General features: G+C 53.0%; 1 protein-coding gene across 1 annotated transcript; it reads right to left on the reverse strand.

The window, feature by feature from the left end:
* Positions 1-34,876: 34,876 nt before the first annotated feature.
* Positions 34,877-98,223, reverse strand: FHOD1 (formin homology 2 domain containing 1). Its single transcript, XM_073307286.1, has 23 exons — positions 98,013-98,223; positions 74,836-74,942; positions 73,989-74,053; positions 63,671-63,738; positions 61,983-62,088; positions 60,616-60,710; positions 58,283-58,394; positions 54,860-54,954; positions 54,453-54,596; positions 53,307-53,536; positions 52,698-52,805; positions 46,730-46,863; positions 45,964-46,080; positions 44,511-45,355; positions 43,126-43,278; positions 41,208-41,390; positions 40,576-40,695; positions 39,336-39,497; positions 38,930-39,120; positions 38,340-38,532; positions 38,089-38,251; positions 36,417-36,593; positions 34,877-35,904 (listed from the first exon to the last, which is right to left on the reverse strand). The coding sequence occupies exons 1-23, from the start codon at positions 98,187-98,189 to the stop codon at positions 35,822-35,824; spliced, it is 3,828 nt and encodes a 1,275-aa protein (XP_073163387.1). The 5' UTR covers positions 98,190-98,223; the 3' UTR covers positions 34,877-35,821.
* Positions 98,224-118,044: the final 19,821 nt, after the last annotated feature.

Below are 118,044 nucleotides of genomic sequence, written 5' to 3' on the forward strand. Positions count from 1 at the left end.
CGTGCCAACCGGACTTTTAACGGCCCGGTCAGCGGTGCTGACTGGAGCCATCAGGGCTCCTTTTTGACCGGGCATTCTGGTCAAAAACCGGACACCTGGCAACCCTACCTCTGGCTCCTCGTCCCGCCCCATTTCTCAGCCCCTTTGCTCTGCGCTCCTCTTGCCTCCCCTTTCTTTCCCTATCTTATCACTCCTCCATCCCCCAGAGTGGACCAGCTTCACCCTCCAGTTCCGGGGGAGGGATATGGCTGAAGACAGTTCCGGTGCTGCTCTCTCCCCTCGCACAGCAGGGCCCAGGACCAGCTCAGCTGGTCCCCCCCACCCAGGACCAGCTCAGGGCCCCCCCCAGCATCATTGTCCGGCCTACCTAGTCCACGGCCCCTCAGCTTTCCGTTTCCCCATCTGTCTCCCAGGCCCTGTGCCCAGACAGGAAGGTCAGTGGTCTAGATGGACGGAGGATAGGCGCCCTAGGAGCGGAGATGTGCCCTTAGTCCTTTGAGGGGTCCCTCAACTGCGCTCAGCCAGGAGCGGACATGGCTACACCCTTAGCTGTGAAGGGACTGGTCTGTGGGCGACTGAGGATGGGGGAAGGTGCTGCAGACGTCAGCAGTTCCACTTCTGTGGTGGGGTCCTGCCTTCCCTGTGCCCTGGGAGCAGGCTAATGACCACGGGATGGCCGGCCCAGCTACATTCTCAGCCGTTTGCGTCCGTGCTCGTCACCGTGGATCGGGGCTGGGAAGAGGCAGCCACGCTGCAGCAGAAACACCACACAAGAGTGCGGAGGATAGGACGTGCTTCACTGATTCCAAGGCCAGAAGGGACCCTTGGGATCATCTGGTCTGACCTCCTGCATGACACAGGCCCTCGCACTGACCCAAAATAATTCCTACAGCGGATCTTTTAGCAAAACAGCCACTCATGAATTAAAGGATGGAGAAGCCACCACAGCCCTTTGTAAAGTGTCCCATTGCCTAATTACTCTCAGTGAAGAATAAATCGATCAGTTGCAACTGCAGGAGCAATTCTAGGGAGGCAGAATATAATTACCACGTTGGAATTTGGTCAGGACCATGTAGTTAACACCCTGGCTCTTGCAGGCAGGGCTTTGACATCTCCAGCCCAGAAACAGGTCTGGGGGTTATGTCACGTCTCGGCAGAACAGTACATCCTGTACGCCCACAGGAGAGCTTAGGACAATTGGTGCTGGCAGGGCTCCTAGCCCCCTCCTTCCAATGATTTATTTCCTTTCTGCCGCTGACTAGAAGCAACATGCAGCACTCTGCTCTGCTTAGCCTGGGGAAGATAATGGAAAAGCCGATGGGAGATTCAATCAATACAGAATTAAAGGAGGGGAATATATTGTATGCCAGTCAACATGGGCTTATGGAAAATAGGTCACGTCAAACAAACCCGAGTCTATTTTTTTTTTATGAGCTCTCCAGTTTGGTTGGTAAAGATAACTGCACAGGTGTCGTAGATTTGGACTTTGGTAAGGTGGTTAACGCAGTACCAACTGAGATGCAGATTAAAAAACTAGCACTGTGCAATCCCAGGAAAGCACACGTTAAATGGGTTAAGCACTGGCTACCCGAAAGATCTCTGAAGTCAGTGGAGCATCAGCATCAGAGATTTCTAGTGGGGATGCCCAGGGATCGGTACTAGGCCTGATGCGATTCAATATTTTTATCGGTGACCTGGAAGTAAATATAAAATTACTGCTGATAAGATTTGCAGATGACCCAAAGACTGGCGGAGAGTAAGTAATGATGAAGACAGGGCAGCCATACAGAGACGTTTGGATCACTTGTGGAGCTGGGCCTATTCAAACAAAATGCATTTAAACCCAGACCGGTGGAAGGCCCCCTATGCAGGAACAAGGCATGCAGGCAGATTTGAAAGTAGCTATATTTGAACAAAAAAACCTTCAGAAACAGACTTCAAAGAGAAACAGCAGAACTAAAATTAATTTGCAAATTTAATACCATTAATCTGGGCTTGAATAGGAACTGGGAGTGGCTGGCTCATTACAGAAGCAGCTTTGCTTCTCCTGGAATTGACACCTTCCCATCTACTGTTGGGAGTGGACTACAACCACCCTGATCGAATTGGCCCTGTCAACACTGGTTCTCCACTTGTGAGGTAACTCCCTTCTTTTCATGTGTCAGTATATTTATGTCTGCATCTGTAACTTTCACTCCATGCATCTGAAGAAGTGAGGTTTTTACCCATGAAAGCTTATGCTCCAATAAATCTGTTAGTCTTTAAGGTGCCACCGGACTTCTTGTTGTTTTTATGATACTAACAGGATCTGGAATCTGTCAGAAAAAGGTGGAACAAGAACCAGTGGCTAGAATTAAAGCCAGACCAGTTCAATTAGCAATAAGTCACTGTTTTTAAAATCAGTGAAGGTGGTTAACCATCAGAGAAGCAGATCACATGATAGAATGGGCCACCCAAATACCCTGAGAGAACCTGTTTCAATGCAGAAATAAAACCCTCTCTGACTGCACGCCTCTAGTTGTCACCTACCACCCCACACTGGAACCTGTCCATACTCGATGGGGACCATACCTTGAAAGAAATCTTTCCTGAACCCCCACTTCTGGCCTTCAAACAAACCTCCAACCTCTCCAAGGGCATCATCAGAAGCAAGCTCCCCACAGACCAGAACACACCAACTCAAAGCTGCACCAGACCCTCCCAGAACAGCAGCTGCAAAACCTGCAGACATATCTCCACTGCTACAATGATCAACAGCCTCACCCCACACCTTTCAAGATCCATGGGCTCTGCACATGCCTATCACAACATGTGGGGTACCTCATCCAGTGCACTCAATGCCCCACAAACAACTGTGTGTGTGAAACCAGACACTCACTATGCTCTCCATGAACTCACACAGGGAAATGATAAAAGACAAAACACCCCGTCACCTATGGGTGATCACCTTTCATCAGTCTGTGTCTGACCTCCGAGTACTCATCCTCAAAGGAAACCTGCAAATCACTTTCAAATGAGGAGCCTAGGAGCTTAAATTCATAACTCTGCTCGACACTAACAATCATGGACTGAACAGAGACACTGGATTTATGGCTCATTACAACAATCTGTAACCCACTAAACCCCCAACTCCAACGTTCCCTCTAATTTTTTACATCCATGTGCGGAATGAATTTTGTTATGTGCACCAATATGGAGGTGATGTGTGGCGGGGGTGAGGCTGAGGGGTTAGGAGTGTGGTAGGGGGCTCAGGGTTGGGGTGCGGGGGAGTGGGTGAGGGCTCTGGCTGGGGGGTGCAGGCTCTGGGGTGGAGCCGGGATGAGGGGTTTGGGGTGTGGGAGGGGGCTCACGGCTGGGGCAGAAGTTTGGGGCTCTGGGGGGTGAGGGTTCTGGCTGGGGGGTGCAGCCTCTGGGGTGGAGCTGGGGATGAGGGGTTTGGGGTGTGGGAGGGGGCTCACGGCTGGGGCAGAGGTTTGGGACTCTGGGGGGTGAGGGCTCCAGCTAGGGATGAGAGCTCTTGGGTGGGGCTGGGGTGGGGCCAGAGATGAGGGGTTTGGGGTGCAGGTTGCCCCGGGGCTGCGGTGGGGAGAGAGAACTCCCCCCAGCCCTCTCTCGCCGCAGCAGCCCAGGGGAAAGATGCCTCTCCCCACCTGCATGGCCCTTGATCGCCTGCCCAACTCCCCAGTTCCCCCATCCCGTGATGGGAGCGGTGTTACCAGGCTGCTTCCCCTTGAATGGGCCCCTGAAATATGTTAACTACTGACGCTAAGCTCTCTGTTCCCCTCCCACTTGTATTTAGCTGTGACACTGATACATTTCCCAGACCTGAAGAAGAGCTCTGGGTAAGCTCCAAAGCTTGGGGCCAATAAAAGCTATTACCTCCCCCACCTTGTCTCGCTAATATCCTGGGACCAACTCGGCTACAACACCACTGCATTAAAGCGAAGAGAAGATTAGGAAGAGACTTGATTATAGTCTATCAGCAGCTACACGGGAGAAGATTTGTGACAGAAGAGGGCTCTTTAATTTAGCAATCGCAGAATTAGAGCCAATGGCTGGAATATGAAGTTAAATTTAGACTGGAACTAAGGCACAAATGTTTACAGTGAGGTAACGGGGGGAGGGATAGCTCAGTGGTTTGAGCGCATTGGCCTGCTAAACCCAGGGTTGTGAGTTCAATCCTTGAGGGGGACATTTAGGAGTCTGGGGCAAAAATTGGGGATTGGTCCTGCTTCAAGCAGGGGGTTGGACTAGATGACCTCCTGAGGTCCCTTCCAACCCTAACCTTCTATGATCTATGAACTAACCATTGGAGCAAATTACCAACAGATGTGGTGGATTCTCCATCACCTAGGAGTCTTTAAATCAGAATTGGAGGTTTCTTTCTAAAAGATCTACTCAAGCTCATCCAGAAGATATTGGTTGGATGGAGGAGTCACGGGATGGGTTCTTTGGCCTGTGATATGGAGGTCAGCCTGGATTATCATGATGGTTCCTTCTGGCCTAGGAATCTATGAATCCATAAAATAGCTTCGCAAATTCTGTAGCAGAAAGCAACTGCGTGCCCTTACCTGGAGTACTGCGTTCACTTCTGCACCCCATCCGAACAGGGATGTAAAGGCTGCAAGGCCTAGAAAGAAGAGAGGCAACAACCATTCAGGCTGTTTAGTTGGGGAGGAGATAAAAAAGAAGCCACATGATAGAACTAAAGAGATGAAGGTAAAGAGGTGGTAAATTAGGTCCTCCTGCTTCCCATTCCTTGTAATACGAGATCAAGGGGGCCGTCCATGAAAACGAAGGTGGTAAAATTACAGCTGAGAAACAAAAATACTTTTTTACACAACTCACAAAACGCATGTGGAACCCATTGCCACAAGATAATACTGAGGCCAAAAGCTTCGGATGATTGAAGCAAATTAGACATTTTGGCGGATGATGAGAACATCCAGAGCTAGATTAGCAAAGAAACATTTTAGGGGGTATAAACCCTGGTGCTCTGGGGCATGAACCAACCACTAACAGAGTGGCTAAAGAAGAAACTTCCTCTATGGGCAGCTTATCCCACAAATGACAATCGTCACTATTCTTGTATCTTCCTCTGAGTATCTGGTGCTGGCCACTGTCAATGGGAATGACCAGTAGATTCGTTACGCAGTCCTGGGCTCCCCTGAACCAGAGCTTTGCCAGTGCCCCTAGTTTTGAGCAATGGCCACACCTGCTGTCTAGTCCTTGGCCTCCTTTGAGCAAAGGCTGTTAGTTGCGCCAATTGGGTACTGGCTGCGTGATGGACACCTGACTTCAAGGGAGGGACTAGGTGATGCTCACCAGATTCCTTTAATCCATGACCCATTTCTCCTGTTGGACCCACGACTCTGGGAGGTGGCTGCCCAGCATGGCCAACATTTGCAAAAGTGCAAACAGCCACCGGAGCCCTGTCCCATGTGCGCAGGAGCCCTGCCAGCCAGACGCCGCTGGGCAGGAATGCGGACATTCACAGTACATTAGAGGGCAGAGGCCTCTTCAGTCACACCTAGCCCAGTCTCCTGGCCCAAGCAGGACTGTCCTCAACATAATGGTGTGTTTTTAAGTTCTTAGGCCAGCCCATTCTTAAATAAACCAAGAAGCGGCCTCTATCCCTGGGGAGATTATTTCACTCCTGCAAGTTCTCAATGTCAGGAAACGCTTCTTGAGACCCAGCCTCTGCCTTTGCTTTGTTCAGTTTATCATTCTGGTGCTAAGTTCCTTGCACTACCCTGCCCCGCCTGGCGGTCCACTCGCTACAGATATGGGGAGGTGTCTCTCAGGCCCCCCAAGGTCCTGTCGATAAGGTACAGCGCACGGCAACTAAGAACTTTCCACACGTATCCCCACCCCTGCCAGCCCCAAATCACATGGCTGCCTCTCTGCATTTCTTCCCTTGACTGGGAGTAGCTGGGTCACTACAAAAAGTAATTTTCTTTCTGCTGAAACTCACACCTTCTTGTCAACTATTGGAAATGGGCTATGTCCACCTTGATTGCGTTGGCCTCGTTAGCACTACAAAAGTAATTTTCCCTCCCTTGATATTCACCCCTTCTTGTCAACTGTTGAAAATAGGCCACTTACATTTTAATTGAATTGGCCTCTTTGGCACTGATCTCCTTTGTAAGGCAACTCAATATCTTCATTAATGATCTGGAGGATGGCGTGGACTGCACCCTCAGCAGGTTTGCCGATGATACTAAACTGGGAGGAGAGGTAGATACCCTGGAGGGTAGGGATAGGATACAAAGGGCCCTAGACAAATGGGAGGATTGGGCCAAAAGAAATCTGATGAGGTTCAACAAGGACACGTGCAGAGTCCTGCACTTAGGACGGAAGAATCCCATGCACCGCTACAGACTAGGGACCTAATGGCTAGGCAGCAGTTCGGCAGAAAAGGACCTAGGGGCTACAGTGGATGAGAAGCTGGATCTGAGTCAACAGTGTGCCCTTGTTGCCAAGAAGGCCAATGGCATTTTGGGATGTATATGTAGGGGCATTGCCAGCAGATCGAGGGACGTGATTGTTCCCCTCTAGTTGACATTGGTGAGGCCTCATCTGGAGTACTGTGTCCAGTTTTGGGCCCCACACTACAAGAAGGATGTGGAAAAATTGGAAACGTCCAGCGGAGGGCAACAAAAATGATTAGGGGACTGGAACACATGAGTTATGAGGAGAGGCTGAGGGAACTGGGATTGTTTAGTCTGCGGAAGAGAAGAATGAGGGGGGATTCGATAGATTCTTTCAACTACCTGAAAGGGGGGTCCAAAGAGGATAGCTCTAGACTGTTCTCAGTGATAGCAGATGACAGAACAAGGTGTAATGGTCTCAAGTTGCAGTGGGGGAGATTTAGGTTGGATATTAGGAAAAACTTTTTCACTAGGAGGGTGGTGAAACACGGAATGCGTTACCTAGGGAGGTGGTGGAATCTCCTTCCTTAGAGGTTTTTAAGGTCAGGCTTGACAAAACCCTGGCTGGGATTATTTAGTTGGGGATTGGTCCTGCTTTGAGCAGGGGGTTGGACTAGATGACCTCCTGAGGTCCCTTCCAACCCTGAGATTCTATGATTCTATGAACTCCCATCTTTTCATGTGCTGTATTATATATTCTGCCTACTGTATTTTTCACTCCATGCATCTGATGAAGTGGGTTTTAGCCCACGGAAGCTTATGCTCAAATAAATGTGTTAGTCTCTAAGGTGCCACAAGGACTCCTCATTGTTTTTGCTGAGACAGACTAACATGGCTGCCCCTCTGAAGCCAAGTGTGACAGTAGCACAGAAGGAAGAGCTGGGGCTGCAGGGTCCTTCCCTGGGAGACTGGTAGTAGGACAGCTGTATCCAGGGTGGCCAATGCTTCTTCTGCTTAGTAGAAATGGGTGTGCTGCCTCCTAGTTGTAAGGATATTCAATAGCAAGGGTAACTGTGAAGTTTTCAGGGTGGAATTCGGGTGCTTTGGAGCTCCAGGAAGGCAGGCGCCTGTTCTCAAGACAGCGCTGTAGGTTTCACTCAGGCCTCAGAGTTGTTACAGGGGCCCCAGTTCAGCAATCTGCCCAAGTGCGGGTGTGTCTGGATTGGTGCAGGTACAAATCATAAGAACGGCCACACTGGGTCAGCCCAATGGCCCATCTAGCCCCGTGTCCTGTCTTCCAACAGTGGCCAATGCCAGGTGCCCCAGAGAGAGTGAAGAGACCAGGCCCGGGAGCCTGCCCCTTCCTCCAGGAGTGGGCTTGTGAACCCACCCAGCCCCATCGCTCATTCTAGCTGTGCTCTCCGCACCAAGAAGACCTTTGCATGACTGATGCTTTATTCGCAAGGCTTTACTTTCATCAGAGCGAATTCAAGCCCTTCAGGCACCATTCAAGGCCAGCGTCTGCTTGGAGCCAGGTGAGGAGCCTGGGAGATGAGGTCGGGGAGGAGGCAAAGCAGCTCCAAGGCTACAAAGCCAAGATCTGCAAGAACAACAAGCACTTGTTCACTCAGGCCCTCGCTCAGGCTGCTACTGCATGCCAGGCTGCCCTTTACAACCTGCAGCAGAGTGATGGAGCAGCCTGGAGAAAGTCAGGGAGGGGGAAAGGTGCCAGCCTGGCAGTGCGGCATCCTCTCTGCATGGGCAGAGGCAGAGTGCAAACTCCCCAATGTGCCACAGCCCTTGTGCTGGAGGGCCCCACGCGTGGGGTGAAAGGAGAGCACCTTTGGGCCCATTCAGCCCTTGGCTGCTGGGCTGGTTCTGCCAGCAGGGCAGGTCATGTTAGGTGATAAAACTCCCTCCCATCCTCCTGGCTCTTGGTGCTTCTGGCTGGATTTGTGTCCCCTCCAGCCATGACAGTGCCAGGATTCGACAGAGTGCCCCTATGAGCCAAAGGGGAACAATGGCTTTATTTTGGGTTCGAGCCAGCCCAGAGCTTCTGGAGCCAGCCTGCCTCCCCATGAACCAGAACACTGAGCTGTGACCTGCCCAGCAGCTAACGTGGTACCCTCCTGCTCTCCTACTCCCTCCAGTGTCATAGAATCATAGAAGATCAGGGTTGGAAGAGACCTCAGGAGGTCATCTAGTCCCACCCCCTGCTCAAAGCAGGACCAACCCCAACTAAATCATCCCAGCCAGGGCTTTGTCAAGCCAGGCCTTAAAAACCTCTAAGGAAGGAGATTCCACCACCTCCCTAGGTAACGTATTCCAGTGTTTCACCACCCTCCTAGTGAAAAAGTGTTTCTTAATATCCAATTTAGACCTCCCCCACTGCAACTTGAGACCATTGCTCCTTGTTCTGTCATCTGCCACCACTGAGAACAGCCGAGCTCCATCCCCTTTGTGACCCCCCCTTCAGGTAGTTGAAGGCTGCTATCAAATCCCCCCTCACTCTTCTCTTCTGCAGACTAAACAAGCCCAGTTCCCTCAGCCTCTCCTCGTAAGCCATGTGGCCCAGCCCCCTGATCATTTTCGTTGCCCTCTGATGGACTCTCACCAATTTGTCCACATCCGTTCTGTAGTGGGGGTCCCAAAACTGGACGCAGTACTCCAGGTGTGGCCTCACCGGTGCCAAATAGAGGGGAATAATCATGTCCCTCGATCTGCTGGCAATGGTCTTACTAATACAGCCCAATATGCCATTGGCCTTCTTGGCAACAAGGGCACCCTGTTGACCCATATCCAGCTTCCTGTCCACTGTAATCCCAAAGTCCTTTTCTGCAGAATTGCTGCTTAGCCAGTCGGTCCCCAGCCTGTAGCGGTGCATGGGATTCTTCAGTGTCCCTGCAGGCAGAGCTGATATGTGAAGCTCATGGGCTTTGGGGACACGAGACTCCCGAGGGAAGAGACCAGGCGAGTTCTGGCAGCATGCGGAGTGTGCTGCTAACCTCCACCTGACCTGGCCACGCTCTTCACGGGTGAAGTGCTGAGACTCCATGTGCTGAGAAACCTCGGTGTTCATGCCAGGGATGCCTCTAGAGTGGGACAACAGCCTGGCGCTGCAGCCCATTCTTTGGCATCGTTGCAGTGATCCTAGGAGGCTGCTGACTCAGTGGGTCAGAGATGTGACTGGGGGGCTAAAGGGGGGGGCGGTGTGGTGAGACTTAAAAATGGATGTTAACAGTGTAACTCCCTCTCTGGAGTTTGCTACAGGAACATAGGAAATGTAATCCTGGATGAGGCCAGTGGCCTTCAGTCCAGTACCCTCTCTCTATCCATGGCCAGAACCAGCTGTTCAGAAGAAAGTGTAACCCCCCGGAATGGACAATCGTGCAATAACTCCCACGGGGAACATTTCTTCCTAACCCCAGGCTGTTAATGCTTGGCTTAGACACTCAGATGTCACGGTGATGAGCCTGGTAAAAATACAGAGAGAGATTGAGAGCATTATCCTTAACCACAGAGGTGTTTGGCTCAGGAGACCCAGGTTCTCCTCCTGGCTCAGCCGCTGGCCTCCAAGGGTCACACTGCCCAAGTCACTTTCCTTTGTTGCAAGAACTGAGCCTTCAAACTAACCTTCCCTGTGAGCTCAACTGTAAACAGCGAAAATTCAAAACGTGTCACAATAACCAACAGCGGAATATGTTGATGGGAAAAGGGGGACGGAGACTGAATTAGTCCAAACAAAGAGGCCAACGGACAGAATTCAAGGACGGGGTTAGGATCATGCCTGGGAAACTGACAGCCCTCAGGCAGGGCACGCCAAGCATGGTTCTGCTGTCACCACTCGCACCACCACCTTCCTTCACCCCTGCTGCCAACACCAGAGCGACTGGCAATCCAACACCAGCCAAAATCAATCATTTGGGCAAAACAGCTCCATCGTGCTGCGCAGAAAGGCAGAGTAGACATGTCTCTTCAAACACGGTTGGTTCCTGAAGTCTTTTCCCCCAGCTTATCATTCGATGTCAGGGGAGAGCCAATTCAGACCCTGCTGAAATCAGCAACTACAGTTGGTTAGATTTCAGCCATAAAAAATAAATGGAACCCTGGCAAATTCATACATAGACCCCCCCCCCCCCTTCACCCTCACCTGCGCCATTTTCACAGCACCTTTACGCCTCTGCAAAGGTGACCTGCAAGATCACAGCTCCGCCGCCTGTCAGGGCTTTGTAGCTGGAGCTGCTAATTGCTTCAGTGTTGCAAAGACTCTACCCAGGAGAAGAGAAAACGGAGGGGTGGGGGGCGGGGAGTGTTTATCACTTTGAAGTCAGCAGGACTCAAACCTGCCCAGGCACTGCCATGGCCTTGTCATTCCACCCCCATACATTGCCAAAGAAAGGCTAGAGGAAGAAGCAGCAGGCTCCTCCTCCCTCTTTCCAATGGCAGAAAGGCCTAGGTACCAGTGATTTCAGCTCTGCAGCGTGTAACAAGACTCTCCCTTGAGTCTAAATTAGCTCTTTTATTATACCATGGAGAGACGGTGGGGACAGGTACTTGCACCTGGTGGGGTGGACCCTGTTTAAGGGTCCTAGACACCATTTGACCCTTCCTCGCTCCATGGTATAATAAAAGAGCTAATTTAGATTCAAGGGAGAGTCTTGTTACACGCTGCAGAGCTGAAATCACTGGTACCTAGGTCTAAGTATTAGACCTACTTTGGGACAGTGTCTCTATTGCAAGAGACTGCCAGTGTGCACCAGCAATGAGGCTCCCCCCACTAACAACTGAAATCACTGAGAGCTGGGTTAAGTGTGGGGTGGCGGGGTGGGGGGCTGAAGACATTTTGGCAAGTGGGCGGCTTGCGGAGAGGCGTGGCAGGTGGCCAGCAGGGCGGCTCACGGAGAGGCATGGCAGGTGGCCAGCAGGGCCGCTGGCGGAGAGGCGTGGCAGGTGGCCAGCAGGGCCGCTGGCGGAGAGGCGTGGCAGGTGGCCAGCAGGGAAGCTGGCAGCAAGGTGCGACCAGCAGGGTGGCTCACGGAGAGGCATGGCAGGTGGCCAGCAGGGCGGCTCACGGAGAGGCGTGGCAGGTGGCCAGCAGAGAAGCTGGCAGCAAGGTGCGACCAGCAGGGCGGCTGGCGGAGAGGCGTGGCAGGTGGCCAGCAGGGTGGCTCACGGAGAGGCGTGGCAGGTGGCCAGCAGAGAAGCTGGCAGCAAGGTGCGACCAGCAGGGCGGCTGGCGGAGAAGCGTGGCAGGTGGCCAGCAGGGCGGCTGGCGGAGAGGCGTGGCAGGTGGCCAGCAGAGAAGCTGGCAGCAAGGTGCGACCAGCAGGGCAGCTGGCGGAGAGGCGTGGCAGGTGGCCAGCAGGGCGGCTGGCGGAGAGGCGTGGCAGGTGGCCAGCAGGGCGGCTGGCGGAGAGGCGTGGTAGGTGGCCAGCAGAGAAGCTGGCAGCAAGGTGCGACCAGCAGGGCGGCTGGCGGAGAGGCGTGGCAGGTGGCCAGCAGAGAAGCTGGCAGCAAGGTGCGACCAGCAGGGCGGCTGGCGGAGAGGCGTGGCAGGTGGCCAGCAGGGCGGCTGGCGGAGAGGCGTGGCAGGTAGCCAGCAGGGCGGCTGGCGGAGAGGCGTGGCAGGTAGCCAGCAGGGCGGCTGGCAGCAAGGTGCGACCAGCAGGGAAGCTGGCGGAGGGGGCCAGGGCAGAGCCCCGCAGAGGCATGACAATCGGCCGTTGGGGTGACGAGTGAGTGCCCGAGCAGTGCAGCCTGTAAGGTGCCTCCTTACTCATCTCCCCTGTCTTCCAGCCAAGGTGGGTGATGAACTCTGTGGATGAACCTCTGAACCATGGGGCTACACTGGCCAAGGACAGCAACTGTGAGTGGGGTACAGAGAAGGGACAGGCACGTTAAAGGGACTTTTTGGTTGCTGGATTTAAGACCCTGAGGGGAAAAGGACACTGCCCAACTTACCTGGGTGTGGGTCTTTTGCTCATGGGTTGTGTTTATGAACTCCAGTTGCGGTGTTTTCCCAAATTAATGCTGGAGTTAATTCCCTCCTTTTATTAAAAGTTTTTGCTATGCTCAGACTCTGTGCTTGCGAGAGGGGAAGTATTGCCTCTTAGAGGAGCCCAGGGGGTGGTGTGTCATTGTCCCAGGTCACTGGGTGGAGGCTCGAGCCGGTGTTGTGTTGTATTGTTGAAAAGGAACCTCTAGAGACTGAACCTGGCCCTTATTGCTGCTGGCTCCACCTGGCAGAAGAGTTACATTTGCTTTTCTCAGGGCTGCAGTCCCTTGAGCAACGGGTCTTAGGGAGATGCCTGGGTCTTTTTCCTGGGTGGTTACTATTAATTCACAACCCAGCAATGTGTCTGAATGGTCCAAATTGTTCCTCCCAGCGTACATTATCTTGCAATAAAGAAGGTGCATATGGAGCCACTCCACTCCTTAGATCCCACCGATTTCCTTGATTTTGTTCAGTCTGGTTTCAGGCCTGGGAATGGAATGGAAATTACGAGCCAGATTCAGCGTTTCACTCTGGCTGCTTTGTCCAGCTCCCGTGGTGCAGAGCAGTTGAGTCAGGTTTGCAGCAGCTTCACGGTGCTGAAGTGGCGCCCAGCGGACAGAGTGCACTGTGGATCTGACCCTCTACTGAGCTCAATGGGGGGTTCTCTCTTCCAGTTATGGAGGGTGGGACGGTCTCCATGCTGATCTGATGAGATCTGCTGGCAGATTTTGAGAACAATGACCCTCCTCGGCCTCCTCTTTAAAGGTGTTTTCCTGCCTTTGGCCACGCTGGGTCATTCCTTGGCGGGTCCCAGTGGCTCCATCATCTCAGGAAGCAGCACTAGCCTGCAGTGTGTCCATTATGTACAGCTGGCTAGGAGGCTGCAAACCTTCCTCTTTGACATGGTCCTTGCAAATACCTTGGTCACCTCCAGGGCACGGGAATGCACCGCACGCTGCTTGGAGCTGCCCTTGTGCCACACATTTAAGAGGAGGAAAACAACTGAGTCAGATGAACTTGTTCTTCATTCCTTGAAAGTCTCATCAGCCGGGGCAGCTCCAGGGTGGGACTGGAGGTGAAGTGGCTGCGGTGACTCCTGACTGACTGACTGCCTCAGCCCTGTGTGATGGAGCCCATTGAGAGAGAGAATGAACGACACACCCATTTCATGGAGCTCACTATTAGGAGTGAACACTGCAATTACAGCAAGCCCTGGGTCCCTCCTGCACATACAGCTTTTGCAACACGGGGCAGCTGGGAAAGGACTCCCTGGAGGATTAACAAGCAGTTGCTCCCCTCCTGGGCTGCCCACCCAGGGAACCCAGCATGCACAGAGATGATCTTTCAGGAAAGGTGGTTGATTTGGGCAGAGCAGGCCTGGAGATGGTGCCCGAAAATACTCCGAGACACTGAGGAGGAAGTGGCTTATGGGAGATGTCCTTTCTCATTGCGCAATCCCTTGCCTCATTCACCACACACTTGCCCAACTTCTGCAACAAATGAGGCTGGGGTCTTACGACGCAGCCCTGATTCATCCCCAGAGCAAGTCCGTCCTGTGCACTGAATGAGGAAGGGGTCCTATGGGAAAAATCATATATGATGGGGGAAGGATAGCTCAGTGGTTTGAGCATTGGCCTGCTAAACCCAGGGTTGTGAGTTCAATCCTTGAGGAGGCCAGTTAGGGATCTGGGGCAAAAATTGGGTATTGGTCCTGCCTTGAGCAGGGGGTTGGACTAGATGACCTCCTGAGGCCCCTTCCAACCCTGATATTCTATTCTGTGATTTGTCTAATCTTCCACTTCTTGTAAGCTTCTTTAAATTTTGGGGGGGAGGGATAGCTCAGTGGTTTGAGCATTGGCCTGTTAAACCCAGGGTTGTGAATTCAATCCTTGAGGGGGCCATTTAGGGATCTGGGGCAAAAATTGGGGATTGGTCCTGCTTTGAGCAGGGGGTTGGACTAGATGACCTCCTGAGGAGCAAAAATTGGGGATTGGTCCTGCTTTGAGCAGGGGGTTGGACTAGATGACCTCCTGAGGTCCCTTCCAACCCTGAGATTCTATGATTCTATGATTGTGTAATTAATGCTTGTATCATAATGCATATGCAGAAGAGGTTGAATTAAGAGGTTGCAGAGAAAACCTTAATGCTGGCAAGGAGTGCTTGACTTTGCAACCTGAATATTCCTTAAATAATGTAATTTCCTATTTAAAAAAAACTTAAAAATTGAAAAAAAAATGTCACATTCTGGAACCATATTGACCCCCACGTGGGATCTCTGGATCCACAGCACAGACCTCTTCTATGGGAGCTAACAGAATAGCTGGTAGCAGTAGAAGGCTGTTATCTTCTACATGTACCGACCTGCCACTTGATGGGATAAGACACACACCTTGCCAGTAGGTTCTGCAGCTATTACAGACCCTTTTGCTCCTCTCCCTTCCAGCCTCTTCCTGCCACCTACAGTTCCTGCCCCCCCTTTCCGCATTTTGTTCCTATCCCTCCCCCATCTTCTGCCCCCCACTACTCCTGCTCCTGTCCACCCATAGAATCATAGAATATCCGGGTTGGAAGGGACCTCAGGAGGTCATCTAGTCCCACCCCCTGCTCAAAGCAGGACCAGTCCCCAACTAAATCATCCCAGCCAGGGCTTTCTCAAGCCTGACCTTAAAAACTTCTAAGGAAGGAGATTCCACCACCTCCCTAGGTAACGCATTCCAGTGTTTCACTACCCTCTGAGTGAAAAAGTTTTTCCTAATATCCAACCTAAACCTCCCCCACTGCAACTTGAGACCATTACTCCTTGTTCTGTCATCAGCTACCACTGAAAACAGTCTAGAACCATCCTCTCTGGACCCCCCTTTCAGGTAGTTGAAAGCAGCTATCAAATCCCCCCTCATTCTTCTCTTCCGCAAACTAAACATCCCCAGTCCCCTCAGCCTCTCCTCATAAGTCATGTGTTCCAGTCCCCTAATCATTTTTATTGCCCTTCGCTGGACTCTTTCCAATTTTTCCACATCCTTCTTGTAGTGTGGGGCCCAAAACTGGACACAGTACTCCAGATGAGGCCTCACCAATGCTGAATAGAGGGGAATAATCACGCCCCTCAATCTGCTTGCAATGCCCCTACATATACATCCCAAAATGCCATTGGCCTTCTTGGCAACAACGGCACACTCTTGACTCATATCCAACTTCTCGTCCACTGTAGCCCCTAGGTCCTTCTCTGCCGAACTGCTGCCGAGCCATTCGGTCCATAGTCTGTAGCGGTGCATGGGATTCTTCCGTCCTAAGTGCAGGACTCTGCACTTGTCCTTGTTGAACCTCATCAGATTTCTTTTGGCCCAATCCTCCCATTTGTCTCCTATCCCTACCCTCCAGCGTATCTACCTCTCCTCCCAGTTTAGTGTCATCTGCAAACTTGCTGAGAGTGCAATCCACACCATCCTCCAGATCATTTATGAAGATATTGAATAAAACCGGCCCGAGGACCGACCCTTGGGGTACTCCACTTGATACCGGCTGCCAACTAGACATGGAGCCATTGATCACTACCTGTTGAGCCCAACAATCTAGCCAGCTTTCTATCCACCTTATAGTGCATTCATCCAGCCCATACTTCTTTAACTTGCTGGCAAGAATACTGTGGGAGACCCATCTCACCTGAGCTCTGCTTTCTCTATTCCTCACTCTCTGCATTTGAGTCCCGGTCCTTTCTCCTCCCCCTCCAGGCTGCCTGTATCCAGCAGCAGGAGCACGGAGCCCACAGGAGAGACAGTTCAGGTGCCCAGCAGCCCTCACCCCTAGCATTTGGAGGGAACCACTGCAGGGAAAGTCCTCCTCAGCCACTGCAGCCCTGGGCAGGAGCATGCCGAGTCTGGTCGCGCACAGGGGCTCTGGAGGGGGGGCCAAAGCATGCTCAGTCCAGGCAAACTCTTCAGAGAATTTTGCTGCCAAACTCAAACAAGCCTCCACCCAACTGGGGTTGTTTGTAACCTGGCCAGATGTGTACAGATTTTTGTGGGAACAGCGAAAGGCACGTCCTGACACCAGGGTGCCCCTTCCCCCCGCCAAACACCAAGTCCCTGCTTCAAAGCACGGAGGCGTCGGAGCGTCTCAACACCCAGTTCTATGGATACTTTGAATCTGGCAAAACAACGCGGTTTCCCTGCCCTTGTTCTGGGAAACGGCCGAGCTGGTTTAGCGGAAACGTTCCAAACATTGAGCCCAAGGCAGATGCCCAGCATGGAGAATTTCAGCCTGAACAACTGAAGTTAGGCAAAGATAGAAGCATCTGAAAACAGGGTCCGATAATGGGAACTGCTGGACAACCTTAACTCTCGCCGGTGCTGCCTGCATTGCTGATAATATGCTGGGGTGGGTCTGTCAGTCCCCCCCAGACACGCTGGCTGCACGAGCAGCTGGCACCATCTCCCTGGCAGGCAGGCGGGGAGGGAGGTGTGCTAGCTGCATGGGGTGCCTTGCAGTGGGACACTGGCTAACCCGTCCCCCATTGCGTCCAGGAGCAAACCAGCCAAAGCTCAGGTTCCAGAGTCCAGAAGAGAGAGCAAGAAAACAGGAGAACCAGAAAAGCGAAGGCAAACGGGCGGTTAAAAATTAAGAACATCAGAACGGCCAGACAGGGTCAGACCAAGGGTCCATCTAGTGCAGTATCCTGTCTTCCGCCAGTGGCCAGCGCCAGGTGCCCCAGAGGGAGAAAAGGACATTCAAAGACAGCACATTTACAGCGCTTGCGGTATGTTTGTGATTATTACACGGCGTTTGTCACTGGCCCTGTGTTGTGTCGCACTGCACAGTAACAAGTAATTGTCACTTGCAGTACAGCGAGGCATGCTGCAGCGTGTGTTGGGAACTAATAAAGAGGGTTTATTTTCCAAATAATACAATTTTATGGAGTAACAAAACCACTGCAAAAAAAAAAATCCATGCAATTTAAAAGCAAACACATTAACAGCTTAATAAATGAATGGAACGGAACTTAACACGGGAAAGAACATTTCTGTCCATTGTAGTTACACATCCAGAAACGGTGGCGCTCGCAGGCCAGCATGAGCGGAGCGGTGTGGCCCCTCGGTGTGGAGCGCTCGGCGCAGGGATGCCACGGGGAAAGTCGAGTGCGATGTGAGCGTTCCCCAGGGACTGCAGAGGGCGGGGGGCTGGGATGGTTCCACCAGAGTCTGCAGCAGCTGTGTGTGCTGCCGGAGAAGCCCCATTATGTCCTGGTGCATCTTCCTCTCCCTTTCCTGCTGGGCCTCTCTCCTGTCACCTCTTTCCTTCTCCAGGCTGTCTTCAGTGTTCACCCTCCGGGCCCCGGGCTCACGGTCTGAGGCAGCGCCGGCTTGCAGGGTCTCGCTGAACATGTCGTCCTGAGTCCTCGTCTTCCTCCTCCACGTTCAGCTCAGGGGTCCTGTGGATGTGGTGGGGGGGCCTCTCCAGGCTGCAACAGCCGCAGCTGCAGATAAAACACCCAGAGAGGTGCCGTAGGCAGGGTAGTCACCAAGGAAATGAGTCCGGGCTGATACAGCCTCAGCTGGAGTATTGGGTCCAGTTCTGGGTGCCACATTTCAGGAAGGATGTGGACAAATGGGAGAAAGTCCAGAGAAGAGCAACAAAAATGATGAAAGGTCTAGAAAACAGGACCTATGAGGGAAGATTGAAAACACGGGGTTTGTTTAGTCTGGAGAAAAGAAGACTGCGAGGGGACATGATCACAGTTTATAGTACATAAAAGATTGTTACAAGGAGGAGGGAGAAGAATTGTTCTTCTTAACCTCTGAGGATAGGACAGGAAGCAATGGGCTTAAATTGCTGCAAGGATGGTTTAGGTTGGACTTTAAGAAAAACTTCCTGTCAGGGTGGTTAAGCCCTGGAATAAATTGCCGAGGGAGGTTGTGAAATCTCCATCATTGAAGATTTTTAAGAGCAGGTTAGACAAACACCTGTCAGAGATGGTCTAGATCAGGGGCTCCCAAACTTGGTTCACGGCTTGTTCAGGGTAAGCCCCTGGCAGGCCGTACCTGTGGCTTGGATTCTGACAGGCAGGGATTACTGAGCTTAAGCAAAAGACCCCTCGTGCTTGGTCTGGTCTAGCCCTGCTTTGTTGGTGAGATCTCAGCATAGAACTACAGCCAGGGTGGGGTTTATACCCGGGTTCGTAACAGTCTGTCCTGAAGTTGGTACTCGCACTCCTGAGTTGGGGAGGGGGAAGGTGATGGAGGGGAACATTCAGGGCTGAGGGAAGGCGATGGAGGGCAGTGCTGGGGGAAGGGCTTGGAGGAGACCTTTGTGTGTCCAGTTGCCTTATTGTATGTCTGAATGATGTTCTGTATCGGCTTTGCAAGTTGTCTCTGGGGGGCTGGCTGGGTGTCGTTCAGTCACGGTGTCGGGGGGGGGGTGAGGCCCCCGGGTCTCCCTCTGAGCACAGAGATGCTGGAGGCTGGGCTGGGCACCCAGGAGAGTAGTTGGCTTTTGTGTTGCGTTATTTATGAGTGCAGTTCTTTGGGCTGTGTGATTAATGAAGGTGCGGGGGGAGCTTCATTTTATGGACACCCAGCCAGCCAGTTAGCTATAAAATCCCTCTTGGTAGCTGTTCTTTACTTGCTCTACCCTGTAAAGGGTTAAAAAGTCTGACTGCATGCATAGGTAAAAGGAAGTGAGTGGCATCTGGCCAAAAGAGCCAGTGGGATGGCTAGAACTTTTTAAAATTGAAACAAGACTCTTCTTTTGTCTCTCTGTGGTGGTTCTCCCGGAGAGCAGGGACAGGGCTGGACTATACTGTAACCAGGTATGAAAAATCATCAGAGCATACCTAGAAACTACTCATTTGAAACCCCAGCTATGTAAGTAGATCAGGGAATGTCTAGGAAGACACATTAGAATCATAGAATATCAGGGTTGGAAGGGACCCCAGAAGGTCATCTAGTCCAACCCCCTGCTCGAAGCAGGACCAATTCCCAGTTAAATCATCCCAGCCAGGGCTTTGTCAAGCCTGACCTTAAAAACCTCTAAGGAAGGAGATTCTACCACCTCCCTAGGTAACGCATTCCAGTGTTTCACCACCCTCTTAGTGAAAAAGTTTTTCCTAATATCCAATCTAAACCTCCCTCGCTGCAACTTGAGACCATTACTCCTCGTTCTGTCATCTGCTACCATTGAGAACAGTCTAGAGCCATCTTCTTTGGAACCCCCTTTCAGATAGTTGAAAGCAGCTATCAAATCCCCCCTCATTCTTCTCTTCTGCAGGCTAAACAATCCCAGCTCCCTCAGCCTCTCCTCATAAGTCATGTGTTCCAGACCCCTAATCATTTTTGTTGCCCTTCACTGGACACTCTCCAATTTATCCACATCCTTCTTGTAGTGTGGGGCCCAAAACTGGACACAGTACTCCAGATGAGGCCTCACCAATGTCGAATAGAGGGGAACGATCACGTCCCTTGATCTCCTTGCTATGCCCCTACTTATACATCCCAAAATGCCATTGGTCTTCTTGGCAACAAGGGCACGCTGCTGACTCAATTCCAGCTTCTCGTCCACTGTCACCCCTAGGTCCTTTTCCGCAGAACTGCTGCCTAGCCATTCAGTCCCTAGTCTGTAGCTGTGCATTGGGTTCTTCCGTCCTAAGTGCAGGACCCTGCACTTATCCTTATTGAACCTCATCAGATTTCTTTTGGCCCAATCCTCCAATTTGTCTAGGTCCTTCTGTATCCTATCCCTCCCCTCCAGCGTATCTACCACTCCTCCCAGTTTAGTATCATCCGCAAATTTGCTGAGAGTGCAAACCACACCATCCTCCAGATCATTTATGAAGATATTGAACAAAACTGGCCCCAGGGCCGACCCTTGGGGCACTCCACTTGATACCGGCTGCCAACTAGACATGGAGCCATTGATCACTACCCGTTGAGCCCGACAATCTAGCCAGCTTTCTACCCACCTTATAGTGCATTCATCCAGCCCATACTTCCTTAACTTGCTGACAAGAATACTGTGGGAGACCATGTCAAAAGCTTTGCTAAAGTCAAGAAACAATACATCCACTGCTTTCCCTTCATCCACAGAACCAGTAATCTCATCATAGAAGGCGATTAGATTAGTCAGGCATGACCTTCCCTTGGTGAATCCATGCTGGCTGTTCCGGATCACTTTCCTCTCATGCAAGTGCTTCAGGATTGATTCTTTGAGGACCTGCTCCATGATTTTTCCAGGGACTGAGGTGAGGCTGACTGGCCTGTAGTTCCCAGGATCCTCCTTCTTCCCTTTTTTAAAGATTGGCACTACATTAGCCTTTTTCCAGTCATACAGGACTTCCCCGGTTCGCCACGAGTTTTCAAAGATAATGGCCAATGGCTCTGCAATCACAGCCGCCAATTCCTTCAGCACTCTCGGATGCAACTCGTCCGGCCCCATGGACTTGTGCACGTCCAGCTTTTCTAAATAGTCCCTAACCACCTCTATCTCCACAGAGGGCTGGCCATCTCTTCTGCATTTTGTGATGCCCAGCGCAGCAGTCTGGGAGCTGACCTTGTTAGTGAAAACAGAGGCAAAAAAAGCATTGAGTACATTAGCTTTTTCCACATCGTCTGTCACTAGGTTGCCTCCCTCATTCAGTAAGGGGCCCACACATTCCTTGGCTTTCTTCTTGTTGCCAACATACCTGAAGAAACCCTTCTTGTTACTCTTAACATCTCTGGCTAGCTGCAGCTCCAGGTGCGATTTGGCCCTCCTGATATCATTCCTACATGCCCGAGCAATATTTTTATACTCTTCCCTGGTCATATGTCCAACCATATGTCCAACCAGAGATTAGGTTTCTCTCTTTTATTTCTTATTGGCTTGTGGATTCCTCTGTGCTAACCTCAGGTGCGTTTGTTTTGCTTGTAAGCCTAAATTCCAGATATATTTTCTTTCTTTTTGTTTTTAATAAAATTTACCTTTTTTAAGAACAGGATTGGCTTTTTATGTCCTAAGAGGTTTGTGCAGATGTTGTTTGATTAGCTGGTGGTCACAGCTGATTTCCTTGGTTTTCTTTCTCAGCTCTTCCTGGGGGTGGGGGTGGGTGAAAGGGCTTGAGGGTACCCCGCAGGAAGGAATTCCCACGTGCACCTTCTTGGGGTCTCACCGAGTTTTTTATGCACTTGGGTAGTGGCAGCATCTACCCCTCCAATGTCAAAAAACAGCTGTAATCTTGGGAGTTTAATACCAGCCTGGAGTGGCCAGTAAGAATTTGTACAATCCTTGCGGGCCCCCAGCTTCTGCACTCGAAGTGCCAGAGTGGGGAATCAGCCCTGAAAGTGTGCAAGTGATTTTCTGGGGCGTGATGGAAGGCAGGAGGCCCATATTTCATCTCTGTCTCTGCTCGGGAAGCTGGGTGTCTGAGTATTGGTTGGTGCAGTCTGATTGCTGACGTATGTAAGATTCCCATCACCCCAGTACGTGGGAAACAGCTTTACAGGCTCTGGCTAGCTCCTTTCCCAGGAACTTTTAGTAAACATTCTCCGTGTAGCTGATTGGCACTAAAGTGCAGCTCTTCTTGCTGCTTTGCTTCGAGCTAATTCGTTAGCAAAGGTATGAGCCCAGGCCTTTTCACTGGGTATTTATTGTATTTAGAGTTAGTAACAGGGCTAGTTCTCAGAGCGTTGATCTTTAACCAAGCCCAGCCAGAGGCTGCACAAGAGAGTCCATTTGCGCTGCCAGGTTCTCTCTCCTGGAGGGCCGTCCCTCTCGAGTTGCTATGGCAGCTCCTTCTCAGTGCTCACGGAAAACATAGTTCCCGTCATTTAACACAGGATTGATTGCTCTGCTCCCCACTAAAGCGTGATCCCAGTAAGAATCTAGCGACAAACCCTTGGCTTCTCCCCGGCAGAGCAGTGCAGAGAGACAACCCTGCAGCCTCGTTCCAGTGGCGTGGCTCCTGATGGAAATAAGGCCTGGTCTACACTACGAAGCGAGGTCGACATAAGCCGCCTTGGGTCAACCTACTTGCACTGTGTCTACACTTAAATTTGTCTCCCACCAAAGTCAGCGCCCTGTTATGTTGACGCAGTAACACCAACTCTCTGAGCGGCGTTGAGCCATGACGTACTGAGGTCAACGCAATGCAAGTGTAGACACTGTCATACCTCTATTGACCCTAAAAGTCCTCCAGGAGCTGCCCAACAATGCCTGACACTGACCCACTTTTACAAAGAGCTGCATGCCAAGCTTGGCAGAGACCCCAGAAGCACCATGGAATCGGAGACGCGGACATCTGGCCTGAACAATGAGGATGAGGAGGTGGAGGAGGAGGAAGAGGAGGAAGAGGAGGATGGGGAACGTGACCAGGGGTCCAGCTACGCTGCGAGCAGGGCCTGTTTGAGACTCCGCTGCGATCCCATCAGTCCCAGCCCTCAAGCACGGGCCAGCCCGACGCAGGGGAAGGAACCTTGGGTGAGCATGTAAAAGTATTGCTCATTGCAGTGATGTCCTGCTGGTGCCCCCAACGTAGCAGAACACAGCGATCGACTTCCCAATAATTTACTCGTCCCAGAAGGAGTGGCGCAGCAAAGAGAGGGAGAGTTATCATCTGCTTTGCGTTCCCCTGTAAAGTTAGGCAGTTGGTGGCACATGGAGCAGTTTGCTCATGTACACCGGGATGTCCCTGGAATCACCTTGAGAGATGCTGATGAAACTTTCATGGAGGTTCTCTGCAGTCCTCCGCCGAAGGTTTGCTGGGATGGCAGCCTTATTTCTTCCTCTGCGGTAGGACGCTTTCCCCGCCAGCTGGCGAGAACGTCAGCAGGCATCATTGCAGTACAGGCTTATGAGCATGGGCAGCTTCAGGACTGTTCAGCTGCCCTGCAGCGGCTCGAGAGCGCGGGTACCAGCCTCAGGGCGGACTGTTACGAAGCAGGGCACAAACCCCACCCTGGCGGTGAGCTCTATATTTAGGTTGCATCACCCAAGTATCACGTGTGAACTCCTCAGGCGCTGTAACAGCATTAACGTGGAGTCCCAGACAGTCCCCAGGGGTGCTCCGTCTGCCTTGCCACCCAGGGGAGCCTGCCTGTGTGATAGATGGTCTCTTACACCAAAGATCGCAGCAATATTCAGGTTACTTCCAGTCCCAAAGGACCAGTCGCTTACCCTAGGTCAATTGCACCGTATATCTCACACCAAAGACAATGCTTGAAGCCAATCCTATAACAAACCATCTACAGATGTATTAAATAGGAAAAGGAATCAAGAGTTATTTACAAGGTAAAAGTAGGTAAGAGATACACAAATGAGTTCCAAAAGGTAATAGACGCTTCTGTGATAAGCAAGCTGTATATGTCCTTTAGGGCTAACCCAGGCTAAGCAGATGGGGATCTTTTGCTTAGAAAACCTTGCCCCAGAGTCCAAGCAGTATCGAGATACAGCTCCTTCTTGTCAGGGGTTTTTATCCCCCTCCTCACTTGTGCTCTGAGCTGCAAACTCAGCTGACGGGAAGAATTCACTTGCATGACTCATCTTCACAGGAGACTGGGGAGAGCAAAACAACAAATGTCCTCTTTAATGTTCCACAATAGTCTATCTGGCATTGTTGAACCTTCCCTGTGAGGCAGAAAGTAACTCCCTCTGCTGGAGATCAGCCCTTCACAATAGTTAATGTCTCTCTCCTGTCTGGTGATTTACACAGGTACAGAGGCTCACAATGGAACCGCTCATCTATTACCGTGCAGTGTGGGATACAGCTGTTACAAGTCAGATTACTGCAGGAAGCAATTCACAAGCATTCCGTAACAGCTAAACACAACCCAAATACCTATTTTAACAATACTAATGCACAGGTGACCCAGGCTAATCCCAGCCATGTATTTGTCAGGCCTGGTCTACACTGCAAAGGTAGGTAGACGTACGCCGCCTTGCGTTGACCTAGGTGGGCGTGCGTCTATGCTTAAATTTGTCTCTCACCAATATAAGCGCCCTGTTATGCCAATGGTGTAACATCACCTCCCCGAGTGGCACAGAGCCATGGTTGATGTACTGAGGTAGACACAGCATGAGTGTAAAGACTGAATTACTGATGTTGTCCCTAATAGTCCTCCAGCAGCTGTCCCACAATGCCCCCCCCCCCGCTACACACTACCATGGGTACTTCCAAGGAACCCAAGACTCAGACCCCTGGTGTGAACAGCGAGGATGAGGAGGATCATTTAACCTAGGACTTTTGTTCAATAAACGTGCTATACTTTTGACTACAAACCAATCCAGTGCTTCGAATAAAACAGAGCATTACATGGCAGTTCTACTGTTCCTTTAAAGGGAACAGCAAACTTCATAAGGTCTGTGAGTGGGCCAGGAGAGGGCTGGACATTGCAGGGCAGACAGTTTGAGAGACAGTCGGGACTGGGGGTGTGCTGGGGTCAACCTGCAAGCAGTAACCCAGGCTGGTGGAGACTAGGGTGGGGCTGTTGTGTCGTAGGCAGGCTGCTGGGCTCAGAGCACTGAGCCAGGGCTGCACAGACAAAGACACTCAGGGTGTGACCCTGCATGCTTGTCTGCTGGCATCCTGGCTGGGAGCCACAGCAGCACAGAGCATTTACAGCACCCAGGGTTACAGGGCAGATGGTGACACAACCTCTCACTGCTCGGTGTTGCACCCCAGAACATCACACCGGGTCAGCCAGGAGACCTGTGGCTGAGGACACCCAGTGAAAGCGAGGGCATGCTGGGTGCACGTGGTAGTGGGCCAGGAGGCCCCCTGAGGGCTGCGAGGCTTGGCTTTGCTGAGTGATGATGCTCAGGGGGTTAATGAAGCTCCCCTAGGCCTGGGAGCTCCAAGCTAGGCTAACCAAGCAGGAGCTCCTCCCGGCAAGGGCTGGCACCTGCCTCTGCCTTGCTGGCTCCAAGACACATGGCTCATGGGCGGATTGCAGGCCAAGCAGCTGGTTTCTCCTCTGGCATGAGCCTACTCAACCCATAGGCACCACAGGAACTGACGGGGAGCCAAGAGCAATAAAGGTGCCTGAGCGGTGCCAGTCCCTCTCTGACAGTGAGGAAACAAAACAGGTAGGAAAACAAATGTACCTTCACAGTTCCCAGGGTGAGAAATCCTGGCCAGGAACCTGGCACAATCCACGGCTTGGCTCCCACCGCGAGGTGCTGCCAGTGCCATGCCAGGTGGGCACCACCGCTGGTGCACCGAGATCCATCTTCGCCATGCAGCGATGAGCAGGGGGAGCGGGCAGGACGGACTCTTGGCTGCCATCCATCCGCAGCCCTACCTGGGTGTGCTGGAGCCAGACGTGAACTCTGGCTGCCCTCCCGAAGCGACTTTACCCTCTCCAAGTCTCCACGGCAGCGCGGTCTCCAGCCCAGAGAGCTGGGAGAGGGGCTTGCACTGGGCTGGGCACCGGTGCACTCTGGGGACAGGGCCACAGCCACAGGCAGGACTCAGGGGAAACCCTCCTGGGCTAGCGTCCCCATAAGGGAGCTGCGACTACACACAGCTCCTGCCCCCTCCCCCATATAGATACGCACATGCAACCGCACTCAATCATGGCAATTCTCCCACCAGCTCCTTCCTACCTAGCAAACCAGCCACCACTGCAGGGTCACAGGCTGACCGAGCAGCCGCAGACAGAGGAAACAACGTCAGAGGCACTTTTTAAAGCAAATCCATTTGACCCTGCCCCCGTCAACGACCTGCCCCTCTATCGCCTACCACCATGCGTTCACCCTACGCTGGAGGGACCATCTCTAAGGTTAAGAGGAGACTGTAGAGTTCCTGGTTCACAAGCTGAGAAAGCCAAGAAGGGGCCAGAAGGGGTTACTCAACTAGCAGGCTAACTGACCCAGATTCAACCTTCAGAGACACATTAGTAGATAATGTTTGTGGTTTTGTGTGTTTACATTTATATTGTTAGAGGTTAACAATGTAACCAAACAGTTCCTGACTATCACTGTATTCCGTTAATTCAGAGATCAAAAAAAGATGTTAACATTTAAATGAACTGCAAATGCAGTGATATCACTGTCTTAACTCCTCCTCAAAGCTTGTGGTAAATCACCTGCAAATGGCAAGAGACAGGCAATTGCCTTATGTTAATCCATGTAGCTAATTACCGGTGGTGCTTAGGAAACAGGAGGTCTACTTCAAAGCTAGGATAATTGCCTATTGTTCACCCAAGGACTACATGCTGTCAAGAGGTTATCATAGCCTGCCAATAATCTCTATAAAAACTCTGGGCCCTGATCCTTTCATCTCAAATCTGCTTAAGCTTCATCAGGGGAAGCTTGAGCCTCAAGACTGAGGTCTCCAGTTCTATCTAGATCACCCTGATATTGGACATTGGATGGCAACCTAAGGACTAATTCTGAATGGACTCTTGCAACTCCAAAGCTCACCATCTTGACTATGAAACTGACCTAAGGACTCTATTCATAGCTGTATATATAATGATCTGTTAACCAATACTCTATTTTCTTTTCAAAATAAATTTTAGTTTAGTTAATAAGAATGGGCTGTAAGCGTGTATTTGGGTAAGAGCTTGAGATATTCTTTAACCTGGTGGGTCATGTGTCCGATCCTTTGGGATTGGTAGAACTTTTCATATGATTAACAAGATTTTCGGTAATCCTCATCATATTTGACTAGGGTGTCTGGGTGGAAGCCCAAGGCTGGGTTGCTTTAAGGTACTGTGTTTCTGGCTTCTGGGTAAGGAGTAAGGGATTGAAGAAGCTATTCTGTAGCTGGCTTGGTGAATCTAAGTATTAGAAATAACCACCAGCTTTGGGGATTTTCTGCCCCATTCTTTGCGGTTTGCCCTGATCAAGCAATCTCAGTGTGGCCCCTTGGGGACCCCGGACACACTGTGTTGGTCAGTGGATCACTAACTGAGGCCTTCATGGGTGCATTGAGCCACAGGTGACCTGCTCAAGTAAAGCTGGAGCTCAGGTAAGAGTCCCCTGTCCTGTTCCATTCACCAACAGCTCCCCAGATGGAGTCCAGGCCTGGCCAGGAACGACTGGAAGCTGTTCCTGTCTGAAGGCTGTTTGGCCCCCTGATTCATAGATATTAAGGTCAGAAGGGACCATTATGATCATCTAGTCCGTCCTCCTGCACAATGCAGGCCACAGAATCTCACCCACCCACTCCTGATCAATGAGGCGGTCAACTTTGTCTGGTTCCTAGCTGGAGCCATCACCTTGGCATTACGGAGCCCCTTGTTGGCCACTCAGCAGAGAACAGTCCATGGAAACAGACTCAGCCTCTCTCCTTTAGAGGTGGGGATGTCTTCAGGCCCCAGGGGCCCTACAGCTGCTTTGCAGAAGCTGTTCTGTGGCCAGAGGGTGTCAGCGTCCAAGCCTTTCACATCGGCACATTCTACCCACACGGGATTCACTCAGAGAATGCTGGGAGCCTTGAGCATCTTGAAATCTGCTTGAGTACTTCCACTCTCGTGCTTTGGGAGTTCCCAGCACGGGGTACATTCAGGACAGGCAGGTCAAGATGTCCAGGGCTCTCTCCAGCTCTACATGGGCATACCACTCTTTCTGTTTCATACTCACTTAAGCGGTATCTAATTTGATCCCTCTCACCGTAGCCACCATACCTTACTGACTCAGGCTGACCTGTGCAGTAGGATGAGGCAGGCACCAGTTCTGCAGGACTTCTAGAGCATGGTGCAAAAGTTTGCACAGTGTTCTTCCTTTGAACATACTGATAGCAAGATGCCATCAGCAGTGTCTGTAGCTCCATTGAGTCCCTCATGTGGCTCAGGAGTCTTGCTCTGGAATTCATCTTGCACTGACATGAGGCAAAAACAGGCAAAGAAAATCTCTGTTCTCATAGCCTAAACCGGGGTAGTCAATTATTTTTTTGTCAAGGTCCAAATTTCTTGGTCAAGGTATAGTCAAGGTCCAGACTCCAGAGAAAATAATACAATAATAAAAATACTACTACTAATAATAAAAAGATTTCACAGTCTGTTCAAAAGCATCTGGTGGTCCCGATCTGGCCCATAGGCCGCCTATTGACTACCCTGCCTTACATGCTCTGGTGATAGGTAGAGATGGTTGGAAAATGGAACTCCCGTTCCACAGAAAGCCCGATATTTCTAAAATAAATAAATAAATAAATTATGAATTGCGAACTGGAACAAAAAGCCAACATTTCAAAATCTTCTGGGGAACGGAAATGTCAAAAACTATCGAATCAGGACCACTGAAACATTTCACTTCAATAGTGTCAAACCTTACCATATGAAATATTCAGTACAATATTGTGACGCTGGCAGGCCAGGTGCCAGCTCACACCAAGATCCCCAGGTCTCAACTGGACACGAACAGATACATAGCTGGAATCTGGCTCACTTGTAGATTAATACTAATATGGTAGATATTAGAATTATAAGAAAGTTTGGAGTGTCTGGGCTCTACTAAATGCTTGTAAGTTGCTGCCTGCACTGATCTTACTTGCAATATCTGTATTCCACATTGTAATGTAGTACCTGGGCAGTTGTACTGTGACCACACATGGATCGCCATACAGGAGAAGGACGTTAGAATCACAGGACTGGAAGGGACCTTGAGAGGTCATCTAGTCCAGTCCCCTGCACTCCTGGCAGGACGTACGTTAGTGGGAAGAGCTGTTCTACAGAAATTGTTAGGCCCCCTCTGAAAGAGGAGACCCTTTGATACCAGACAGGCTGTGGTTGGATCATACAACTGGACACTCCCCACTTCTGGATTGATGAATCGTCAGCTAAAGGACTAAAGACTCATTGTTCTGCTCTTCTCCACGTGAAAATGAGTTATGCAAGTTAACTCCTCCTATCAGCTGAGCTTGCAGCTCAGAGCACATGGCCGGAGAACCCCAGACCAAAGGAACTAGGTATCTCTGTGCTGCTTGTACTCTGGGGGCTGGGGGAGGGGGAGGGGAGGTGTTCCTAGGCATAAGCAAGAGATCGCCAGCTGCTTAGCCTGGGTTAGCCCTAAGGGACAAATAGAGCTTGCTGATGATAGAAATGTATATTACCTTTTGAAACCTAAGACTAACTCATTTGTATGCTTATGCTGGCTTGCTTTAACCTTGTAAATAACTCTCTAAATGTCCTTTTCCTATTCAATAAATCTTCATATAGTTTACTAAATGATGGCTAGACAACAGAGCAAAAAGTGGTCAGAGGCAAAAAGGCATCCTTTAAAAATTGGAAGTCAACTCCTACTGAGGAAAATAGAAAGAAGGAAACTCTAGCAAGTCAAGTATAACTAGACAGGCCAAAAAAGAATTTGAAGAGCAACTAGCAAAAGACACAAAAACGAACAGCAATAAATAAATAAATAAATAAATAAATAAAAATGGTTAAGTACATCAGAAGCAGGAAATCTGCCAACCAAGCAGTGGATGAAGGAGGCATTAAAGGAGCACTCAGAGAAGACAAGGCTGTTGCAGAGAAGCTACATGAACTCTTTGCATTGGTCTTCAGTGCAGAGGATGAGAGGGAAAATCCCACACAATTTATTCTTTTTAGGTGACAAATCTGAGGAACTGTCCCAGATTGAGGTGTCAATAGAGATTTTGGAACAAATTGATAAATTAAACAGTATTATGTCACCTGGACCAGATGGTCTTCACCCAAGAGTTCTGAAGGAACTCAAATGTGAAATGGCAGAATTACTAACTGTGGTATGTGACCTGTCACTTAAATCAGTTTCTGTGACAGATGCCTGGAGAACAGCTAATGTGATGCCAATGTTTTTAAAAGACATCAGAGGTGATCCTGGCAATTACAAGCCAACTTCAGGACCGGTGGAAACTATAGTAAAGAACAGAATTATCAGACACACAGATTAATATGATTTGTTGAGAAAGTGTAAACACAGCATTTGTAAAGGGAAATCATGTCTCACCAATATATTAGAATTCTTTGAGAACATCAACAAGCATGTGGACAAGAATGATTCAGAGGATATAGTGAACTTGGACTTTCAGAAAGCCTTTGGCAAGGTCCATCACCAATAGCCATTAAGCAAATTAAACAGTCATGGTACAAGATGGGTCAGTAACTGGTTAAAAGGTAGGAAACAAAGGGTAGGAATAAATGGTCAGTTTTCAGAATGGAGAGAGGTAATAGTGGTGTTCCTCAGGGATCTGTACTGGGACCAGTCCTATTCAACATCTTCATACATGATCTGGGGAAAAGGGTAAACTGTGAGTTGGCAAAGTTTGCAGAAGATACAAAATTACTCAATAGTTAAGTCCAAAGCAGACTGCAAAGAGTTACAAAGGGATCTCACAAAACTGGGTGAGTGAGCAACAAAATGGCAGATGAAACTTAAGTTTGATAAGTGCAAACTAACGCACATTGGAAAACATAATCCCAACTATACATATGAAATGATGGGGGTCTAAATTAGGTGTTACCACTCACGAAAGATCTTGGAGTCATTGTGGATAGTTCCCTGAAAACATCCACACAATGTGTAGTGGCAGTCAAAAAAGCTAATGGATTGTTAGGAACCATTAAGAAAGGGATAGATAGTAAGACAAAAAATATCAGAATACCACTGTATAAATCTATGGTACGCCCACAGCTTGAATACTGTGTGCAGTTCTGTTTGCCCCATCTCAAAAACGGTATGTCAGACATGGAAAAGGTGGAGAGAAGGGCAACAAAAGATTAAGGGTATGGAACAGCTTCTTTATGAGAAGAGATTAAGAAGACTGGAACTTTTCAGCTTGGAAAAGAGATGACTAAGAGGGGATATGATAGAGGGCTATAAAATGACTGGTGTGCAGAAAGTGAATAAGAAAGTGTCATTTACTCCTTCTCATAACACACGAACCAGGGGTCAGCCAGTAAAATTAACAGGCAGCAGGATTAAAAACAAACAAAAGGAAGTATTTCTTCACACAACACACAGTCAACCTGTGGAACTTGTTGCCAGAGGATGTTGTGAAGGCCAAAACTATAACTGGATGGAAAAAAGACCATAAGTTCCTGGAGGATAGGTCCAGCAATGGCCATTAGCCAAGATGGTCAGGAGTGCAACCCTGTGCTCTGGTGTCCCTAAGCCTCTGACTGCCAGAAGCTAGGTCTGGATGACAGGGGATGGATCACTCAGTGATTGTTCTGTTCTGTTCATTCCCTTGGAAGCACCTGGCATTGGCCCCTGTCAGAAGACAGGACACTGAGCTAGCTGGACCATTGGGCTGACCCTGCATGGCTGTTCTTGTAACATCCCCATGAGATTGAGGCTGCGTGAGGCTCCCCTTCTTCTCCCAGAGAGACTGGGAAAGCAGCATAGGATCCCGTTCTACACTCACGTGCAGTCGCAGGCCCCTGCTGTGTTAATGTCTATGAAATACATGGTCCCAGAGAGTCAAAGGTGGTAACCCGGCCCTGTTTGCGGCTTGGCACACAGAGACCTCAGCCTGCTTAGTCCCACAGCAAACACACCATTGACAATCCTCTTAACCTTTTATTAAAAGATACAGAAGAGAAGGAAAAATTCAAGCATTTGCAATGTCAGGCTTTCCTTGTAACAACAGGCCTCGTTCCCTTTCCTGTTAGCCGGAGAGGGTCTTTAGAAAGTATTGGCGGGTAACCGTGTTCGTCTGTATCCACAAAAACAACAAGGAGTCCGGTGGCACTTTAAAGACTAACAGATCTATTTGTGCATAAGCTTTCGTGGGTAAAAAACCCACTTCTTCAGGTGCATTTGAAGATGCATCTGAAGAAGTGGGTTTTTTACCCACGAAAGCTTATGTCCAAATAAATCTATTAGTCTTTAAGGTGCCACCGGACTCCCTGTTGTTCTTCAGAAAGAACCCCCCCACACACACACACACACCCAGTGGTGTTAAAGATGGTAATTACTTACCGTTTGGGGGAAAGAGAAGGCGTCATGTGGCTTCCCAGTGCCCAAAGAACAGGGATGGGCTCAGGCAACATGCTGCAATGGCACCAAGCTGTGCCAGGGAACACAGACTAGATACTGGAGGAAAGTGTCATCGCAACAAGGATGAGTGGGACAGAGAGCAACTCCCCAGCAGGCACCACAGAGACTCCAAGGAGGGAGACACTATGTGGAGCGAGGGGTCTGGCTGGACATAGGTGTGCTAAGCTGCCACAAGGGTTGCTTTATGGCATTGTTAAATGCTGGGTATCTGTAGAGAGCCCAGCCCCATCCCTGAGCTGGCCTTTTTCTCCTGCCTCTCATGGTAATGGTGCAGCTTAAGAGCCTTCCAGATCACACACCTTCTCAGGACCCTAGTAACCTAAGTCACTTTTGAAAATGGGATTCAGGCTCGTAAGTCATTTAGCCGCTTTTGAAAATTCTCCCTGCCACAGATTTTTCACTGATACTTTTAGCTTCCCTTTTCAATTGTCTGCATTTCTTACCTGCTGATATGTACTCCACGGTATCAGTTTCCCCATTTTCCCATTTGTTATATGTATATTTTTATTGCTTCTTTCACCTCTCCTCTTCATTAGGACTTTTTTAAAATTAATGAAAAAGCCTTCTTTTGTGATTGCAGAACAGTGAGTGTTTGTTGTGTTTTTGCATCTAATAAAGCATTCTTAAACCATTCCCAATTACCATTCATATTTGCATGTTTAATTATTTCCTCCCCTTCAGTTTTGCTCATGGTTGTTTTCACTTTGGGGAAGTTGGCCCTTTTAAAGCATCAAGTATCTATATTCCTGGACTTGACTATATTGTTTGCACCTAGTAAATAAAATTGTCACGATCGCTTATACCTACACAACCATCAAAGTTAGTTCTATGATCAATTCAGTCGTATCTATCAGAAAGAGGAATGACCCCAATTCTTGTGTCAGAAAGTAGTCTATAATTTTTAGAACCTTTCAAGGATATCTTACTAGTGGCAGCATGAAAGCTCCAGCATGCCTCCCCCCCGGACAATGAAATCGCCCCCCAATAACACGGTCTTTCTTTCTACACATTGGGGCGGATGTTTAAGCAGCTGCTTATTCTGCTCCCTTGTCCGACTGGTCTCTATAACAGACGCCACCCAGTGTCCTGCCTTGTGACACATCATTAAAACATTGACCCAGTTAATAGTCCTGCCCCTCTGAACTGAACAGTCAGTCACTAGCGCAGGGGACAGGATCTGTGATGTCCAGGCCATGCCCCTTCTGCTCACTCTGTCCTTCCTGACCAGGGTGTATCCAGTGACTGTAACATCCCCGTCACGTGACTCCTCCCACAAGGGGCAGGGGTCAAAATCATAGCCAATTTCTTTTTCATAACTGAGCCTAATTCCTTGTTTATTACCTGGCTTCCAGCATGGAAGCGTGCCTCCATTGTACATCCCTCCTACTTTACTGTATGCAGTGTTTTTACTCCCAGGACATGACCCACTAGGCCACCCAGCCAAACCCCTTTACTTTTCTCCCGCAGACAACGGTCACCTCCGTGATGTCTGAGCAGGGATGGAGCTGAGATGCCTTATAGCTGAGGTGTAGCACTGTGGGCCTCACTTGTGAGCATTAAAGAGCCTGTGGACACGTTCCTGAGAATTAGGTCACTGTCCTGGCGCTGCTAGTTAAGTTCTATGTCCACGAGCGCCCTCTTCTGTTTCCTATGACTGAACGCTCGGCCTGCTCTGTATGGCAGTGGGAATTTTCTGAAATATTTTTATAAATTCTATGTGTGCCTCAGTTTCTCTCTGTATTTTGCAGTGCTACCCACTGGGTGCCTCCTGCCCAAGTGACCAACTGAGGCACTCAGGTAAAAACTGAAAGGGTCTCCCCACCTTGGGCTTCAGTGCACAGCTGGTCACCAGCGGGAGAAGGGTCAGGAAGGATCCCCGGCCCCCATCAGCAGCACAGCCTGGCCCAGACAGGTGCATTGGAGGGCCCTACCTCTTCACCAGACTTCATCCCCCCATGGTTTCCAGCTGGGCTGTGCGCGTAACCTTGTGGTCTGGCTGCTGGAGGGCTGCACACTCCCCCCCCGCTGGCCGGGGGGAACGGGAAGAGCACCTGACCTTGCTGGGATAACGACTGCACTTCCCGAGCATCACCGGGCCCCGGGACCAGCAGACAGCGAGGCAGGTACAGACCCTCTCTCTGGGGCCTGACAGAACCATTCAAATGAGCCCAGGAGTCAGGCTATGAGCCTGCCACCCAGAACCTACCTCCAGCCCCTCTGCCGCGCCAGGCCGGGCTCTGCAGAGAACAGGGGCAGCCTGGAGGAGGCTTTTCCTGGGGGCGGGGGACAGTGCCACACGCTGCACACCCCGCTTGCTTGGAGCGGGCACCGCTGGAGCACATCCCCCCGCGCCCTGGCCTTCCCCACGCCCTTCGCCACAGCACCTGCCCTCCCCGGACCACACCACAGCACCCACGCCAACGAGCCCAGCGGCTGAAACACAGGGCGGGAGGAGGAGCTCCCTGCACACGGTGGGCCGCTGGCCTTGGACACAGCTGGGAGGGGCAGGGAAGAGGAGAGCTGGGCTCCTGCCCGGCCGGACTGAAAAGAGACCGCAGAGCAGCAGTGAACGGCAGGCGTCTTTATTCAGTCCAGTTGGCACCGTCCCCAGCGACTGCACTGGGCCCTTCACAACCCACGTGCTGCTGGAGGGCGACGAGAGCACACACGCGACCCGACTCACTGTAACGGGTGCGACTCCCCCAGGAGACGGGGGCTTCCATGAACTGCTCAGCGAGTGCACACGCAGACCCCGCCCAGAGCCGCCTCCCATCACCAGCGCCCAGGAAGGGCCGGGAGCCCTGGGAGGACGCAGGGGTCAACCACCAGGGAAATGCTACTCACTTCCTAGCGGGACCCTGGGAAGTCTCGGAGAAGCCCTGGAACCCAGCGACCTGAAGGGGAAAGGCAGGAGGCAAACCCAAGGAGACGGGGTGGCACCCAGGAGCGGCTGGCCGGGAGCTGGGAGTGGTTACGATGGCAGTGCCATGCAGCGCATCCATGCCCGAGCCCCTGCTGCAGCCAGCGCGTCTCTTTGCAGGGCCCAGCCGAACTAACCCACAGCACGAGTCCCACTTGCCAGCTCCCCGCAGAGGGCTCCAATGCCAGCCTCCCCAGAGCAAATCTGCTCAGCGCACGGCCCCACAGCAGGAAAACAGGACGGACAGACGGCAGGGGGGCCCACGGAGCAGGGTGCGGGGGACAGGATGCAGGGAGACCCACGCTGGGGGTGGGGAGAAGCAATAGCCACTGTAGTGGGAGTGCCCATCCCGTGGCACCAGCAGGCGAGGCTTCAGAGGGGCTCCAGCGGTGCCAGGCGAGCTGGGCTGCAGCCCCGGGGCAGGGGCTCGGGGCTCCCCAAGCAGTGGCCCTGCCCGGCAAGTGCCTTCCTCCAGGCCACAGAGCGCTGTCCTGGGCCGGCCGGGCTCCCGCTCAGGGCGCGCACAGCCCCGCTCGCTCTGGGAGTGGGACATCGCGGGCTCTAGGCAGGCTCCGCTGGCCACGGCAACCGTCACACTTCCAAGCCGGGAGCTTGCGCCAGGCCCAGGGCCTGCACCAAGTCATCGCTCAGGCCGCTCTTCAGAGTCCGCCTCACTGGGGGAAAAGGCAAGAATTAGGGCCCTGCTGCCGACATCACAGGACATCCCTGCTCTGAACAGCCACAGGGGGAGGCTCCATCAAGCCAGCCCAAACTGCGACATGGCCACACGCTCAGCCCAGCCGCCAGGGGCCCCCGCCTGCTCTGTGGGCTCTGGGCCAGCCACACCGTGCTCTGCAGGAGTGGGACAGCCTCCAGCCTGCACGGCCCCACAGCACCAGCCAGCTGGGGCCAATGGTGGGAGCCCTGGGGTCTGCCCCCTGCACGCTCCCCCGCACGGGCTGGCAGCAGCACCGGGACAGTGCCCACACCAGGCCCTGCACAGCTCCTGGCTCTGCCTCCCACAGGCTTTGCATGTGAAGACTGTTGGCCTGGCGGGTCAGACCAGACACCATGATGCCAGTTTCCCAGCAGTCGCCCTGGCTGGCAGAGCTTCTCCTGCCCAGCAGTGCCATGGCACGGCTCGGCCCTGGCCCCGTGGCAGGCTCGGCCTGGGGATGGCACTTACGGGACTTCCGGCTGACACGTGACCTCTTGCGCTCCTTGGCGGCGCCCGACCGCGGGCCGGTGCTGTGCGTGACAGACTGCACAAGGCGATCCATGATTTCATCCGAGGCATCGGCCACGGAGCCAGAGCTGTCCTCCTGGGGCACGGAGCCACTGGAGGGGCTTGACCGGCCCATGCCTGCCCAGGGAGAACAGGAACATCAGCCAAGGAATCGGAGCAGCTGGTGTGCAGCAGCCAATCCCCCTGCCAAGCTCAGCCTTCTCCCAGCCACACCCTCTGCCACAGCCAGAGCATCTGCCCATGGCCACTTGGCTGCTTCCCTTCCCGCAGCTGCCAGCTCCCACCTCTCCCCCATGGCTGCCCTACTGCCGCGCCCCCCGCCAACTACCAAACCCATCAGCTAACCCCGCAGCAACCACCTCCTCCCTCCACTGTCGAATTCTTGTCATCCCCAAGAGTCACAGAATCATAGAATATCAGGGCTGGAAGGGACCTCAGGGGGTCATCTAATCCAACCTCCTGCTCAAAGTAGGACCAATCCCCAATTTTTGCCCCAGATCCCTAAATGGTCCCCTGAAGGATTGAACTCACAACTCTGGGTTTAGCAGGCCAATGCTCAAACCACTGAGCTGTTCCTCCCCGCAACAGCTTCTCCTCTGCACCCCATCAACCCGTCCCCGCACTGGCTCCCCACCTGTTTATCCCTCCCACACCCCATGCTCCCACCAAACGCCCAGGTGCCCTGCAGCTGGGGACTGGACCGTGTGGTGTCCCCGACTTCAGGCCAGTGCTCTGGGGCCCATGGGGTGTGGGGCCGTACCTGGCTGGGGAGCATCCTGCACCCCACCTCTCCCTAAGTGAGCCCCGTTGCAGGGAGAGGGAGCTGGCCCAGCAGTAATCGAGCTCGATCTCCCCGATCCCAAGGGGCCCCACAAATGGGGCAGCCCAGCAGCGCTGAGCTGGGCAGCGAGCCAGCAGTCAGCCAGGGCCCCAGAGTCGTGCCCCAGAGAGGAAGGACCGGCTGGGCCCCCAGCATCCTGTCCTCTAGAAGCTGTGTGGAGGGTGCAGGATGGCAGGACCCCCAGGGGCACGTCTCCCATTGAAAGGGGGTGTTTTGGCAGTTTGTGTCACAAGGCCTTTCATTCCTGTAGACAGCACCTCCGAGGGTCCCTGGCTGCTCACAGACCAGCACTGGGGCATGGGCAGGAATGAGCCTGAGGCCCCACAAATACAGCAAGGCCCAGGAGCAGCTGCAGAACAGACCATGCTGAGCAGAGAGCCAGCGGAACGGGGTGGGATCCGCGCCCACAGCCCAGTGCCCTGAGGGAGCCGGGCTCTGTACAGTGCGGGGCCCTGGCATGCTCCCAGCTGCGTGGGGTGGGATCCGCGCCCACAGCCCAGTGCCCTGAGGGAGCCGGGCTCTGTACAGTGCGGGGCCCTGGCATGCTCCCAGCTGCGTGGGGTGGGATCCGCGCCCACAGCCCAGTGCCCTGAGGGAGCCGGGCTCTGTACAGTGCGGGGCCCTGGCATGCTCCCAGCTGAGCCGCTGCCTGGGGCCTGCACAGAGAGCCACAGAGATGCAGTCAGGGTCATGTCAGCGGCTGCCCGGCTCGCCCTTCGGCACCACCACGGGGCAAGGTGCAGAGTCACCGGGCTGGCCACACACCCCTACCTCGGCTGGCCCTGCTGCGCCGGCTGTGGGGCTCTGCAGCCGAGCTCAACACACTCTTCATGGTCTCGTGGCCTGAATCCACCTGCTGCTCCGGGCTGGCAGACCCGATGGCTGGAGAGGGGCTTGCCTCAGGGCTGTTGGCCATGCCAGAGAATCGCTCCATCTGCGGAGAGAGGAGACGGCCAGCATGAGGGCAGGGGGAGGCATCGGGCTCAGCAGACCCCCCCCGGTCCTCCAGGGCAGCCCCGTACCTCCGTGATCATCCGGCCCCGGGTCTTGTTCCTCTCGCGGTGCGCGGCCCGTTTGCGCTGCTGCTGCAGAACGCGCTCTCGGCAGGTGCGGTACTCCAGGGCGAACTCCCGCAGGAGCCGGCAGAACCCCGTTGCCTTTGTGTCCCGTGCGGCCGCAGGCGGGTAGCCCAGGAACAGCAGGAAGGAGCGGAACCTGCCGAGAGACGGAGCAGCTGGGGGCGAGGGGAGGACATGGGGGCCCACGACCCAGCCCCGATCCCTCCTGCACCTGGAGCCGCCTCAGGCCGCCCTGACAACCACTGCCAGAAGGGAGGGGGAGTCTTAGAACCAGCCCGGATTCCCCCCCACCCCACTTCCACTTCCCTGCCCCCCCCCAGGGCTGGGAACACTCTCAACTCCACTGGGAATAAGGAACATTTCCCCTCCACCCAGTCAAATGCTCCCCGCCCCCCCCCCAGCCTTCTTCCCTGTCACCCCTGTTCACCCCTTCCCCCCTGCCAAATTCTGCTCCGCCCACCCCCATTGGACCCCTGCCCTGCCAGGGCAGCCTGACAAGGACCAGGGGGTCTGCACCCAGCAGGCAGACCGACCTGTGGAGTACGCGTCTGTGCACCACCTTCAGAATGTGGATCTTCCGGGAGCTGTCCTTCAGGAAGTCCGTCAGCTTGCTCTTCAGGCCCGGTTTGGTCTCGTGCTTGGCGATGGCCTTCAGGCTGTCCCATGATGCTTTGCACCGTCGCTCCAGCTGGTTCAGGCTTTCTGCCAGCTCGTCAAAGTCAACCTGAGGAAGGAGTGAAGATGTACCCGTGGCCGTGCTGCGCTCGGGATCCCCTCGCTGCCCTGCGTCCCCACGTGACCCCCATGTCCGTCCGTCCCCCCCGGAGCCTGCAGAAGCCACGCAGCCTCGCCAGACTCAGGTGTCGCTCCCTGGGTCGGCAGGGCTGGGGGCAGTGGCGGGGGAGCTGGAATATCTGCTGGTTCCGACAAGCGTCTGACCTTGGCTGAGCGGGTGATGGCTGCGATCTCCGAGTAGAGGTCGCTGGTTTGGGGGAACCTCTCCACCACCGTGTGGCACAGGTGGTGCAGCAGGGACTGCCGGTGCACGGTGTCCTTCACCTCCGAGACCTTCTCCAGGTAACTCAGCTCGAAGCCCCGGCTCTGAAACCCAAACGCAGGCTCAGCCAGAGCCAAAGGAGCCCGGGTCACCTCTCCTTGCTGCTTCCTGGAGTCCACTGCCCTCTCCCAGCAGCTGATGCTGCCCCGGGCCTCTCCCGCCGGGCTCCCACTTGCTCCGATGCTAGCTCCGGCTGAGTTTCACAGCTGCAGTCCCAGGCCCGTGGCCTTCCCCGGCAGGGGTGATGCACAAGCCCTGTGTCTACACCATTTGCTCCTCTGGAGGCTGAAGCTATTTGATCTGATTAACCCCACCCCACGTCCTTCCAGACATTCTCTGTACCCCCTTCCTCCCAGCTCGGCTACGGCCCAGCATCCCAGCTGGACCACCCACAGCTTGGCACTGCCGCCTTGCACACAGTCTACTCCCACTTTGTTTTCCCTGGACACCAGTGTGTAGTCCAGCGGGTACAGTGCTGACTGGGAGCACAGCCGCCGACCTGCTGCGTGGCTATCCCCTCTCTGCCTCGGTTTCCCCTCCCACGCCTTGTCTGTTTAGCCCATGAGCTCTTGGGGGCAGGGTTTGCCTCTCACAATGTGTTCGTACAGCACCTGGCACAATCCCAGACGGGCCCTAGCACCATCATTCCACAGATAACCATTCCCCTTAGTAGTTTCTTCCAGTCCGACTGAGCGGACTCCATCCTCCGATCTGCTCTCCCTTACACCTCCCTGCATGGATTTTCACTTGGCAAGATCTCGGTGTGTTCTGCAGCAAAGCAACAGACCAGCCCCCCGCACTGAGCCCCATCAGCCCACCGGGCGCGACCCTGCAGGCCCCCCTGCTACCATGCACCGGCCCCCTCAGCAGCCAGCCCCCCCCAGTATTTCCCACCTAGCTTGGCACCTTAGCCCCGGGTGCTAAGTTCCTTGCTGCACGCATTGCCTGCTCTCTTACGCACAGCCACAGGTCTGGGCACACAGCTGCGCTGGCAGCCCAGGAACTCCCATCAGCTGGGGACTCTGTATCTCTTTCTAAGCCCCGGCTGGCAGCCACCTCGTCCCCCAGGAGCTCTGCGCTGGCAGCTGCAGGAGACCCCAGGCCCCTCCCTCTACCCCTCACCTGGGATCCGTTGAGGACGTTCCCCATGGCCAGCAGAGTAGCCAGGATACACCTGAAGGTCTGGTTTTTGGCCAGCTGTTCCATCCCCAATTTCAGGTCAAACAGAGGCTCCGCAATCTCCTGAACAGGGAAAGGTGCAGCTGCTGTGACTGGTAAATCAGCAACGCCCAGCTCCAGCCCGTGTACATCCCACCTCACGACAGCACTCACCACTCTGTCGGGGAGCCAGGGACTAGCCACAGCCAACCCGGGTTCCGCTCCGCCCTGGGACAGAGGGCAGCTCCGCATGGACTCACTGGCCTTGGATTCAGCATGAAAGACGCGGAACTCACCCGAGCCAGGGGAATCCCACGCCTGGAAAGCCAGGCTGCCAGCCCCTGCAGGGCAGGACCGGGCCCTTGGCCTACAGCTGCTGAGCGTGGCTGTACCATGCCCTTATCCAAACCAGGCAGGGACTGAAGTGCCACAGGATACATGTATGCGGCCCAGGTCCCCAGGCATGGCAGGGGGGTGCAGAGATCCAGTGGGAATGCCCAGGGGAATCTGCATTACCAAACCCAAAGGTCAGGGATGTTCACGGTCCAACCGGTTTGCCAGGGAAACAGTCAGTGGGCTGGGGTTTGCCCCATTACCTGCTCCATGCTCTCATAGTCCAGCTTGAAGGCCCACAGCTGGAGCCGAGCCGTGAGCTCGCTAATGGAGGAGAGGGTGAGCAGGAACTGCTCGGCTGAGCCCAGGGGGACATCGGGATTGGTGAGCTGCGCCTCCTGGATCTTCTGCTTCTCTTCGTCAGTGGGAACCATGCTCAGGATTTTCTGTAAGACACAAGGAGCCGCACATCCGAGGCAGCAGGTCAGGACTAGCTGCCCAAACAGAGAGCAGTACCAGTAGTCCTGTGTCAAGCTGGTCTCAGTGGTAGCCTTAAAGGGTCACACATCATGGTTCATTGGACTAGCTATGCCCACCTGGGAGAGTACTGACACCTCCCCACCCCACACCGGGACGAGCATCAACAGGGCATGGGACAACCAAACAGCCTTCAGGCCTGCACACTCTTGGTCTCAGCAGAATAACTCTCTGGAGTGCCGATACCCTGGGGGTGCACGGGTGCTTTTCTGCTCACTCTGGCCAGAAGGGAATACAAGGACCGGCAGAGCCGGGAGTGGGGCTTGGCTGGGAGCGAGCACTGCTGTGAGCAAAGGGGACGGGGATGCAGTCTTACAGCATTCTCCAGCCATCTCCAGTCTGCCTTCACAAGGGCTTGGACGCAGGGCTCTCCTTCAAGGGACTGTTAGTTGTTAGTGGGGAACCAGGGAACAATCAGTCAAGCACCCCTCCTGCAAAACTATGCCATATGGCAGCAAAGGACAGAGTGTGTGGGGGAACCAGAGAAACGCACCCACTCATCCTCCCCAAACCACAGGCATCCACGGACCAAGCCCAGGGCAAAACCAAAATGCAATGAGATGTGATGAACTCTGGAGCTGGAGAAGGGCTGGGAGAGACTAGTCAGCCAGCCTGGGGTAGACATTGTTTGCAAAGAACCCACGAATACCCAGCTCCATGCTGGGGCTGCCCAACCACCATCTAGATGCAGCGACTGTCACACAAGGATGTCAGGAAAGAACAACGCAGGGCCCGTGCTGGACTCTCACTCTCCAACATAGCAGCATCCACAGGCTGGGGAAGACAACGCACCAGCTCCCACGCTCCTAACAGCAGCTGCTTCTCCCCAGAAATCTCCTCCCGCGTCGGTAATGCACTACGGGGAACCCGAGCTGGGGACTGAGCCTGGGAGCCACCCCTGCCCATGTCCCTAAGGAATGACAGGATAATTATTTAAGGTATTTAAGGCTCCTCTAGCAGAATGTTGGATGGGTGGCTTCCTGGGCCAATGGGGAGAAGATTTCTGACACTCAAGGGCTCTTTAGCCGAGCAGATAAAAACCGAAGGAGAGCCAGTGGTTGGAAGCTGGCCAACAGAATTCAGACCAGAATCAGGTGCACCTTTTTAGCAATGAAGATAACGAGGCACTGGAACAGGTGACCTAGCTCTGGGGCAGATTCCCTGTCCCTTGCAGTCTTTAAATCAAGACTGGGCCTCTCTTTCTAAGAGCTGTGCTCCAGAGGGTGCTGGGGCAGGCAGAATCACACAGTGAAATGCTCTGGCTTGGTCAGACTAGACGATCTAATCTAGGCTCTGTGAAAACCTGCGTGGCACGCACAGGCCTAGAGCCGGAGTGCTGTCGGAGAACACTGCAGGCAGGGAGTGCTGCTGGCCTCTACAGGAGCCAGTCCAGCGCCAGGGCACAATGGACACGGGTTCAATGCCCTGCTCTGCCACAGACAGCCTTGGGCCAGTCCCTTAGCCTCTCTGTGCATGGCAGGGCCAACAGCCCTGCCCCACACACAGGGGTGCTGAGGAGAAACACAGTACGGCCTGGGACAGGCTTCGGGCAGGGTGACCTTCTGGGGCAGGAGTTCATCTGCTCTTTACTCGGAAACGTTTACTACCAAGAAACGGCTCGTGGGAGGAATGGCTGCAGCTCACCTCAATTCCTTCTTTGTTAATGGCAAACTCGTCGAAGCTGAGAATGGCCGTCTTGATGATGTGAGTGGGTGGCAGCACCGTCAGGCCGATGTTAATGGCATTGCTTCTCTTGGGGTCGAGGACCACCGTGCACTTCTTCCCGTCAGCAGCCTTCTTCGGGGGGGGGCAATGGGAAACGGAAGAAAAGGGGCTGAAAGGCAGGTTAGGAGCGCACGGGCTACCCTGAAACAGCCACATTTCCCCAGCAGGCCCCCGAGCTATTCCAATCAGTGTCAACACAGAGGATCTGGCGAAGGCAGCTCCCCCTCCCCACTCTCCCATGCACCCAGGGCATCCTGCAGTGCTACCCCCAGGAGAAGTAAGGCCTTTCCTGACCCCCGCGGGTGAGGAGATTACCCCACAGCACCTGCCATTTCAGAGCACAGCCTCGCACGCTGGTAGGGGTCACAGCAGAGCTCTGGCACTTCCACTATTGCCAGCATCTCCAGCACCTCCTCTGGCTCAAGTTGGCAGAGATGCCGTTGGCCATGCCAGGTGCAAAACGAGCTGCATCTGGAGAGACTGGGCCCCTTCTCTCTCCAGTGAGGGGACACTAAAGCGCCCAGGCTCTCTTGCTCGACTGGCCCTGAGGAAGAGGAGTGGATCCCCTCTCTGGGGTCAGTTACCAAGAAAGAGCAGCATGCACCCCAAACAGACTGTCTGCTACAGAAACTTCTCCTGTAATGGGTCCTGCGGAGCCAGGATCTGTCTGTGCAGGGCAGCCTGGATCCACTAGCTCACTTCCAGCAGAGCTGAATTTCATCCTCTCCTCTTGTTGTGTATTACGCTCCTCTGAGAAGCTGAATTCATTCCACTTTCCTCCCAAAGGGCTACTAGTCCACAGGCTGCATGTGCCAGCAGGGACTGGATCGATGACCCAGGAGGGTGCTTTCCTACGACGTTCGATGCACCGAACTAAAAGAACTACTCCAGAGGTGCAGTGTCTGAGCATTGCTCAGACTGCAGGCCCAGGACTGTGACCCCGCCCCAGGCTCCGGGAAGTCCAGCAGGACCACCCTCCTCTTGACGCGACGAGAAAGGGAGTGACAAAGAAAACCCAGCTAATCCAGGGCCTTTGCTCCACACGGAGCATCCCGCATGCTTCAGCAATATTCCTCTATGGGCTCGAGACACCCACCATTCCCAGAGAGCCCTGCGTGCTGCTCAGTGAAGACAGCGAAATAGTTGTAATAACCTTCTCTAAGCAACAGAGCAGCAGGGAGAGGGGCGCGGACTGCTTCAGCAGACATGCTATGGCAGCCAGCTCTTGGACCACACCCCACAGTGCCCCGCCACCCACTGCAGGCCGCCAGGACTGGCCTGCTGGCCCCCGACCTGCTGTATACCTTGGAACTCAGCACTTCCTTCGCTCTGGACTCAAAGAGATGCTCCAGCTTGGCCGCATCAATCTCTACTCTCTCCAGGGACGCCCACACGGTGCCCCGGCCAAACCGGCCAGCCCCAGCGTGGGAACTGTGGTGTTTCAGCTCCTTCCAGAAGAGCTTCACCGTCTTCTTCTTCTTCTTGGCAGGGGAGCGGCCATCTGGCGCAGGGGAGCCCAGCAACTCAGGAGGGGGTGGGGGTGGGCAGCCAGGAACAGGGGGTGGTGGAGGCGGAGGGCAACCGGGGGGAGGGGGTGGTGGTGGGGGAGCCATGAGGCCTCCCATAGCCAGTGCTCCAGTGCCAGGAGGTGGTGGGGGAGGTACATGGAAAGAGTCATTTCCTACTGCCTTTTGCTCGAAGGCATCAAAGTCTTCCTCTTCCCCCAGGTCTGAGAAGTCCAGGTCTTTGATCCTCAGCAACATGGGGCTGGGCTCCAGACGATCCCACATGAACTCAGAGTCCTTTTTAAATGGGCTCAGGAGGGCCCGCCCCATGCTCTGAGCGTTGGCTTCTGCCTCGACGCTGGCCTGGGTGCATGGGAGCCGGGTCCGGGCGCCAGAGACCTGTCTGTCAGGGGCCTTGCCATGGGGCCCAGCGTTCTCCAGGTCCCGACCGCCTTGCAGCTCTGCCTGGCTCGGCTGGTCCTCAGCCACTCGTTGGTGCTGGGCAGAGGCTGACGCCTCCGGGAAGAGCAGGTCCCGCTCCGGCGCCACTTGGCTATTGGCAAACAGCATGTCATGGATCAGCTTCTTGTCAGAGGAGATGGTGCTGCAGGGATCAGTGCTCTCCCGCTCGGGGACACAGCGCCCTGTGGAGGAACCAGAGGACAGAGCGTGTCCAGAGCATTCACCCTCCCATGGGCACAGTGCCATTGCCTCCCTGCAACCCAGCACTCTTCACTCTTCATCGCTGGCCTGGCGGCCTCTCCCTGCACACTGTCCCGGCTCAGAGGCACAGGTCTCCTGCACTGCGAGGCCCACTGCTGGACAAGGGGCGGGGAAGGAGTCATGGAAAACCTGCCCCCAGGCAGAGTTCAGGCCAGACAGCCACCTCCATAGCAGCTGTTCTGAGTCTGAGAACTCAACTCTGCAGCCAGGGAGTTACACTACGCTCCCCCGGCTCCCGGCTCTCACTGACTGCCACAGCCTTGGCCCAGGGCCCCCCGAGGTCAGTGCACTCCTGCTGCAGCGAAGTGCTCTCCTGGTACTAGATGCGCCTCTCTGGGGTGGCAGGACAGGCAGCCGCTTGGCTAGAGCCATGGCGAGCGGCAGGGGGATCTGGGAGGCGCCAGGCAGTTCAAGGTGGTGTCCCTTGGGTCCCTAGTCACAGAAGCAGGCGTGTTTTGGGGAGGGGAGCAGGGGGCCATGGAGGTTGCAGGAGCATCTGGCCACAGGGTGTCCCAGGGAAAGTCCTTGCCTGATGTGCCGTCTCCTTTCTCGTCCCTCCCCGGAGCGATCCCGACTGATGGCACGTGGGGCTCCTGCTTGTTCGCCGTCTCATTCCGCTCCTTCTCCTCGCTCAGCGCCAGCCTCCCTGCAGCCCGGACACAGCAGTCGTTAGGCAGCCTGGCGCCTGCGGGCAGGGCAGGGGCAAGGGAGAGAGTGCGGGCTGGCCCCTGTGGCCTGGGTCGTCACACACCCCACGCCCCACCCATGCCAGGGCTGCACATAGCCAGTGCACGTGTGTAGTCCTCGCAATGGTGGGGCGTTTCCTAGTGGTCGGGTCCCGCTCCTCTCGCGGAGAAGGGGCTCCCTGCATCTGGCGGCTGCTCACGCAGACATGGATGGAGGTGCCACTGGCCTGACTGGCACCTGTACAGCCAGCCCCACATCCCATGCGCTGCGTGTCTGAGTGTGTCTTGCCCAGGCCCTGCCGTCCTGCAAGCTGTCCGGAGCACCCCCACCCCGCAGGGAACCAGTATGTCTATTGTGGCAGTGGGCCAAGGCCCACAGCAGGACTGGAGTTGGGTCGCTGCCCCCCACGTGCTCAGAGGCCCCAGGAAGGAGGGGGCTGAGAGGAGACCTTGCAGCCCAGCTCCCAGTCACTTGGGAAGGGAGGGGCTGGAAGTGACCAGGCAGTGACAGCAAATTTGCTGCCTTCTCAGGTGGCACTGCCCGGCTGGGGGTGGCACACTGCCCCTCTGGGCTGCATGGCACTCACCGGGCACACGGGACCTGTGTACCTGCTGCTGGGGGTGGCTCTAGGCTGAGCTGGCCGCCCCCTGGAATGGCTTCAGCGAGGATGTCAAGCCGCCCCTTGGACATCGCAGACAGCCTCTCCTTTTGGGATGAAGCCAGGTTTTCCAAGAAGCGAGCTCTGCAAAAGAGAGTCCAATGTCTGCGACCAGCCACATGCAGGCAGGGCACAGGACCACGGTGCACATGTCTAGCAGGGGCAGCTGTGTCCCGGGACAGGACTGCTGGCATGCCTGGACCCTCCGCCCCTCAGTCAGAGCACACACCCCACCATACAGTACGCAGAGCCATGGGTGTCTCAGGCCAGCAGCCGCCTACAACCACCCAGGTCCAGCAGCCTTCCCCTCCCGCTGCCGGGACGGCATGGCCAGACATCCAAGCTCCTGCGCATGAGGAAGCCCTGGTGTCCCCAGCTCCTTCTTCCCACATCGGAGCAGAGAAAACCCAGGCATCCCGCTCAGCTCTGAAACACCCTGTAAATCACCACACTGCCCCCTCTGAGGCCCAGTGGACTCGCCACATCTGACACTCCCAGCCCCATCATACGACGGGCAGCACCCCCGAAAGCTGCCAACACGCCAATCCAGTCTTCCTGCCTAGTGATTCGAGTGATCCCCAGGGCCGGGGTCACACTGCAGTTCCCAGCTGAGACCGTGCTGCCTTTGTTCCCCTGCCCCCATGTGCCAGGCTGCTACGTACGGCTGACAGCTGCCACCGACAGCCCAGAGGCGGTCGCATTCTGGCCGTGGGGAAAGCAGGCACGCGAGAGGCCAGTGGGTAGACGGGAAGGGCTCCAGAGTTAAGGTGCCTGAGTACATGGGTTTGCTTTAACTCTCAGCCTTGGGGGTAGCTGGGAATGCAACAAAACCCAGGGCACAGGCTACCTGAAAACAGGGGAGCCAGTTCCCACAGGGCCTGGGGGATCCTGTAGCCTCAGAACTCACTGGGAAATGGGCTGCTCACTGCAGAATGACGCTCCAGGAACCCAGCTTTCATTTCAGGGTAAGAAGCTGCCCCCACCAGCCCTAGTGGCCATGACGTCACCCTGAGATCTGGGAAACGGGTGCAGCTACATTGCTGTCTCCCCAGTCTGCCCTCAGCCTGAAACAGCCGCTCAGGCTGGGGAGACAGCCCTTCCCCTCACTGCAGGGCTAACAATTAAACCATCATCGTTAGGGCTCAGAGTTAACTACTTTACTGCTGATCGTATTAGCAAGAGATACCCAGCTAATGCGTGCGTCCCTCAGTCCCAAACTGACTCACTGGTGCCCAAAGCAGCGACCATCGTCTCCAGCTTCCCGGACAACGCCTGGCTCCTATGCTGTTAGGGAAACCTCTGCAGCACACTCCGAGTGGGAAACGGGGTGGCCAGGCAAAATGAACAGCCCAGGGGCTGCAATTCATGACAGTCTGACGTCTGCCACGGAAAGGAAGCCACCGCGACGCTGCAGCCGGGCCCGGCTGGCCTGGACGCCCGCGCCAGCTGTCCCTACTAGTCAGCAGATCGGTTTCTGCTCGCACCACGAGAGCTGCCTGATGCGATCCTCAAAGGCAGTGCGAAGGGATACAATCTATTCCCAGTGCTGTACTCCAGCCCTTGCGGTGCAGCTTGCCCACTACAGGGGCAGGGGCCTGGCTCACCCCAAAGCTCTGGAGTCCTGCCAGGCAAGCACCTTCCCCGGCAGAGGCTCTCGCAGACTCGGGTCTGCAGCCAGGCGCCTCAGACAGGTAAGGGCCCCTGTCGAACTTCTGGGACTGCCCAGGAAGCCCAGACACTCAGAAAGGTTGAAACACTAAAAATCTTCCAGCACACGTTGGGCTTGAAGCTCGTGGCTTCCCAAGCTAGAGCGCGCTAAGGAATTAGGCAGGGCTGGAGAGTCCTCCTAGGGCTGGGACCAGGTGTGTGTCTAGTGCTCGCCGCGGGGGCTGAGTTATCCACAAAGCACGCTGGAGGTAGCCAAGGAAACCAATCTCCCCTCTTCCCACGGCCCAACCTCTCTGCTCTGGTGGATACAGCCCCTGCCCTGGCATCGCTCTGCCCAAGCCAGGCTCCGACGGGCGCTGCCCCGCAGCTCGGCAAAGGGAAGTGCAGCCACACACACTGGGGGAGGCAGATGCGTGGGAGCCAATCTGCCCCCAGCTTCCATGACCCATGTGACATTTACCCTAGAGACCACCACCCCGAGCCCTGCTCTGCTCTGGGGGCGCCCAGGCCTGGCTCCAGCGGGACCCAGGGCACATCTGAAGACGAGCACACATCTGTACTTACTCAAACTTCCTCAGAACGGGCTTGTCCCCACACAAAGGGGGGCTCTCCTCTCGCCTGAGAGAAAAGAGCAGTTAGCACCGCTGCCCGGCGCGGCGCGGCCCATGCTTTCCGCATGCTTTCCACACGGCAGCCGCCTCTCAGCTCCACTCAGCCGGCGCCCTGTGTCAGGACAGCCCCGAGCCTGAGCACAAACGGGAAAGCACGCCCCAGAGCAAACGGCCCTGCCCCTCCTGTGCTGCCAGCCCCGGCTCTCCCCGGCGCTCTCCAGGCCAATCCATCTAAGGGCACGTCTGGGCTGAAGACGTCACACCAGCACCAGTTCTGACCCAGCTAGAGCGCTAGGAGCAGAAGCGGAGGCAGGGCGAGGCGAGCAGCGTGAGGGGCAAGCTACCCAGCTACGTGCAGAGTATCTGGGCTGCCACTGGACTGGGGCACACAGCCCCTCCCGCTGGTCATGGCTATGCTAGTTTTTGCACGCTGGCCTATCAGAGCTAGCACTGGGACCAGGGAATCACACCCCCAGCTCCAGTGTGGACTTACCCTAAGGGGATGTCTACACTGCAAGGTAAGCCCCGGGTCTGAACTCAGGCTCCAGCTGAAACCGCCTTCCACCTACACGCAAACCGAGCAAACCCAGGGTCCCATAAGGGGGCAGAGTCCAAGCCAGGACCCAGGGTCTGAGCCCTATTGCTTTGCAGTGTAGATGCAGCCCCACTGGACTCGTGCTCTGGGCATCTGCCAAAAATATCCCACCATCCCATGTCCCGACTTTCCTTGTCTTCTTGGCAGTCAAGTTTGGTGGACAGTCAAGTTTTCCCAGCACTGCACCATGACCAAAGGGCTAGAGCATTCCCATGCTGGGAGGGCGCTAGGAAGTCTGGGATACGGGTGGTTGGACTCGGGCCTGCATAGTGCAGTCAAGTCACTGGAGCCCCAGCTTGGGACCCAACCTTTCCTAAGCTGGGGTTACCAATGAGTGTAGACACAAGCCCTAGGTTAGCAAATCCCAGCTCTGCTACGTCATGTTCTACTGACCCTGGGCTAACACTGCAGTGTAGACACATCCTCCATCTGCCACCACAGTTGGGGCTCCCTCCCGCTGCTCTGAGCATAGCCTCTTGTCCAGCCCAGCGTACATTCCCAGGCTCTGCTGAGAGCTCCCGTCTGGAGAAGCGAGATCCACTAACAATGGGACAAACTGCCATTTGCACTCAGAGACGAGGGGCTCAGCACCCTGCGTGCTCCTCCTGCCCCCTAGGCCAGCCAACAGCCCCCTGGGCATAGCACATGCTGGTCACTCAACAGGCTGCCACCATCAGTCCAGTCACTCCCTCCCTCAGCAGAGGGCCCCCCCCCGGTTATAGGAGCAGCCATGGCGAAGGTCACTGGGGCAAGGAATGGGGTTCCATGCATGGATCAGTCGTTCACAAGGGCTCATGGAGGGGCTGCCACCCTTCCCACACCCACCATGCTTCCAGAGGGCATCCCGGCAGCCATTTTCACACCCAGTTTGGGACCCACAGCAAACGAGCTGCCAGTTAGCACAGCCAGCCTCCAGCCACGCACAGCAGCCCCTGGAAAGCGGATTCTAGTGATGCCCTGGGGCAGGCCCAGCTGCTGAACCAGGTGCTGGAACCCTCAAGGGCACCCGGCCATAACCAGGCAGCTTCCCGCTCCTCTCCATCCAGAGGCAGTACAAGGGGCCAGCCCAAATGAACAGCACGAGGGACTCTTATACAGAGACCCCAACCCCGAGGATGGCGCTGCCAGTCCAGCAGTCAGAGTGCAGCGGCTCAGGTCTCACTCAGACATGGGCCTGCACCAGGCCGCTCCGCACTCCCCAGCAGCGGGCTAGCTGGTTGCTCTCTGCGTGCTCTCTGCGTCTGGGGTTACGTCTGCCTAAGAACCAGCGTGCTGGTGAGGGGAAGGCTGCACGGTGCTCCGCTGGCCCTCGGTGTTGCAGAGAGAGGACGAAGCAGAGGGGGGAAGCGCTGCAGAGACAAGCAGTAGGGTTCCTGCATCGCTGTGGAGGTGTCTGGACAAGCTCAGCCCCGAGAGGAGGTCTCTGGCCCCAGCCTAGGATAATGCCTAGTGTAGCAGGCTCAGGGGTCAGTGATCAGAAAAGACTGGCCCTTGATTGCTGAGTGGAATGTAGATCCCAGCCCAGCGAAGGAGTTGCAGGAAGTGCTTCCCGGCAACACGAAGCATGTAATGGGGACAGAATCGTGTGGCCAGCACTAGAGGAGACCCAGGCCGGGAAGCAGCAGCAGCTGCAGCCTCAAACAAGCAAACCCCAGTGCAGCACCCACACTCCAGACTAATGGAGTGCAGGGAGAGGCAGCCTGGACAGAGCAGCCTCAGGCAGGGAGAGGCAACTAGCCAGCAGCACACCGGGAAGGGTCACATGCACACACACGCAGCCTCCGTGTCACTTACCAAACAGGGGCAGTTTGGTGAAGTCTGAAAAAAGGAAAGAAAGTTTAGGCAGAGGAGAATCAGTGCCGAGAGAAGGAGCAGAGAGCGTGAGAGCTGGAGTTAGAGATGCCACCCATCCACGGGGGGAGAGCCGCTTGAGCGGAGCCCTAGGGGCAGCACCTGCAGAGGAGCGGGCAGGCCATTCCCCTGGCGCTGGCTGGGATCCCGGTATTCGCAGAGACCCCACTCTGCGGGGGGATGATGCTGGCTGCATGCTGGAGGGCCTTCCCCTTTTCCCCCTTTGGGAGGGTACTGATCACCCACCAGACGCCTCCACCCAGCTGAGCAGGGCCCAGAGACCAACAGCTGGGACCCCCCCGCCAGTGTGCTCTCTCCACAGGTTACATCAGTATGCTGACTCCAGAGCACAGCAATTTCTGGAGCGCCCGCCCCCCGAGCGTGGACAGTGCCGGCTGGGTCCCTCTAGCGCAGTGCGGCCCCCTCCTGCCAGCCCATCCGCTACACAACGCTCCTGCACACCAGGACAGCTTCCCTCCACGCCACTCCCTTCCCATCGTCACCTGGAGCTCCCAAGGAACCGCCGCTCCTCCACAGGGGGGGCTGGCTCCCGAGCCCTAGGAACCATTCGGGATCTCCCACCGGCCTCCCCTGTCCCACACAGCCCTTCTTGCGCAGGCCAGGGCCCCAGGCATCCCCAGAAGAATGGGCTGTCGATGGGCTCCCCTGGTCCCCCACAGGAGGGGTCCTGGGGCTAAGCAGCGCCACCGACCCACAGCCTGAAACACTCTCAAGAGCACCTGAGACCATGAACAGGCCCCAGTTCAGGTCACTGCGGGGACATCAACACTGCAAAGGAAACCCCTGGCACCCAGTCTGAGACCCGGCGAGCCGGGAGGGTCTCAGAGCCCGTGCGGGAAAATCCACTCTGCTGTTTTCAGCCCCACAGTGCCAGCCGGAGTTACTTGATCTGGGCTCTCAGACTCATTGCTGCGGTGGTTTATTTATTTATTTTGCTGTGCAGACGCACTCTGGGGTATCTCTGCTGAGACGGGGGGGAGGGGAATGGGGAGGGAAGAGGTGTCTCTGCCAGGTGCCTCCTTGCCTCAGTCCCTCTGGCCCCCCCTCAGAGTCACGCTCCCGTAGTCCTGCCCTGAGCCTCCCCCAGGCCTGTCTCGCGCCGTGCCCCAGCAGGAAGGGTTCCCCAGGGCCAGCACACGCTCCTCAGTTCCCGCCAAGTTGAGGCAACTCACTTGAAAACGCTCCTCTCCCCCAGGCTGGGGTGCTCCCTCTCCTCCGGGGAGGCCAGCGCAGAGAGCCGCACATTGGACATGCTGTTGTAAACACTCTCGAAGCAGGGCCTGAAACGGCAGCAGTACAGACTCAACCCGCGCCCCACGAGCCAGCTCCCCTTAGCAGCCGTGCGGGGTGGGCCAGCGAGGCGTGCAGCCTGGCACGCGCCAAGAGGGGCTCCTGCTGTTACGTTTCAATGAATCACACACAGCACCCCATCATTCACCTGCAGGGGGTGCACACGGAGACTCGGGGCCTCGCCGCAGACACTTCATCCAGGGTGCCCACAGGCCAAGCACCCGGACAGGAGCCCTGCAGGTCCAGCCTGGCTAAGCCAGCCCTGAGGAGTGGGAGATGGAGCAGATCCCTGGCTGGGCATGCCCAGCCCACTGCCTCAGCTGTGCCCCAGCCTCTGCAGGACCACCACGCCCTCCATCAGCGCAGAACAGTCCTGCACCAAACACCCAAGGCCTCGTGGTGGGCACCAGAACCCAGCTTGGTTCCTGCACACCGCACCCAGCCCAGCGACTGACCAGCCTGCCTATCCCTGCTGGACGCCTGGTACTCACGGAGCTGGGCTGCTCTCCAGCACCACCTCGGCAGTGGGTTCCCCTGGGGGGCTGGAGGGCCCAGGCAGCTTGTTGTCCTCCACGGCTGGGCTTGGGGAGCTTGCACTGGCTCCAGCATCCACGTTGCCACCCAGGGAGCGCCGGCCCCGCCGGTTCTCGTCTGTTTTCCTCCGCTCCTTGCGTGCCCCCGGCGGCAGCTCTTCGACTCCGTCTTCATGTTTGAGCGAGCTCTGCGGAGAGCAGTGCATGGGCAGAGCGTGCCAGGACACACTGGGCTGCCTCCCAGTGCTGTCGGGCCCCGTTACCCCACGCTGCCATGGGGCTCCCTCTGCTCACCGGGCGCAGGTGTTGCCTGCCTGCCCCTGGCTGCCTCTGCCCATCTGACCTACACCGTCTCCACGGCGCCGATGCTCTCCTTTTAACCACACGGCAGACTTCTAGCCCTCACGGCTACGGAAATAACCTCCCAGCTTCAAACACGTGTGAGCCAAGGCTGCCTCCTCTGCCCAAGCCTGCTGACAGCCTGAACCAATGGCTCCAAGAGGCGTGATCGCCCCCAGCACTCGTCAGCCTCGCTGCGGGGCAACGGACGTCTAGCCACGGGATGCCAAGTGTGACACAGGGGAGAGTTCAGCGACGGCTGCCCCAGCACAACCCCTCTGTGACCCAGAGACCTTCTCCATCCCTTCTGCACGCTGGGGAGGGGGCTGGCATCATGCCCGGCTGGGGGGAGATACACCATTGCTGTGTGGGGCAGCGACCCCAGGCTCACCGGGAAGCAGTGAGATTTCCACCAGGCCATTCAGGAGCCTAAGTGCTTGGAGCCTTGGGCATGCTGGGGGTCGGCAGCCCTAGGCCTGTCCCAACAGCCCAGTGACCTGCCCAGGCCCGGTGCGGCTGGAGCATCTGCGTATCAGTACCTGGCAGGCCCTCACTTTCCTGTCCAACCTCCAGGGCATTTCCCTGCAGGCAGGATGCTCCGGTAGGTGTGGCCAGGGCAATCCCAGAACCCCCAGCGTAAGTGGGGGGAGGGTCCTTCCAAGCCCCTGGCCTGCACCCGAGGGCAGGGGAGGTGGAGCTCTCAAGGGGCAGCACGTTGGAGGGGCAGGGGGCTGCGGCCCATGGGGAGAGGGGAAATGCACTCACTTCGTAGACTGCGAACTGCTGCTTCACGTCCGGATCCAGGCCTTTGCCGTGCATATGGCGCTGCACAATGCTCTCCATCCCCTGCTGCTCCAGGCAGTCCGTCACATCGTAGAACGAGTCCTGGTCCGGGAGGGCCGCCAGCGTCTGAGCGACACCGAGGGGACGCAGTCAGGCCAGCCCGCGCCGCAGGGGCTAGCAGGCCTCTTGCCCACACCCCCCAGCCCAGGTGCCAGAGCAGGACTGCACAGGTGAAGGGTGGGGGGGAGGAGAAACACAGGGGCCACTCCCAGGAACATGCTCCGCTCCACCCCACCCCACAGCCGCCAGCTGCTTGTTCTTTTCCCTCTGAGCAGCCGGGGGTTGGCAGGATGTGCTGGGCTGCGGCCGCTCTGCCCCGCAGTACTGACCTTGTTGATGAGCGTCATCGCAAACACCAGCAGCTCCGTGTCAGCCCCATTGCGCTCCTCTAAGATTGCAACCAGGTTGGACCATGGATATGCACCTAGGAAACAGCACCACAAGCCTGGCAAACAGGGTCCCCAAGCAGGGCAAGCTTCCTCCTCGTGACTGGTGGGCCCCGCAGTCCAGGCAACCAGATCAGCCACTTCTGGACTCCCCATTCCCCCCACAAGGAAGTGTCAGGGGGCAGAGCCCCCACCAGCTTATTACACAGCACTGTGTGTCCCATGGAGAGTTTTGTCACCTGAGACCCAGGACTCAGAGCTACAGTCTGTTTGTGCCCAGGGAGGTGGGAGCTCCGAAAGAGGATCCTATGTTAACACATCCAACGAGAGCCTCCAAGTGGGGCTTAATGCCATATGAGGACAGTAGCTGGGCCCACTGGTCCAGCCAGCACACCATGCACCACGTGCTGGGGAGAGTGACGAATGTGGGAATTCTGGTAATACTTTTATGAGTCTTGTGTGCCTCAGTTTCCCTCTGTGCTTTGTACTACTGTGTGCTGAGTGTAATGCACAGGAGACAGCAGGGAGCTGTCTGGGGTGACAAGAATGGGGTCACTAAGGCCTGGCTGGGATCAACCCACATCAATGGAAGATTTGACAGAGACAATGGAAACCCCAGTGACTGAACCATCGACCCCTGTCAGTGGGAGGCTCTCGGCTTGGCTGGCTGGCTCACGGGTGCACTCCACAAGGTCCTGCAGCAGGTGGACAATGGGAGGTGGCAGCAGCAGGGGGTGCTTAAGAACTGGGCTCTCACCTGGGACTGAGACAAAAAGGAACAGAGAAGGAGAAAGGAAACCAAGATGGTTCCCAGAGCAGCATAGCTCAAGGGAGGCCCAGGGCCGGCCAGGATGGACTACATCTTAACCTTTGCTTCTCTCTGCTAACCTAAGGGCTTCCCCGTGCTGTCTTCTGCATGACCATAGACCCGGCTGCCTGGTGTCACTGCAAACACTGGCTGAGGTGCTTCGAACGCTGAGGAGGGTGCAAGTCTCTGACCAGGCACCTATCTCAGCTGGCATTGCCAGGCAGAGCTCAAGGGGGAAGCCACAGAGGCTGCGTGGCCTGCCCTTGCAGGGACCCCTGGGGGTCTGGCACACGGAGGGGGTTACTCCTAGGGACTGATTAAAAGCTGGGGTGCTATATCACTCCTACGGCTTCATGACGGGGAGCCCAGGGGCACACGTGTAACAGAGGAAGAAGCTCTCCTATTCCAGCCAGGTTCCTCAAGCTGACGCCCGCCCTCCCCGCTCTCACAGCGCTGGGGGCTCACAGACCTCGCTGCTGTGGAGCATGGGGCTGGAGCGGCACTGCTCCGCTCCTTCCCCTCCGAGAGCGCAGGGCAGCTTTGGGAGCTATTCTCCATGCTCAGGGCTCCGTCTGTGCGGGAGGCTGCTGCTGCCACGGCAGCCTCCACCCTGCGCCCTGGACCCTGGCCGCGAGGGCTCGGCTTTCCTCCCCAGCGTCTGGCGCAGATGAGTACAGAGAGCCCAGTGGACCAAGGGGGAACGGCAGCAGAGACATCCAGCTTGGCACTGCAGCGTGCTCTCCGTGGAGCTGGCCCGAGAATGGCCGCGAGCCCCCTGGGAGCTGCCAGCCCCTGCAGCAGGCCCGCCCAAGGCAGCATGACGCACCAGGCTGGAACCTGGCTCTCTGACAGCCAGTCCAGAGCGAGGTGTTCTCTGGGATGGCCCTGCACCCCATCTGCTCCCTTCAGGGCATGCACGGCCCTGGTGTGACGGAGGCGCCCAGGCACCACCTGTTACCAGAGGCCCAGCACAGCCTGCACCATGGCGATACCTCATGCAGAAGGAGGATCCCTACACGAGCTTTACTCCCCTCCTTCTCCGTCTTCACGGCAGAGTTAACCCGGGCTCCGACCCGGGAGTCGCCCCCCTCTCATCCCCCGCTCGCTTCAGTGTGCTGCTGCTTTAAACCCAGGCTAGCTGGCCTGGCTGCAGCTGTAGCTAGAGCTCAAATTCTGCCTTCGCTCGGGCTGGTCACAGGCCCAACTTCACAGAGAGGACCCTGGCTCAGCCACTCGACGGCTGACAGTCCTCCACTGCTTTCCCGCAATTCCTCCCACGTGCCCAGGACAGACAAGTTCCCCCACAATTCCCTGGGGCGGAACACCTCCGCTCTCCGCAGCACCAAGCAGCTGGGGACGTGCCCCAGAAGTCCCAGGGCCACACAGGCGAGTGCGGCCCCAGTGCGGACTGGGTAACTGGAGCCTGGCTGTGCAGCGTAGGGACCGCAGGGCACTCACCACTAGGACACTTCAATACCCCGACCGGCCACCAGAGGCCGCTGTAGCACCACGCGCAGGCCAGCACGGCCCCAGCGGCTCAGAGCCGGAGCACCAGGCTCACGCAGGGCCCCCGAGATCAGGACCCAGGCCACCCGGCGAGACCCGCACACCCTCTTCCTCCCAGCACAGCGGGTCTCCCTGTAAATCCCACAGGGCGCTGGCAGCTTCCTTTCCAGCCTGAGACACTGCCCCAAGCCTGGGGCATCCCTGGCCAGTCACCCTCTGCAGGATGCGACTGGGCGGCACTTTAATCTCTTCCCTCCCACGGGACCATCCCGCTCTCCTTGGGGCTCACAGTCCTACCCAGAGCCTGGGCACGGCTCGCCAGGGCGGGGGCCAGCTGCAGCAGCCGCATGGGTGCGCGTTGCTGGAGAAAGCGGCATGCCCCGGGAACAGACGGCTCTCATGGCAGGCAGGCAGGCGGCTGGAGAGTTAAGGTGGCAGGTTTCCTGTCCCGTGGCAGCTATCTTCTCAATGAACAACCCAGCCCCCGGGCACGCCAAGGCTCAGGCTGGATGGGGAGCTCGCTCGCAGGCCGGGGCATCAGCACAGAGCACCCTGAGACAGGGCAGCAGACCGGGCTGAGGACGGGGAGGGCACGGTGGGAGGGCAGCAAGTTACCATCTGAAGCACAGAGCTGCTGCTGAGCCTCCAGAACATCGGAGCGCCGTGCGGCCAGCTGGGGCTCCTGGGGGCGCCCTGGGCTCTTCTACCAGCTCAGCTGGCATGCAGCACGATGGGACGTTTATAGCCGAGCCTTTTGAATCGCATGCGCCCAAATCCCTGCCTCAGGAGCATGAGGGTTCAGTTACCAGCAATGCCCTGTGCGCCCGGCATGCCCCGCAGTGCTGACCCGGGCAGCGTGTAGGGCCTGAGTGCGACTGAGTCTGACGCGAGTGTGTGCTGTTACTGTGAAAGGGGGGCCTGTGGGGGGACCCAATGAGGGGACCCATCCAGGGCACCCCTATTTCAATCCCGAGCGTGTGCGCACTGCAGCTCACAGCCTGCCAGCCAGCTTCCCCCAGGCACCGGGGGGGGGGGGGGGTTGCCATGCTCACCTCTAGCCTGCTCCACCGTGTTGACAGCCTGGATGAGGAGCTGGGCATTGGACTCCGTATACTCCACGAACACCAGCAGCAGCTTCAGCGCCGTTTTCACCACCAGGCGGTACTGGGGAGGCAGAGGGGCGTATTAAAGGGGTGGGGTGTGAGGAGCTCACAGCAGCTGCCCTGGTCCTCAGTGCAGAGGGGAGAGGTCAGGTCCTAGCACACAATGCTCTTGGTGCCGGACGAGCCACTCCTGGTCAGGATCAGGGCCGCACTTCAGCCAGCAAGCTGTGCTGCACAGAGAACAGACTCTGAGGGCTGGTGCCGGCCGAAGCAGAGGCAGCCCCCAGACCGAGCTTGCACTTCTAGTCCTTGCCGCGTCTCTGTCAGGCCAGGCAGCTCCGCCAAGTGCACTGGGGGAGGCCACCTTGTTCACAGCCCACGTCTGCCTGCGGCTGGGCACATTTTGTCCCTGAAGTGTCAAACTCCACTCGCAGCAGGACATGCAGGCGGCTCTACAGCTTCTGGGTCAATGAGAAAGGCCCCCAAAGGGACCCCCTTTACCAGGATCCCTTTAGGCAGGTAGGAAACGCACCAAGTGCCAGCGAGCCCTCCTGGGCACGTCTTCAAACACGCCAACTGAGGTAATGGAAGTTACTGGCTGTAACTGGAGGTTCTTCGAGACATGGGGTCCCTATCGGTATCCCACACGTGGGTACGCGAGTGCCCTGCACCTGAGTCCGGAACGTCTTCAAAGCCCTGGCCGTTGACCCACACGTGTGCAGTAATTCTCCTCGCGCTCCCGACCCAGGGTGTAAGAGGCAGGGCAGGTCGATGCTGCTCCGGCCGGATGCAAAGCAGAGGGGACGGAGTGCGGGGGTGGAATACAGATAGGGACCACACTGCTCAAAGAAGCTCCAGTTACAGTAAGTAACCAACACGACTAGTTCGAGGGCTGGTCTCTAGGTGTATTGCACATGCGGGTGACTCAAGCAGGACTCAGACTGGAGGAGGGTGCGAGGAAGCTGGCAGCAGAGGTGCTGCCATCCCTATGGCTGCCTCCGCTCTTGCTGACAGTTTGAACACAGTGCGAAGCGAAAGCGTAGACTGAAATCCACGTCGCCACCCTGCAGACATCCAATAAGGATGCTGGGGAGGCAGCTTGTGCCCACAGGGAGCAAGTTGTGATACACCCCGGGGGGGGAACTTTGATATGTTGTAGCGTTCTAAGATGCATTCTGAAACTGACTTAGAAACCCTTGGTGAGGATATGGCTTGTCCCCACAACCTTCCTGCCATGGATAAATCGAGTGTCCACAGTATCAAGCGCAGGCTGGTGGGGATGCTAAAACGGCCACCATTTAGCCAGGTAGCAGCGTCTAGTAGAATCCTTCCTGCTTTGGGTCAGGAGTGGAGACTGCAGGTAGGGGAGGAAGATATCCTCCGACGTTACAAAGGTCTCCATAGGACCCGGAATCCAAGGCATTCCAGTAGAAGTCCCTGAAGGGCCCGGTTTGCCTGACGTAGCCGGATGGTCTTTGCATAGATAAGCTGGTCCGGACAATGACGCCCGGGTCACCGCGGGGCCGCATAGCCTCCTCCAGCAGGAGCTTCTTCAGTCGGAGCTCTTAGGCCTCCAGTTCTGGGCAGGAAGGATTTACAGATCCTGCACTTGGCAGAGATATGTGCCTCATCCAGACAGCACAGGCACCAGTGATGCTCATTGCTGATGGAGAAGGAGCGAGGGCAGCAGACGCAGTTCTTGAATCCTGGGACTCAGGCCCTGCGGCAGTAAGAAGGAACTGGAGGGGTGTCGACCTGCACTGCCTCTTGTACCGTCGGTCGGGAGCACGAGGCGAGTCTACGGACACTGCTTTGAAGAAATGCCGGACTCAGGTGCATGGCGCACGCGTGCCCACATGTGGAACACGCCTAGGGACCATCGTTCAAAGGAGGACTGCTCTGGAATACATGTGCGCACAGCCCCCACAGCACAAGGTCTGAGCTCTACAGGTATCTAGATAATAAGCCACCAAACATAGCCCGGGGCAGAGCCCTGCTTAACCTGCCCTCAGCGAGCGCATGCAGAGCCCAGCTGGACAGGGAGTGAGGCACAGGCCTGGCACTGGGGGTGAGCGAACAGGCAGGTTACCCACGCGGAGAGGATTCAGGGCAGGGAGTGCAAAAGCACTCAGCAGCCCCACCCCCTAGCACGCTCCTCATGGAAAGTGCAAGGCCAGTGCACGGAAAGCCCTCCCCTGGACAAATCCCAGCTGCAATAAAGCAGAGGGAGTGGAGGCTGGGAGTAGGCAGCAATCGCGGGGCGTGCTCTCGGTGTCACTCACCATGCTTCCGCAGAGTGTGTAGAGCCACTGTACAGTCTCGTTGTGCGCGATCACGCCCAACATGCCGTCCACAAACAGCATGATCTGGCTCAGCGCTGTGAGGGAAAGAGCAGTGTGACACGCGGCTAGAAAGGGGTAAACATCCTGCAAAACAAATAACCCTCAAAAGACAGTGGGGAGATCAGGTTTTTGTTTTTGGATATTTACAGGCGTATGAGTAGGGTGGATAATGTAATCAACAGTCCCTGTCTATGTTGTATTCTGATAATTCAGAGATCAAAAGAAGATCCTAGCATTTAGCTGAATTGTAAACACAGGTATCACGGTATTCATCTCTCTTTGAAATGTCCTGTGTCATCCTAATTACCTTTTGTTCCTCGAGGAGCTCTGAACTTGCCAAAGGGGACATGAAATTGTATAAAAGATCCTAAGGTCCTGATTCTCTCATCTCAGATCTGCTTAGATTTCATCAGGGAAGTCTGTGTCGCAAGACTGAGGTCCCAGTTATACTGTTACACCCTGAATATGAGATTTGGACATTGGATTGTAACCTATGAACTGAACTCTAGAGGAACTCTTTGCAACTGCGAAGCTCACCATCTCTGCTATGAATCTGATCCTCAATGAATTGAACTCAAGTCTGTCTGTATATTGATCTTTTAACCATACTCTCTCTCTGATGTGTTTTAATAAATTTTAGTGTAGTTAATAAGAATTGTCTGGAGCATGTATTTGGGTAATATCTGAAACATTTAGTAAACTGGAAGGTGATGTGTCCGATCCTTCGGGATTGGTAGACCCTTTTCTTTTATACGATGAAATAAGATTTTCAGAAATCATCATATTTGACGTGGGTACCTGGATGGAGGCCTGAGGCTGGATCACTTTAAGGGAACTGTGTTGTTTGGACTTCTGAGTAACCAGTGAGGTAATAAAGAAGCTGTTTTATGCTGGCTTGGTAATCTAAGTATTGGAATATCCACCAGCTTTTTGGGGATTGTCTGCCCCATTCCATTCACCCTAACTGAGTGACCACAGCTGGCCCCCACTAGGACCCCGGTCACAAGCAGTAGGAGGCAAGGCTCAGCACCCGCCTTGCCACGCGGTGCAGGGGGGCCGTCTCGCACAGCTCCTGGTCAGAGCTCACCGGCAGGCTGGGCCTGGTGCAGAGACACGGCTCAGAGAGGGACAGAGCTTACAATGCCTGCCACCTCCCCCGAGCAGTGCTCCCTCTCCGGCTGGGACTCCCGCACCCAGCGTGTGTGTCTCTGGGCCACTGGGGGCTCAAGGCCCTCCCGGCAGGCGAGTGGATCTGGGCCCTACCGGGGCGGGGGGGGGCAGGCCGGAGGGCCAGTCCCATCACCAACCTCGCAGAATGTAGTTCTGGTAGTTCTGGTCGGCCCCGGCCCCCACTTTGATTAAGCAGGTCAGCCCCTCCGAGGTCACGAACTCTGGCACCAGGTCTTTATCCTCCTGCAGCACAAACCAGAGATCACACGGATCCGCCCGCAGGGGTCCAGGCCCCACCATCACGGCTCCGGGGGGACAGGCGGCTCAAACAGGCCCCTAGCCGTACCCCCGCTAAGGCAGGGATGGAGCAGACAGGGCAAGACTGGTAGAGGAGGAGAGCCCAAGGGCTGCCCCTACCCGACAGCTAGGGGTGGCGTGGTCCGACAAGGGGCCAATGCCGGCTGCGGCTGTGTTGTACCTAGGGCCCTATGTTCTCAGTTTTTATTTCATTTAATTTTTCTCGGGAATTTACAAAATCAGGTGAAAATCAGTGCAAAAAAAACCCCGTTCGTTTTTCTGGGTAAATATCAGGGTTTATTTTGGTAGACAGAAAGACCGGAAAAAAGTATTCAGCAGATGAATGCTTTGAATTCCGTTCATCAACGTGGTTTGCTGCAGAACGAAGACCGAACTCAGAACACAGTGCCACCTCGGAGTTTAAGAAAATAATATCTCTAATCCCTAAATAAAACTTTTGCTCTGAATAAACAGTTTAGTGGTGTACACTTAGAACTATTGGCCTATAAATATTTACATTTAGACATTGAGCCACACCATTTGCAGTGCATACACTCAACGTCACCCTTTTCTCCTGTTTTTGTTTTGTTTTTTATTTATTATTTTCTAATACTTCCTTGTCTTCTGAACCATGTTCTGATACAGATTTCTGTTTTCTTCCCATTTTAGCATGTCAAATCTTTAAACCATTATCTGCTAACAGCTTGAAATGTGTACGTGGTGGGCATGAGATTCATCAGTACAGACAGACAGACGCACACGCACTTCAGAACCTGCCTGTTTGTTTATTGTGTGTATCTTCTAGACTAATACAGAGCCTTCCTTCACCAGGCAGCTTTGCATATACGCACAGACTAATGTATTATCGTGATACAATACATTTAATAAGATGTGTATTTTCCTAATAAAACAAATTATTTTTTATACATTTGAAGGATACAAAAGCAGGGTGAAAATCAGAAAAAAATGAATACGACTTTTTGTAAAATGTGGGAATTTTTCAGTAAAAATAGACTTAAAACGGAAAACAAAGGAGCTTAGCTATATCCTGTGGGTGGGGGGAGAAGGGACTAGTGCTGGCGGTGCCAGCTGGTTACCGCTGGGTGAGAAGCAGTGGGACAGTGGGGTGCTGCAGGCATTGACAGGTGCGGTTCAAGGCACCAGCCCAAATCTGCAGCCACCCTGGGGGCAGGGGCTGGGTTAACAAACCCATACTGCCAGAGCCCCCACTCCCCAGGCACTATGCCCTGCAGCTCCCTCGGTGTGGAATTGGGGACACCAGGAATCGGGCATTCGGAAAGGCAGGATACATGGGGGCATTTATTACTCAAACCAGCAGCTGGGGGGCTTGTCTGATGGGATCCCCCAGCATCCCCTAATGCCACAGGCCCCCCATGCTGCCCCAGAATGACCAGCTGCCCCCGTGGAGCCCTGCACCACACATGGCCCTGGGCACAGACCCACAGGGCCTGAGGTCACTGGGCTGCGGGGTGGGACGGTGCCCCACAGTGGGGCTGGGGGAACGTACCTGAAAGAGCTGCTTGAGGGAGAAGAGGGAGCGCCTCAGCTCCGGCCCTTGAGAGTTGTACAGCTTCTCTGGAAAGGAAGGAGACGCAGCTGCTGCATTACGGGGGGTGGGGACACGGACCCTGGAGCATCCCCCAGGAATGGGGAAAACCACGAACCCTCCCTGCTGCAGCCGGAGCAGAGGGGGAGAGCACACGCTGGCCAGGCTCCATGCCCAGCCAGGGCTCAGCAGGGCTCTCTCTCCCTTTGAGAGGGGACGGAGGGCGGCTGGTGCCATTGATGTGACTTTCACCTTGGGGCAGGGATCAAAGCTGGAGACATCCACCCCACAAGGAAGGGGTGTGACACAGATGGGCTGGGGCACTGCGCCTGCGAAACTGGCTGCCCATACTTACGTGCAGGCCAGAGGCCGCTATGCCCGGGACTGAACCAGCCAGGGGCCGAGGGCCACCCGTGCTGCAATGTGGCTTCGAGGGCTCCAGCTGGGAGGCTGCCCGGCTCTGCCCAGCAGGACAGTCCTGCTTCCTGGCCTACCCCAGTGCCTGCCACCTACCGCAACGGCCGGCTCCTCCCGTTTGCAGAACCCAGAGGCCCCCCCAGCACAGGCAAGCGCCCCTCAGCTGACTCCCAAGGGGTCCCATGCACCCATCTCTTCCCCTCGGGGTGGTGGCAAGAGAAGCCCACCGGCTGGGCCCCAGGGTGCTGCAGCAGGGAGGAGGTTGGGAGGGGATGGGGCCAGGTTCCTTAGCCTCTCCCTGCTGAGGTCTGCATGCTGTGGTAACCCCTCATCTCCTGGCCCAGCGGGTTTGTGCAGAGTCCGAAACCTAGGCAGTGCCATTCGCACCAGGAGGGGCGCCCCCAGGGCATCACAGGCCTCCCGTTAGCACAGGGCTCAAGAACCTTCAAGTGACCCAGCTGGGGCCGGCTTGGAACCAGTTCCCGCCAGGGGAAGGCTCTGGATCCCATTCTCCATCCCACGGCGCAAGGCCTGTGTCCCGCTCCCTGAGCCGGTCCATTCCCCACGCCCCGGTAAGGGAGGTGCTCTGCTCTGTGTATGCTGCAGCCCTCTGGAGTCAGGGTAGCACCTGCCATGCAAGAACCTGCCATGGGGAGAGGGATAGCTCAGTGGTTTGAGCATTGGCCTGCTAAACCCAGGGTTGTGAGTTCAATCTTTGAGGGGGCCATTTGGGATCCAGGGCAAAAATTGGGGTTTGGTCCTGCTTTGAGCAGGGGGTTGGACTAGATGACCTCCTGAGGTCCCTTCCAACCCTGATATTCTATGATTCTATGAACCCCTGCAGAACGACACACATTCAGGCCAAGCACCACCACGAGACCACCCACCCTGCTCCCGAGGGCAGCCAGACACGAACGGGATGAGCTAAGTGCCAGCCCAGGGCAGCAGGACAGAGCTAGACACCATACGTAGGAAATTACCCAATCGGAAAACCAGGGCTAACAAGCACTTCCTGAGCCTGCCAGCTGCAGTGGATGCTTTGAGGAGACTGATGCAGACACCGCACTCCTGCTGAGGAGTCTGACGGTGCCCCCGCCCCGACAGCTTACAGAGTGGCTTGTGCAGACAGTGCCCTCCACCCCATAGCTGAGAGGGTGTGCAAGGAGAAGCTACGCTGTGCTCTCCCCCTGGCAAGGGCCCGCAGCCAGAAAGCACCCGACATCACAACCACCTAAGAACTGAACTGTCCCCATAAGCTCCAGAGCCACCACCTCCCCCGAGCCCTGCGTTCCCTGTACCCACTCCCTGGGCTCCAGCCCCACAGACTCCACTCCAGTACACCTGCAGTTTAATTTAATCACTTAGAAATAAAGTTTAAAAAGAGGCTCAAACTATCAAAACCCTAGGCTGTGAGCAGTTTTTCCATTAAACGTTTCCCAAAAAGCAGTAATAACCCTGACAGACAAATAACTTGGAAGGTAAGTTTCAGAGTTCTAAAAGCGATGCTTATGCAGTTTACAACATTTTTAAACAACTTAATGATTCGCAAAAAGAACAGGAGGACTTGTGGCACCTTAGAGACTAACACGTCCTCCTTCTCTTTTTGCGAATATAGACCAACATGGCTGCTACTCTGAAACGTAATGAGTATAACCTTTAAAAACACCTGTACCGTGAAGGCACAATGGTGGTGCAATCTGTTTTGACATTCGGTGGGAAATACACAACAGCAGTTTGTCATACACAGAATTGCAGCGACGTAAAGCATGTTTTTCTTTCCTTTTCTTTTAAATAAAGGTTTTAATACTTAAATTTAAGGGACGGATAGAATGAGATTTGATGTCTATTATAACAGGAGTTGAAGTATTTTTTTAACATGGTGTAAAGCAAGATTTGTTTTATTCTTTTCGTGGTAAAAATTGTGTCTGAATTCCGTTTATATCGACAATATGTCAGGGGTGGCCAAAGTTACTGACTGCCCGAGCCGCATATGGCAATCTTCAGAAGTTCAAGAGCTGGGGCACGCCTGGCGGGGCTTGGGACCTCAGCCCCATGGGAGGCGCCTGCCAGGGCTCAGGGCTTCAGCTCCCTGCAGGCCTAAAGCCACGGGGCAGAAGCCAAAGATGACACATGGCGGAGGGGCATGTGGGGTCATGTGCCCCCCGCAGATTTTTGCCAAGGTTTGCTGGTCCTACTCAGTCACATGGTGTCGCCAGGCCTCCTCCTTGCACGGCCGCTGCGGGTAATGGGAGGGTGCTGGGGGAGGGGGTGAATCAAGCTGTTGGGGGGAGGGGCAAACCTTTAAATTGTACCCGCCACTCTCAGCAGGCACCAGTCGTCTCTGGCAGAAGCCCCTAGCCCCACCACCCAGCTTCAGAGCAGAAGCCCTGAGCTTTCCCCTCAGTCTGCTAGGTGGAGAATGCGGGGGGGAGAATAGGGAGCTCTGCACCTTAACTGTAAAAGGGCCACATCCGGCTCGCGAGCCACAGTTTGGCCACCCCTGTAATATGTTAATGGACTTTTCTTTAGTTGCATGGGGGGGAATCTGTCTCTCTTGAGGGATCTAAGATTTTTTCAGGTGGGAGAGGCATAAAAATGGAAGAAACAACCCGGGAGTGGGATTAAAAACAATAGTCCTGCGCAGGGCTCTAAGGCAGAGTCCAAGATCCTTCCCCCAGCTGCAAGCTGCACTTGAGCGACATATTGCCCCATCCGCCCCATAGCGGTGCACATCCTCCCCCTCGGCTCCCAACCAGGGAACTGCAGGGATGCTAAGACAAGAGCTACCTCCCTCCAGTCTCAACCGCCACTTTCAGCTCGGAGTAAGTGTGGAAAAGTCTCCTGGGGCTGAAAGGTCCCTGCTCAGTCTCAGCCCTCAGGCGAGTTTGCTCTGTTTGGGAAGGCCCAGCTAAGCTCCTGGAGCCACTGGCTGCAGGCAGCCCCTGCTGCGGCTCCTCCCCGAGCACTAAGAGGAGCCTGTGGCCCTCAGGGCCTGCTGTCAGCCTTGGGGTCTGGGGGAAGCAGCCAGGGAGCAGCTACAGCCCGGCAATGGCGGGTTATCTGGAACTTGCCAATTTCCTGTTTTCTTTCTTTTTTTCTTTTTGCATAACAAGGCTATAAATATCTCCCCTGGCTTCCTACGCAGAGAAGAAACAGGAACTCCGATGAGAAGCATGGCCTCTTTCTCTCCCCTGGCCAGGAGCCCAAGGTAGCTCGCCCCCACTGGCTTCCCCCTGGGGCAGTCCGAGGGCCATTCCTAGGACAGACTTGGTGGCTCTTTCCACCCAGGTGAAAGGTGACACTCCTGGGACACAATGGCAGAATCCCGACTGACCGCATGTCAGGGCTTAGTGTCTTGGGCTGTGCCAGGGGCCAGCCTGCCCAGCACAAGCGCTTTGTCGGCACAGTCTCTGCTGGGCAAAGCACTTTGCCCACTCCCGCAGATGGAAGGCACTGCAGAAAATCAAGCACTAGTCTGCTCTCAACATAGAGGGTCCATGGCATTGTTGCGGGACACAGACGGAAAGTGCAGACACGTAAATCCAGGCAGCACCAGATCCGCCACATCATGTCAGACACTGCTCCGTTTGGTCCGCTATCCCACCTCCAAGAGCGATCAGCGACTGATGTGTCCAAGAAAGGTGAAAACCGCTCCTGCCGCACCTGGCAAGCTGTACAGTGCTGTACATGGGGCAGATTCCTTCCTGACCCTTGGCACAATCAGCTGATGTCCTGCAGCATGAGATCTGATTATCCCTCTTAGCTCCCAGAGGGACAGATCAGTGGCACAAGGCTCAATGTCTTATGGAGATCAGAACACAGGAACAACAGATGCAGATCTGCATGTCCTATGGAGTGAGTCCCTGGACAGTGCTTTCTGTACTCCAAGAGGAAGGAGCACTCCCCTTCACCCCGTTCTTCTAGAGTCCCTCCAAGAGAGCGCCCCAGATAGCCCTTCCTGAGCAAGAGTCCTCACCCCCAAGAGGCAAGATTCTCACCCCCAAGAGGCGACTTTCCCACCCCTAGCCCCTTCTCCCTCTGAGATCCGCTGCTGTCATTACACAGCTGTGAGACAAACTAGGGACCTAGGTGAAATGTCTCCTTCCTGAAGTCAGTCAGAGTGGGAGGAACCCCAGCTAGTTCTGGACACACTGGGGGTTGGGTCAGGTGATGGCAGACAGGTATATCCAAGGTAACATGCATTGGCAGAAAGCATCTATCTCCCCCCTGCACCCCACCCAGGGCCGTCCTTAGGCATACGCAGTATTTGGGGCACCCCTGGGTCTTAGCGTCCACCCTTCCACCTTTTCCTATCCCTGTTCTGACCCTTCCTGCAGGCTCCCACCATAGCTGGCTGCTGCAGCCTCTGGAGTCTTCCTCCGGAGGGGATCTAGTTCCAGCCTGCCAGACCGATTAGCACAACATTGAAACCATTGAGAGCCATTCAAGTGGTAATGAAGCCATTTAACAGGCATTTGCCAACCCCCAGGTATATACTGTCTGAAGTTACTGACAAAACCAGTTGTGCATTACTGTCATAAAAAGAAAAGGAGGACTTGTGGCACCTTAGAGACTAACCAATTTATTAGAGCATAAGCTTTCGTGAGCTACAGCTCACTTCTTCAGATGCATATCGTGGAAACTGCAGCAGGCTTTATATATACACAGAGAATATGAAACAATACCTATTCCCACCCCACTGTCCTGCTGGTAATAGCTTATCTAAAGTGATTTCCAGCACAAATCCAGGTTTTCTCACCCTCCACCCCCCCACACAAATTCACTCTCCTGCTGGTGATAGCCCATCCAAAGTGATAACTCTTTACACAATGTGCATGACAATTAACAGGCTGTTTCCTCTTGTTTTTTCCTACCCCCCCCCCCAGATGTTCTGGTTTAACTTGGATTTTAACTTGAAGAGTGGTCAGTTTGGATGAGCTATTACCAGCAGGAGAGTGAGTTTGTGTGTGTATGGGGGTGGGGGGGATGTGAGAACCTGGATTTATGCAGGAAATAGCCCAGCTTAATTGTCATGCACATTGTGTAAAGAGTTATCACTTTGGATGGGCTATCACCAGCAGGAGAGTGAATTTGTGTGGGGGGGTGGAGGGTGAGAAAACCTGGATTTGTGCTGGAAATCACTTTAGATAAGCTATTACCAGCAGGACAGTGGGGTGGGAATAGGTATTGTTTCATATTCTCTGTGTATATATAAAGCCTGCTGCAGTTTCCACGATATGCATCTGAAGAAGTGAGCTGTAGCTCACGAAAGCTTATGCTCTAATAAATTGGTTAGTCTCTAAGGTGCCACAAGTCCTCCTTTTCTTTTTGCGAATACAGACTAACACGGCTGTTACTCTGAAACCTGTCATTACTGTCATATTTACTCAGAACATGTTAGCCTACAGGACATTAGTTAAATATTTGCTTTAAAAATATTGATTAGTGTGTTGGTGAAGATGATAAAAATCACATCTCTAAAAAATCCTTGCACAGATTTGTAGATGCACAATCTGAGTATTCATCTTTAGCCTTAAATGCTTGGATCTTCAGACATATCGTTTTTTAAATAAATCCTTCAAAAGTCCACCCTTATCTAAAATACGCATGCAAGCCCGGGCTGCCACTGGGCATAGGAGCACCCGTTTCATAATACTGCACAGGGCCCCAAAAACCCTAAGTTTCAGAGTAGCAGCCGCGTTAGTCTGTATCCGCAAAAAGAAAAGGAGTTGTGGCACCTTAGAGACTAACCAATTTATTTGAGCATGAGCTTTCGTGAGCTACAGCTCACTTCATCAGTATGCACCTCTCTAAGGTGCCACAAGTCCTCCTTTTCATAAACCCTAAGCACAGCCCTGACCACACCCTGTGCACAAAAGGGCTCAACTTGCAGGGGCCTCCAGGGACAGGGGAGCAGCACTGCCCTGAGCCACAGGAGGTGTTCAAACAGCACAGAGGGAGCAATAAAGGGGAACAGAAAACAGCCCAAATCTGTTGACACCGAGAACCAGCCTTTCCTCCTCCTCCCCCCCCGCCCCCCCAGCCAGGCCTGCTTCCGTCACACACCCAGCAGGGCGTAAGAGGGGCTAGAGAGCTGGGTGGAGTTTATATACATCATCTTTCAGAGTAGCAGCCGTGTTAGTCTGTATTCGCAAAAAGAAAAGGAGGACTTGTGGCACCTTAGAGACTAACCAATTTATCTGAGCATAAGCTTTTGTGAGCTACGGCTCACTGCATCATCTTGAAGCAGCAACTACCAGATGCCTAGGCCTGCTCGGGCTTGACATGGGTGGAGTCGGAGGGGGCTGAGCGAGAGGTTCTGCAGGGCCCATGTCCACACACTCCCCTAGCCCCTCTCACACCCCTGGGTATGGGGATAGGAGGGAGGGTCACCCTGCGGACTTGCACATGGCAGGCAGCCTGCCGTGTCCCGCGTAGGTCAGGGTTCGGTCGGAGGGGACGGCGCTACCCAAGGATCGGTAACCTTGGTCTTTCTGGCCTGAACAACTTTATTTCACCACGGGCCACCAGGGCAGCTACGTCCCTGCTACTGTAAGCAAACAGCGTAGGGCTAGCAGCAAACTTCACCCATCCCCATCCCCGCCAACGAGCAGCGAAGCCTGCACCCAACAGCGACCTCGGACCTGCCCACTCCAAATCCCCCAGCTCTGAGCAGCTGCCAGTCACCTAACAGCCTCTTAATGGAGAATCCATTTTTATTTTGTGCCAGGACTCCATCCTTTCTCTGTGGGGGCTTCCTTACTAATTTTTAGGTCTGAAGCTAGCCCCTGCCGGAAAGCTCTTATTTAAATGAATGGGGCCACAGCCACTTGCCAGTGAGAGCCGAGGGGTCTGCTGCTAGCTCAGAGGAGCCGAGTACCATTAAAGGCAATGGCACCCTTCTGTGGAGGGGCTCCAGCTGTGCAGCAAACATAGTGACTCGACAAGCACAACCTCAGGGAATAAAAAGAGGCTGAAGAAAGCTTATGGGGCGAGGGCCTGCCTCACAGCTGACTACCCAGCAGCCAGGAGCTAATGGAAATGCTGCATTCCCCAGCAGTCTGAGGAGGTGGGGGCCATGCCATGCCTGCTGATCTAATGGAAAACTTGGAAGCAAGGCAGATGCCAGGGACGAAGGTCTGGAGACACCGAGAAGACAGTCAGGTCATGCCACTGCCCAAGCTGGCAAAATAAAAGTTTACCAAATTTAGGGGGACCCCCACTAATCCAAGAGTTAGCATGTTCTCTCGCCAGGCCTGCTGGGTTAGAGCTGTGGGCAAATCTCATCTTTCTGCAGGAACGTGAAGGAGGCACTTGGTGTTCAGAAACATCCTTCCGCATGTGTCAGGGACAGGAAAAATGAATGTGACTTCCTGTGCCGGCAGCACCAAGCCTGCTGCAGACACCACGCAAATAACCCTTGCTAGCAGCAGCCAGAGAAGGCCAATTCAATGGTGTCTCCGCCAGAGCCCATCTGGTAGGTCTGGGAGATAGTTTGCATGTCACAGGTCTCCCCCAAAGAGCAACAAACACACCACAATGTATCCAGGTAAATAAGGTTTCATCAGCAATCGGATTACAGCGGATGTGCTGCAGACTTCAAAGGCGAGTCAGGAAGAGGGCAAGAGAGGGCAAATGAATCAGTGTCCGAAAGTAGTTTAGGAACCCTACAGCAGCCAGCCCGCAGCAAGTCTGTGTGCAAAGACAGCAGCAAGCCTCGTTTTTGCTCTGTAAGCAGCCTGATTTGCACATTGCATGCCTGACACATCTAGGTCACAAGTCCAGTTTCCAGCTAAAGAAAGGAAGATTCTGATGCCCTGACCCTGAAGGTTCCTCTGCAAACTGTGGCTGGAGCGAGCAAGGGTTCTAGCTAACACTCCTCTCTCGCTGACCACAGGGATGGCTGCACAAGAGCAGTGCAGCTCACATGTTTGGTTTGGCCAAGATGAAAGCTTCTGCCCAGCGCAGATTGGAATCCTGCATTTGATCGCTGTCAGAGCTGACTTGCGAATGCTGCTGTTTCAATGCACCCATGACATGGTGTCGGGCTGATGTCCTGCAGCATAGTGTATGCAGCTGGGGGTTTTATAGCTATACAGCTGGTTTCCTCTTGATTCCTGCTGTCTAACAAGTACTTATTAAAGCATAATGCAGCTGATCTCTACAGCATCCCGAGGTGGCTTGGGCAGAAGCTCTAACGAGGCAAGCAGCAGCCTTCCGAGAAGATTTCAGGAACGCTGATTAGGACTTTTGGTTAACTTGCAGTTCAGGTGACCTTTGCCCCCTCCAGTTGCTGGAATGTCAGAGCGCCAGAGACACAAAGCAGAGCAGTCGCTAACCAGAGCCTGGGAAGTCCCAACAGACAGCAGAGCCCTGACCTCAGACGGGAGAGGGTAGACATTACAGGCACAAAGACAGAGGGGGATGCTCCACCTTCCCAGGCCTGGGCCCGCTGTCCAGGTAAAGACTCCTCAGGGGAAGCAAAAGCACCTTCAGGGTACGTGCAACCCCACTCAACCCTTCTGGGATCCACCGATGGATTGGGACCCGCCGTTTGGGAAAGGCTAGTCTAGGCTGACAGAGCTCCTTGGTAACCTACTCAGCAGTTATCACCTGGGCTCCTATTGCACAGAACAGCAGGTTAGAGCAGGGGCTCAAGTCTTCCCAGTGCAGGCCTACCTCCCCTCCCACATTGCATCCCAGGGCAGCTGCAGCAGTTGGCCACGTGGAAGAACGATGCAAGGAAAGGACTGAATGCATTTTAGGAGCTGGACCCATGCAGAGTGAGCAGCACACCCCATGTCCCCTTGGGCTGCTAGCAGGAGAGCCCCAGGCTGCAGGAAAGGGGCGGCCGCTCTAGGTCTCGCTAACACGGCACCCCCTGTGCGATATATGTTATCCCCCCACCAAGCTCAGGAACGGAGAGACTCCCAGTTCTGAGGAGCCATGCTCGTTCCCAGCACTGGATGCCTGACCCTCTGTCAGGGTACTTGGCCACAGGAGACAGTTGTTTGTACTTTCCAAGTCTATATTTAGAGCTTGCCTAAGCGACCCGAAATATTTGTAGCGGCATGTTTTCAGTATCACAGGCAAAAACACTGTACTTGGGCTCTTCGTGCTGAAAACAATTAACCCCTTCAGCCCCAAGAGCCACGTGAGGAACATTGACCCGAGTCAGAATTTAAGGCCAGGTCTTCCAGTCTGATCTATACAGCACAGACCACCAGCACACACGCACTGAACCCAACAACCCAAGTATCACAGCCCACAGGAGACCAGGTTATTACGTGCCACAAGGAGAGAACAGGAAGGACCTAGGTGCCTGAGGCCCCTGCCATGGCAGGGAAAGGATGAAGTGAGATGTCCCAGATGATCCTGGCAAGTGACCCACACCCCACGCCACAGGGGAAGGCGAAACCTCCCCAGGTCACTCCCAATCTGACCCGGGGAAATTCCTTCCTAACCCCCGATGTGGTAGCAACCAGCTAGACGCTGAGCATGCGAGCAGGAACCAGCCAGCCAAGCATCTGAGAGAGAATGCTCCATGCCACCTCAGAGTCTGTCCCCCCTCGCCCAGTTGCTCATCTCTAGCCGTGGCAGTGACAGGGGCAGGAAAACCCAGACATGGCAGACAGAGATGAAGCCAGAGAGAACATTGGAGCTCAGAGGTTCATGGGAAAGGGAGTCAGGAGCCAGCCCCCAGGAGCACTCAACAATTGACCCACGGGCCAGATTAGCCAAGCCCCACACAGCCCCACGTCACAGTGCTCCTGGCTCGAGTGGCCTTGGGCCAGTTAAGGGCAAAGGCCCTGGGAAATACAGAAGGGGCTGGGCCCAGAGCCCTTGGCTATCAGGGACTCACCGAGGATGGCATGGACTCGGACGGAGAGCTGCGTGCGCAGGATCAGAGTTGGCCGCCTCCCTTTGCTGGAATGAGAGGAATGCAGGTAAGTCACCGCGAATGTCACCAATAGCCTCACTCGTGGGCAGCCAGGGCCTGCTTGCAGCCCCTGCAAGTCAGCAAGGCCCAGACCGACGCCAACCAATGGGCATCAGCCTGCCTCCACACTCAGCACCAGAGCTCCAGCCCTAGCACCTCCACTCCCCTAACGATCATCACAGCCACCCTCAGGAAACCAAATCGATGCAGTTACAGGGGGAGGTGGGGTGGGAGAGGGGCAGTTCTTTAGTGCACTGTCCTGTGGCCTCCACGCACCTCTGCGAGTGTACTTCCGTCCTGATCTGCGGCTGCTCCTGCTTTCCAGGCCTGATCTCTCCCCACAGCTCTGCTGCGGCACCTCAAGTCCAAGGTCCCTCACTCCCCAAAGACTGCCCTAGAGTTTGACCAAAACTGGTCTGTCACCAGGCTCTCGGCCCACGGGCTCTGTTTAACATCCAGGAAGTAGCTGGCAAAGGAGTCAATCCTCCAAGTGACTCTACAAGTCCCAGCCCCAATTCCAGGCATTCTTGCTCCCCCGCAGGCCCCTCACCTGTCTGCTCTAGCCTGGTGAGCAGGCAGAAGAGGAACCTGCACCAGAGTCTCACTCCATGTGTTTTACAGGAGCAGAGCACATGGGGACATCTGGAGAAGGCAAAGGTGGGGGAAGCAGGGTCATGTCGTCTGGCTGGGCAGTCTCCTGAGTGGAAACAGTGATTCATGTCCCACTGACTCGGTTCTGACAGGTATATCTGCGACTCCAGCAACTCACCTGATCTCCTCGTAGAAGCCTTCCAGCTCATCTTTCTGCTCCAGCAGGGACAGATCAAGATCCAGGTACTGTCCAGATGGTGAGACCTGCAGCGTACAGTCCGCCAGCTGCAAACACAAGGGCCCCCCACAGATCAGTGATGGTGCTTGCTAATGGGAGGGAGGAATGCATAGTGAGGTTGTGGGGAGCAGGGTCAGTGTTAGGCACCCCAATAACTATACTGCCACTGTACACTTGTACAGGACAAAAAGCCAGTCAGCAGCAGGGTTATAAGAGTAGAACCCAGGAGTCCTGACTCCCAGACCACCTCCCCCCGCCTCTCAACCATGCAACTTCCTAGCCATTCCCTCACACCCAGCTGCTGCCATCCCCTTTTGTGGGGTTTGCACAGCCGTGAGGTGCCTTGGGAATGGCTCGCTGAAGATTTAACTGAGACACTTTAGTTCAGCTCTAGGGGGCCAGAGTGCAAGTCACCCACGAGTCCAGAAACTCCTGTTCTGCGTCCCCTCAGCAATAGCATTCAGTCCCGTCCCATCCCCCAGGCTCGGGGGCTGGGGTTCCACAGGCCACTTCTCCACATTCCTGTCCTCTCTTCCCCTCACCAGATTCAGAGAGTCCAAGGCCAGAAGGGACCACTGCGACCATCTAGTCTGACCTCCTGTACAGCACAAGCCAGAGACCTGCCCCAAAATCATTCCTAGAGCAGATGCTTTAGAAAAACAGCCAGTCCTGATTTAAAAATGGTCAGTGATGGAGAATCCACCACAGCCCTTGGTAAATTGTTCCAATAGTTAATTGCCCTCGCGGTTAAAAACTTACGCCCTATTTTCCGTCTGAATTTGTCTAGATTCAACACCCAGCCATTGGATCATGTTAGACCTTTCTCTGCTAGACTGAAGAGCCCATTATTAACTATTTGTTCCCCACGTAGGAACTCAGACTGGGATCAAGTTAACCCTTAACCTTCGCTTTGTTAAACTACATCGATTGAGCTCCATGAGTCTATCACTATAAGGCAGGTTTTCTAACCCTTTTATCATTCTTGTGGCTCTTCTTTGAACCCCCTTCAATTTATCAGCATTTGTCTTGAATTGTGGACCCCAGAACTGGGCACAGGATTCCAGCAGTGGTGGCAGCAGCACCGAATACAGAGGTAAAATCACCTCTCTGCTCCTACTCACCATTCCCCTGTTGATGCATCCCAGGATCACATTATCTCTTTTGCTCACAGCATCCCATGGGGAGCTCACGTTCAGCTGATTATCTACCCTTCCCCCCGATCTATTTCAGAGTCACTGCTTCCCTTGCTAGATCACAGTCCTGTGCTGGCAGCTGGGTGAAATACACTGGTACCCTCATCTCTACAGCACTTGAGCAAGGAGCTACAGAGCCCACTGACTGAACAGGTGAGGAAAGAGGCCCAAAAGGAGTCCCCAAGGAAAGGGGGCGGGGAATAAAGACAACCTAGAGAGGGGAGCAGTGGGAGAGGGACAATTCATCAGTGGGGGTGAGATGAGAGAAGAGGACACCATGCCAGCACCTAAAATAGCGACTAGGTGCTAGCAGTTCTCCCCGACCCATCCCTCCAACGCACACCCTAGAGATGCAGCCAGCTGCAGCCTGGACTCATGGCAAAGGGACATGTGCACACACCCTGAGTACACACAGACTCTGGTGACTCACCCACCACCATGATCCTGACAAAGCCGGCACGCTGACTCATCGCTGCCTGGCCGCTTCCTGCCAGTCATGAAAACCACAGCCTCCAGGCTGTGCAGTATTCACAACCCAAAATAAAGGGCTCCAAGCAGGGTCAGCCATTCCTGAGTCACAATGCAACCACTCCAGGGGATCGGGCACGTGGCCTTGGCCTCAAGCCAGGTACGCTCTGCAGTGGACAGCGGTAAGAACCCCCCTCTCTCCTACAAGAGAGGATGCCCCCTTCCAGCAGGGCAATGGGGAGAGTGCCAAGCAGGGACTGGCGATCTCAGCCCTGTGGAGGAAAGTCTGAGAGTCAGAAAAGCCACCGTAAGGAGGCTCCGTTACTGAACAGTGCCAGGGAAAAGGGCAGCTCCCGGCCAGTTCAGCCTAGGATTAGAGCCGCTTGCCCAGACGCTGCCTCTGCCTCCGACTCCCACGGCCCACCTCACGCAGATGGAACCATCTTCACCCTCGGCCCAGCTTCTTATCTCACTCCTGTGTTCTGAATTCTGTATCGGTGTGTGTGTGTGTGTGTGTGTGTGACAGGAACTCTTGCTCTGGGGTCAGGGCGTGTCACAGAGACCCTTGCTGGGGTGGGCAAAGCACCCTCCATAGAAAGGGGAGTGTTCAACCCCAGCTCTCCACATTGTGACATACAAGTCACTTCCTTCTGGGATACCGTCAGGCGACCGAGGGGAAGCAGGAGGCAGAGCACACTGGGCTCTGGCTCCAGCACACACAGGTAGGCTTGGCAGCATTTGATTTCAACCAGTAACCGTTGGCAAACATACATTTCAGCTGACACACCAAAATCCATCCATGGGTAACAGGGGAGCCTGCAGGGATTGGGTGTAACCTGGAATCCCGGCTCTTTTCGGACAGGAAATCCCACATCACAGCTCCTTCTCGTGGTCTGGAAGGTTCACTCTGCACTGACATCAGGGAGGGGACCCTCTGCAAGCCCAGCCCCACATGCCACAGATCCACCTACGTGCCCTCGCGCTGGGCCTTTGGAAGGCAGGGCCTTACTGGCCTTGGTAGCTTGCTATGCCAAGTCACAAGCCAAATCACGTCTGTTTGATTCTTTGTTAGTGTCATCACTATGAGAAGGACTTGCCAACCCAGTTCACTGGTCCCATTAAAAAAGCAGACAGTTTTAATGCATCTTTTCTAGCCAGCAGTATACAGGAATAAGGTAGGTATCTCTTTAAATGCTCCCAGAGCCCTCCAGCGGTGTTCTCTGTGGTGGGCAGCAGACACCGCCAGAACCTAGCCAGAGCAACTCTAAGGATGGAGCTAGCCCTGGTACATTTGCTCTAAATGCTTATCTGGGACCCGGTCATGCTCACCTTCTTCCTTCCTATTGGCAGTGTGGCAAAAAGAGCAAAGACACAAGCTACCTCAGTGGTTCCATCGATATTTCAATCACGACTGGATGTCTCTCTGAACATAACCTACCCTAGATCAGCTGCACTTTATGGACTGGTTGCAGGAACACTGGGTGACATTCTCTGGCCTATGCTATACAGGAGGTCAGACTAGTTGATCACATTGGTCCCTGACACCCACTAATCTATATTATGACCCTACATAAGGCTGGCAAATCTGTGGCTCCATCTCAGTTCCAACCAAGATGAAAGTCAATAAAGACAAGTGCAAAGTACTATACTTAGGAAGGAAAAATAAAATAGGGAATATCTAACTCGGTTGTAGTACTGCTTAAAAGGATCTAAGGGTCATAGTTAAGACTAAGTTTTTATCATGGATATTTTTAGTAAGTCATGGACAGGTGTCAAGGTTCCCTCCCCACTCTGAACTCTAGGGTACAGATGTGGGGACCTGCATAAAAGAGCCCCTAAGCTGATTCTTACCAGCTGAGGTTAAAAACTTCCCCAAGGTACAAACTTTGCCTTGTCCTTGAACAGTTTGCTGCCACCACCAAGCGTTTTAAACAAAGAACAGGGAAAGAGACCACTTGGAGACGTCTTCCTCCAAAATATCCCCCCAATCCCTGGGGAAGGCTTGATAATAATCCTCACCAGTTGGTACAGGTGAACACAGACCCAAACCCTTGGATCTTAAGAACAATGAAAAATCAATCAGGTTCTTGAAAGAAGAAGTTTAATTAAAGGAAAGGTAAAAGAATCACCTATGTAAAATCAGGATGGTAAATACCTTACAGGATAATTAGATTCAAAATGTAGAGAATCCCTCTCGACAAAACCTTAAGTTACAAAAAGACACAAAAACAGGAATATACATTCCCTCCAGCACAGCTTATTTTACCAGCCATTAAACAAAAGAAAATCTAATGCATTTTCTAGCTAGATTAATTACTAACTTAACAGGAGTTGGAAGGCTTGCGTTTCTGATCTGTTCCCAGCAAAAGCATCACACAGACAGACAGAACCCTTTGTTTCTCCCCCCCTCCAGGTTTGAAAGTATCTTGTCCCCTCATTGGTCATTTTGGGTCAGGTGCCAGCGAGGTTACCTTAGCTTCTTAACCCTTCACAGGTGAAAGGGTTTTGCCTCTGGCCAGGAGGGATTTTATAGCACTGAATAAAGAAAGGTGGTTACCCTTCCCTTTATAGCTATGACAACAGGTTACAGGCAACAAACAAACATTCACAGAAGCCCGTGACCTGCCTCTGACTTTCACTAAAAATACCCGTGGCAAAAGGGGTAGGTGGGTTCAGCACTCACTGCTGGTGGGGCTCCCGGATCCCCCCAGCTGCCCACCAGGGCTGGGCAGCTGCGGAGTCCCCCCACCAGGCTGGGAGCTGAGTGGGTGAGACTGGCTGGGAGCTCCAGCCCCAGGGCAGAAAATGCCATGGAGGTCAATGGAAGTCACGGATTCCGTGGCCGCCATGACATAATTGTAGCCTTAGTCAGAGTGGATCACAAATTGAACGAGTCAACAATATGATGCAGTTACAAAAAAGGCTAACATCATTCTGAGGCAGGGGCGGGCAAACTTTTTGGCCTGAGGGCTGCATCGGGTTTTGGAAATTGTATGGAGGGGCAGTTAGGGGAAGGGGTCGTGGCCCGGCCCCCACCTCCTATCTGCCCCATCCAACCCCCCCTGTTCCCTGACAGCCCCCCTTGGGACTCCTGCCCCATCCACACACCCCCGCTCCCTGTCCCCTGACTGCCTCCGGACCCCCGCCCCAACTGCCCCCCACTACCCCATCCAACCCCTCCTCTCATTCCTGACTGCCCCCCCGGGACCCCTGCCCCATCCAACCAACCCTTCTCCCTGTCCCCTGACTGCCCTTGGAACCCCTGCCCCTGACTGCCCCCCCGCTGCCCCATCCAACGCCCCCCTCCTTCCTGACTGCCCCCCGGACCCCTGGCCCCATTCAACCCCCCTGTTCCCCGCCCTCTGACTGCCAGACCCCTATCCACACCCCCGCCCCCTGACCACCACCCCGAACTCTCCTGCCCTCTATCCAGGCCCCCTGCTCCCTGCCCCCTTGCCATGCTGCCTGGAGCACCGGTGGCTGGCAGCGCGATAGCCGGGCCACGCTGCTGCTGCCATGCCGCAGCACAGAGACCGGGTCAGGCTGGCCTCTGCAGCTGCACTGCCCCAGGAGTTCCCAGCCCCCCACCCCGAGCATTGTGCCGGTGGCGAGGTGAGGCTGCGGGGAAGGGGGGACAGCGGGGGAGGGGCCAGGGGTGAACCTCCCCGGCCAGGAGGGTCCCACGGGCCGTAGTTTGCCCACCTGTGTTCTGAGGAGTATTAACGTATGGCTCTAAATGCAGAGGAGGCCTGGGATTCCTTTAAGTGAAAGCTGCAGAAGCTATCGGAAGCCTGCATCCCAAGAAAGGAAGAAAAATTCATAGGCAGGAGTTGTAGACCAAGCTGGATGAGCAAGCATCTCAGAGAGGTGATTAAGGAAAAGCAGAAAGCATACAGGGAGTGGAAGATGGGAAGGATCAGCAAGGAAAGCTACCTTATTGAGGTCAGAACATATAGGGATAAAGTGAGAAAGGCTAAAAGTCAAGTAGAGTTGGACCTTGCAAAGGGAATTAAAACCAATAGTAAAAGGTTCTATAGCCATATAAATAAGAAGAAAACAAAGAAAGAAGTGGGACCGCTAAACACTGAGGATGGAGTGGAGGTCAAGGATAATCTAGGCATGGCCCAATATCTAAACAAATACTTTGCCTCAGTCTTTAATAAGGCTAAAGAGGATCTTAGGGATAATTGTAGCATGACAAATGGGAATAAGGCTATGGAGGTAGAAGCGAAACTCAAACAGCTTAATGGGACTAAATTGGGGGGCCCAAATAATCTTCATCCAAGAATATTAAAGGAATTGGCACATGAAATTGCAAGCCCATTAGCAAGAGTTTTTAATGAATCTGTAAACTCAGGGGTTGTACCGTATGATTGGAGAATTTCTAACATAGTTCCTATTTTTAAGAAAGGGAAAAAAAGTGATCCGGGTAACTACAGGCCTGTTAGTTTGACATCTGTAGTATGCAAGGTCTTGGAAAAAATTTTGAAGGAGAAAGTAGTTAAGGACATTGAAGTCAATGGTAATTGGGACTAAATACAATACGGTTTTACAAAAGGTAGATCGTGCCAAACCAACCTGATCTCCTTCTTTGAGAAAATAACAGATTTTTTAGACAAAGGAAACTCAGTGGATCTAATTTACCTAGATTTCAGTAAGGTGTTTGATACCGTGCCACATGGGGAGTTATTAGTTAAATTGGAAAAGATGGGGATCAATATGAACAGTGAAAGGTGAATAAGGAATTCGTTAACAGGGAGACTACAGCGGGTCCTACTGAAAGGTGAACTGTCAGGCTGGAGGGAGGTTACTAGTGGAGTTCCTCAGGGATCAGTTTTGGGACCAATCTTATTTAATTTTTTTATTACTGACCTCGGCACAAAAAGTGGGAGTGTGCTAATAAAGTTTGCAGATGATACAAAGCTGGGAGGTATTTCCAATTTAGAGAAGGACCGGGATATCATACAGGAGGATCTGGATGACATTGTAAACTGGAGTAATAGTAATAGGATGAAATTTAATAGTGAGAAGTGTAAGGTCACACATTTAGGGATTAATAACAAGAATTTTAGTTATAAGCTGGGGAGGCATCAATTAGAAGTAACGGAGGATGAGAAGGACCTTGGAGTATTGGTTGATCATAGGATGACTATGAGCTGCCAATGTGATATGGCCGTGAAAAAAGCTAATGTGGTCTTGGGATGCATGAAGCGAGGTATTTCCAGTAGAGATAAGGAGGTTTTAGTACCATTATACAAGGCACTGGTGAGACCTCACCTGGAATACTGTTTGCAGTTCTGGTCTCCCATGTTTAAGAAGAATGAATTCAAACTGGAACAGGTACAGAGAAGGGCTACTAGGATGATCTGAGGAATGGAAAACCTGTCTTATGAAAGGAGACTCAAGGAGCTTGGCTTGTTTAGCCTAACCAAAAGAAGGTTGAGGGGAGATATGATTGCTCTCTATAAATATATCAGAGGGATAAATACCGGAGATGGAAAGGAATTATTTAAGCTTAGTACCAATGTGGACACAAGAACAAATGGATATAAACTGGTCATTGGGAAGTTTAGACTTGAAATTAGACGAACGTTTCTCATCATCAGAGGAGTGAAGTTTTGGAATAGCATTCCAAGGGAAGCAGTGGGGGCAAATGACCTGCCTGGCTTTAAGATTAAACTTGATAAGTTTATGGAGGAGATGGTATGATGGGATAACATGATTTTGGCAATTAATTGATCTTTAAATATTCGTGGTAAATAGGCCCAATGGCCTGTGATGGGATGTTAGATGGGGTGGGATCTGAGTTACTACAGAAAATTCTTTCCTGGGTATCTGGCTGGTGAATCTTGCCCATATGCTCAGGGTTTAGCTGATCGCCATATTTGGGGTTGGGAAGGAATTTTCCTCCAGGGCAGATTGGAAGAGGCCCTGGAAGTTTTTCGCCTTCCTCTGTAGCATGGGGCACGGGTCACTTGCTGGAGGATTCTCTGCTCCTTGAAGTCTTTAAACCACGATTTGAGGACTTCAATAGCTCAGACATAGGTGAGACGTTTTTCGGAGGAGTGGGTGGGTGAGATTCTGTGGCCTGCGTTGTACAGGAGGTCGGACTAGATGATCATAATGGTCCCTTCTGACCTTAGTATCTATGAAACAGGAGTGAGACACGAGAAGTTACTGTCCTGCTCTATGTGGCACTGTGAGGCCTCAGCTGGAGTACTGCGTCCAATTCTGGGCATCATGCTTTAGGTAAGAGGTGGACAAGGAGGAGAGAGTCCAGATGAGAGCAACAAAAATGATAAACGGTTTAGGTAACCAAACCTATGAGGAAAAGTTAAAGACACTGGACATGTTTAGTCTTGAGAAAAGAGGACTGAGAGGGGACCTAATAACAGTATGTTAAGAACTGTTACAAAGAGGATGGTGATCAATTGTTCTCCATGTTCCCTGAAGGTAGGACAAGAAGTAATGGGCTTAATTTGCAGCCAGGGTTAGATACTAGGAAAGACCATCTAACTCTAAGGGCAGTTAAGCACTGGAATAGCTTCCAAGAGAGGTTGTGGAGTCCTCGTCATTGGAGGCTTTTAAGAACAGGTCGAAAAAACGTGTCGGGGATGGTCTAAGTTTACTTGGTCCTGTTTCATCGCAGGAGGCTGGACAGGAAGACCTCTCAAGATCTCATCCAGCCCTCTCTCTCTATGATTCTATCAACAATGGCTGTTCTTTTCACCACTCTGTCTGAAGTATGTAGCTAGAGTTGGGATCACGGGCCCTCTGCCAAAACATGCTTCCCGTTGCTGCGGGTGGGGGAGGAGCAGGGGAAGAAGCATGGCCTAGTGGATGGGGCACAAGACTAGGAGCTGGAACTCATGAGTACTGATCCCCTTCTTTGGAGACTATGTTCCAACTGGCAGACCCCAACAATATCTGCACATGGGGAGCACTCCTTCCCCTCTTGGGCTAGGAGTTACATCTGTCAACAGCAGCCACTGGCTGCAAGCTGTGACTCAGCCATTCCCTCCGCTGAAAGGAATCAGGCTGGGTCAGTACCTGGGGAGGCAATGCCGAGGATCACGCGGGCGTGGAAGGACATGGTGGTGGAGATTCAAGAGTTGTTGTTCTCCTCTCCTGTCAACTGATGCATTCATGTAGTGCTAGAGTGATGTAAAACTATACCTCTGAACACTTCTGGGGTGTGCCCCCGGTCCTTCTCAAATTCCACTGCAAATGATGGGGCCTTCTGCCAACTTCAGTTCCACCAGTCGGTTCAAACTGATTTGTTCCAACCTAAACTGCAGTGCTGCCAGCTCTGGCATTTTGTCACAATCCTTGTAACATCTGTTATTTTAATTAAGCCCCAGCTCCAGGAGTCATTACAGATGATGAGACGACAATCTCAGTTTTCATTTAAAAATGCAAGTAAGTTCCTTGCCCTCCTCTTTGCAGAGAAAAGCTTGAAAATAGGACTCCAGAGCGACTCAAAGGCTCAAAACCAGAGGCCAAAGAAAGCAGCCCAAAATGTATCATTGTTAAAGGCCTTGTGACTTTTAAGTCAATCTCATCATTTCTAAGGCCTGACTAATGGTCTGTGACTACGTGGGACTGGCAATACTGCTGTGTCACTACTGGGTGCTGATGGGATTCTTACGTGGTTTATATGCCACTCTGCATCCCCAGGGGATCCCCAAATGCTTTACAACGTGCTATAAGATTGTCACTGTTAACCAAGTAGCGTTGGCTTCACTCTGCATCGGGTATCTAATCCATGGTCACCTGACGCACTGAAATACTGGTGCAGCTCACACGACATGCAGATTCTGCAGAATCTCAGCTTTCACTTAACAAGGCATGTTTCCATCCCTTCCTGGTTATGCAGAAAGCATGTATACACTCATTCAAACGGGAGCCCAGCGTACCCAAAGCCGTACTGTCTGTCTGAATCAGTGACTCAGCAGTACAACTCTCTAGTGTCTCACGAGGGTGGTAACCCTCATGCCTGGAGAGGACCTATTAAATGTCCGCACTAATTAGTTCTTTGCTGATCAAGTTAGCGGAGAAGGGACTGGAGAAGGGGTTGGGAGTGAAACCCAGGCGAGAAGGGAGGGGTAGAAATTGGGAGCTGCTGCATGAAAGGAAATGCTGAGACACAAAGCCAGGGCAGAGGGAGGGTAACTGAGAAAGGCAGGAGGGCCGAAGAGAAATAGAGGACAGAAATAGCGGGTCACCCTAAGCCAGGCATTTCTCACTGACCGATGCAGAATATGACAATGAGGTGCTGAGCAGAGACATGCCGATGAAGAGATTTACTTCCTACATAAAGGCCATATTCGCCTCTCGATCTCTGTGCAAACCCCTTCCTGTCACTATGGGAGTTGTGCTGGAGACAGTGGGGTGTACACGACTCCAGGTTCGCATCCCAGCCCGTGGGCTGTAACTAAACATAGAACTCATCCCTCTCCCAGGATAGCTGTAGCTCACGAAAGCTCATGCTCAAATAAATTGGTTAGTCTCTAAGGTGCCACAAGTACTCCTTTTCTTTTTGCGAATATAGACTAACATGGCTGTTACTCTGAAGTCTGACACAGAGAAAGCAGGGGAAGCCCCCCCCCCGCCCCCCAGTTCTTCCCAGGAGTGCTCAAGCCTCGCTAGCAGCCCTGCAATGTGTTAACAGCTAAATTGCAGGCGGGTCAGCATCCATGTCCATGCCTGCTTCAGGGGGCCTAATTACATGGACCAGCCTATTGGGGAGGCCAAGCCCTCCTGGCTGCTGCAGGAACTTGGATGCCAGTTTCTCATGTGAGCGCGGCAGGAATGCAGTTCCACCCGCAGAGTTCGTGGTTTGGATTCTACCCCAGGCGCTTGCTGTCTCCTAGTGCTAACCCTTGGGGACAGGGACATGCTGTTCCAGTCGGCTCACGAGCTGCATTGCCCTGGGAACCCTTTACAGGCAGTTCCCATGATAGGGAATTCCTGCATGAAAGGGCAGTGAAAACAGCAGGGTCTAGGTTTGGTTCCTTTCCTTCCACCCAAACAAGGCTCTGGGACGCACTCACAGCAAAAGCCCCGACCAGAAATACTGAATTCCAGATACTGTTGTAACACTGCTGGAAGCAGTCAGGTGAGGGCCACTGCTGTAACGGGGAGAGGAGTCCCTGGGACAGAACCAGGTCTCTACTCTGAGTCAGTGTGACAGCTCAGTTTAAATCTGTTAAGAACTCATATCTGTGAAATAATCTTAAAATAGCCTATCACTTTAAACGTGGATTCAAGGGAATACTGAACTGGCTTCAGTGTCACACATCCTGGCAGGGGAATTATCTTCTAACCTCTTCTGGGAGGCAGATAGGGAGCGATGGGTCACTGATCTGGCACACTAGGTTAAAGTGATATCCAAAGATGTTCACGCATCCCCAGATACAGGCTACAGGCAGCAGGGGCCTGGGAACAGTTAGCTGATCATGAGAGCTGGGAGACCAAAGGTTACAGTCAGCAGCAACAGAGATGGAGATAAAGGGTCCGAAGCCCTGCTGGTATGGACAGCAACAAGAGAAGCAGCTCAGTGCAGGATGGTGAGGCCTCCTCTCCCAGCCAGCCCACCCGCTGTCTTCCCACAGCAGCTGCAGATGGAACGCCAAGTTTCCAGTCGGCCATGAGAGAAAGGTTTCAGAACTTAATGAAGCTACTCGCCCTGCCTGTTATTTCTGCAGAGATGAACGCAGACTTCACTCCAGCGTGAGCACAGACAGGATGCTGCATGTTAAACACAGCCAAGCTACAGGGAATACAAGAACTTCCCTGCTTGTTTTAAACCCCAACTCTCCACCCCAATAGCTGAAACCTGACACTCAGGGTGTGGGAACTGCACAGACTCTGCCAAGTGATGCATACAGGAAGATCAGTCCTAGGGCTGAAGCTCTGACCATGGCCCTTTCACCAGTCTGACAGGATGGCCTGGGTAGTTTAAAGTGACAGCCGCCTTCCCAAATGGATATTAACACTTTGTAAACACACAGGTGTCTTACTAGGGAAAGCAATAGTAGAGATTATGGGGTTCAAGTGTCCCCAATTGTCCCTGGAAACTCCACGGTGGACAATGGTGCTGCCTTCTCCCACCAGGAAGCTCTAAGTGGCTAGGGCAAGCATTTCCAAGCACACTTTTGCTAACTGTAAAACTCTGAAAGGAAATATTGAATAGACATAAGCCAAACGAAAATCAGCCACTCTTAAACTAAATTAAGAGTGCCTATGCAGGGGCTAGCACCAGTTTAACTAAACCATTTTATTTTTTATAAAACCACACACATTTAGTTAAACTGACACAACTTTCTCTTGTATACAAGGCCCGAAATTTGGGAAAATGTCATTTTATTCTGTCCCCAGTTAATCAGTGCTGTGAAGGGGAGAGTTATATGGGACACGGAAATTGAGGCATAACTTTTCTAAGCAGTCCCAAACAACAAGGGTGTTTTTAGCTCACGTGTTTGCTCTTTACCCTATTTCGGTGGCCCAGGAGGAAAAGCTAACTGCTCATGCCTAACTATGGTGCATGTACAGTAACTGCAGTCCATAGGGCAGATCCCAGCATTCCAGGCTGGATGCAGTCCCGATGTAATGTATGACTAATTCTGCTCTTTTTCCTCTCCCCAAATAAACCTGGAACCATGTGTGTAAGGGATCTGAACAAGCTTCTTACAAGTATCAGGGGTATATAGTGGAATCTAGGAACAGAAACCTCAGGAGGATAGTTATTTTAGACAGCAATCTGGGACATGAATTGCCTTTCACAAATCCAAGCTGACTCATACCTATTAGCTTGTACTTTTCCAAATGTAGCCGTAAGCTACAATATCCCAAATATTTAAAAACCTTTTCCTAATGCAGGTATTCCTACAGCCTCTTCCTGAACACTGGAACAACAGTCACTGTTTTCTGAGCACCGGGTACTTTTCCATTACCAAAACTTATTAAAGGTAATGATTCACCCATTTACTCCTCCTAGCACCAAAAACATCACCTTGTCTTTACCCTCTGCCTTGCTCACTTCTGTCTAGATACTTGCTTTCCACCATAATTCTGGTCTCCTTTGGCTTCTTCGCTATCACACAAAGGCACACTCCATGGACATACCATTAATATTCTTTTTATCCTGCACAGGTGTGAAGAAGTCACTTCCACCTCCTGTGATTTGTTTCAGTAACTAGCAATAATTTCCAGCTCTTCCGTGCTATTAATGACCCCACCGTTGCTCTTATTTTTCAACCCCCGCAGTGCATTTAAAGAAACTCTGACATATCACTTGATATATCCCCAAAGTCTGCCATGCCGTGATTGCAGAGTAGCAATGCCCACAAGCACTTGGCTCGCAGGACAGAGACAAAGAACACAACCTTTGCTCCATGTGTGAGGTGCCTGGCCACCCCGGCAGGTTCTGAAGAAATCCCTGCATCCAAGTGGATGTTTCTGCTATGACCAACCACCACTAAATAGTTTAAAATATTGGCATTTAAGCTGCCGTTATTAGGTTTCAGAACTCACTCCCTGCTGAGACGAATGGGATGGCAGTGGCTTTGTTTTATTCTGTGCACCTGCAGAGTTAGAAGGCACTGCACTGGTTTATGCCACAGTGGTTTTCTACCCAAGCAGAAAGGCTAGACATTTGTTTTTTAAAAAGAAGGCTGTAAATACCAGACACCAGTAGAGAGCTCCTAAGATTGTCACACTGGTGCATTTCCATGGTATTTTTTTCTGGCATCACTAGTTATTGTAACCTATCCTTTGCTGTCTGACAGATGGGAACAAGTGGTGGTGTTGACAACTTGCTTGCATTTGCTGAATCAGAATGACAGACCTGCTTACATACTTCAGTCTCAATACACAGGACCCTTATTTGGTATCCAGTTTATATCTGTGATTTATACACAGACCCTAGCTCGGCTTCTGTTTTCAAGACACAGGTGCCTAAACCTCCTCTTCTAAGCTGTGTCAGCTGCCTCCCCAACAGCAGTCTCTGAAAGAGGATAAGTACAAGCCGGACTACATTTGGGTGAAAAGACAGTACCACAATGCTTGTGCTAGGGGGCTGGATAGCCAAGTTTTGCTGCAACGTAGAGGAGGATGCTTAGTACCCGCTATTTCCCCAGGGACACCTCTGGGCAACTTAATCTGATAAATTAGCGGCGTGAACCCCACTTTACACTGGTGCTGGGAGTCTACTTTGGGGTAAAGATATTGATGTAATGACACCGGTGCACGTTTCTCTAATGCAGACAGGCTTTTAAAGGAGACCCAAAAATTTGGCTGTGAATAAATTAAGCAGGCTTAGTCTACTGGAGGTTTCAATACTTCTTGCTCATAGGGGATGTGTTGCACCCAGAATGGTATTAAAGATAAAACCCAAACCAGCACTTTAGAATGCTGGTTGTCCTCCAAGGCAAGGTGGAGGGTGCCCCAGGGCCACCTCTCCCTGATGCTTTCTTGCCAAAAAGATGCCACTCTACAAATGATGGCTCTTCCAGGCCAAGCCTGCAGCCCTATAAGGACTTAAAGATCTCAAATGACAGAAAACTGGAAGCTAGTAGGCCCAAGAGTCCACCCTGGGCGTACAAACTCCAGTGGACACACTAAGAAGACTGGAGTACGTGAAGGCAGCATATGGTAAAAAGGGGGGTTGCAATCTGTGATGGGGCATGCAAACCCCACACTGGTCAACAAGGGGTTAAGGAGCTGCTCTGGGCTGAGCCAGGCCCACCCCGCCACACCTGCCAGGCCGGCACAGGCTGGATGGGCCGGGGGAGGTAAAAGGGGAGCAGAACAGCTGCCATGGGAAGAGCAGGGAAAGAACAGACCGTCAGGGCCGAGGGAAGGCAGGAGCTTCCCAAACAACCACTGCCTGACAGGGAGGGCCAGATCCCCCTACGTCCTGAGAGGGAGGTGTACCCCTCTCTCCCTGGCTAACTCAGGTTATTTGGGTTAATTCCCCTTGCTTTTTGTTCACAGACTGCCCAGAAGGGGGAGGCTTTAAAGTGACCTGGCTGGAGAGCCGGAGCACAGGAAGAGGCAGGCTGGGGCAGAGGTGGAGTAGCCACCTGCAGGAGACCCCAACAGAGAGAGCGAGCTGCCACGCCTGGCCACGAGGAGGCGCCCGCGAGTTGACCCCAATCACGGAGCAGAGTCCTACCACCCGCCAGAGTTTGCTAAGGGCAATGAAACTTGAAACCCTGGAAGATAGCTCAACAGGGACAACATTTCAGGCAGTGTGACAAAGGGAAGAGTATCACTGCCAGGGTCCTGTGGGATATTTTTCTACAAAAGCCTAATGCGCCTTGACAGGCTCCCAAGTCTTCCTTACCCCACTTAGATTTACGTCCCTTCTCGAAATCTCTCCTGCCACACCCGTTATAACATCCCCTCCAGTCCAACATAAAAGATCTTATTACACACAGAGTCCGGCTCAGAGAGGAAAATCCGTGCCAGAGATCTGTTTGCTTCGTTAGGCATTGCTTTTGTTGTTTGTTCCCAAATTAACTCCACTTGGTCACCCTTGAAAAAATATCGCATGACATGACACTGCTGGTTCAGTCCAAGAAAAACGAAGATGTGGCTGAAAGGGCACGTGTCTGGTTCAGAGGAAGGTTTAACAACCAAGTTCTGTTATCCACACACGCCAAGCTCATGTGGGAGTCAAATGTATCTGGCCCATGCTTCCTGCCTGCATACTCCGGCCTCCTGCATTGAGAAGCTCCCCTCACCTCTACCGCTAGCTGCTGCGGTGGTGGGCAGCAGGCCGAGTCCTCTTCTCCTTTGGAGCAACTGGCTGAGCGCATCTTGCGCCGCTTCTGCTCCTCCCTTGCATGCCTCCCACACTCAGCCTGGCTGCAAGGCAGGCAAAATCGGAAAAGCACTGCTCCATCCTTGGGGTGGGAGAAGAGTATCATCTGGCCCTGGAGCAACAAGTAAACTACCCTAGAGCCATAGGAGGAAGGCAATCTGTCCTCCAGGGGAAACAAAAATAACCAGCAATTGGAGTGGAAGGAGCGAGAAAAGGAAACCTTTGAAGGGAAGAGATGGTGGAAGTGCCACAAAAACAGTGGAGAGCAGAGTAGGCTTGCTGTCTGCCCACATGAGATTGGAGGTGAGTGAAAACCCAATCCCCCCCGCCCCAGGTAAAAAGTGCAGGGGAAGTCCAACTCCAATGGAATGGTTCCAGGCATTATGGGGAAAGAAGAGGAATGGCCATCCAGCTTGACTGAGGGATGGAGCTTCAAATACAGTTCAGATAAGTATTTAAAGCCTGGGTGTTTATCTGAATTGATCCCAAACTCCGCACCTTGCAGGGTTCCCCTCCCCCTCCCACTTCACTGGCCTTTATGTCCTAGGGCTGCTTGAGCGTTTGGCTGGTTTTTGAACAATGCATCATTGTGATGCATTCCTTTGTCCTTAGCAAATGCCACATTGCAATGGGGCAGTTTGCTCTCGTCTCCAGTCCTGAACCTTTTCCCACAAATAAGATGGGTAGTGTCCAGAAAAAGAGGACCGAGATCTCCCTCCAGCCTCTAACTGGGATGCCAAGTCACTGCTAGTTCTGGCAGCAGGAAGCTGTTCTGGTGGCCCACCATACCTTTGCAAGTCTAGAATCACCAGTAGATCAGCAGTGTATCGTTTTCTGCTGGATTCCATTTAATTTCCCTGTTTTCCATCCCTCACTTATTTACGCTTCCCAGAATTATTTCTTTAGTTCACCTCTCAGATTTCATGAGGATTTATGGGATGTTTTACTGAATATGTTTTTTTCATCTTCACCCCAGAGTTTTGAATACGTTGATAAGACACACCAATGACATTGAGAAGACATGGTACAATCATCCATCCCAAGGAAGGATTCCTCACAAAAACATGGTGGTGCCGCTGTGGATGGGACTGCTTAAAGCTAGCAAAAAGAAAAGGAGTACTTGTGGCACCTTAGAGACGAACCAATTTATTTGAGCATGAGCTTTCGTGAGCTACAGCAGTGAGCTGTAGCTCACGAAAGCTCATGCTCAAATAAATTGGTTCGTCTCTAAGGTGCCACAAGTACTCCTTTTCTTTTTGCGAATACAGACTAACACGGCTGTTACTCTGAAACCTGTCTTAAAGCTAGCAGACACTTAATGCCGTCTCTGCCTTTCTGTGCTCTGGATCAGACAACTGCAAGCGTCTCCCCAACAAGTAAAGGCAACACAGTGCAGACGAGGCACTACCTGCTTAGCTGTTCACTGCCCTTGGAAAAGCAGGTTGTTGGTTAATAAGTTTCACCTGGATAACGATGTCTGCTGGCCTCACAAAGCAGTTTCTTTGTTAACAGAACATAAACAGCTCCCTGCTGCCAAGGGGGGCAGCAGTACAGAATAGGACAGCATAAGTGATCTCCTGTTTTGAGTTACAGAGTTTTCTATTCACACTACCTGAACCTGCATGTTAACCCCCCTCCATGTGGGGCATTTACCAGAAATGTCCCAGGTTTTACAAAGGCTATCATGCAGCTTTTACTGATTTTCACAGCAATTTTGAACTTAAATACAAAACAAAGTGCCAGACCTCCCCGAACCCAGCTCCCCACTTTGGAAGGAGACAGTAGCTCACTAATTGAGGCCACCCAGGTTACTGAGCTGCCACCTCATCTTCCAGAGCGGGGAGCTGGGTCAGAAGTATTCTTATATTTCTCTGTTGTTGTTGTTTTTTGTCCTCCTGTCCCCCAGTATTTACCCAGAATACTGTGAAGCTCTTTTTTTAACCGATTTTCACCCATTTTTAATTTGTTTTTAAACAAACGCCGATAAATTCTCAGGAAATTTTAAAATAAAACCTGAAAACAAAGGGCCTTACCTAGGTGCTCCTAGCAGGCTGTTAAGCAACACTGCCTCAGGGGTTTCAGCACTGCAGCCATTAAGCCTTTGTGTTACACCTTTGTTTCCCCTGAATAGACACTTGTATGCAATGGATATTAAACGGTTTACCATCTTTCCACTACAGCTAGCTTTCCCTATATTTCCTTTTGCACTCTGACCTATGGAAAATTGAAGTTCTTTAATTCTTACCCATTTGATTTCTCTCTAAATCAGCAGACACACAAGGCAGGGTAGCACACCACATCACATGCCATGATGTGCCTCAACAGAAGAATGCTACAGCAGCCAGGCCCAGACGAGGCAGATTGAAGATCAGAATTAGTCAAAATTATACAAAAAGAACATGGCAGAAGGCTTTGTGCTTTTAGTGTGCAGTTATCCAGTCCAGCACTGTTCAGAGATTCCAAGGCCAGAAGGAATCATTCTAGTCATCTGGTCTGACCTTCTGTAAACAGGCCTACTGCTGGTCTGTGGGAATGAGCTGCTGGAATCTCAAATTGTCCATAGTTTCCATGTCCCATGATATCTGTATTATTTGACAGGTTTCAGAGTAGCAGCCGTGTTAGTCTGTATCCGCAAAAAGAAAAGGAGGACTTGTGCCACCTTAGAGTCTAACCAATTTATTTGAGCATAAGCTTTCGTGAGCTACAGATGAAGTGAGCTGTAGCTCACGAAAGCTTATGCTCAAATAAATTGGTTAGACTCTAAGGTGGCACAAGTCCTCCTTTTCTTTTTGCGGATACAGACTAACACGGCTGCTACTCTGAAACCTGTCAAATAATACAGATATCATGGGACATGGAAACTATGGACAATTTGAGATTCCAGCAGCTCATTCCCACAGACCAGCAGTAGGCCTGTTTACAGAAGGTCAGACCAGATGACTAGAATGATTCCTTCTGGCCTTGGAATCTCTGAACAGTGCTGGACTGGATAACTGCACACTAAAAGCACAAAGCCTTCTGCCATGTTCAGGGCCCTGCTCCCACTGAAGTAGAGAACATTCTAAGCGCTGTCCACTTCCTCCCGGATAACCCATTTAAGAGTGCCAGGAAGGAAACCAGACAATTTCCAGTTAACTTTAGCCTGCATTGCAGAAGGGCCTAGATAATCACTCCAGAAACCCCTGCCCTGAAGCCTCAATGTGCATACATATGGCCAGTCACTGTTAGCTTGCAAATCTGCTTATCCCCAACTCCACCTCTGACAACAGGCTCAACTAGGCCTTCAGCACCTTTTGTCTTATTTAATAATTTTATTAAGATGATGTTAAAATAAAAAGAAAACGGTACAGAGTTTAAGCATAGAAGTTTCTGGTTATCAGGAAATGAGCTACAGATTATCAAGGGGCGCGCAGTTCGGTTTAGGATCGGATGGCGTAAGGAATACATAATCTGTAATATCCCTGATTGGGGGTAAAAGATTAATGGGTCAAAGCACAGACACTGAGATATGGGGGTACGTTGTTCATATAATGGCTATGTTCAGGTGTGGAGTATAATGAGTGGATACGATGAGGAGGATGGAATTACCCTTATTTGGTGAGATTTAATGTTCAGTGAGTTTATGATTCCAGTTCATATGGTCCAATGGAAAAAGACTCTCGGTCCCTTTCTCATAGTTGATGCACGATGTCATTCTGTTTCTCCTGGTACTGTCTCCTGGCACGGTCGGTGGCTAGTGAGGTGTTCGATGTAGTTGTCCCTGGACCATCAGATGGCCGATCTACTTACTGCCACTCCCCCACATAGCATTCCTGCTCTCCAGAATACTGTTGCCATTTCCTCATACATTCAAAGCATGACCACGTCAACCCCATCTGCTGGTTCCCATTCCTTACAGGGGCCAGTCTTGCCTTGATTTACAAACCCTCCATAGAAGACCTCATAAACCTCCTCTCTGTTATCCTCAATGTTTTGCCTCATCCAGCTCTGGACCATTTTGGGATGCACTTTGTAGGAGACATACCATAGAATACCTAGGTTATTCAGAGAAGCACGCAATCCTTTGTCAAGCTATCTACCGCGAGGAGAGTTAACACTCATGCCTCATTAGCCAGCAGTTCAGGGGTCTTGTCATCCCGTCAACAGGATAGAAACTCCACATGAGTCGGCTAACGCACCAACATGGCTAAGGATGCATGCGAAAAAAAGAGGAGCTGACACTCATCCTCACAGCTGACACTGAAGAATAGTCAAAGGGTGCTGCACTGTGAGAAGTAGGATAATTCCGAGGAGTTGCCTCCCACTTGTGCCCAGGGGAAAGCTAAAAATGGCAGGGCGCTATTCAAGAGAGTGAGGACAGCCCAGAAGTCCTGCTCAATCTCACTCTTCTTTACACCAGTGCGTTTAAGAGCTACTGTGGCACCATGAATAGCGGAATACTCACACGAGAAGCTTGTAAACTTAAGTGGACAATTTATCAAGAACCACATCTGTACACTGCCAATAAGGAACTACAAAAACCAGACCTTGTTTTTGTCAAAGATGAAACAGCCCTGGTGGTCGATGTCACTGTTCGCTTTGAATACAAAGACCAAACTTTCCTCTGATGCGGCAGCTGAGAAAGTCCAACATTATGCATCAAGCCCGTTGCCAACTGTGTCCACATATCTATTCAGGGGACACCATCATAGGGCCTAATCACATCAACCACACTATCAGAGGCTCGTTCACCTGCACATCTACCAATGTGATATATGCCATCATGTGCCAGCAATGCCCCTCTGCCATGTACATTGGTCAAACTGGACTGTCTCTACGTAAAAGAATAAATGGACACAAATCAGACATCAAGAATTATAACATTCAAAAACCAGTTGGAGAATGCTTCAATCTCTCTGGTCACTCGATTACAGACCTAAAAGTTGCAATTCTTCAACAAAAAAAACTTCAAAAACAGACTCCAAGGAGAGACTGCTGAATTGGAATTAATTTGCAAACTGGATACAATTAACTTAGGCTTGAATAGAGACTGGGAGTGGATGGATCATCACACAAAGTAAAACTATTTCCCCATGTTTATTCCCCCCCTCCACCCCTCACTGTTCCTCAGACAGGTTTCAGAGTAACAGCCGTGTTAGTCTGTATTCGCAAAAAGAAAAGGAGGACTTGTGGCACCTTAGAGACTAACCAATTTATTTGAGCATAAGCTTTCGTGAGCTACAGCTCACTTCATCGGATGCATACTGTGGAAAGTACAGAAGATCTTTTTATACACACAAACCATGAAAAAATGGATGTTTACCACTACAAAAGGTTTTTTCTCCCCCCACCCCAGTCTCCTGCTGGTAATAGCTTATCTAAAGTGATCACTCTCCTTACAATGTGTATGATAATCAAGTTGGGCCATTTCCAGTTGGGTGGGGGGAGAGAAAACCTTTTGTAGTGGTAAACATCCATTTTTTCATGGTTTGTGTGTATAAAAAGATCTTCTATACTTTCCACAGTATGCATCCGATGAAGTGAGCTGTAGCTCACGAAAGCTTATGCTTAAATAAATTGGTTAGTCTCTAAAGTGCCACAAGTACTCCTTTTCTTGTTCCTCAGATGTTCTTGTCAACTGCTGGAAATGGCCCTCCTTGATTATCACTACAAAAGGTTTTTCCCCCCCACACTCCTGCTGGTAATAGCTCACCTTAAGTGATCACAATGTGTATGGTAACACCCACTGTTTCATGTTCTCTATGTATATAAATCTCCCCACTGTATTTTCCACTGCATGCATCCTATGAAGTGAGCTGTAGCTCACGAAAGCTCATGCTCAAATAAATTGGTTAGTCTCTAAGGTGCCACAAGAACTCCTGTTCTTTTTGTGAATACAGACTAACACGGCAGCTGCTCTGAAACCTTTAATTTTGCCTGTTCAGTTACTGTTAACAGACTCTAGTTATCAGCTTCCCAATCCTCACTGTGCAAGCAGCATTATATAAACTCCAGATGTTACAGGAAGCAGTGGTGGTGACTCAGAAGACATCACTGTTTCCTTCAAGTCAGTTCTCAGTCAATGCATCAGCTTGGTGTTGGGGGCCCTGTGCTACTGGAGAGGATGTTTCAGAACACAGCTAAACCTGTGGTTGTTAAACGTCCCTCCAGCAGTGTGTTCCTGATTTATGCTACACAGGAATAGTGGACACAGGCCCTAACCAGCAAGCTATAGGCTATGTTTAAATACGAGACCTTACGCTGACCGCTTCCATTCTCTGTGTGCATAGGGGGGTTTATCGAAAGGATTTGAGCTTGGACGCTGAGGAGCAATGTCTCCCAGTTGTAAGTCTACTAGTACAGTTGCCCGACGCTGCCAGGTCTCCACGAGAAATCCAGTCTGAACGGATTTCACCTGACTAAAGGTTTCGAACCAACCAAAGGACACGCCAACCAACTCCTCCATGAATTAGGAGACAGCTCCTAGCGGTCAGGGCACAAACCCCTACACCCCATCCTCACTGGCCCAGCCCCTGGTCCCTCCCAGTACTGCCCAAACAACTCGCTGCAATGGCTCAGTTCCAAGGCCTGCTCCTGCCAAGAGCCTAGGCACGAACCTGCGCCAGCCTAGCGACGTGGGGATGGGGAAAACGTACGCCGGCCAGCGCGGCCGACACACTCTGTAAACCCTTCCCTGAGGGCCGAAGGATGGGCCAGAGGCAGCAAGATAGGGATGTTCTCACCGACCAAGCCCAGCCCAAACGTAGGACTTGCCCTGACCCCACTTCCTTCCCCCCGCACAGAACCCCCCCCATGCCGTGCAGCACCCCTCCCTCCATGCAGGCCCCACCAATACCCCGGTCCCTCCAGCCCAGCACTCCCTCGATCCTTTGCAGCCCCCCCCAACATCTCGCTTCCCCCTGCCCAGCCCTCCCCTCTTCACCAAGCCCCCCCCCGGGGCCTGCCAGTACCCCGCTTCCTCCAGCCCAGCCCAGCCCCCCCCGGGGCCTGCCAGTACCCCACTTCTTCCAGCCCAGCCCCCGCCCCCCGGGGCCTGCCAGTACCCCGCTTCCTCCAGCCCAGCCCCCGCCCCCCGGGGCCTGCCAGTACCCCGCTTCCTCCAGCCCAGCCCCCGCCCCCCGGGGCCTGCCAGTACCCCGCTTCCTCCAGCCCAGCCCCCGCCCCCCGGGGCCTGCCAGTACCCCGCTTCCTCCAGCCCAGCCCTCCCCCGGGGCCTGCCAGTACCCCGCTTCCTCCAGCCCAGCACCCCCCCTGGGGCCTGCCAGTACCCCGCTTCCTCCAGCCCAGCCCCCGCCCCCCGGGGCCTGCCAGTACCCCGCTTCCTCCAGCCCAGCCCCCCCCCGTGGCCTGCCAGTACCCCGCTTCTTCCAGCCCAGCCCTCCCCCGGGGCCTGCCAGTACCCCGCTTCCTCCAGCCCAGCACCCCCCCTGGGGCCTGCCAGTACCCCGCTTCCTCCAGCCCAGCCCCCCCCCGGGGCCTGCCAGTACCCCGCTTCCTCCAGCCCAGCCCCCCCGACTCCACCTGGCCCCCCCCGACTCCTTCCCCAGCCCCCCCCGACTCCACCTGGGCCCCCCCGCCGCACGGACCCCGCCCCGCCCCAGGAGGGGTGGCCCGCGGCCGCGGCTCACCGGCAGGGGCGCGCCCAGCAGGCGGTGCAGGGCGGGCAGCTGCGCCCCCAGCGGCAGCGCCTGCAGCAGCGGGTGGGCGGGCGCGCGGCGCGGCTCCGGGAAGCTGGCGCACGCGAAGGGGTCGCGGTCGTCCAGGTACTGCACGCGGCAGAGCGCGGCACCGGGCCCGGCCGCCATGGGCGCCGCGCTGCTCCCCGCGCGCCCGCCCGCCGCCACTGGCCGCGCGCCGGCCGCCGGGCCCGGCCGAGCCCGCTGCCCCGCCCGCGCCGCGTCCGGCCGGGGGCGGGGCTACGGCCCCCGGCCAATCGCTCGCCGGTAACCGGGGCGACCGGCCCCTACAGAGCAGCCGATTGGCCGGCGGGGCGGGGGCCCAGCGGCCTCAGGCGCACCCCCCGGGCCGGGGCGGGCTGTCCCCGCCGCGGGCAGGGCTCGGGGCGCCGGCCGGCGGGGGGAGGGGGCGCCGGCCGGCGGGGGGAGGGGGCGCCGGGCCCGGCGAGCTACGTGCGGCTGCTGGAGGTAGGGGACCAGCCGCCCCAAGTGCCTGGAGGAGGAGGAGGAGGAGGAGGAGGAGGGGTGGAGGGCGCAGGAGTGAGGGGAAGCGGGGGTGCAGAGGGAGCGGGGGAAGTGGGGCGCGGGAGAGGGGAGGCGGGGCTCGGATGGGGGCGCAGGGGGGGCATCGGAAGCGGGGGGGCGGGGGAAGCGGGGTGTGGGAGAGGGGAGGCGGGTCTCGGGAGGGGGCGCGGGGAGGAGGAGGAGGAGGAGGAGGAGGAGGAGGGGGCGCGGGAGGGGACATGGGGGGGCTCGGGAAGGGGCATCGGAAGCGGGGGTGCAGAGGGAGGGGAGGGGGTGCAGAGGGAGGGGAGGCGGGGCTCGGGAGGGGGCGCAGGGGGGAGGAGGAGGAGGAGGGGGCGCGGGAGGGGACATGGGGGGGCTGGGGAAGGGGCATTGGAAGCGGGGGTGCAGAGGGAGGGGAGGGGGCGGGGGAGGCGGGGCGCGGGGGAGGCGGGGCGCGGGAGGAGGGGGCATCGGAAGCGGGGGCGTAGGAGGAGGGGGCACAGAAGGGAGGCGGGGGAGGGGGTGCAGTGGGAGAGGGGGAGGGGGCGCAGGGGGAGAAGGGGGCAGGGGGAGGAGGGGTGCGGGAAGGTGCGGGGAGGCACAGGGGTTAGGGGAGAAACGGGTAGGTGAGCGTCACCATAGGCACTAGGAGGTAAGGGGTGCACCAGTGGGGTCACGTGATGGAGCATACATGAAATGTGCTCGCTGCTGTACGGCTCTGTGCCATAAGGGACTGTGTGGGCGGTTAGCTCGGCATGGAGCTGTTGCCTTCCCCAGACCCGCTGTCTCGGCATGCGCCGCTGGCTTTGCCCAGTTCCCTAACCTGTGTGCAGGTCTGAGTCCTGGCCGAACCATGTCACCAGCCTGGGGCCTAGCCCTTCCCGGCTGTAGGAGAGAGGGGCACCTGGGGCTAAGGCTCTCCTGAAAGTTGCTAATCGCCAGATGTACCCACTAGAGGCTGTTTGGAATTTAAACAGACTCCGCCCTGGCCAGCGTTTCTCCGTTGAGGAGCCAGCCTGCTGAGGGCACAACCGTGGCTCTTGCGAGGCCTGGCTGAACGTGGCACTGACACACCCACAGGGCACTGCTCAGGCCACTCACAAGGTCGGTGCAATCCTGGGGCCTTTGGCGCACACAAGGCTGATTTCTGCCCCTTGGCTGTTGACAAACCTTTGACCCTGAAACAACTGCATGGGGTGGTGGCAAGGAGGAAAGGCACCCTAGAGCCCCACATGGCAGCGAGCACACCCCAGCTCTCACATGTGCTCAGCAACATGGACCTGGGGATTCCCAGGCTGGAATTCCAGCGGAGGGGTCTGGCAATGCACATTTTTCACAGCTGCTGATGAAATGATGGCCCCTGTCACTCTCACATGGATTGCAAATTTCAGTTTTTGTAACAACCTTTTCTCTGCATTGAACAGATCACTGAGCATTGGGATGGCGAAGGAGTAACTCGGGGAGGTACAGCTCTCTTATGCCAGTTCCACAGCCAGTTGGAACCGCCGTGTGCCCCTGTGCTGCGCACAACAGACTTGGAGAGCTTCACAGCTGTGGCTGGGGCAGAATCCCCATCAACTGCACCAAAGCACAGGGCCCTGATGCCTGAGCTGACAGAGAATCTCTGCTATCTGTTAGCAGTGCAGGGCCCATGACAGCCAGGGGAACTACGAGAGGTACATGCATATACACGCCAGCTTGTTCATTACACACTTGCCTATAAAGACAAAGTTTGCCTCAGAACCAGCTGTTCAGATATTGCTTCTGACATCAACATAAGAAATCTCTGTGTACCAAGTGCTTCCATCCCGTAACTTCCAGTCTTTGCTTGGGCTTGTCTGAGGTGGTTGTGACATTGTATAAAAAGAAAGATGACCATGTTTACACTAAGGTGTCACCACTGGTGCACAATTGTGATCCGTCTTATACAAGTATGCCTTGTAAGGTATCGATGAAAATGTTATGAGGTGCTAAGTATTATTTTCCTATTTAAATCACTGTATCATCATGGTCTCTGAAGTTATGAAGATTTGCTATGTGTTTGTATCTCAAATGTGTTGTGTTTCTGGATATCACCCACAAGACAGATTTGCATCAAGGCTAGTCAGCCATGTGTTGATGGCCCATAAAGAGAATAAACTCTTCAGTGAGCCCTCCTAAGGACGTCTCAGAAGGCAGGCTGACACTGATGACCCATGACTCAGCAATGGCATGTAAGGACATGTGATCCGAGACTTCATGTTTGTGCTAGTAACTTTCCATGCACATAGGCTGAGGATATAAAAGTGGAGACTGTGACATCACTTCTTAGCCTCTTTCCTGCTCCTCATTTCTGGATTATGATTTCTGACAAAGAAGAGTTTAGAACAATGGACTGAGGACCCCAATATTTGGGATGAACCAGAGAGACTTATTTCAAACTGGCAGATTTAACATCACTGCTATTTACCTGATCTGCAAACTGTGAAACCACCTGTAATGTGTATGATTAATTTTAACCTCTTAATAACGCTTCCTTTTTTGTATATTAATAAACCTTTAGGTTTTAGTTACTAAAGAATTGGCTACCAGCATGAGTTTGGGTGAAATCTAAAGTATATGTTGACCTGGAGCGTGTGTCTGGTTCTTTGGAACTGGAAGAACCTAATGTATATGATTCTTGGTTTAATAATCATTTATCACAGAAGTCGGGATGGTGCAAGAGGCGCTAGAGGGCACAAAGGAGATTCTGTGGCTTCCTGTGATCATTAATTGTTCTGCCCTCTTTCTTTGGAAAATTTCAGGTGCACTGGTAATCCTCAAATGTAAAATCTCCCAAAGGGTGTGATAAATGGAGTTAGTTTAGCGCTTTCTGTGGTTAAAGGAATTTGCTAGAATCCCTTTGAGGCATCTAGCTTGGAGAATACTGTATCTCTTTTCACTTTGGGGAACAAGTCATCTAGTGTCAAGAGGATTTTTTTCCCTACAATTCCTTCATTGTCTTTAAGATCCACACAGATTCATATTTTTCCATTTTTTGTTATAACTGGTACCATTGGGGCACATCATGCTTTTGGCTCTGCAGTTTTCTCAATTATGCCAATCGTTCTATTCTCTTTAATGCAGTTTCCACTTATGAAGTAGTGGAAGAGGAATCGTGAGGTTTATGTACACTATATGTTGCAGCATTGTCTCAAGGTTATTTGTACTGGATCTCCTGTCAAAAGTCCAGTATCGCCAAATATTCCATCGAGTTCTTCTACCTTTCTCACTAGGCCCATCATAGGGTGTTGGTCTCTGGTCCTTTGATCACATGCAATCTGAATGCAAAGCTTTTGTCTTTGTAAGCTGTTTGGTGAACTGCCCCATGCAATTCAGAATACCTCCAGGGCTAGTCAGAGCTGTATCAGGTGACTTCAGCTCTGGGAGGGGTTGAAGGTGATGGTAAGTCCCATCTGAGAGGACTATGACATCAGCTCCTGAATCAGTTTAAAGTTTATAGTCTTGTCGTGAATATTCAAGTTCACTCTCCAGTCAGGCTCTTTCATCACAAGTAATAGATCCTAGAAACATTGGCTCTTGCTCGTCTGTAACATGAGTCAACTCCCTGACTGCTTTGGTGGGGCAAAGCGCTGCAAAATGTCTATATTACAGGCATTTATTACACCATGTATCTCTGACTGGTCATGCATCATCTCTTGGGATATGACTTTTTCTACACTTTGTGAATGTAGGCTGGAATTTATCCCTCTTGGCCTGAGAGTTCTCTCTCGTTGCTTTAGGGGTTTTATAATAATGACTTTTAGCTAGTTTTAGGTTTGTCAGGTAGCTTTGGGTTTATCTGTTAACCCAATAACCAGCCCATCTCTGATATTTTCATGTTTTGCATTCCCAAAAATTACAGTGTTTAGCCAGTGCATGCAGAGCTCTTATAAAACATTCAACATTTCCCCCTAGTTCTTGAATTCTTTGGTGAAAACATGCTCTTTCATTAAAGCTCATTTCTCTGAGATATAAAGTATGCATCAAACATAGCCAGAGCCCTTTCATCGTTGTCTTTGTGGCTGTCTTCAGTAAAGTCAAAGGATTTAAAGATATGTTCTGCCTTGCTTCCCCATAGCATACATTAGATACCTGTATATCACCAGGTTTTTTTTGTGGCATTTGATTGCAATTCAAAAACTTGCAAAATACTGCTTCGAGCCTGTCTATCGTGAAGGTTTGTCAAAGCTGACGTTCTCTAGGGCATTGAAGAGTGGCATGTTGATGAGATCCTGCATCCTGTTCCTTCTATCTGCAACCTTTGCTGTTTTCCATCTGTTTCTGTTCTTAGTTCACTTCTGACTCCTGTCATGCTCCTCTACCAGTTGTGGACTGGCTACAGAGCTTGCTTATACACTCCAGCTGTGTTCATACATTCCTTTAATGTTCTGCCAGGTGCGGTGAGGCTGGTTTAGATAAGATATAGTGCATACAGTGCTACCTAGTGGTTGAACAGTATAATACAGATTAGCATTCCATTACAGTGGCTAAGACAGAGTCTGCTTGGACAGAGCTCAAAGTGGAACAGAAGTAGCAAGCAGCCCTCAAAAGCCTTGTGATTAAGGAAAACCAAAGGGTGCTGGGTAAATAGAGCTGCTGGAGAATCAGAATCTATGAGAAGATGCTGAGGTTGGTGTGAATAAGGAATGACAAGGAGCCTGTCTGGCCTTTCTGGAAGGATGCCTGGAGGTCTGTCTCCTAAAGCTAAAGGAATACTAGGGTTGTATCTCTTGTCAACCTTCCTGAGTCAGGGAATGAGCTGCTCAGCACCAGCATCAGGAAGAAATCTCCCCAAACAGTCTGATACTGAATTGATTCATTTAGAGAGAGGTTTCCACCTTCCCCTCGCACTTCTAACGTGGGCAACAAGATACTTAACCGGGTGAACTGTTGGTCTGTTCCACTGCAGCAGTTCTCACACATTAAGGCTCCTGCGAATGTAGGACAGTAGGGTGTACTATTCAACTGAAGTATTCACTTGGAATATTGTAGAAATAATTGAAAATAGTCAGTGTTTTAGTATTACAGTAGAGCAGCAGTACTCCTCCCATGTAGGTATCTAAGCCCCTTTCCATACCCCCACCATCAGGGATCTGGGGGCCTTGCCATTCTCATGGTCTATTCCCCTCTCCCTTCCTGCCCCGCATATGAGCAGGTATCAGTGGGTCCCTGTCCTGAGATTATCTGAGCCCTCTCCCTTCCCCCTGGGTCATGTGGGCCTGGGGACTCCTGTCCCTCTAGGAGTGTCTAAGCCACTTTCCCTGACCACCCCTCAATGTGGGATCGATCCCCTGTCCCTCTGGGAGGGTATAAGCCCTTTTCTCTGTGAGCCAGGATTTGAGGGCCCTCTTCCTTCTGAAAGCATCTGAGCCCATGTCCCTGTCACCCATGTGATCTGGCAAAGGGGGAAGCCCTTCCTCTCTGCAGGGGGAGCTGAGAACAGGCATGCTGGGAACATGCACCAAGAACACACTGCTGAGACTGGGGTCAGAAGATGAGGACAGGCATCTCACAGGCTTTCAAGCACTGGCCCCAGGGGGTGGGGTGAATAAGGGCACGCACTGAGATTAATGGAGCAGCTCACATATCTCAGAGCTCTTTTTCAGGCTGTATTGCTCTCCACTTGTTCTCATTCAAGGGAGACCATACCATTGAGATGAATGGGCCACTTCATGCATCCCAGAGCCCCCCTATGCTTTCAGGATTGGCCTGTGCTGGGGATCTGGATATAGCCCAACCCTTGCCGATAATTAATTTAATACAGTATTAGAGTGGAGCACCAGCTGTGATACAGTTAAGATGGAGAAGACTATTCTGTTTAGAACACTTGGAAGAACAGACCTTTAAAGTTGGAATGCTTCCTCGGCTTATCTTGAAATCTGCTGTGGTTCATAGGGGTGCAGGGTAGGGTTAGTGATCCAAATTTGGGACTTTGTGTGTGAGATGTTCCCAGAATATAGCCCCCTAAACAAAACAGCTTTTCTTGAAATTCAGATTCTACCAAATTGCTAAGTACTGAATGGGACGGAAAGGGGAGGGTGAACTGGACATGGTGTATGGGGGGGGCTATAGGTTGCTGGGGCTGGTGAGGGAGGGGTGGAGAAGGAGAGAGTCACACCAGTCTTCTCTCCCCTCCTTAAGTTTTTGGGACATAGACCACAGCTGAGGTTTCTTTCACTGGTCCTGTTGGTAACTACACATGCCAAAAACTTGAAAGCATGATCATTATTCCCATCCCACTATAACAAAGTGTATGGGGATAATATGGCAGTTAGACCCTGTGCATGTGAAGAAGAGCCAGCCAAGCACCTGAGAGAGAGAATGTTTGCCGCCTCAGAGCCTGGCCCACACTCTCCAATGTCCCATCTCCAGCCCCATCCATCTCATAGGCTTCAGAAAAAGTACATCAACTCCCCCCCCCCCACCACCATATTACATTGGATGGGGAATCCCTTCCTGACTCCAGCCAGTGGCCAGCTGGAATCCTGAAGCATGAGCTTTTAAGAACATAAGATATAAACCAGACCCTGACACACACACACACACCCATCACAAGCAACCCTGTCATTCAATCACACTCATAAATTTGCATCTGATGAAGTGAGCTGTAGCTCATGAAAGTTTATGCTCAAATACATTTGTTAGTCTCTAAGGTGTCACAAGTCCTCCTTTTCTTTTTACTCATAAACTTGTCCTGCTTCCTCTTAAAACTAATTACATTGTTTGCCCCACAACTTCTGTGGGGAGGCAGTTCCAGAACTACACTCTTCTGATGGTTAGAAATCTTCTAATTCCCAGACTGAATTTGGTCAGGACCAGTTTATATCCATTTGTTCTTGTGCCAGCATTGTCCTTTAGCTTCAATAGTTCTCGCTCCCTGGTGTTTGTTCTCTGTGAATACGTCAGGGAGTAATCTGATCCCCTCTCAGCAATCGATCCCTCTCAGCCTTCCTTTGGCTAGGCTGAACAAGCCAAGCTCTTCTAGTCTCCTTTCATAAGACAGGCCTTTCATTCCCCTGATCATCCTAGTAGCTCAATGTTCTGGAAGGGCACGAGATGCCACTGGACAAATTTAACGCTGCAGTAATGCTGTTTTTGTCAGTGAATTCCTAACAGTATCAATAATGAGCACCACACAAGATCTACCAAAGAAAAAATGAAGAACACTCTGCATCCCCTTCTTCACAGCTGCTAGGTGAGTATGGGAAATGGGGAGACAGTACGCAATGTGATATGCTTATTTTACCAGTGCAGGGCCAGGAGGCCTGGACTAGCCATCCTTTTTCCATCAGCCCCACTTGTGGAATAATTAGCACCCTCCCAGCTTAACTGGGGTCAGGTGACAGCCTGATAAAACACCTGGGCCTTTTAAAAGCAAGAAAAAAATCAGATTGAGGGAAGAATAGCAAGGACTGAGCTGGGTTCCTGTGGAAAGCCCTGTAGTAGGTTCTAGAACAAGCAGGAAACTCCAGGGAAGTAGCCAAGTAGTCAGCGTTCAATCCCAAAGCAAAGAGACTTAAAGGGAGCTATGACATTCTGGGGTGTAATCCGTGCCTTATAACCTTAGGTGCCTCACAATGCTTTGCTGGTGTAGCTTCCAGCTTGCGTTGCTCTCAATCAGCCTGCCAGCAAGCAGATCACGCCCTGAGCATGTGTGTCTAGCCACAGCCCTGATCCAGCAGCTCTGACCCCAGCAGCCTGTCAGCACACACCAGTCACACTCTGGCTTCCACCAGCCTCGGTTACTACTTATAGAGGGACCCCAACACACTCCTAGCCCTGGATCTTTCCCCCAAAATGTGTGTTTAGCACTGTCCAGCCCTCCCCTGGACAGGTGAGATATATTAGGTCTGTTGGCCCCCAAAGGGAATCAAGATAGAACAGCTTGCCATTTTAAATAGAGTTGCCCACACAGTTCACAATGCTGAGTTAGTTTTGATTAAAGCATAAAACAAGTTTATTTAACTACAGAGAGGTTTTAAGTGAGCACAAGTAATGAGGCATTGAAGTCAGAAATGGTTACAGGAAAAACAAAGATAAAAGGCTTTCTAAACTTAACAACTTAGACTTAATTCAAGGTGAAGGCCCTTACCACATGTTCCAGTAATATTGCTGACCAAGCTCTCAGGCCAGGATCTGTTCCCAATGTCCAACAACTGGTTGTGGTTTTTTTGGTTCCCTAAGGTGAATGCATCCGATGAAGTGAGCTGTAGCTCACGAAAGCTCATGCTCAAATAAATTGGTTAGTCTCTAAGGTGCCACTAGTACTTCTTTTCTTTTTAAGGTGAAAGAGAGAGACAGGCAGAGAGAACTTGGGATGTTTTTGCCACTCACTTTTATAGTTCAGTCACCCTTTGAAATGCATTTTCCTGAGAGTGACCCCTAGAAAAAGTTCTCTCCAGCTGAGAGCAAGGAGACATGGAGTCTGGTGGGGAAGAGGTGTTATGCTGTTGTTTGCTAAGATCACATCTCTTTGTTCCTGCCCCCTTTCCTTGTCAAAGAATAGCCACTGGATAGACCCTGGATTGGCAACCTTTGGCACGTGGCCCACCAGGGAAAGCTGCTGGCGGGCCGGGCCGGTTTGTTTTCCTGCAGCGTCCGCAGGTTTGGCCGACTGCAGCTCCCACTGGCCGTGGTTCGCCGTTCCCAGCCAGTGGGGGCTGCGGGAAGCGGCGCGGGCCGAGGGATGAGCTGGCCAATATTCCCGCAGCCCCCATTGGCTGGGGACAGCGAACCGCGGCCAGTGGGAGCTGGGATCGGCCGAACCTGCAGAGGCTGCAGGTAAACAAACCGGCCCAGCCTGCCAGCGGCTTTCCCTGGTGGGCCGCGTGCCAAAGGTTGCCAATCCCTGGGGTAGACAATGGCCCACCAGCTTTGTTAACACCTGGCTGGACTTGTCCTTGGTCTTTGAAAAACAGGTTCACCCACTTCCTAGACCTGTCTGGTAAACACACGTCAGTCATGTTTTCAGCTTATGTTCTTAACTTCCCATATAATGTTAGATACATTTCACCATGATGTGACTGACCCGCAAGTTATTAGTTTTCAAATGATACCTCCCAAGGCATACTTTGTACAAAGATTATGACAGTAGCATGTGAATACAGGGGCACATTCCATCATAGGAGCCCAGAAGGCGGGCTGTAGAGGAGCCCAAGCGGGATGAAAGAACTCTTTGTGGCGTTAGACTTTGTTATTCCAGAGGGAGGGAAGTTTTAATTATTGACCTAGCTGGAAGGCTAAACCACAGGTGGATGTAGCTTCCTGAGTCAATGGGTGCAACGTTAGAGGTCAGGATTGGACCCAAGGACTGGAACCCATGTGTACAGAGCTTGGGGCAACTGATATCCCCACAGTGCTACCAGGAAAGCCCGGGGAGCACTGTGGAGAGTAGGTGCCACAGGAAGTACCTGCCAAGAGACCCAGAGTGACAGTATCCTGCAGCCCTCTGATTGGCCAAGTGCCCCTACTTAACCCAGGGGTTGCCCCAGGAAGTTGTCTGGGCAGCCGCACTGACTTGCCCTGCTGCAATGCCAGACTTCCCAGCCTGACTTCACCCTCGATTCTAGCCCAGTACTGCCTCTGCTCTCTGACCCCAGCCTGACTCCGACTCTCGTTTGGGGTACCTGGCCTGGCGATTCCTTCTACTCTGGCCCAGTGACTCTTGTCCCCAGGGGGCAGACCGTAGCCTAGCAGTGACTACTAGGCAAAACTGCCTATGTCCTGGCCCCTTTCAGTCAGAGCTGGCCCCGGCCTGTGGGATTGCTGCCCTCACTGCAGTGATGAGGGGGATTTGCCCTGTGCACAACTTCGGGTGGGGCCTGTGCCTGGTGCCGCCTCTCCCTGAGCTCTAGCCCTGCTGCCAATGGAAGGGGTCCCTCTGGTCCCACTCCGACCTCCTGGCTCTTGGCCTGGCGGGTCACCAATGGTGGGATCTGGGCCTGGTCCCATTGCTTCCCATGCTATCGATGGCAGGTGCCAAACCTGAGCAGGGCTGTGACCCTGTGCGCCGGGTTCCAGTGCCACTCACTCAAATTTGGCCCGGATGCCCCTCCAGCATGACAGAGGGGCAGCTGGGCCAAACCTGAGATGGGGGCCCTGTGCAAGTGCACACTGGTTAATCGGGGTCTGACTTCTGTGGGTGCAATTGCACCCACGGACCTACACTAACAACATCCCTGGCCCTGGCGTCAGCCCCAGCCTGCGTGAAGAAGGCTGAGGGGACTGAGGTGAGGCATGCCTGCAGTGATGGGTTTCTCCAGCAGGGGGCTGCAAGGCAGGCACGTCCTAGGGCAAGGGGAGACGGGGGAGTTTATGGCCCCCAGGGCAGCTCCAGGAGCAGCCTCGAAAGATGGAGGGATGATTATAGTGACCAGAGGCCTGGGCCAGTGCCACTGACTACAGGGGAACGAAGCAGCACCTCATTGCTAGGGACAAGGAGCAGAGGAGATAAACGACCTATCAATGGAGGCCTGTGGCAGGTGAACAAGCCCACAGCCCTGCACCTTTGCACATTACCAAGGTAACTAGATGCTTCCACACATCTGCGTCCTGCCTCGTCTGCAGAGACCAGGTGTGTCTTGCTGCTGCTGGGCCGGAAGCTGACAGCCTCGGGCCAGCTGGCAACACAACAGCCTCAGAGACCGAGAATGGAGCTCAGCAGCTGCCCTTCTCCCCCTGCAAAGAATCCTCTGCAAATTAATCCCCTTGCTACTTGGCACAGGAAACCTTGACATACCCACACCCCCCCCACCTTGCTGGGCTCCTGTAATTGGCTGGCTGGTCACTGGGGGGGGGAGGGGGGGCTGTGACATGCCACTGGAAAGTTTCACAAGACTTATTGCGAGGCTCCCCCCCAGCCCAGGTGGAGGGTCCTGTTGCACAAACGACTGTGGTAATAGTGTAACAGCAGAGAGGAGTGGCTGCATTCCACGGTTCAGTGTGCACAGACCTACTATCCATTCATCTGCTGCGTTCGTCATTCAGCCTTGGCCTGTTTGTCCCCATACAGCTCTTCCTCCTTGAGCTGTCTCTGTTAAATAATAATGGTGCAGTCACGTTGTAGCAGGGCTGGTCCCAGGATACTGGAGAGACAAGGTAGGGGAGGTGACATCTTCTATTGGACCAAATTCTGCTGGTGAGAGAACAAGCTTTGGAGCTTACACAGAGCTCTTCTTCAGGTCTGGGAAATGGAGCAGTACAGTTTAAGTTTCATTCAAGGTGAGAGTAGCCTGAGGACTGAGGGCAGAGCATTGTGAGGTTGTATCTCACATACTCTGGAGGGCTGTCTAACCCCATACAGGGCAATAGGGGGGCCTATGCATATGCCATATCCCAGCTCTCATCTTCCTCGTGCCTGAGGGTTGGGCACATGCTGCCCAAGCAGAGTTCTTACTTCTACTCCACGAAGGGTCTTTTTAGCAGTGGCACTGTGGAACTCGGTGCTTTTCTGGGTCCGCTGTGTGCGGGTGGGGATCTGACAACCAGCCCTGCAAACTCAACTTGGCGTCTGTGGGCCTGATTCACCCTGAGGCCAGTGCAGAGCCGGTTACTGAGTCAGCCTGCGTATCCCTCCCTCTGAGGTTGCTGGGACCCTGTCACAGTTTGGCTGGGTGCCTGAACCCCCTCTCAGCTACCCTTTGTTAGGATATAGTATACTATACTCTAAGAATTTAGGTGTATTCTTATCACTTGGCTAGTTATAGAGGTATAAAAGAAAGAATCAAAATCACTGTCTGCTGGTGTAAGGGCCTTCTCTTACTGGGACAGTCTGAGGCCCTGTGCTTAGGCTAAGGCCTTTGGCTAAGCAGCAGAGGCAGCCATAAGCTGGGAAGCGACCGGTCCCCTCCTCACATTCCAAGCTAGTCACATTGAAAGAAGGTGCTCTTGGGCTGTTAGGATATAATCCTGTCCTGATAATGTCTGTCACCTCCAGAGAAAGGGAAGTGCCTAGAAGATGTAAAAGGAAACTTAGTTTGATAGCATCCTGTCTGGCAAGAACTCACTTATCAATAGCTGGGATGTGAAATCCACACTTCTGTATTGTTTTATCATTATAGTTCCCACTTTGCTATTGTTTGTCTGTATAATCTCTGTCTGGTTCTGTGATTGTTCCTGTCTGCTGTATAATTAATTTTGCTGGGTGTAAACTAATTAAGGTGGTGGGATATAATTGGTTACATAATCATGTTACAATATGTTAAGATTGGTTAGTTAAATTTCAGGAAAATGATTGGTTAAGGTATAGCTAAGCAGAACTCAAGTTTTGCTATATAGTCTGTAGTCAATCAGGAAGTGGGTGGGTGTGTGTGTGGGTGAGATGGGAACAGGGAATGGAGGTGGGGAAATTGGAATCATGTTTGGCTAAGGGCAGGAATGGGAACAGGGACACAGGTGTAAGGCTCTGTGGTGTCAGAGCTGGGAAGGAGGACACTAAGGAAGGAAACTGGAATCATGCTTGCTGGAAGTTCACCCCAATAAACATCAAATTGTTTGCACCTTTGGACTTTGGGTATTGTTGCTCTCTGTTCATACGAGAAGGACCAGGGAAGTAAGTGGGTGAAGGAATAAGCCCCCTAACACCCTGTGACAGGCCCCCTTCACTCTGGTCCCAATTAGGTCAGCCTGGCTGCAGTGGTCATTCCTTGGGGCCCTCACTGGCTTTGTTTTGTAAACTCTATTCCATGTAGTGTCAAACAATAGCATCCTCTGCTCTCCTGGTGTTACCCAAATACTGCCCTGGCTGCTTGGTCATCACTGTCCACCTCCCATCCCCAGATTAGAACCAGTTCCTTCATGCAAGATGTAAACACCAGAGCCCATCACTAAGAATAAGCCACCTCTCTTTCAGGCCAGCTGCAGAGACCGACTATGGGAGAGGTTTGGTTGTGCCTGGCTGGGGAAGACCCAGAGTCTGATTTCCAGAGATGCAGCTGCCCACAGCTCCTGTTGATGGCAGTAGCCACTCAGCATCTCTGGAAACATTGCCCAATGTGCAAGCTCATTAGCACTAGCGTGTCACAGGGAAAAGCTACTTTCCCCTGAACCGTCAAGATTTCAGAAGAAAATCTGCCAATCAGTTGGCTGAAAATTAACCAAGCAATTCTTTAAAGAATGAGGGCTGCTGCTGCTTTGTTAAAAGTAGAGACCAGCTGATTAGTACAGTTTTCTTCCAGGCCAGAAAAGGTGAAATATTGAAACCTGCCTATCCCGTGACAGACACCCTGGCACGACTCCACAGCTGCTGAGCACATCTGTCACTGCTGCAGAGGAAGCTCACAGCACCATGGCTCTGGTGAGTCCATAGAGCAGTGAGGCACGTCTGTTACTGCTGCAGATGAAGCTTGCAGCAGAATGGTTTCAGTGCTATCAGAGAGCCACCAACCACTTCTGCAGAGGAAGCTTGCAGTGCTGTGGTGTATAAAACACACTGTAAAATCTGCCTGTATTTTTGGCAATGACCATTCAAAAGCTTTGGAAGCATCTTATCTAGCCTGTGAAAGCAGGTTTTGCCGGCTTAATGACATGACGTCAGCAATGTTGGGAGAAAAGGCGACAGTAATTTGACCTCCTTCCTTTATCAATAATGGGGCTTCTCGCAGAACAAAAGAACATTAGAAAACATCAAACCGTTCAAGGCTAGAACAAAAGGTAGCCGCTTCATCGCTCTGCCGTTAGATGAGTGCGGAATGTTGCTCAGTGGTTGATGTATGGAAGGTAGGAATGTGACAGTGCAGTCGATTTCTTACTAGGGAATCTTTGCCACTTGAATCTCGGCAGATGTTTACATCTTTGAAAACAGTCTGTTGAGAAGTGTGGCGTTGACTGGGGGCATGCTGTGCTGGAGCCCCTGACAGCCATGGCTTGAGGGCAAGGGATACTCTGCATCGGTTGCCATCAAAACCAAATAAAGATACGGGCCAACCACACCTATGGTTCAAACTGTTGTCAGTCATTTCAACATACCCTCTGCAAAACAGCCTCAAATATTCCATTCAAAAACATGGCAAATGACTACACCACACACCAGGGCCGGCCCACGACATTTTGGCACCTGAGGCGGAGAGCTCAAATGATGCCCCCATGTCCTCTCGCTTGGGCCAAAACTTTGAAAGGTCTCAATTCTGCCTTCTTCCTGTTCTACTCCTCTCATGGTACTGCTCTGCTACCTACCCCAATAAAGGAGAACTAAACTTAAAATGCCTTGTTCAAAAATGTTAAGTAACACTTCACTTTCAAACGCCTGAACAGCAAATGTAACGTTCTTGTCTGCACAGTAAACACTGGCATTTTTATCTGTTTGGATAATCAAAGTGGTGCTTTCCGTGCCTTCTTGGTTGCAAAGATTTGAACTGCTTCCTGCTGAAGGTTCACAGTCTGGGCCAGCTCATGCTCTATTGAGATGGTTACAAGGCCGACTAGGCTCTCCTGTGTCATTGTGGTGCGTAGATGTGTTTTTATTAACTTCAGCTTGGAGAAGCTGCGTTCTCCACTGGAAACTGTTACAGAAAGTGTTAGAAATATGCGCAGAGCAACAAAAGCATTTTGGAAAGAGGTGGTCATCTTATTCGTCCACATATATTCCAGAACAGCCTTTGGAGTTGATCCTGCTGAAATGTACCTTTAAAGGGCTTTCAGTTCATCACCTAAATCACTCGCATCAATATCACGCATGTCATCATGTGTCAACACTGTCTCTAGTGCCCTGCATTGCTGGTGTAGGTCTTCTTCAGGTATAGCGAGGAGTTTTGGAATATCCTACAACATCCCAAATATACTGCTGTGTTCCTTGAGCTGCATGAAATGTTCTTCAGCTGACTGTATTGCACAATCTAGCACCTGGTTAAAGAATTCAACTTTGAATTGTTGTTTGAGGTCTCTTGTGGGATTATCCCGTGCCTCGTAATCAAAATGTCTTCTTCTTCGGTGACTCTTGTATTCTTGAATGGGTAGGAAAATAGCTTCAGTGTGAAGTTCCTCTGCCAACTTCTGCGCACTCTTCAGAACGTTTTGAAATCCTTCATCTGAGGTACTTCATCTGAGTAAGACTGTAGGTATGACTTTGTTTTGTCCCGTTGTTCCATTGCTCCAGATATATCAAGGTCAACACCTTGGAGTCTCTTGCTTACAACATTTATTTCAAACAGTATGTCATGCCACAACACTAAGCCACACAGAAATGTGAAGTTATGTATGTTTCTTGTGATTCCATTTCCCTCTGCCACTGTTCTCCAACGAACAGTTCCTGTCATAGCATTGTCCTCCATCATGGCAATTATGGCATCATCTATCTTCCCAATTTGGTGTTTGATAGGCTTTATCGCCTCCACTTGACTTTCCCATCGTGTGGCACTCAGTGGTTTCAGTGTCAGAGAGGATGTTCCCAGATGTTGCTTCAAAATTTGCCATCAACGAGTTGATGCAGAGAAAAAGACATCGATGCTTTGAATTACATTAAAAAATTCAGCAGCCTCTCTAGAAGCTGATGCTGCATCACTGGCCACCAAGTTCAATGAATGAGAACTGCACGGGACAAAAAAAGCTCGAGGGTTTAACTCTCGGATCCGTGTCTGCCCTCCTCTGTTCTTTCCTCTCATGTTGGCACCATTATCATAGCCCTGACCTCTCATGTCAGCGATCGCAATTCCCGTATCTTCCAGCTTTTTAAGAAGCACATTTGCCATACCAGCTCCTGTAGTATCATCAATGTCAATAAACTCTAGAAAATGCTCTGACAGTCACCATTGCCGGGACATTTTCACTCAGTTCTGTTGTTGTTACAAAACGCACCATTAAAGTCAGTCCAGAATAACAGATTATAGCTTGCCAACTTCAGATCTGCCACAATCTTCTGTTTGACTTTTGTTGCCAGTAACTGTATGATCTCATTTTGAATTGTTTTTCCAAGGTAGTGGTGTGTGTACCACGACTTGGGTGGTGACTCTTCTTAGATGCTCCTGGAGAACAGCATTAACCTCAGCCATCAGCTCCACAATTTTAAGGACGTTTCCATGGTTTGGCACATACAGCTGATCTGCAGTGCCCCCCAGGGCTAGGTTTTGGGTCGCAAGCATTGTCACAATGGCAACGAGCCTTTTCAGAACATTTTGCCAGTAAAGAGACTCTGATGCAATCTTCTCTTGATGCTGATCATCTATGGTAGCCTTTAACCGTAGTCTCATCTCAAGCTCTTTCCACCTGTGGAATGCTCTCTGGTGATCTGCTGCCTTCTCATGGCACGCCAGATTTTTCCAGTCCTTTGTTCCTGTAGAACCCAATGTGGCTGGAACATTAGACTGGCAGAGTTTGCAACAAAAACAGTATGCAGCATTCTGGGTTTCTGAGTACATAAGCCATGGCCTCTCCACTTTGTCACCATTGGGGATTTCACGACAGTAATGTGTTGGATGGAATCTTCTATTTTCATTGTCTTTGGGGAACATGAAGTTTTTCACTTGCTGCGGCCCATGCACTACAAGGAAGTCCCTCAGGCTACTGCTCAAGTGGGTCCACAGTCCTGGATCCTCTAGACTTAAGGAACTAAACTCAGCAGCAGCTGTTTCTTGTGCCTCCACCACACTCTTCTCTGATCTACACTTTTCTTCAGGACTGTGCATGGTTACATCCACTTGAGATGGAGATATGGATGCTGCAGTAGCTGCCAGGTCACCGCTCTCTGACTGACTGGAAGATCAGGCATCTCCTCACCACTCACATCCTCCCTGGGGCCGGAAGGCTCACTGTGAACATTTGTGTCTATATATCTCAGGAGAGCTCCTTCCTGCTTAGGTAGAAAAGCTTCCTTTGCTTTCTTTTTCTGAATGCTGCCCCAGAGGGGCGTTTTCTTCTTTCACTCGTGGCTGTTGTTCTGTGCCAGCTAGAGTGGCTCTCAACACTCAGTTGAAGGGGAGAAATAAGCAGGCTGGTAGCAGGGCCTGAGTGAGGGAAGAGATCAGCGTCTTAGGGCCTAACTGGCTCCTGCTGCTTCAGTTGACGGCCTGTTCTCCTCAAGTGGGTCCAGGGAAGCAGCAGGACACAGGAAGCTCCCTGAGAAGCTGGGGTTAACAGTCTAGCTCCTGGGGGCTAGAGAGGGACATAAGAGGCTCCTCCTCCTCTCTCTCCCTGCAGTGCCTTCTGCTTTCTGTTATTCCCGCTCCCCTTTTCTCCTGCCTGCCTGTTCTGTCTCTTGTGCCCTCCTCCCTCCAGCCCAGCACTCCCCCATCTCTGTGCCTCTCGAGCGGAGAGGATACAGATGCACCAGCTGCAGACACCATTTTCTACACTCTGGGTCCTCGTGGTGCCCCCCCCCTAGTCTGGCACCTGAGGCAGCCTCATGGTAAGGCCAGCCCTGCCACACACAGTTTTCTCCTCTTATTGTTTATCAGCATCACCAGCTGTTGTAATCCATGGAGTCATTAATGAGAAGCTGCTGCAAGACATGGTGTCTGTGACAGGAGTATGCCACTTACTGAGAGTGAGTTTGTGTGTGTATGGGGGTGGGGGGGATGTGAGAAAACCTTGATCTATGCAGGAAATAGCCCGACTTGATTATGTAAAGAGTTGTCACTTTGGATGGGCTAGCACCAGCAGGAGAGTGAATTTGTGTGGGGGGGTGGAGGGTGAGAAAACCTGGATTTGTGCTGGAAATGTCCCACCTGTTGATCACTTTAGATAAGCTATTACCAGCAGGACAGTGGGGTGGGAGGAGGTATTGTTTCATGATTTCTGTGTGTATATAAAGTCTGCTGCAGTTTCCACGGTAAACATCTGATGAAGTGAGCTGTAGCTCACGAAAGCTCATGCTCAAATAAATTGGTTAGTCTCTAAGGTGCCACAAGTACTCCTTTTCTTTTTGCGAATACAGACTAACACGGCTGTTCCTCTGAAAACTGCTAGGACAGCGCCTCTTCCTGGCCGTTCTGGGGACTGCCTCACCAGGTCGACTCCCCTTCCCACAGTTGCACGCCATCTCTCTCCACCTCTCCCACTTGGTCTGCAGCCCTCTCTCAAGCCACAAGCTTCTGCTGCCTCAGCCCTCCCGTCAGATCACTCCTCAGTGGCTGACGGGGGGACCCAGGCCTGCCCTCTAGGTTTCAGCTCAGGGACCCTCTAGCCAGCAGTCAAGGTCTGTTCCCTTCTAGACCTTACCATTTTCCCTGAGCCCTCTCCAGGTTTGCCAGCCTCCTAACTCCCCCCTCCCAGGGCATAATGAAGGACTACTTGTCCAAACAAACCTCCCTTCTCCTAAGGAGTGACTGCAGCCTTTCCCATCAGCCCCCTTCTGCCACCCATGTCCTGTTCTTATAAACCCAATGCAGCTCATTCCTCTCCAGCTGGGCTGCCTCCTTCAGTCAAGGGATTGCTTAGCCTCCTGATTCCTCTCAGCTCTGGCCTGCTGGGTTAACTACCCCCCTTCCCCTCAATCTGCCTTAACCCTTTCAGGACAAGTACGGGGTGAACGCCCCATCACAGCATCTCTCAGCCATTTCTCTGTAAACTCTTGAACCAACGGGGAAGTCTGTTGAAGCACGTGGAACATCCAAAACGAAAAGAGATGGGAAAAGTGGGCATGTTAAGAGACCCTTTTACATTGGCCTGAGAAGGCAAGAAACAAGGTGTACCCCGGCACCTCCGCGGCGGGATGGGAAGATGCTAACTCATGCTAGCAAGTCTCGCTCTTGCACCAAATTGATCACTTTAAGCAGTGACGGCTGTATTTGAAAATCTAAATGCCGCATTATTACCACTTCAGATGTGATTGGTCACAGCATGGTGACGAGTTGTGAGCACATATTAAAATGACACAGTAATAAACAGGTGGGGGGGGAGGGTCTGCAAACCTTTTCTTTTTCAGAACTGGTCGAGGGGCCCATGGCGGCTGGAGCCACTGTGTGCAGGGAAGCATCATACATCACGCTGGCAAGAAAGGTCTTCAGCAAAGCCTCTTGCCTTTGCTCAGGTCTGATGCATGAAACAATTAAAAAAGTAGAAAAACAGATCCAAATCCGTGCTTTCCCCGGTGAAGGCGATGCTGCCTGGTCCGAGGTCACAAAGTGTAAGGTCAGGCCGCAGGAACTGACAGTGCGTTTGTGAAAGTGATTCTAGCCACCAAGGTGTGAGTCTTATCTGTGCCCTGCAGCAGGATCATGGGCACTCGCAACGTTGCACTGCAGTTGGATTGGCTTTTCGTTCCCCCTGACCCCAGCCAGCTGTGGTGTGGGTCACGCCTCATTGCACAGGAAGAGGTACTGTCATTCACAGGAAGAGGTGCCGTGGGGTAACACTTCCTTTTCCTGAAAAGAGTAAACTGGCAGGGAGGTGGCAGCTTCTGTTAAATTTCTGCTGCTCCCTCTGATCAGTGGAGTGAATTGGGCCTAATCAGGGAGCAAAGAAAACGCAGGAACTTCCCTGACCAGCATCCCAGCAGAAGAGTGTCATCCACTGTCGGTCTTGTCAC

This window comes from Lepidochelys kempii, chromosome 12, assembly GCF_965140265.1.
Source record: "Lepidochelys kempii isolate rLepKem1 chromosome 12, rLepKem1.hap2, whole genome shotgun sequence".
Taxonomy (NCBI): Eukaryota; Metazoa; Chordata; order Testudines; family Cheloniidae; genus Lepidochelys; species Lepidochelys kempii.

What these genes read in the sequence shown, in the direction of transcription:
- FHOD1 (XM_073307286.1), bottom strand. Translation starts at nt 98,189, where the DNA reads ATGGCGGCCGGGCCCGGTGCCGCGCTCTGCCGCGTGCAGTACCTGGAC. An exon ending in TGCTGGGCGCGCCCCTGCCG is followed by an intron (nt 74,943 to 98,012) that starts GTGAGCCGCGGC and finishes TTGTGTTTGCAG; the next exon opens with CTGGCGGACTGTACGCTGCA. An exon ending in GAAAGGAGACGGCACATCAG is followed by an intron (nt 45,356 to 45,963) that starts GCAAGGACTTTC and finishes GTTCCTCCACAG; the next exon opens with GGCGCTGTGTCCCCGAGCGG.